Below are 129,221 nucleotides of genomic sequence, written 5' to 3'. Positions count from 1 at the left end.
CACTATCTCAGAAGAAATAAATTAGGATAGTGAAGAAAAAAAGGAAAACTATGAAAGGAGATATTCTATCTGAATCTGCCACACGTACATTATTTCTATATCACATCGAATGTGGCATCCCTTGAAAAAACTCACAAAACATAAAGAGAACAGGCCTCCAAGGCAGAGTAATAATGGTGCCCATTGATTTTTTTGTTGGGGGTTACTGAGGATTGAACTCAGGGCACTCAACCACTGAGCCATATCCCCAGCTCTATTTCATGTTTTTTTTTTTTTAAAGACAGGTTTCACTGAGTTGCCTAGCACCTCCCCATTGCTGAGGCTGACTTTGAACTCGCAATCCTCCTGTCTCACCCTCCCGAGCAAATGGGATTATAAACCATTGTCCACCATGCCCGGCCTACCCACTGATTTTTGTTTAACATACATGAGACTTGGAAGTACCTACACTTTTGCTCTATACTGTTTTTGCCTTACTTGAAACAAAGAGCAAGCATAATTTTCATAAAAGTCAGTTCTCATTTCTCATTTAATAAACCTACCGTTGTTTGACAAGCAGCACAGTGTGGGATAGGAGCACTACATTGGAAACCAGAAGATCTGGATACTAACCTGTTCTCTATAATATGGTAGTTGTGTAACTTTAAGGAAGTGACATGAATTTGGCTTTTCAGCTTCCTAATTTGTAAAATGGGAAATATCTGTCCTGCCTTCCTTATAGGGCGTTTTTTAAACTCAAATGAGATGTTATGTTAAAGTTTTACCTTCAAAATATATCTTGAGGTGTCATTTTAAAGTATTCAGACATGGTTTGTTACTTAAATATACTGATTCTTATTTACTACATAGATTCTCAATTTTAAAAGAATTAGAACAAATTATGGCCACAGTTAAATTCTATTTCACTTAATTTAATTATTCCTAATTCCAAGCTTTTGTCTGCATTCTCATTTTCATTCGTAGTCCCACTCATCCCATAGAGAAATATACCATTAAAACCTTCAGTCAGCTGGGCACAATAGCACAAGCCTGTAATCCCAAGGGCTTGGGAGGCTGAGGTAGGAGAATCACAAGTTCAAAGTCAGCCTCAGCAACTTAGGCCCTAAGCAACTTAGTGAGACCCTGTCTCAAAATAAAAATTAAAAAGGGCTGGGGATGTGGCTCAGTGGTTAAGCACCCTTGGGTTCAATCCTCAGTACTAAAAAAAAAAAAACACTTCAATCACCGAATCACTTTCAAACACAACATAAATTTGTTCTTCTTTCATGTCTCATGCATGTATAGCCTATGCCATACTGCTTAGTACTTATTTTCCCAAATTTTTCATATTTTTCATATCTCAGTATTTTCTCCAAAATTTGAGTGATCCTTCTGGAGTTATCAATTCCTTGAGGTTGGAAATTATATCTTTAAATGACAGCATCTAACATTTAATGAGCTCTAACTATGTGCTATACACTGCTTTACATACTTTAACTGTACCAATATAATTAATGTTTATAACTGCATTGTGAAGTACCATTATTATCCCTAGTTTGATGAATTAGAAACTGAGCCACAAAGACGTTTAGTAACTAGCCCAATATCAGACAGCTAGCAAGCATCAGAACCGAGGTTCAAACCCAGGCAGTCTGATAACACAATCCAAGTTCTTAATTTGCTAAACTATTCTGCTGGATTATTTTCAGGTACAAAGATTCAGAATGCAGGCTGGGTGTGGTGGCACATGCCTGCAATCCCAGCAACTCAGGAGGCTGAGGTAGGAGGATCACAACTTCAAGGCCAGCCTCAGCAATTTAGTGAGGCCATATGCAACTTAGTGAGACTAAGTTGTCTCTAAATAAAATAAATAAATAAAAGGTCTGGGGATGTGACTCAGTGGTAGAGTACCCCTGAGTTAAATCCCCAGTACCAAAAAAAAGTTTCAAAATGCAGGATGAATAGGTTCTAGACATCTGCTACACCACATTGTGCCTATAGTTAATAACACTGTGTTGTACACTTAAAAACTGTTTAAGGACAGCAGATCTCATGTTAAGTGTTCTTAACACACAAACATAAATATATACAGAGTGAGAGAAAGAAGCAACAGCAAGGGTTTATTTTTAATGACTTATTAGTTTATTTTAAAAACTAGGTTTAATTAAACTACATGCTTACATTCTTAAGTTAGGTTAACACATGAATCATGGCCTAAAGTCTATGGTTTTAGTTGGAAGAACATCTTAAGAATATTATATAGTATTTTAGCATATCAGCAGTAGAAGACCCTTCATGTTTGTAATTCCTAATGGCAATATAATACCCTGTGGCATTAACATGCCACAGTCTTCACACACATTCCTTTGGTTGACAACAGTCCTTTCAAACTTCATCAGCTATCCAAACTCTTTCATGATACACTTAAAGTTTTCAGTTTGTTCAGCCATTATGTTTTCTGTATCTTAAAAAAAAATCATTTCTGATCTTAAAGAATATTCTATATTTTAGCCTCCAGAATAAACATAAGTGGTTTATGTGTTCAACTGATTATACACTTTGGTTTTATTGGTTATAAAATCTCTGACTTTTCATTCTAGTAATATGATTTTGTATTTGTATTTTTAATTAGCCTTTTAAGATAATTAAATATATCTCTCACATTTACCTTTAGTGACTCCAATGGTGAGAAATTCAGAGACTTGAAAAGTGATATATCTCAGATCAATGTAAATTTGTGGACCCTTTGAAGTAGGTACCATAGCACTGGAAGAACAGAAATCACTTATTCTATTCAACTTTATGTGTACAACCTGGGTTAGACTGGCTTTGCCTGATACAAATATATAGCAAAGTGTTTCTGAGAGGCCAAATCCAAAACATTTTCTTTGATCCATTCCAGATCGCTGTTACTCTAGATGAATCAGAAGACATTTTCTAACTCCTCATTGGTACGTTCATTACTTCACTTTTCTCTGCACTATATATAATCCCTTCATAAAATCCCCTCCGTCATAACTCTATTGAATCACAATAATATATATCTATTCTAAATTACAAAAGCATAATCTAAATTTTATAAAATAGATTTACATGGAACATTTCTTCAAGTGACATTTAAATTTGTATCCCCAAGGACCTTTCTCTTGAAAGCTAGTCACTTGATCTAGGAAATATTTTGCATGTCAATAATTCTCTTAGAAGATGTTATCCTGATGGAAAACTCTTTTGGGCACAGAAAGTTGCATTGTTGACTATTCAAAGAGAAATATAAAGTAAGGGCTTGCTATTGCCCAGCTTCATTGCACTATAGGTAAACAAAAATTACCATATTTGTTTCTTAATAACCACAACTAGCTTGGCTTGGTGTTATTGTTCTTATTTTCACCTTCTTAACTTGAAAGACTAATTGTTTCTTGAATACACAGGAATGCAAACTAAAGATTAAAAAACAATGTCTTAACACCCCATAACAAATCATATTCTTTTTTCTATAACTTTGGCAAATAATTCAAATTGATGTCTAATTTTGGTCTCCCTTTTTAAAAACAACTTCAAAAAACTGACAAAGAAAGTCAATAAAATTTGTCCCCTTTCAGTCATCTATGTAGTTTTCATTTTTATTGGATAAAGGTTAGAATAGCTCAGCATAAGATCTGGTTCTTTTTTCCATTCACAGAAGGAAATTTTATTGCTAAATTAGCATCATGACAATTATTCATGCATCTCAAATTTTTCACTTAAATCTAACTACTAAATCTAATGCATTTAAATCTAATTATAAGAGTTTTCCAAAGCAAATCCTGTATTCCTGTGGGGCTTGATTTCTGGTTCTATCTATTCCTAATATGCCATATTTAGTACTGAACATAGCTGATACTTTGAATGAATCTTTTTTCCTGTTCTAGAAGGTGAAATCTGTAATATTGTCAGAATATTGAAATAAACCTAAAACTTCTTGATTCAAGGGAATTAGAATATAGTCCATTAACAGAAAAAAATTAGCCTTTCTCAAAGCTGAAATAATTAGGAATCCTCATATGAGTGTTCCTATCATTAGAAAACCTCAAGACTCAAGGAGCACCTTGAGATTAACTTTAAAGGGGCAGCCTGAGATGACATTGGGACTGCGTGTATCTAGGGACACACAAGGGAATGCCCAGATGGATGACAAAAAATTCTGGTTAGTTTTTACAGACCCTGCCATGATCAACTGCACTGTTAATCAATCAATAGTAGGATATCCATTTGGTTTGCTTCCTTTCAAAAAAATATTTACAGCCAAAAGGAATCATTCTTTTGGTTGTTCCATTTTTTACTATAAATTATCCAATTGGATTTCTGGCACAAATTCTCTGGTGATTTTGGGCCACATGAGCCAGTTTGTCTGAGACCTGCCCTCCATACCCTCTGCTCTCAGCCCCAATCCATTCCTGAACAAAATAAATTGAAAAAAATTGGAGGTTTCTAGGACTAAGGCTTTGGAAGCCCCAATTCTGACATACAGAGTGCAATCACAGGGTCTTGTTTATCAAGCTATAGCAAATATGGTTATGGTTCTTTCAATATAGAAACCTATTATAATTATCTTGACTGTGTCTACAAATAACTTTTGGATGTTTCACCAACTAAAAATCTTACATTCTGGAAATTGAAAGGGGTCACACAGCTCAGATTCCCATACTCTGTTTGAGTTCCCTCTAGAGTTTCCTGTCAATGGGTTATTTATCCTCTTTTAAAATAACAAAGAACTCAAAAAGAGTAGAAGGCCACAAAAAGGAAACAAGCAACAAGGACAATGAATAGAATAGAATTATAAATATAGTTAGCTATTAATCCAACTATATCAGTAATTGCCTTAAATGTGAACGTTCAAAATATGTGAATGAAAAGACATGGACTGTGAAAGTGGATTAAAAAACAAGATCAACTATATGTTGTCTACAAGAAACCCACTTTAAGTGTAAAGACTGAGATATATTAAAATTAAGTAGATGGAAGAAGATATACCCTGATAACACAAATCAAAAGAAAGCTAGATATGTATGTGAATTTCTGAAAAGGAGCCTTCAGAGCAAGGGAAATTTTGAGTGATAAAGAGGGTCATTACATAATAACAAAGGGGTCAGTTCTTCTCAAAGACATAGCAATCCTTAATGTGTATGTGCCTCACAGCATAGCATCAAAGTACATGTGGAAAAATAGACCTGCAGTGAGAAATAGTTGAATCCACTATTATAGTTGGTACTCCAACATTTCTCTATAATTGACAGATCCAGCAGTGAAAAAACCAGCAATGGCATACTTGAACCAAACAGCATCATCAATCAACTGGATCTAACTGACATCTATAGAATACTTCATCCAACAATAGCAGAATGCACATTCTGCTCAAGCTAAATGAAAGTTCACTAAAATAAAACATGTTCCAGGCAACAAAACCACATTTTAACAAATTTTAAAAATAAAAATCATACAAAGTATGCTCTCAGACCACAAACAAATTAAACTAGAAACCAATAACAGAAAGATAACTTGGAAAACTCCTATGCACTTGGGAATTAAACAACACACTTCTACATAACACATGGATCAAAGAAGAAATCTCAATGGAAATTTTAAAATGCTATTAAATAGATGAAAATACAAGTTACCAAATTTTCAATATGCAGTGAGAACAGTGCCTGTAGGAAAATTTATAGCATTGAAAGTATACATTAGAAAAGAACAGCAATCTCAAATTGATAATCTAAACTTCAACTTAGGACACTAAAAAAGAGGGGCAATTTAAATTCAAAGTAAGCCCAAGAAAAAAGATAAAAATTGGAAAAAAATAAATGAATTTGAAAAACAGGAAATCAATAGGAAAAAACAACATCCCCAAAAGCTGGTTCTTGAAAGAAACAAAGTTGATGATCCTCTAACCAGATAAAAAGAGAGAAACCACAAATACCAATATCAAAAATGAAAGAAGAACCAGGCCTGGTAGTGCATGCCTGTAATCCCAGCAGCTGGGAGGCTGAGGCAGGAGGATCACGAGTTTAAAGCCAGCCTCAGCAAAAGTGAGGCACTAAACAATTCAGTGAGACCCTATCTCTAAATAAAATACAAAATAGTGCTGGGGATGTGGCTCAGTGGTCTAGTGCTCCTGAGTTTAATCTCCAGTATCAAAAAAAAATTAAAGGGGAGCCACTACTATTGGTCCCATGAATATTAAAGGGATAATAATGAACTATTATGAATATTTCATGCCTCAAAACTTAAAAATCAAGATGAAATGGACCAAGTCCTTGAAAGGTACAATCTTACAACAAATCACACAAGAATAGATAACCTAAATATAACTGCATCTATTAATGATGTTGAATCAATAAATAATAATCTTCCAAACAGGAAGAACCTAGCCCAAACTGGTTCACTAATGAATTCTATCAAACACTGAAGGAAAAAAAGTGATACCAATACTTTACAGTCTCTTCCAGAAAACGGAAGAGAGAATATCCTTGACTCATTCCATAAAGCCATTAATATCACAATGCCCAAACCAAGACATTGTTAAAAAAGAAAAATACAGGTTACTATCTCCGGTGAATGTAGATGCAATTCCTGAAAAAAATATTAACAAATCAATCCAACGGTGTGTAAAAAGAATGATACAAAAGAACCAAATGAGATTTATTATGTGTATTCAAGGCCAGTTTAACATTCAAGACTCAATTAGGAACCAGGCACAGAGGCATGTGCCTATAGTAGCTATTTGGAGGCTAAAGCAGGAGGATCACTTGAGCCCAAGAGTTTAAGACCAGCCTGGAAAACATTGTGAGACCCTGTCTCATAAAAACTTCAATTAATGCGATCCATCACATCAATAATCTAAAGAAGAAAAATCAGAATCAAATAATAGTATTAATGGAAGCATCTGAAAAAATCTAACATATTAATATATAATGTATATTAATGATTTTAAAAATAAAACTTTCAGCAAACTGAGAATAGAGGGGAACTTCCTCATCTTGATTTAAAAAAACTACAAAACCTTATACCTGACTGTGTACTGTACCCTAAGTTTTGGAAGAAGTTGAGATACACCCTCACTACGTCTTTACTAAACATTGCACTGGAAGTCCAAGTTAATACAATAATACAAGAAAGGAAGAAAAACCCATAATTTTTGAAGGACTGTTTGTGACTACATTTCTTGAATGGACATAGTAAAACAAACAAGGATGAAAATAGTTTTAATTTTAGCTAAGAAAACATTCCACAGATTAAAGCTGTTGTTATTCAAATCAAAGAACTCTTAATTTACAATGGCATGATTGTCTGTCTAATTATGTCTATCATGTCTATCATTGTCTATCTAATGCAATGTCTGGGTTTATCTAATTCCAAAACATAAAAATGTTCTGGAATTAACAAGTATGTAGAGATATGTTGTAAGATAAAAGGTTAATGTACAAAGTCAATTGCTTTCCTGTAATCTAGCAAAACACATTTAAAATTTAAAATTAAAACCACAACACCATTAACAATAGCAGTTAAAATCAAATACATATAAATATAACAAAATATGTACACAATTTATATTCAGAAACTCTAAAACTGATGAAACAAATCAGGAACTAAATAAATGGATACATGTTACATATACATATATACGAAAACTGAATATAGTCAGGATATAAATTCTTCTCATTGATAGATTCAATGTATTTCCAGTTAAAATCTCAAAATGGTATTTTTTAGGTAACAATAAATTGTTTCTAAAGTATATATGAAAGAGCAAAAGACTCAGAATAGCAATCACAATGTTGAAGGAAGAAAGTTTTAGAAGTGATACTATCCAACTTCTACACTAACCTAAAAGCTACAGTAATTAAGATAGTGTGGTATTTGCAAATAATAGACAAACATATCAATAGATTAGAGTAGGGAAATTATATATTTCATCTAACAGATATTCTGTGTACCTACAGTGTTGTGTCAATGCATGGGCATCTTTATACACTGACTGACAGTCTTTAACCATTAAGATTTCTACTGGCTTCTTCTACAAAGATGAAAGAAATTCTAATACACACAACATATTTTTGTTCTTGTGAAACACAGAAGTTAAAGACAGATTAATGAAAATTATCCCTAAATCTGTTATCCAGAGATAATCAAAATTAACATTGACATTTTATTATCCACATTTCCAGGTGCTTTTCTATTCATATACCTACAAAAAATATATAATCTTTACAAAATGAGCCCATATTATATACATTGAACTTGTTTATGTAATGAGGTTTGAAACAAGGGGCATTCTATGACTGAGTTACATCATTAGCCCTTTTTATTTTTTATTTTTTATTTTTCAGACAGAGTCTCACTAAGTTGCTAAGGCTGGCCTTGAACTTGCTATTGTCCTGCCTTAGTCTCCCATATCTCTGGTATTATAAGCATGCATAACCACACCTGGTTATATCAGAACTTTGTAACCTAATTTTTCACACTAAATAATTTGAATCTCATGCTGCATCAGTCATATACTTCTAACATATCACTTTTCTCATAGATGTGCCATAATTTATGTAATTGATCCCCTATAATTGGACACTTGAATTATTTTCTATAGTTTGCTATTTCAAATAATGTTATAAGGAGCATTATTGTACATATACCTTTGTGCATATAACAGATTGTTTCTTTAGAACAAATCTTTTTTTTCACACAAGAGATTTTATTAAACAGATGAGCAGAATGTCTCTTCCTAAGGGTCAAAGAGAGAGAGAGAGAGAGAGAGAGAGAGAGAAAATGGTGAGGGAGGTATTCTTAAGTAGTGGAATTTCATGGGCTACTAACAATTGGACCAATAAATGACAAAGAAGTTCACAGGCTAACAAGCTAGGTTGTAAAATGGTGTGGAGGGGCAGAAAAATAGCAGCAATAAAATGACAGGGAAGAAATGACTACAGCTTTATTAACCCATTGTCCCTTCATTCCCCCATTTTTGTTTCTATAAGAAGATCCCTTTTGGGTGTATGGGCAAAGATCCATCTTCAGTAACTGCTTCCTCCTGGGCATGGGTGTAGAGCTGATTTGGGGGGTGGAGATGTCACTGCAGTAGGCAGGGGTTGGGGACTGGAAGAACAAGTCTTAAATGTGAAGTTGTTAAGTCAAAAAAATTAATTCACCTTTGTTAGTCCTTGATGCATTTCCTAGCAACATCATTTTACTCACTTAAATTAATCCTTTACCTACTAAATAGATTTCTATACTTTACTGTATCTTATTACCTTTGAAAATAATTATGTTAAGCATTGAGTACTATTAAACAAAATGATAATTTTACCAGAAAGATTTCTTCCTCTTTATTTGGTAAAGTTATCTAACCCATGTGTCTGGTGACTAGCATAATTTTGGGATCCAACTTGATACCTTGTTCTTTTTAACTCTTCTCATCTTGCCAGATGATGTAATATTCTCTCCCTCTGACAATAGTTTCTGGGTCTTCCCCTTTGCTTGTTCCCTATTTACTATTAAGTAATTAGTTAAGCTACTTGAATTTCTGTGTCTTTAAGGAAGACATGCTTAAGTGTCTGCCATCTACTATATCAACTCTGCTAGGTCCAAGTCGCACTAACCTCTTTTCCAAGCTTCCTAGGGCTAAAAATAGCTTTACTGGTAACTTATTAGTCATTAGGATGTTAGATTACTCTCTGCACTAAGGGCAGGAAAATAGGTCATGGCAATAGGGCAGTAACATTATAAATTAGGAGTACTGTAGTAACATGAAAAGTAATTGTTATAGTGAAGAAAATAGGATCAAAAATTTGTGTTGACTCTCTTTGTTCCTGTTTCTATCCTTGCATACATTTTGAAAGCTCACCTAATGTGACTATTCCCTTCCCCTTCTATTCACTCTTCTCCTTTGTTACAAACATATACTCATTTAGTAACAATTTTTTTGCATGCACAACATATTTCAAATGCTTTTTGTCATAATAAACACTTTGTGTTTGATAGTTCTCAGAATAATATTTGAAGAATATTAGAAATCTCTAGCTTAATCTATTTTGTGCATAATATGAGGAATGATACATTTTCTCTTTGGGGCAAAACTATTTATATGGCAGTTGAGATACCAAACTATACCAAAAATGTAAACTGGCTATAACTGTAAGAAATACAAAAAGGAAATTGATAAGTTCCTTTTTATGTACCAACCATTTATAACTAATTTCAGAGCGGTTTCCAGAATCAAAAATACTAGCCACCTTAAGGTAACAAAGGTGAGCTGTGACTTCAAAACATCATATTGCATCCAGGCACAGTGGCACACACCTTTCACCCCAGTAACTCAGGAGGCTAAGGAAGGATCACAAGTTCAAGGTCAACTTCAGCAACTTACCTCATCCCTCTCTCAAAATAAAAAATATAAAGGCTGGGGATGTAGCTCAGTGGTAAATCATCCCTGAGTTCAACCCCCAGTCTAAATAAATAAAAAACATAAGTATGTACAATTTTTTATTTATCAATTAAAATAATTAACAAATCAACTATATAATAAAATAAGAACAGTTCTATCCTACCATGAGCAAAGTTGTAAAATGAGTAGTTTTTCTACGGAGACTTCTACTGCCCTTGTAATAGAAGTTATGTCAGGCTTCTGAAAACCCTCAACTGTGCATTTGTTATACAGGTAATTTAACAGAAGTGCTCTGAGTTGTCTTTTCCCAAGACCCCAGATTTCCTAGCTCTTCCTGCAAACCCTTATCAGACTGAGTTTACTGTTTTCCATTGCAACAACTAAAAATTATGGGCAAGGGGAAAAGAGAGAGAGAGAGAGAGAGAGAGAGAGAGAGAGAGATAAAGGGATGGAAGGAAGAAAGAAATAGGAGAGAAAATCCTTCCAGTGTAGTTAGTCTCCATTTCATTCCTCATTTCATTCTCACACATATACACCACATATCTCCTTCTCATTAAAACATTTATCTGTTTTTCAACATAGATTAAATATTCCAAGTTATTTTTATTACAGGAAAAATTTTTTAGAGTTCTTTTTATTTGTTCTTTTTAGATGTACATGACAGTAGAGTGTATTTTGACATATTATACCTACATGGAGTATAACTTTTTCTAATGAGGGTCCCAGTCTTGTGGTTAAACATAATGTGGAGTTACACTGGTCATGTATTCATATATGAACATAGAAAAATTGTGTACCTTTTACCAGGGATATCCCATAGAAAAAATGCCATAAATAACTGATTCTCTGCAGATCAAACTAATAACAGTAATAACAGTTAATAGTTTTATGGTTTATCAGCATGGCTTAAACTTTTAAAAGAAAATTCATGGTTCCATCAAAAAAAATGATAAATATGTGAGGTGATGGTATACTAATTAGTTTGACTTAACCATTCCACAATGTGTGTGTATCTCAAAACACGTTTTATACCATAAACATATACAATTTTGAAAATTATAGTAAAAATAACGATTTTAAAGCCAAGGAGGAAAGAAGTAATAAAGAAAATTGTGAGGTAGATCAAATTGGCAGATGAATAACATCCTCCAGTGATTCTTTCCCCAGAGACACAACAGTTTGAACAGTTATTCATACCCAAAACTACTTTCACAAAGACCATGGAATCCAGGTAAAAGACCATAGTATCTGCTTTTAGTAAAATAAAAAGACAAGATGCACTGAAGAAGGCAGGAAGAAAAGAGTTGCCAGAATCATCTCTCCTCCAATTCTAGCAGCACAGCCTGGAGAGAGATACCTCCTGCTTGTGGAAGGGGGAGGGAATTAAATTCAAACCTTAGACTTGAGACCCAGACCAGGCCAGCAATAGGTGAAATCCAGTGCCAGGCAAATCCCAACCACCCCTATTCCTGGACAAGTACCCACAAACTGAGTTGTTGGAATTGTGTTAACCAACAAGCAGCTGACTGCCTATTCCAGCACTTCTCCAACCTTAGGTGGAAAAGAGGGAATCAAGACTCTACCCATTGACCAGTATGGTGGCCCACACCTATAATCCCAGTGGCTCAGGAGGCTGAGGCAGGAGGATCACGAGTCATGAGTTCAAAGCCAGCCTTAGCAAAAGTGAGGCACTAAGCAACTCAGTGAGACCCTGTCTCTAAATAAAATACAAAATAGGGCTGGGGATGCAACTCAGTGGTTAAGTGCCCTGAGTTCAATCCCTGGCATCCCCCCCAACAAAAAAAGACTCTACCCACTGGGGAACAGGGCATAGATGTTTCCATAGGACTTGCCTTGAAGGCCCAACCTGGGCTTACTGTGGTAAGGCCCAGCACCAGGCAGAAACACAAGGCCTCTATACCCAGGCCAGAGTTTTCACTCAGTTCATAGACCTTATGACATCAAAGACTGCATAATCATGGGACAGGGTCAAGTTTTGGTGTGTAGTATTGTCAGGCTTGGGTAGGTCTGGGGCACCACTACCCACTCAGACTTCCAAGATTCCTGTGGCTATGAGAATCTGGTGTGACCCAAGTTAGTGTCAGCTTCAGGCAGCATAGAGTGAAGCAAGACCCTATTTTGGGGGGGCAGAACAGGGTAGTAGGTTCAAGACTTTGCCCTCAAACATACTGCTGGACTAGCAAATCCTAACACTAGGCAGAAGTTAACAGCCCCATCCCAAAGTTTGCCAGCAGATGGAGCTTCTAAAAGAGCTCCAGTACCAGGGGAAGACACAGGGCCCCAGTCTATCAGACCTTAATTTCAGACAGCACACCTGTGGCTGGTTGCAGAGGTCTTAGGCCATGAATCTACCTGAGCAGTAGACAACCTAGCAGTGTGGGTCTTGATCCTACCAAAGTCCTATACTGATATTGATGGACTGTATGCATACAGTGTGACATAGCTTGTCAGTGTTGGGAGCCACAGGCATGGCATAGGAAACTGGTACAAATTCCACCATGGTGATTCTTCCCAGAGGAATCTAGCAATGTATGACCACAGAATAGTGACTGTGCATGAAGTGTCTGGACCTACCCCAGACTCAGGGAGATTTTTGAGATGATGGGCTATATTTTTTAGGTATTCCTCCATTTCATGCTGTACAACTCACCAGCAGATTTGGGGAAACCTGGGATTAGGTTGCCCTCAAGTTCTGAAAGAGTGGCAACAGAAACACCAGACTTATAGGAAATCTGAAATTAGGGCTCCACCTAGGGCTGAAATAGTGGAATTATGTATAAGCCTAGAAAATACAAAGCCTGTTTAGAATTTCTGGAAAGACAGAAAGACAAGCACAAACAAAGTCAGATTATGAAGACTAGAATAAATACCTAATCCTTTACTACCCAGAAGATACCACACACTGAATATCAAGGCTTTCAGGAAAATGTGACCTCACCTAGTGAACATCAGAAACTGATCAGATAGTAACAAGCATGTATAAACACTATGATAAAGAATTTTAAAGAGCTGGTTTAAGGAAATTCAATGATCTTCAAGAAAAAAAGATAAAAGATATAATACTCAAACAGAAATACTGAAACAAGAAAAACTGAAACAAGAAATGGAGTGCAAGTGTGGATTTTGTTATTAGTATATTTTCATTGTTATACTTTTTGGTTCTTCTTTTAAAAATCATATTACTGGAGGTCAGTCACCATCGGGAGGAGCTAGCGGGTCCCCCACTCCCCCACACTGAGGTCAGATGCCATCGCTGAGCCTGCCTGCCTGCCCCCACTACTGCTGAGGGACACTGCACTTGCCTGTGCTGACTCAGCGCATCCTTAATGGGGCTCCCCAGCTTCTTTGGAGGCTGGTGCAGGCATTTTGAATTATTCCTGAGGGCGTGGCCATCTTCATTGGAAGGGCAGCTCCCTTCCTGAGACACCTACAAGAGACTGGAGGCCCTTTGACAGGACTCAGGATTCAACAAAAGGAGGTATTGAGAGACTCGGGACCAACTCAGAGCCACCGGGTGAGTCTCTCCCACTGGGTGAGGCTCTCTGGACGGGTCAGTAGTCCCAGAATGCAGGGAACTTCATGGAGTAGAGTTGCCCAGTGAGACTCTCCCGCTGGAGACATGAACCCAGACAACCAGGAGCATTGTAGAGGAGAGCTACCCAGAAAGAGGCTTAGGCGCAGAGCGAGGGTCCCAGGAATGGGCAGTAGGTTCAGTCCCCAGGGAATGTTGTAGAGGAGGGCCGCTTAGAGATAGAGTCCCTCCCAGGGCCAGGCCCCCCAGACCAGGTGGTAGTTCCAGGCCCCAGGGAACATCACAGAGGAGGGCTGCCAAGCGAGAGTTTTAATTGCGGGGCAAGTTTCCCTGTCCCAGGAGGTAGGTCCAGACTCCTGGGAATGTCGCAGAGGAGAGCTGCCCAGCCCAGGTTGTAGTTCTGGACCAAAGGGAACTTCTCAGCGGAGAGCTGCCCAGCAAGATGTCCCCACTGGGTGAGTCTTCCCCACCAGGTGAGGCTTTCCCACCAGGGTGGTAGAACGAGAGACACAGGCCCAGACCAACCATGCCCCAACCCACAGTCTAGTCCCCCTTTTGACTGACCATCGGTCAACAAGTAGAGGCGTCACTTCCCACCAGCAGGAAATATACCTCACCACCCCTAGAGTGGCAGCTTCCTTGTGGATCACTGCATTAACAAGTTCCTCCAAGACTTCAGTCTACTGAAGGCTAGGAGGTGAGTTATTGAAAATCTACAGGGACACTATAAGTCAATAGAGAAAATCTGCAATATCTCAGAGTTTCATACTAGAGGGGTAGATACCAGACCAATATGAGAAAGCAAGGGAAGAAAATGTCCCAAACAAACCTAGATACTACATCAATAAAATCCAATGACAGCATGGCAGAAAAAATGTCAGAAAGGGAGTTCAGAATGTACATAATTAAAATGATCAGAGAAGCAAACGATGAGATACAAGAGCAAATGCAGGCTTTGAATGATCGCACCAATCGACAGTTAAAAGAGCAAATGCAGGAAGCAAAAGATCATTTCAATAAAGAGTTAAAGATACTGAAAAAAAAAACCAGACATAATTCCTTGAAATGAAGGAAAAAATAAACCAAATTAAAAACTCCATAGAAAGCATAACCAATAGAATAGAACACCTGAAAGACACAACCTCAGACATTGAAGACAAAATATTTAATCTTCAAAACAAAGTTGACCAAACAGAGAAGATGGTAAAAAAACATAAACAGAATCTATAAGAATTATGGGATATCATGAAGAGGTCAAATTTTAATTTTTTTTTATTTTTATTGTAAATAACGGGGATACATCTTGTTTCTCTGTTTGAACATGAAGTAGAGGCATACCATTTGTGTAATCATACATTTGCCTAGGGTAATAGTTTTTGATACATTCTGTTATTTTTTCTTCCCCCCACACCCCTCCCACCTCTCTTTTCCCTCTGTACAGTCCCTCCTTCCTCCATTCTTGCAACCCTCCCACGCCCCATTTTGTGTCATCATCCACTTATCAGCGAGATCATTCATCCTTTGGTTGAAAAGGCCAAATTTAAGAATTATTGGGATTGAGGAAGTCACAGAGAAACAGCCAAATGAATGAAATAATATCAGAAAATTTCCCACATTTGAAGAATAAAATGGAAAATCAACTACAAGAGGCTTATAGGACTCCAAATATACAAAACTACAGTAGACCCACACCAAGGCACATTATAATGAAAATACCTAACATACAAAATAAAGACAGAATTTTAAAGGCTGTGAGAGAAAAGAATCAAATTACATTTTGGGGGAAACCAATACGGATATCAGCAGATTTTTCAATCCAGAACCTAAAAGCTAGAAGGACCTAGAACAACATTTTTCAAGCTCTGGAAGAAAACAGATGCCAACCAAGAATCATATACCCAACAAAACTTACCTTCAGATTTGACGATGAAATAAAATTCTTCCATGAAAAACAAAAGCTAAAATAATTTAAAAATAGAAAGCCGGCACTACGGAACATTCTCAGCAAAAAATTCCATGAGGAAGAAATGAAATACTGCTATGTAAATCAGCAAAGGGAGGATCTACCCTAAAGGAATAGCCAAATAAAGGAGAAACCAAGTCATGTCAAAAAACAAAAATGAGCGAAATGACCAGGAATACAAATCATATCTCAATAATAACCCTGAATGTTAATGGCCTGAACAAAAGACATAGACTGGCAGATTGGATTAAAAAGAAAAATCCAACAATATGCTGCCTGCAAGAGACTCATCTCATAGAAAGAGATACCCACAGACTAAAGGTGAAAGGATGGGAAAAAACATACCATGCACATGGACTCAGCAAAAAAGCCAGAGTATCCATCCTCATATTAGATAATGTGAACTTCGAGCCAAAGTTAGTCAGAAGGGATAAAGAAGGACATTTCATACTGCTTAAGGGAAGCATAAATCAGCAAGACATAATGATCACAAGTATCTATGCCCCAAACAGTGACTCATCCATGTACATCAAACAAATCCTCAATTCCAGAAATTAAATAGACCCCAACACAATAATACTAGGTGACTTTAAAAAACCTCTCTCCCCAGTGGACAGATGTTCCAAAAAAAATTGAACAAGGAAACCATAGATCTTAAAAACACAATAAATAGTTTACACTTAATGGGCATATATAGAATATACCATCCAACAAAGAATGAATACACTTTCTTCTCAGCAGCACATGGATCCTTCTCTAAAATAGACCATATATTATGCCACAAAGCTACTGTTAACAAATACAAGAAGATAGAGACACTACCTTGTATTCTGTCAGATCATAATGGATTGAAATTAGAAATAAATGACAGAATAAAAACAAACTACTCCAACACCTGGAGATTAAATAATATGCTAGTGAATGAAGAATGGGTAACAGAAGGCATCAGGGAGGAAATTTTAAAATTCTTAGAGAACAAAGATACATCATATCAAAATCTCTGGGACACTATGAAAGCAGTACTTAGAGGAAAATTTATTTCATGGAGCGCATTCAATAAAAGAACAAAAAAATCAACAAATAAATGACCTAACACTACAGCTCAAAGCCCTAGAAAAAGAAGAACAGAGCAATACCAAAAGTAGTAGAAGACAGGAAATAGTTAAACTCAGAGCTGAAATCAATGAAATTGAAACAAAAGAAACAATAGAAAAATTGACAAAATAAATAGTTGGTTCTTTGAAAAAATGAACAAAATTGATAAACCCTTAGCCATGCTAACGAAGAGAAGGAGAGAGAAAACTCAAATTACTAAAATTCGGAATGAACAGGAAATATCACAACAGACACAAGCGAAATACAAAACATAAGTAGAAACTATTTTTAAAATCTATACTCCACAACAAAATAGAAAATCTCGAAGACATCAACAGGTTTCTAGAGGCATATGGATTACCTAAACTGAACCAGGAGGACATACACAATTTAAATAGATCAATTTCAAGTAATGAAATAGAAGAAGTCATCAAAAGCCTACCAACAAAGAAAAGTCTGGGACCAGAGGGGTTCTCAGCCAAGTCCTCAAAACCTTTAAAGAAGAGCTCATTCCAATACTTCTCAAAGTACTTCATGAAATAGAAGAGGAGGGAACCCTCCCAAACTCATTCTATGAAGCCAATATCACCCTGATACCTAAACCAGAGACACATCGAGGAAAGAAAATTTCAGACCAATATCTTTAATGAACATCGATGCAAAAATTCTCAACAAAGTATTAGCAAATCGCATACAAAAATATATTAAAAAAGATAGTGCACACAATCAAGTGGGTTTCACCCCAGGGATGCAAGGTTGGTTCAACATCTGGAAATCAATAAATGTAATTCACCATATCAATAGACTTAAAGTCAAGAATCACATGATTATTTCGATAGATGCAGAAAAAGCATTTGATAAAATACAGCACCCCTTCATGCTCAAAACACTAGAAAAAATAGGGATAGTGGGAACATTCCTTAACATTGTAAAGTCTATCTATGTTAAACCCATGGCTAATATTATTCTAAATGGTGAAAAACTGAAAGCATTCCCCCTAAAAACTGGAATAAGCCAAGGATGCCCTCTTTCACCACTTCTATTCAACATTGTTCTTGAAACTCTAGCCAGAGTAATTAGGCAGACCAAAGAAATTAAAGGGATACGAATAAGAAAAGAAGAACTCAAACTATCCCTATTTGCTGATGATATGATTATATAGAGGAACCAGGAAATTCCACCAGAAAACTTTAGAACTCACAAGTGAATTCAGTAAAGTAGCAGGATATAAGATCTATGCTCATAAATCTAATGCATTTTTATACATAAGTGATGAATCTTCAGAAAGAGAAGTTGGGAAAACTACCCCAGTCACAATAGCCTCGAAAAAAATAAAATACTTGGGAATCGATCTAACAAAAGGGGTGAAAAACCTCTACAATGAGAACTACAGAACACTAAAGAAAGAAATTAAAGAAAACCTTAGAAGATGGAAAGATCTCCCATGTTCTTGGATAGGCAGAATTAATATTGTCAAAATGGGCATGCAACCAAAAGTGCAATACAGATTCAATGGAATTCCAATTAAAAACCCAATGACATGCCTCACAGAAATAGAGCAAGCAATCATGATATTCATCTGAAAGAATAAGAAACCCAGAATAGCTAAAGCAATCCTTAGCAGGAAGAATGAAGCAGGGGGTATTGCAATACCAGTACTTCAACTATACTACAAAGCAATAGTAACAAAAATGGCATAGTATTGGTACCAAAATAGACAGGTAGATCAATGGTACAGAATAGAGGACACAGACACAAACCCAAATAAATACAATTTTCTCATACTGGACAAAGGGGCCAAAAATATGCAATGGAGAAAAGATAGCCTCTTCAACAAATGGTGCTGGGAAAACTGGAAATCCATATGCAGCAGAATGAAACTAAACCCCTATCTCTCACCCTGCACAAAAATCAACTCAAAATAGATCAAGGACCTTGGAATCAGACCAGAGACCCTGCATCTTATAGAAGAAATAGTAGGTCCAAATCTTCAACATGTCGGCTTAGGATCAGACTTCCTTAACAGGACTCCCATAGCACAAGAAATAAAAGCAAGAATCAATAACTGGGACAGATTCAAACTAAATAGCTTTCTCTCAGCAAAGGAAACTATCAGCAATATGAAGAGAGAGCCTACAGAGTGGGAGAAAATCTTTGCCACTCATACTTCAGAGCACCAATCTCCAGAATCTATAAAGAACTCAAAAAACTCTACACCAAGAATACAAATAATCCAATCGAAAAATGGGCTAAGGAAATGGAGACACTTCACAGAAGAAGATCTACAAGCAATCAACAGATATATGAAAAAATGTTCAACAACTCTAGTAATAAGAAAAATGTAAATCAAAACTACCCTAAGATTCCATCTCACCCCAATTAGAATGACGATTATCAAGAACACAAGCAACAATAGGTGTTGGCGAGGATGTGGGGAAAAAGGTACATTCATATATTGCTGGTGGGGTTGCAAATTAGTGCTGCCACTCTGGAAAGCAGTGTGGAGATTCCTTAGAAAACTTGGAATGGAACCACCATTTGACCCAGCTATCCCACTCCTCGGCCTATACCCAAAGGACTTAAAATCAGCATACTACAGAGATACAGTCACATCAATGTTCATAGCTGCTCAATTCACAATAGCCAGACTGTGGAACCAACCTAGTTGTCCTTCAATTGAAGAATGATAAAGAAACTATGGTATATTTATATAATGGAATATTACTCAGCTATAAAGAATAATAAAATTATGGCATTTGCAGGCAAATGGATGAAATTGGAGAATATCATGCTAAGTGAGATAAACCAATCTCAAAAAACCAAAGGAAGAATGATCTCGCTGATAAGCGGATGATGACACATAATGGGGGGTGGGAGGGGGCAAGAATGGAGGAAGGAGGGACTGTATAGAGGGAAAAGAGGTGTGGGAGGGGTGGGGGGAAGGAAAGAAATAACAGAATGAATTGAAAACTATTACCCTTTGTAAATGTATGATTACATAAATGGTATGCCTCTACTTCATGTACAGAGAAACAAGATGTATCCAATTTGTTTAAAATAAAAATACATTTTAAAAAATCATATTACTGCTATCATTTCAAAATAGCTTGTTATAATGAAAAGATTTTTACTTATATTATACCTCCTGGTGAACACAAAATGAAATTTTGTAATAAAAAGGTCAAAAAATTATAAGCAAGCAATTAAAGCACACTACTAGGATAAATTACATTACCACAAAGGATGACTCTTAAAGAGAATGAGAAGAAAAGGAACAATAAAATGAAAAAAGTAACAAAATGGCTATAGTATCCCTTCACCTCTTTATGATAACCTTGAATGTAAATGAACTAATACTTGAATTAAAAGACATAGAGTGACTGAAAGAATAAAAAGAAAAATCCTCCAATTTGTTGCTTACCTAAAATTCTAAGGTCATGTATGGACTGAAAATGAGGGAATAGAATAAGATATTCCTTACAAATTGAAATCAAATAAAGCAGGAGTAATCATGCACATATAAAATAAGATAGACTTTTATTCAATATCAGTAAAAAGAGAAAAGGAAGGTCATATAATAATAAAGGGCCAATTCATCAAGAGGAAATTAAAACTCCAAATATATATGCACTCAATATTGGAGCATCCAAATATATATAGCAAATATTAGTAGATGTAAATTGAAAGATAGACTCCAATAAAATAATAGTTGGGAATTTTAACACCCCATTTTCACAAAATGAACAGAGTATCCAAATAGAATCAACACAAAAAGAACAAATTGTACCCTAGACCAATATACCAAAAGACATGGACATAATATTCTACCCAACAGCTGCAGAATCTGCACTCTCCTGATCAGTATAGGGAATATTCTCCAGGAGAGGTCATACCATAGGCCACAAAAAATGTCTCAACAAATTATTAAAAACTGAAATCATATCCTTTCCAAAAACAATACAATAAAACTAGAAATTGCTTTTAAAAAATCTTTAGGCTACAAAAATACAGGAAATTTACCTTACTATTGAGCAACCAATTGATCAACGAAGAAATCAAGAAGGAAATTTTTTAATTTCTTGAAACAAGTGAAAATAGAGACATAGCATACCAAAACCTATGGGTTAGAACAAAATCAGTAATAAGAGGGAAGTTTATAACTACCACCACGTATATTTTTTAAAGCAGGAAAATCTCAAAGAAACAACATATCACTGCATCTCCAAGAATTAGAAAGACAAGAATAAACAAAACCCAAAATTAATAGAAGGAAAAAATTATAAAAATCAAAGCAGAAATGAAGAGACAGGAAAAACACAAAAGATTAATAATATAAAGAACTGGTTCTTCAAAAAAGATAGTTAAAATTGAGAAACAGCTAGACCAACTTAGAAAAAAAAAGATTCAAATAAAAAAATAAAAGATGAAAAGGGAGATATTACAACTGGTACCACTGAAATACAAAGAATAGTTAAAGATTATTATGAGCAACAATATGCAAATAAATTTGATAATCTAGAAGAAATGGGAAAAAGTCCTAGATGCATACACTTTACCAAGATTGAATCATCAGTTTCTTCTCTGGGAAAACACCAAATGGCAGATGAAGCCTGTGCAGTGGGAGGTCCCAGAGATCCCAGAATGGGTTGCCCAGGCAGCTTATGCAGAGGCTTCAGCAGAGGTCTCCAAGGCCATGGTAGTGGCAGTGAACCTGTTGGGATCCAGGCCGGGCCATGGCACAGGGCTTGTGGAGGCAAGGCCCAAGACAAGGAGTGGATTCCGGTCACCAAGCTGGGCCACCTGGTCAAGGACTGAAGAGCAAGTCCCTGGAGGAGATCCATCTCTTCTCTTTGCCCATCAAGGAGTCTGAGATCATTGACTTTTTCCTGGGGGCATCACTCAAGGATGAGGTTTTGAAAATCAAGCCTGTACAGAACCACACTGGTGCTAGCCCACGGACCATGTTCGAGGCATTTGTAGCTATCAGAGACTATAATGGTCACATTGGCCTGGGAGTTAAGTGCTCAAGGAAGTAGCCCCTGCTATCCAAAGAGCCAAAATCCTGGCCAAGCTCTCCATTGTTCCTGTGCAGAGAAGCAAGTTGACAGAACTTTGTGGTTTTGTGCTGGTGAGGCTCATCCCTGACCCCAGAGGTACTAGTATTGTCTCAGCCTCTGTGCCCAGGGAGCTGCTGATAATGGCTGGTATTGATGACTGCTACACTTCTGCCAGAGACTGCACTGCCACCCTGGGCAATTTTGCCAAGGCCACATTTGATGCCATCACCAAGACATACAGCTACTTGACCTCTGATTTCTGGAAAGAGACTGTTCACCAAGTCTTCCTATCAGGAATTCATTGACCATCCTGTGAAAACCCACACCAGTCTCTGTACAGAGGACCCAGGCTCCAGCTGTGGCTTAACATAAGGTTTTTGTACAAGAAAAATAAAGCAAATAAAACCTGTTTTTTTAAAAAAATGGATCATAAAGGAAAAGAAAATCTGAATGTACCAAAAACAAGTAACCGATTGAATCACTAATAAAAACTCTCCCACCAAAGAAAATAACCACACCAGATTGCCTCACCTGCTAAATTCTACCAAAATTTAAAGGACTGATATCAAAAATTCTTAAATAATTCCCAAAATAGAAGAGAATTCATCCACGCATATTCCTCCAGGTTAGCACTACCCTGTTACCAAAACCAGACCAGGACACAACAAAAAAAGAAAACTACTATCTAACAACCTGGATAAATATACATGCCAAAATCCCCAACAAAATACAACCAAATGGAATTCAACAGAACATTAAAAAGATTATTCACCATGATGAAGTAAGATTCATTACAGGAATACAAAGATGGTTCAACATACAAAAATCAATAAATGTGAGCAAGACATCAACAGAATAAAAGACAAAAGCTATGATTTTCTTAATGATGCCAAAGAGGCATTTAATAAAATTCAATATCTCTTCATGATTGAAATGCGAAATGAATCAGGTATAGAAAGAAAGTATCTCAAAATAGCAAAAGCCATATATAAAAAAATCAGCAGCTATTGTTATGCTGAATGGGGAAAAGTTGAAAACTTTCTAAGTCTGAATGAGAAAGACACACACTTTTGCCATTTTTTCAACATAGTACAGGAAAGCCTAGCCAGAGTAATCAGGCTAGGCATCCAAATTGAAAAACAGAAAGTTAAATTGTCACTGTTCACAGATGACATGGTGTTATATATAGAAAATCCCAAATACTCCACCCAAAACCCTTAGATCTTTCATTAAAGTTACAGAATAAAAAATGAATATATCAAAACAAGTAACATTAGTAACATTGCTATATGCCAATAGCAAACTCTGAAATAAAAATCAAGAAAGCAATCCCATTTATACTCACTACAAAAAATAAAATACTGAGGAATAAATTTCCCCCCACCCCCTCCCCCTCTCATTTCCCTCTACATAATACAAAGTTCCTCATTCTTCTCTTATCCCCCAACTTCCCACCCCCATTATGTGTCATCATCCACTTATCAGAGAAAACATTCAGCCTTTGGTTTTTTGGGATGGGCTTATTTCACTTAGCATGATATTCTCCAATTCCATCCATTTATTTGCAAATGCCATAATATTATTCTTCTTTATGGCTGAATAATATTCCATTGTGTGTATATACCACAGTTTCTTTATCCATTCATCTGTTGAAGGGCATGTAGGTTGGTTCCACAATCTAGCTATTGTGAATTGAGCTGCTATAAACATTGATGTAGCTGCATCATTGTAGTATGCTGACTATAACTCCTTTGGGTATAAGCCAAGGAATGGGATAACTAGGAAGAATAAATTTTTTAAAAGAGGTGAAGATCTCTAAAGTAAAACATAAAATATTGATGAAAAGATTGAAGAGGACACTAAAATTGCAAAGACATCTCATCTTCATGAATTGGAAGAATGAATGTTTTTAAAATATCTATACTGCCCAAAGTCATCTATAGACTCAATGCAATCTCTATCAAAGAAACAATAATGTTCTTCACAAAACTAGAAAAAAAAATCCTAAAATTTGTGTAGAAGCACAAAAGCCCCAAAATAGCCAACATCCTCTTGAGCAAAAAGAACGAAATTGAGGAATTAAAATACTTGACTTCATAATGTACTACAAAGCTGTAATAATCAAAACAGTGTGGTGTTGACATAAAAACACACATTGGGAAATAGAACAAAGAAACTAGAAGTAAACCCCATATCTACGCCCAACCGACTTTTGACAATAATGCTAAGAACATAGAAATATCAGTAGAGGGAAGAGAAGAGGGGGAGAAAGGAGAGGAGGGAAAGGGGAAGTACTGGGGACTGAATTAGAGCTAAATATATTCCATGCATATATAATTATGTCAAAATAAACCCTAATATTATGCATACCTGAAAGGAACTATAAAAAATAGACACTAAAAACACACATTGTAGAAAGGACAATCTTTTAAATGCTGCTTGGAAAACAGGATAGCAACATGCAAAAGAATAAAACCGGACTCCTATCTCTCACAAGTTACAAAAAAATTAACTCAAACTGGATCAAAGAATTAAATGTAAGGCCCAATACAATTAAAATACTATAGAAAATGTAGAGGAAATAGTTTGGGACTTTGCAATGGGCAAGTTTTTTTCTGGAAAAAAAAACCAAAAGAATAAGGGATAAAGAGTAAAGATAGACAAATGGGATTACACTCAACTAAAAAGTTTCTGCACAGCAAAGAAAATAAGCATCAGAGTGAAGAAACAACCTAAAAAATGCAAGAAAAAAATTGCATACATATGACAAAGGGTTAATATCATGAACATATAAATAACACTAAAAGCTCAATAGGAAATAAATGGCCCAATTTTAAAATGGACAATGGATCTTAATAGAAATTTATCAAGAGAAGACATACAAATGGCTAAGTGATATATTAAAAATTCTCAATATCACTAATCATCAGGTGCACATCAAAGTCACCATAAGATATCAACTCACTTTGCTAAGAATAGTGATTATACTATTCTGTATGTGAAGTACCTTCAATTCAAATTTTCTCATGTCTGCATTGTTTAGCGGTGAGTTTCAAACTAAACATCAAAAACACAGAGGGTAAAAGCTAAGCAAGCTTCTTAATATTCTGTTCATGGACCTCCATGATCTGACCTCTCCCTAATTCTCCAGCCTCACTGATCACCTTCCCCTGCCTCACATTTATAACTCCACTGAAACAAAAATACTTACATTATCTCCTTACATACAGTCTCCCACTTTTGAGCCTTGGCTTACATGGCCCCACATCCATATTAGAGAAATGACACCATTAGAAAATGAGGTATCATCATCCGCTTATCAGAGAGATCATTCATCCTTCGGTTTTTTTGGGGGGGGATTGGCTTATCTCACTTAGCATGATAGTCTCCAACTTCATCCATTTGCCTGCAAATGCCATAATTTTATTCTTCTTTATGACTGAGGAATAATCCATTGTGTATAAATGCCACAGATCTCTCTGATAAGCAGATGATGATACATAATGGGGGGTGGGAGGGAGGCAAGAATGGAGGAAGGATGGGTTGTAAAGAGGAAAAGTGAGGGGGAGGAAAAATAACAGAATGAGACAAACATCATTACCCTATGTACATGTATGATTACACAAATGGTATGACTCTACTTCATGTACAACCAGAGAAACAAGTTGTACCCCATTTGTTTACAATAAATCAAAATAAATAAATTTTTAAAAAAGAAAATGAGGTAGTGATTTAGTAAGCTTTTCCATTGCTGTGACCAAAAGCTCTGACAAGAATAATTTTAGAGGAGGAAAAGTTCATTTTGGGCTCACAGTTTCAGAAGTCTCAGTCCCTACACAGCTGACTCCATTGCTTTGTGTCTGAGTTAGGCATAACACCATGGCAGAAGTGTGGGGTAGAGGAAAGCAGTTGGGAACATGGCACCAGGAAGCAGAGAAAGAAGGAACTCAGTCTCAACAAGGACAAAATATCTAATCCATAAGAACACCCCAGGAATCCACTTCCTCCAGTCACACCCTGCTTACCTACAGTTACCATTCAGTTAATTCCTATGAGGTGATTAACATACTGATTAAGTTAAAACCCTCCTAATCCAATCATTCTCCTATACACTTTCTTGCATTGTCTCACACATGAGCTTTTGGGGGACATTTCATACCTAAACCATAACAGGAAGGTCTTTTCTCTTCTACATTTTTTTCAAAGTGTTTGAAAAGGATTGACTATCTACAGCCATACCACCCTGAACGCACCCGATCTCATCTGAAAAGAATTGACTTAAAAGAATTGGTTGGAGGCACTGGGTTCAATCCACAGCTCCACATAAAATTACATAAATCAAAATGAAGATATTGTGTCCATCTACAAGAAAGAAAGAAAGAAAGAAAGAAAGAAAGAAAGAAAGAAAGAAAGAAAGAAAGAAAGAAAGAAAGAAAGAAAGAGAAAGAAAGAAAGAAAGAAAGAAAGAAAGAAAGAAAGAAAGAAAGAAAGAAAGAAAGAATTGGTTCTTTAAATATGTAGTAGAGTTCACCACTAAAGCCATCTCTTCTAGAACTTTTGCTGGAATGTTTTTGAATACTGATTTAATCTGTTTAATAGATACAGGTCTGTTCAGATTTTCTACTTCTCAAGTTTCAGTATGGTTAGGTTGTTTTTTGTTGTTGTTGTTAGGTTGTTTTTATTAATTTGTCCATTTCATCTACTTCATTACATTTGTTGGCATAAAATTGTTCATACTACCTTCTTATAATTCTTTTTGTTCACATGAATAAAATATAATGTTCCCACTTTAATTTCATATTTTAGTTATTTTGTTCTGTATTCTTCTTTCTTATTTAATATTGCTAAAGTTTATTACTTGTATTGATATACTAAAAGACCAATTCTTGGTTTGTTAATTTTCTCTACTGGTTTTCTACTTTGAATTTTATTTATCCCTAGTCTAATTTTCATAATTTCCTTCCTTCTGCTACTTTGAACTTGTTTTTTCTTTGTTTGTTTGTTTTTGTTATTGTTGTTATTCTAACTTCTTGAGTGTAAAGTTGAGTCCCATTGAAATCTTTCCTCCTTTCTGATGTAAATGTTTACAGATATAAATTTTCCTTTTAGTACTATTTTCACTATGGCACACACTATCTCTTGTGCTCTGTTTTCACTCTTATTTGTCTCAAGATATTTTCTAACATTCTGATATTATTGTTATTTATTCTGAAATTCTTTGGTTTGTGAAGACTTTGAGTTGAATTTCCACATTTTTGTGAATTTTATGTTTCCTTCCACCACTTCTAGTTTCATTCCATTATGATTGCAAAAGTTACTTTTTATAATTTCAATATTTTTTAACATATTGACTTATACACTCTGGGTCTATACCAGAGAATGGCCCATATGCATTTGAGAAAAATGTACATTTTTGAAATATATTATTTTATCCTTTCACTTTCAACTATGCATGTCCTTAAATATAAATTAAATCTCTTTTAAAAAGCATATGCCAAAATAGCCAAAGCAATCCTTAGCAAGAAGAGTGAAGAAGGAGGTAAGAATCATATGATCATCTCAACAGATGCAGGAAAAAGCATTTGACAAAATACAGTGCCTCTTCATGTTCAAAACACTAGGAAAACTAGGGATAGTAGGAACATATCTCAACATTGTAAAGGCTATCTATGCTAAGCCAAAGGCCAACATCACTCCAAATGGAGAAAAATTGAAAACACTCCCTCTAAAAACTGGAAAAAGACAGGGATGCCCTCTTTCACCTCTTCCATTCAACATAGTCCTTGAAACTCTAGCCAGAGCAATTAAACAAATCAAAGAAATTAAAGGGATATGAATAGAAAAAGAACTCACTATTTGCCAATGACATGATCCTGTATTTACAGAATCTAAAAAATTCTAAAGAAAACTTCTAGAACTAATATATGAATTCAGCAAAGTAGAAGGATATAAAATCAACACTCTTAAATCAAAAGCATTTCTATACATCAGTGATGAATTCACCACAAGAGAAATTAGGAAAACTACCCCATTTACAATAACCTCAAAAAAATAAAATACTTGGGAATCAACCTAATAAAAGAGGGGAAAGATCTCTACAATGAAATCTACAGAACACTAAAGAAAGAAATTGAAGAAGACTTTAGAAGATGGAAATATCTCCCATGCTTTTGAATAGGCAGAATTATTATTATCACAAAGGCCATGCTACCAGAAGCGTTATACAAATTTAATGAAATTCTAATTAAAATCTCAATGACATTCTTCATAGAACTAGAAAAAGCAATCATGAAATTCATTTGGAAAAATAAGAGACCCAGAATAGCCAAAGCAATCCTTAGCAAGAAGAGTGAAGCAGGAGGCATCACAATAACAGAACTTAAACTATACTACAGAGCAAGAGGAACAAAAAATGGCATGGTATTGGCACCAAAATAGACATGAAGCCCAAAGGTACAGAATAGAAGACACAGAGACAAACCCATGTAAATACAGTTATCTCATACTAGCCAAAAACATTCACTGGAGAAATGATAGCCTATTCAACAAATGGTGCTGGGAAAACCAGAAATTCATATGTAGAAAAATAAAATTAAACCTCTCTCTCTCTCATCCTGAACAAAAATCAACTCAAAATGGATAAAAGACCCTGCACCTATTAGAAGAAAAAGTAGGCCCAAATCTTCACCATGTTGGCTCACAATCTGACTTCCTTAACATAACTCCTAAAGCTCAAGAAGTAAAACTAAGAATTATCACGTTCCCTCTGCCCGCAGAGAGAGACACGACAAACGTCTGAAGCTTTGGAAGTATATTGCGTACAGTCTTCCTTTCTTTCCTTCTTATCTATCCCTTTCTCTCGCTCTCTTTCCCTCTCCTGCACTTCACTCTTCTCCCGCTCGGCTCTCGCCTGCTCCGGCCGCTTCGTTTCTCCCGCTCGGCTCTCGCCCGCTTGCACGCCTCTATTCCCAGCTTCTACTCCTACTCTCAGTTTCTTCTCTCTTTTCTTTCTCTTGCTCTCTTTCCCTCCACTTAACTCTCGCCTGCTCCGGTCGTTCCGCTTCTCCGCTTCTACCCCTACTCTCAGCCTCTTCTCTCAGCTTCTGCTCTCAGCTTCTGCCCTCAGCTTCTGCTCTCAGCTTCTGCCCTAAGCTTCTGCTCTCAGCTTCTGCTCCTACTCCCAGCTTCTTCCGCTACTCCCCCGCCCATCAAGCTTATATACACCTCAACCAATCAGGGGAGAGCACACGAGGTAAACACGCGGACAGCTGCAGGTATAGAATAGGTAAACGAGGGGGGCATGCTCTAATCACATCGTTAACTAGCCAATCATTGGAATTCGCTGGTTGTTTACTGTATAGCTGGCCGCTTTTGGCTCAGTGCCAGGCGCCATCTTGACCGTGCTCAAGGCTGGGGGTCCCGGGAACCCCGACATATCCCCCTTCTTTATTATTAAACTAAGGCTCGGGACCGTGTCTGTCTTAGGCTGAGTGGTCAGCATATGTCCTTACCCGTCATCAGAGCCTGCAGAGCATGCTGCAGCTCCTGTCTTAGGTTGGTACACAGCCACCTCCTTCATTACCCATCTTTGACTACCGGTCCAGCATCAAGAGCCATACTAATGGGGGGCTGTCGGCCTTTAGGGCGGTCATGGCCTGATGAAAGGTAATTTGATCTCTCTATTAGCTAGCTTGTAGATGCATGCCAAAACGAATGAAGAGAAGGAGGCCAAGGCAGAGGAGTACCACCATAGCTCCTAAGCCTGCCCGCTGTTTGACAAATCTATAAGCAGAAGAAAAACCATATAGCCATATTAAATACAGAAACAATATACATCCCAGTAGAGTTACAATACGGGCAACACAAACAGCTCTCAGGGAATAAACGCATCCCAGTCCCAAAAGTTCTTGCAAGGTATCCACTTGTTCTTATAATGAGTCCACTCTCTGATAGAGTCTCTATGGTCTGTAAGGCTGCAGCTGTATTTTCGGCCAAATGATCGTTGTTATGGTTGTGTCAATGCTGCTACTGCAAGGACTGTGATGGCAATGATCACGGCTGTTGCAATGTCAAAGCCTCTCCTGTTTCTTGATAATAGCACTGGCAATTCTATATCTGCAACAGAAACTAGGACTGGTAGGAAGATAGAAATGTGCATCAAATTGCACGGGTGGCAAAAGAACCATTCCAGCATTGTGAGAGATAGCACACGGTTAGTGAACAGTTAAGAGGTGTAACAGATTTTACTATAGTTATCTCTTGTCTTTTGTTAGGGCATTATCTCCTTGCTGCCGATTTTGTGCATCTATTGAAATGTATTGGCCTTCTCATCTCAACATTTCTATCGGGAAACCTTGCCACTATGTTTCTGCAAGCAGTTTCAACAGTTATTTCTTGCCACTGAGCTCTCCAATTAGACATTGTCCTCCAGATAACGCTGCTCTGCATACCTGTTTCCAAATAGTCTTAACTGCCTCTTTAAAGTTTTTTCAATGGTTGATGGTATCTCCATTTGCTCCTCAAATACGGGCAGGTTCTACAAATTTTGAAGCTCTTTCTATTAGGCTTAGGTTTCTCCTACCTTTTCCCCTTGTTCTTAAGTTTTCACTACCACTTGGTTATTCCTTTTGGGGGTTCTTTGTGTTAGACTTAGTTCCTTTTTTCCCTTGTTCTTAAATTTTTTGAGCAATTATTTTCTAGGTCACCACCACTCAATTCTTCCTCACTTTATTCTCTTTAAGCGTTCTTTTCTGTTACTATTAGATCCTGTTCATGAAGATCCCCCTTGTGGCACACTGAGCAGCTTTTCTTACTTTAGCTGTTTTTTTCCTTTAATGGCGTCCCATGGTTTTTTAATAGCTCCCTGAGGGGTTGCTGCATTCTGAATTTAGACGTTTCAGACCCCATTGTTACTAATTTGAATAGCTTTAGTTATGGCAGTTACAATAACAAACAGTGGCCTAGCTGCCAGGAGCAACGAGATTACTGAAAGGAAAACTATCTACCAAGTGTGCATTAGAATTTTTATAGCGGCTTTTCACGTACTACCTATACCCTAATTGGACCGCTTCAAGCGTGTTTCTACTTTCACTTTAACTGGACCGCGTTCCACGCGTCAGGACCGCTGATGGCGTATCCCGATACCTTTTAACTGGACCGCATTCCGCGTGTCCCCAGGACCGCTGATGGCGTATCCTGATACCCTTTAACCCGCGTTCCACGCGTCAGGACCGCTGATGGCGTATCCTGATACCCTTTAACCCGCGTTCCACGCATCAGGACCGCTGATGGCGTATCCCGATACCTTTTAACTGGACCACATTCCGCGTGTCCCCAGGACCACTGATGGCGTATCCTGATACCCTTTAACTTTTTTATAACCGGTTTAACTTATTAAAAAAACTTTTTAGATATCTTACCTTGTTTTCTTTATAAAATTTTCATCTTCCCGGGTTTCGACACCAGTTATCGCGTTCCCTCTGGCCGCAGAGAGAGACACGACAAACGTCTGAAGCTTTGGAAGTTTATTGTGCACAGTCTTCCTTTCTTTCCTTCTCATCTATCCCTTTCTCTCGTTCTCTTTCCCTCTCCTGCACTTCACTCTTCTCCCGCTCGGCTCTCGCCTGCTCCGGCCGCTTCGTTTCTCCCGCTCGGCTCACGCTCGCTTGCACGCCTCTACTCCCAGCTTCTACTCCTACTCTCAGTTTCTTCTCTCTTTTCTTTCTCTTTCCCTCCGCTTAACTCTCGCCTGCGCCGGTCGTTCCGCTTCTCCGCTTCTACCCCTACTCTCAGCTTCTTCCTCTTAGCTTCTTCTCTCAGCCTCTGCTTTCAGCTTCTTCTCTCAGCTTCTACCCTCAGCTTCTGCTCTCAGTTTCTGCTCCTACTCCCAGCTTCTTCTGCTTTTACTTTCTCTTGCTCTTTTTCCCTCTGCTTAACTCTCGCCTGCTCCGGTCGCTCCGCTTCTCCCGCTCGGCTCACGCCTGCCCGCACTCTTCTTCCTCCCTTCTACCCCCCTCTCTCAGCTTCTTCTTCTCTGCTTCTTCTGCTACTTTACTCTCAGCTTCTTCTGCGACTCTACTCTCAGCTTCTTCCGCTACTCCACTCTCAGTTTCTCCCACTACTCCCCCACCCATCAAGCTTATATACACTTCAACCAATCAGGGGAGAGTACACGAGGTAAACACGCGGACAGCTGCAGGCATAGAATAGGTACACGAGGGGGGCTTGCTCTAATCACATCATTAACTAGCCAATCATTGGAATTCTCTGGTTGTTTACTGTATGGCTGGCCGCTTTTGGCTCAGCGCCAGGCACCATCTTGACCGTGCTCAAGGCTGGGGGTCCCGGAAACCCCGACAAAGAATCAATAAATGGGATGGGTTCAAACTTAAGAGCTTCTTCTCAACAAATGAAACAATCAACAATGTGAAGAGAGAGCCTACAGAATGGGAGGAAATCTTTGACACTTGTACTTCAGATAGAGCATTTATCTCCAGGATATATCAAGAACTCAAAAAACTTAACACCAAAAAAATAATAATAACCCAATCATTAAATGGTCTAAGGAACTGAACAGGCACTTCACAGAAGAGGAAATACAATCGATGAACAAATGAATGAAAAAAACGTTCAATATCTCTAGCAATTAGAGAAAAGCAAATCAAAACTACTCTAAGATTTCATCTCACTCCATTCAGAATGGCATTTATCAAGAATACAAGCAATAGTAAATACTGACGAGGATGTGGGAGTGTTGGGACTAATGACACGTGAACTAACTCAGGCTGACTCCTTACTCCCTGGCGAGTGAGCAAGATCAAGGGCTCAAAGGCGGTTTCAAAGGTTAATGACGATAAATCGAACCACCATCAGGGATTGGTTAACAACAGTTCTGCGAACGTGATCAACTCGTGCTTGCCATATAGTCCTATGGGACTCTTGCCTACGTGAACTTCCCATGCCTTGCTGACCTTTAAGCTGATTGATCCTGCCTAGCCCCCACCCTACATAAAAGCTGTGTGACTTCCTCAATAAACGAGTTCCTGCTGTGCCTCGTGCGCTGACAGACCTCCTGCGCTGACAGACCTCCTGGCTCTGGTGTGTTTCCTTTGCCGTCGACACTCATCATCCTGCTCAGCCCCGTATTCTCTTCAGGCGGGCCCTGAGGAGGTACATCGGACCTTGTTGCCCCACAGGGAGCAACATGGGAGGAAAGGCACACTCATACATTGCTGGTGGGACTGCAAATTTGTACAACCATTAAGGAAAGCAGTATGGAGATTCCTCAGAAAACTTGAAATGGAACCACCATTTGACCCAGCTATCCCACTCCATGTTTTATACCCAAAGGACTTAAAATCTGCAAATTACAGTGACGCAGTCACATCAGTGTTGATAGCAGTTCAATTCACAATAGCTAAGCAACGGATCCAATGTAGGTGCCCTTTGACAGATGAATGGATAAAGAAAATGTGGTATATATACATGCAACAGAGTATTACTCAGCCTTAAAGAAGTATGAAATTATGGCATTTGAGGGTAAATGGATGGAGCTGGAGAATATCATGCTAAGTAAAATAAACCAATCCCAAAAAAACCAAAGGCCAATTGTTTTCTCTGATATACAGATGCTAATTCACAATAAGTGGGCTAGGGAAGAATAGAGGTACTTTGGACCAGGCAGAGAGGAATGAAGGAAGGGGAGGAGGTATGAAGGACAGTAGAATGAATCGGTCATTATTACCCTGTGTGCTTATATGACTACATGACCAGTGTATTTCTACATCATGTGCAACCAGAAGAATGAGAAGTTATACTCCATTTATGTATGATGGGTCAAAATGCATTCTACTGGCATGCATAACTAATTAGAATTTTAAAAAACATAGCATATGGTCAGATTTTTGTGGTACCAAGGATTAAATGCAGAGGAATTCAACTCCTGAGTCACATCCCCAGCCCTTTTATTTTTTATTTTGAGACAGAGTCTTGCTAAGTTGTTTATGGCCTCACTAAGTTGCTAAGGCTGGTTTTGAACTTGCAATTTTCCTACTTCGGCCTCCAAAGACACTGGTATCACAGGTATATGCCACTGTGCCCAGCAGTCAGATTCCTTTTTATCCATTCTCCCAATCTGTATCTTCCTAGTAAGGAGTTTAATACATTTATATTTAAAGTAATTACTCATAGGAAAGGATTTACTTTATTTATTGTCTGTTCTATTTAGTTATACACAGCAATAGAATGCTTTTTTGTTGTTTCCTGTATGTTTCAAAGCTTTTTGTCCCTCATTTCCTCCATTACAGCCATCCTTTTCATTTAGTTGATTATCTGGGGTGTCATTTTTATTCCATTTTCATTTTCTTTTGTTTGTATTCATATATGTTGTTATGGTTTAGATATAAGGTGTCCCCCAAAAGCACATGTATGAGACAATGCAAGAACGTTCAGAGGCAAAATGATTATAAGAGTTGTAACCTAATCAGTGGATTAATCCACTGATCTGGATTAACTGGGTAGTAACTGTAGGCATGTAGAGTATGGCAGGTAGGTCACTGGGGGCATGACTTTGGGTTTCTATTTTGTCCCTGGTAAGTTTCTCTCTCTCTCTCTCTCTCTCTCTCTCTCTCTCTCTCTCTCTCTCTCTCTCTCTCTCCCCTTCCTTGCTGTCATATCCTGGGCTGCCTGCTTTCTTCTACCAAACCTTTCTCCCATGATGTTCTTTCTCATCTGGACCCAGAGCTATGAAGTCAGCAGACCATGGTCTGAACTTCTTAAACCATGAACCAAAATAAACTTTTCCTTCCTCCTCTATGTTCTTTTAATGTTTTGTTTTGTTTTGTTTTCAGTACAGGTTGGGTATCCTTTATTTGGATGTTTGAAATCAGAAGTATTCTGGATTTTAAATTTTGAAATATTTACATATACATAATGAGACATCTTGGACATGGGAGTCTAAATGTGAAATTCATTTATGTTTCATATGCACCTTCTTCACATAGCCCAAAAGGTAATTTTATGCAACATTTTTTATGATTTTTGTGCATGAAATTAAGTTTCACAGTATGGAATTTTCCACTTGTGTCACCCAAAGGTTCTGGTTTTCAGACCTAGGATGCTCAACCTGTAGAAACTCATGGACTTGGTTAGCCTTTCATCACATGATCCTCAGAAGTTGTCAAACAAGGGGTAGGAGCATGGTCATGAATGCCGTGAAGCCCTCTGAGAACAGACAAGTGTGTTCAGTCTGCGTGTGGCCTCTCTGTGTGACCTGAGGGTCCAGTAACACAGGATAAAGTTGCCTGGTCCATGTAGGGTATCTCTTCCTCCTCCTGCGTTGTTAGTTACCTGATAAGGATCCCTGCAGGAAGATGAACCAGAGGCAGATTCTTAACTGAACCAGCAGCCATGGCGAAGGGTGGCCTCCAGGCTCTGGGTGCTGTACCCTGATGGCAGATCTTCACATTCTGGTGTCTGGATGACACTCACATGGAGCTTCAAGAAGGTTAAACTCACAGCTGCAGGAGTGCTGGAGGGTGTAGCTGGCTCTGACTCTGCCCTGCCACTAGTATACCCCCTGAGAAACCAACCCACCCTGGCCTAGCACTTGGCAGCTCCTTGGGGCCCCACAGACTCACTTCCCCTTTCCTTCCTGGTACTGGTACTCTATGTTGTTCTTGTCAGGCATTTTGGTCACAGAGACAAACAGCTAAGTAAAACATGTTTCTCTGTGGTTACCGTGGGAATTACATACAACATTCTAATGTTATAACAATAATTTAAAATCAATTTTAATCACTCACAAAAGTTCTATGTTTACAACTATACACAAGCACACACACACACACACACACACACACACACACGGGGTTATTAGTTTCACAAATTTCAACTTTGTATGCTGTATGTGCCTCAAAATAGATTCTAATTATTTTATGACTTTGTCATTTAAATCCTCTAAAAATAAAATGTAGATACCAACCAAAATTATAATAATATTTTCATTTTTATCCATAATTTACTGAAGATTTTTATAATTTAATATGGTTTCAAGTTATTGTCTAGCATCCTTTCATTTCAACAGAAAATACTTCCTTTAGCATTTCTGGTAGTGAGGTATGGTGGTATCTTACCTCCTAATCTTTTATTTGGGGAATGTCAATTTCTCCATTGTTTTTAAGGAGAGTTTTGTCAGATATAAAATTCTCAGCTGATAGTATTTATTTTTTTTTCCTATTGGCACTTAGAATGTATCATCCCTGTATGTTCTGGCCTTACTGGTTTCTGCTGGAAATTCAGCTGATAATTCCATTGAGGATCCCTTGTAGAGCCACTTTTCCCTTACTGCTTTCAAAATTATTTGCTTTGTCTTTGAGAGTTTATCTATAATGTGTATCTGTACAAGTATTTTATGGTTTATCTTACTTGGAGATTCCTGGATTTACATATCCATGTGTTTGTTCAAATTTGGGAATTTTTCATCCTTTATATTTCGTGTAATCTCTCTTCCTATTTATGTAACTTTTATCCTTCAGAGAATTCCATCATGTATATATTGGTCATCTTGGTAGTGCTGATTCCCTTATGCTCTGTTCATTATTCCACATGTATTTTTTGTTGTTGTTTTTGCATTTTGTGCCTCTAATTTCAAATGATCTATACTTGAATTCAGTGATTCTTTTTACGGCCTGTTTATGTCTGCTTTTGCACCTCTCTAATGATTTTTTTCAAATTAGTTACTCTATTTTTCATCTCCATAAATTGTCAAATTCTTTCTTATAATTTTTATCTCTTTATATTTTCCTTTTGTTCACATATCATTTTCTTGATTCATAAATGAATACTCCTTGAGAGTATTTATAATAGTTGTTTTAAAGTATTTGCCTTATATATATCTGATGACTGTGTTTCTTCAGGAATTGTTTCTGCCACTATATTTGCTTTTGTGAGTAAGTCATGTTTTTCTTTTTCTTCCTTGTTTTCTGTATACTTTATGAATTTTTATTGAGAGTTAGGCATTTGGAAAAACAGCCACCTCCTCTAGTCTGCCTGTGCCAAGAGGCTTTTATAACTAGCATGACATGTTTTCAGCCTAAAGGTCAGTCTGGAATGAAGACTTAAGGTCTTCAAAAGTCTTTATTGAGCATGTGTCTTGCTGAGCATGTATGTATGTAAGTATGTGTAGGTGTGCCTGCTTTTTTTTTTTTTTATTCCTTTTATATGACATTTATAAGTGTTTTAATTTTCCAAAATGTTTTGGTCAGCTTTTTTGCTTCTGCGACTAAAGGACTCAACCAGAACTGAACAAGAGGAAAAGTTTATTTGAGGGCTTACGGTTTCAGAGGTCTTAGTTCATAGAAGGCCGGTTGTATTCCTCAGGGCTTAAGATGAGGCTGAACATCATGGCAGAAGAGTATGGCAGAGGAAAGCAGCTCACATGATGATTGGGAGGCAGAGAGAGAGAGATTCCACTCTCCAGTTACAAAATATATACCCCATAGCCATACCCCAATGAACCACTTCCTCCAGTCACACCCCATCTGCCTCCAGTTACCACTCAATTAATTCCATCACACATTAATTCACTGATGAAGTTAAGGCTGTAACCCAATCATTTCTCCTCCAAGGGGGATACCACAACTAAACCATAACATGAAACAACTTGCTCCCGGTTCTCCTAGATACTTTTGACATTCTATTGTCCTCCTCCACCTGTGATCACTTACCCCAAGTCCACGGCTTTTTTTTTTTCAGCTTGACATATGAGCTTTGGCACTTTTCTTCTTCTGACCCCTAAGTTAAATGAAACAGACTTCTGTCCCTCAGTCACCTCCCAGACAGATCAGGACATTGCAAATAGGTCCATTCTGCTCCTTCCATTTCAAGGAAGACACTTGGGAATTATGCTACTGCTTTTTCCTAAGCACACCATGTCATAGTTACTGTGCATTGTGGAAAAGGAAATAACCAGACTTTTGGTTCCTGGCTTTGAGCTAACATTAATTCTAGGAGAATCAAAATTTCACTGTGGTCCAACAGTAAGGGTGTGGGTTTACTTACATCAGATATACAATAGAATTTTAGTCCATCATACAGTGGGTTCAGTGGATCCCAGAACTCAACCTGTGGCCATTTCTCCCATTCTGGGATGCATAATTGGAACAGATATAGTGGTAGAATTCACTCCCATTAGTTTACTGACCTATGGTGTGAGGGCTACTATAATGGGAAAACGCAAACAGAAGCCACTAGAACTTCTTTTGCCCAGAAAAATAATACATAGTAAATGAAAAGTAATACTGCATTTTGGAGAGATTTCAGAGATTATTACCATTCTCATGTGAAGGATGCATGGATGGTGATTTCTACCACCTCCCCATTCATCTCACCTATTCGGCCTGTGCAAAAAACAGATGGACCTCGAAGTACAGTGGAAAATTGTAAGCTTAACTTGGTGGTGACTCCAATTGCAGCTGCTGTACCAGCTGTAGTTTCATTGCTTGAGCAAATTAACTCATCCCCTGGAATCCAGTATGTAGCTATTTATATGGCAAATGCTTTTATCTCTGTATCTTTTGAAAAAGACCATCTGGAAGCAGTTTATTTTCAGCTAACAAGTCCAGCAATATACCTTTACTGTCCGACCTCAGTGATATATCAACCCTCCATTACTATGTTATAATTTAGTCTGTAGGGACCTTGTTGCTTCTATCTTTCACAAGATATCACACTGAATCACTGCTATGATGACATTATGCTTATTGGATTCTGTAAGCAAGAAGTAGCAACTACAGCAGACTTACTGTTAATACATTTGTATGTCAAAGAGGTGAAAATGAATCCAACTAAAACTCAAGGACCTTTGATCTCACTAAAATGTTCTAGGAATCCAGTGATGTGGATATATCAAGCCACCCCTTCTAAGGTTAGAGATAAGTTGGTCCATGTGGACCCTCGTATAACAAAAAACGAGGCTTTGTGAGCCACTTTGGATTGGATTGTGGAGGCAACATTTCCTCATTTGGGCATGCTACTCCAGCCCATAGACCAAGAGATCTCAAAACCCGCTAATTTTGAGTGCAGCCCGGAACAACAAAAAAAAAAAAGACTCTACAAAAAGTCCATGATGCCAAGGAAGCTGCTCTGTCATCAAGCTCAGGGCCTTAGAATCTTGAAGTAAAATTGTGCCTCGCCATCCTCTACAGATCACTATGCTTTGTAGAGAAATAGTTTTTGGCTTTCTACTGGATCTTAATAGGAACTGATTCTTAACCATGGGCCACAAGATTACCATATGACTAGAGTTGTCCGCCATGAACTGAATATTATCTGACCCAACAAGCCATAATGTTGCACATGAAGAGCATAACATTCCATCATCAAATGGAAATGGTATCCATTAGACAGGCTCAACAAAACCCTGAAGGTACAATAAAGTTACATGAGAAAGTAGCCCAAATGTCCATGGTCCCCAATCCATCTGTATTACCTTTTCTCCCTTAGTCCACACCTGTGACTTCAAGGAGATGTCCCTACAACCAGTTGACTGAACAAAAGAAAATTCAGGCCTACTTTCCAGATGGTTCTACATGATATGAAAATACCATCTGTAGTGGATGACTGCAGCACTATAGCCCATTTCTGGAACATATCTGAAGAAAAAAATATGAAGTAAAATAATCCTCCTAGTAGGCAGAACTTCAAGCATTATGGCTAGTTGTTAATTTATCTTAGAAGGAGAAATAAACAAACATGATATTGTTTTCCAATTCATGGTTTACCTGAATGACCACACAGTTGGAAGGAAAATGTTTGGAAAATAAGTGATAAAGAGGTCTGGGGAAGAGGCATGTGATAAATCTCTCAAAATGACCCCTGGGTGAAAATTTGAAGATCTCGTGCCCCACGTAAATGTGACCTCATCAGAGGAGTTTAGTAATCAACTCAATAGGATGGCCCATTCTATGGACATCAGTCTTCTTTCCTTGCTATCCCCATCATTAACCATTGGGTTCATAAATAAAGTGGCTATGGGGTCGTGGATAATTTGTGTATAGACTCAGAAACACAGACTTTTGCTCATCAAAGCCAACTGTGCTAAAGTCACTATCAAATGCACAATTTGCCAGTTACAGAGACCAATACTGAGTCTCTATATGTCTCCATTCCCACAAGTGAACAGTGTAGTGAGAGGTTAATTACATTGGGTCAATTCCATAATGGAAGGAGAAGCATTTGGTTCCCACTGGAATAGACACTCCTATATAAGTATTGGTATTCCATGAGCATAATTGTCTGCCCAAACTATCATCCATGTATGTACAGAATGCCACATCCACCATTATTGTATTTCACACAACAAACAGGAGAAAATGCAAAAATAGATACATGGATTGGTAGCCAACTGAAAAAGAAACAATCAACAAAGCAAAGATACGACCTATAGAATGAGTACAAATATTTGCAAACAATACTCATGTTTGAGACAGTACAAGAAGGTTTAGAGATGAAGGATTGAGAGCCTTAACCCAATCAGTAAATTAATCCCCTGATCTGGATTAACTGAGTGGTAAATGTAAGCAGGTAGGATGTGGCTGGAGGAGGTGGGTAATCGGAGGCATGTCTTTGTTAGCTGAGGTTAGTTTTTCTCTGCTTCCTTCTGCCACACATTTCTGCCATAATGTTCTGCCTCATCTCAGGCCATGTGGAATGGAATTGCTCATCTATGGACTGAGATCTCTGAAACTATGAGCCCCAAAATAAACTTTTCTTCTCTAATTGTTCTTGTCAGGTCTTTTGGTGACAGCAGAGAAAAAGCTGACATCTGATAAGAGGTATATAAGACTATCTAAAGGACCCCAAAAACTCAATAGCAAAAAGTGAATAACCTGATTAAAAATTGGGTAATAGACCTGAATAGATATTTCCCAAAGAAGACATAAATAACCAAAAAGTACATGAAAAAAATGTTCAACATCATGATTTTCAAGGAAACATAAATCAAAATTACAGTGAGATATCACCTCACTCCACTAAGAATAGCTATTATGAAAAAGAGCTAAGATAGAAAGTGCTGACACCAACATGGAGAAGAGGGAACCTTTGAACACTGTTGATGGGAATATAAATTAGTATAGCCTGGATGGAAAACAGTATGAAAGTTCTTCAAAGAACTAAAATTAGAACTACCATAGGACTCAGCAATCTCACAACTTTGTATGTATTCAAAGGAAATGATTGCATATATTAGAGACATCTGATATCCCATGTTTTTTGCAGCATTATTCACAATAACCAAGACATGGAAGCAACTTAAGTGTTCATTAGCTGATGGGTATATACAAAGAAAGTGAAATACTATTCAACCAAACAAAGAATTAAATCATGTCATTTGCAGCAGCATGGGTGAAACTAGGGATCATTATATTATGTGAAATAAGCCAGGCATAGAGAGACAAGTACCATGTGATCTCACTCATATATGGGATCTAAAAAAAGTTAATGTCATATGAGTTGACAGTAAAATAGTGGTTACTAGAGTCTGAGGAGTTTAGGGGAAGAGAGAATGGGGAAAAGTTGATCTGTGGGCACTAGATTACAGTTGGATAAGAGTAAGAAGTTTTGGAGACCTAATGCACATTAGGGTAACTACAGATAACAATAATGTAGTGTGTATTTCAAAAAGGTAGAAAAAAGATTTAGAACATTTTCAGTATTAAGATGATTAATGTTTGAAGAGATATATTTAACCCGATTTAAATCTTAAACAATGTATAATGTGTTGTAAGATCATATGATACCCCATTAATATATTTATTATATTTATATTTTTATGTATTTGTTAAAAATGAAATTAAATTTTAAAAATATACGGAATAACAAAATGCAAACTTCAATTTCAAGTTTATAATAGAAAAACTTCAGTTTTTAACCTTCTCAAAACATTAATTTATTATACTTTGTAGTTGTATAAATATCAAAATAATTTGTATGTATTTTATTCCCAATTTTAAATATTTTTATCTCCTTTTCTTGACAGTCAGGACTATGCCTTTTTTATTCCTGCATATCCCATAACATACCCAGCATAGAACAATATACATAGTTTTTGAGATCAATCAATATTCATTTTATTATTTATTATATAATTAATTTTATTAATTTCTCTTCCATTATTGAAAAAATTGAAAAAAATTTACTGGAATAGCATCTGGAAAAGAACTTGAAAGTAATGCTTTAAAAAGTATTTAAGGAGAATGAATGGAGGGGGGATGGGAATAGGAAAGACAACATCAAATTGGACATAACTTCCCTATGTTCATATATGAATACACTACCAGTGTAACTCCACATGATGTACAACCACAAAAATGGGAAGTTATACTTCTTGTATGTATGATATGTCAAAATGAACTCTACTGTCATCTATAACTAGAAAGAAAAAAAGTATTTAACACCAGGCTCAGTGGCCTGTATTCCCATCTGCTCAGGAGGATCACAAGTTCAACGCCAGCCCCAGCAACTTAGTGAGGCTCTAAACAACTTAGCATTATCCTGTCTCAAAAATCAAAAACATAAAAAGGTCTGGGGATGTGTTTCAGGTATTATTAACATTTTAAGAATATTGATTCTTCCAAATGAAATCCTATAATTTGCAGCAACATGAATGGAACTGGTGGACATTGTTAAGGAAATAATCTGGGCACAGAAAGACAAGTATCGCATATTCTTTCTCATATGTGGAAGCTAAAATGAGTTAACTTGAAAGTAGATTAGTGATTACTAGAGATTAGGAACAGGGGGGAGAGGGTTGAAAAATAAAGTTTTATTTGATCAGTGTATGCTGCTCGTGTATGTAAAAATGTCACATTGGAAACTATTAATATGTACAATTAATACATGCCAATTAAAAATTGATTCTTCCATATGTGTGTGTGTGTCCTCTTTAATTTCTTTCATCTATGTTTTATAATTTTCCTTATAGAGATCTTTCACCTCTTGGGTTAAATTCATTCCTAGGTATATTATTTTTTTCAGAGTTATTATAAATGGAATTGCTTTCTTGATTTCCAGGTAATACACTATTGGCATATAGCAGTGTCACTAATTTTTGTATATTGATTTTCTATCCTGCAACTTTGCTGAATTTGTTTACTATCTCTAGTAGTTTTTTTTTTTGAGTCTTTAGGGTTTTCTATATTTCAGATCATGTCATCTGCAAACAAACAATTTACTTTCTTTTTTTCCAATATGGATGACCTTTATTTCTCTCTTTCCTGATTGCTCTGGCTAGGACTTCCAGTGCTATATTGAATAAAATTGGTGAAAGCAGGCATCTTGTCTTGTGCCAGATCTTACAGAGAAAACAACTCAACTTTTCCCATTCATGATAATGTTAGCTATTGGCTTATTATACCTGGCTTTTATTATGTTGAAGTACATTCCTTCTCTACCAAATTTTCCAGCATTTTTATTATGAAGCAATGTTAAATTTTATCAAGTGTATTTTCTTCATCTATTGATAAAATCATATGACTTTATCTTCATTCTTTTGAGATAGTGTATCATGTTGGTTTGTTTGTTTGTTTATTGGTACCAGGGATTGAAGCCAGGGCACTTAACCACTGAGCCACACACCCAGCCTTTTTATTTTTTATTTTGAGACGAGGTCTCACTAAGTTACCTAGGGCCTCACTAAGTTGCTGAGGCTGGCCTCGGACTTGAAATCCTCCTGCCTCAGTCTCCTGAGCTGCTGGGATTACAGGTGTGTGCCAACACACTGGCTCTCATGTTTATTGATTCATGTATTTTTGAACCTTCCTTAAATACCCAGGATGAATTCCACTTGATCACAGTGAATAATCTTTTTAATGTACTGTTGGATTGGACTTGCTATTGTTTTACCTCTATATTCATGAAGGATATTAGCCTGCAAGTTTCTTTTTAAATTTCTTTTTCTTTCCTTTCTTCCCAGTACTAGTGAAAGAAGCAAGGACCTACACATTCTAGGCACACTACCATTGAGTTATATCCCCAGTCCTGTTTTCTTTTTTGTCTTGTGTCCTTGACTGGTTTTGGTATCATAGTACTGCTGGCCTCATAGATAAAGAATCTCTCTGCTTCATTTTTTTTATAATTAAAGAAAAAGATGGTATCAGTTCTTCATTAAATATTTGGTAGAGCTCAGCAATGAAGTCATCTAGTCCTGAATTTTCTTTCATGGGAGAGTATTTTTTATTACCGATTTAATCTCATTTCTTGTTATTGAGATCCTGTCTCAAAATAAAATAAAAAGGCTGGTGTGCTTGCCCAGCATGCACAATGCCCTGGGTTCAGTCCACAGTACCACAAAAAGAAAAAAATACATATTACATGAAAATGGAAGTGTGTACCCCAAATTAGAGCACCCGAATACATATATTTGGGTTTATTTCTTTATGATGCAATCTTGGCAAAGTGCATGTGCCCAGGAATTTGACCATTTTTTCTAGGTATCAAATTTGTTGGTTTAATTCTGTTCATAATAACGTCCATCGATTGTTTGTATTTCTGAGATACCAGTTGTAATGTCTACCTTGCCATCTCTGATTTTATTTATTTGAATCTTCTCTTTCTCTTTCTTAATCCACCTAAGGGTTTGTCCATATTAGTTATCTTGTTGATAATATTTTGTTCACCTTTTGTAGTATTCCATTATTGTTTGTGTCTAATTTATTTCTGCTCTCATCTTTATTATTTTTTCTTTCTACTGATTTTGGGTTTAGTTTCTTGCCCTCCTAGTTCCTAGAGATGAAGTGAGATGTTGTTTAAGATCTTTTGGCTCTTTGATATAGGTATTGATTGATATAAACTTCCCTCTTGGTACTGCTTTTGCTGTTACCCATAGGGTTTGAGTATTTGTGTCTCCATTTTGATTTGTCTAAAGAATTTCTTTTTAATCTCCTTGTTGATTATTTCATTGATCCATTGGTTGTTCAGAGCTGAACTGTTTAATTTTCATGTATTTGTATAGTTTGCAAAGTCTGTCTTGTTATTGATTTCTAGATTTATTGCAACGTGGTTGGAAATTATTTTCTATAATTTCAAATTTTTAAAATTTGATGAGACTTATTTTATGGCCTATTGTATGACCTGTGCTGGAAAATGATCCACATACTAATGAGAAGAATGTGTATTCTGCAATTGTTGGTTAGAATTTTCTGTAAATATGTTAGGTCCATTTGGTCTTGAGTGCAAGTTAACAATAGTTTCTTTGTTGATTTTCTGTCTGGATGAACTCTCCACTGTGGAAATTAGGTTGTTAATTTCCCCAAGTATTCTGTGTTGGAGTCTATCTTCTCCCTCTAGATCTGTTAGTATTCGCTTTATATATTCGGGTGCTCTAATTTGGGGTACACATTTCCATTTTCATGTACTATGTACTTTTTTCTTTTTGTGGTACTGTGGATTGAACCCAGGGCATTGTGTATGCTGGGCAAGCACACTAGCCTTTTTATTTTATTTTGAGACAGGATCTCAAAGTTTCCCAGATTAGCCTCAAACTTGCAACCCTCCTCCTCTGCTGCCCAAGTAGCTGAGATTCTGGGCATGCAGCACTATTTCCAGCCATTTGCATGTAATACCTTGTTACATCCCTTCACTTTCAGTCTGTGCATGTCTTTAGAGGTGAAGCAAGTTTCCTGTAAACAATATATTGTGGGGTGATTGTGTTTTATCCATTCAGTTACTCTATGTCTTTTGATTTGGGAATTTTATCCATTTATATTCCAGGTAATTAAAAATATATAAGGTCTAACTAAAGTCACTTCATAACTTGTTTTCCAGTTTTATTTTAGTTTTTTTCCTTTTATTCACTTTCTAACTGTCCTCCTTTGTGATTAAATGATTTGTTCTTTTAGTGTATTTTGATTCTTTGTTTATTATTTTTGGTGTGTCTATTAAACATTTTTGTTTTGTGATTATTATAAGGCTTAAAACATCTTTTGAATACGAGAAGCTGTTTTAAAATAAGAGCAACTTAACATTTTATAAAGATAAGAAAAAAAGAAATAGAAATATGCTAATAAAAAATTCCATAGCAAAACCTTACAGGTCAGAGGAGAGTGCCCATTCTTATCCACAGTCTGACTTTTTGATGTCCCATTTTATATTTTTCTCTATTACCAATCACTTAAAATGTCAATGTAGCTATTATTTTAGTTAATTTATTTTTTAGTCTTCATATGAAAGATATGAATGGTTTACACACAATGTTTACGGTATTAAAACATTCTGAATTTGTGTCTATACTTACTGTTACCAGGGAGTTTTATATCATCCCATGTTTTGTTCTTACTCATTATCATCTCTTTCAGTTTGAAGTACTCCATTTAGCATATTTTTTCAGGACAGGTCTATTAGAGACATATTCTCTCAGCTTTTGTTTGCTTTGGAATGTCTTTTTTTCCCTCCCATTTCTAAAGAAAAGTTTTGCTTTGTACAATATTCTTGGTTGGCAGACTTTTTTTCCTTTTCAGTATCATGAAAATCTTAAGACACTCTCCCCTAACCTGTAAGGTTTCTGATAAGTATGCTGTTGGGCAAATTTGAACATATTTGTGTATTATCTATTTCTTTTCTCTTGTTGCCTTGAGAATCTTCTCCTTATCTATAACCTTTGAGAGCTTGACTATAATATGCCTTTGGTAGATCCGATTGGTATAAATTTGAATGGTCATCTTCGGTCTTCCTGTACCTGGATATTTGTATCTTTCTCTGGGTTTGGGAAGGTTTCCATTATGATCTCTTTGAATAAACTTTCTACCCCTTTGGCATTCTCAAGTTCCTCCTGAGCCACAATAATCCAAATATTAGCTCTTTTAATGGTATCCCAAAGTTCCCATAAGCTTTCTTCATTCCTCTTCATTCTTTTTCTCCTTCAACTATGTGTTTTCAAATAGCCTATCTTGGGCTGGGAAGATAGCTCAGTCTGTAGAGTGCCTGTGTTGTAAGCACAAATCCCTGGGCTCGATCCCCAGCTCTGCAAAATAAAAGAAAATAGCCTGTCTTTGAGCTCACTAATTGTCTCTTCTGTTTAATTTATCCTGCTATTAATACCTCTGTCATTTTTAAATTTTACTTAATGCATTTGTAAGGTCAAGGGTTTCTGGTTTTCTATTATGTTTATTATTGCTTCCATTTCTCTATAAAGTTTCTCTTTTAGAATATTGAGTCATTTTGGTGTGTTTTCTTGGACCTCATTGTGGCTCCTTAAACCAACTATTTTAAATTCTCCATAGAAAAGTTTGCCGATAATGGTAACTATCTGGACAGCACCTGACACCTCATTTTGACCATTAGGTAATGTTAACATTTCCTGAATGTTCTTGATACTTGCTGCACATTGAAGGATTAGGTAATTTTTCCAATCTTTGTAATCTGGCTTTATATATTTGCCTGTCTTTCTGAAAATTCTAAGCAAACTGCTTATTTCCTCTAAGCCTGTAACAACTTTCCCTATTTCAGCACTAGATGTCAACCAGGTCCATGTTTACCACAAGTGCACTGTTGATACATTGTCACTATTTTGGCACTAGAAGATAGCCAAAACCCAATTTGGTCCCAAATACACTGTTGGTGTGCTGTTCAGCATAAACTGGTGGAGTATTTAAAATGAGTAGTCTGCCCTCACAAGTATCTCCCATAGTCAGTAGAGGCCCAGAAGTTCTATCCACAGTCACTCACCCAAGAATCCCAAGGAATTCTGCCTTGCTCTAGACACAATCACTACTAGAGGAACCATCCCCAGGCTCCTCTGCCATGTCTGTGGCCACCAAAGTGAAAATGTATATCACACTCTTAGCCCACAGCCTGATGAGAGCACTACAGCTCTGAGTTAGGACCAAGGTTCATACTATTATGTTGTGTCTACTACTGAGGTGGACTCATGGTCTAAGACCCACGCAACTAGTCACAGGTGATTCTGGATAGAATAAAAGTCTAGTATGTCGGGACCACATATCTCTGCTTGCAGCAGGACTGCTCCAGAGACTCTTATCTGTGGACAAAGGCTGGGAGATGATAGCCATTAAGAACTACCCAATGTTCTACTTCACCAGTCCAACACTGAGTTCCAAGGCCATATCCTGAGCTTATTACCTTGTCATATCTCCAAGAGAACAGAGTCTTACTTCCTGCTAGCCTGTCCAGGATTGGTGTTGTATAGATCAAGGCAGTAACTTGGCCACCTGCAGTAACACTAAGCTGAGTTCTACCTGAATCTCACAGGTGCAAGGACCTGCACAGTCTCAGGAGCACACTGAGGCCTATGCCATACCTGACAGTGATGCAGATCAAAACATGATTTCTTCCCACTAGGGTACAGGCTCTGTGTGGTGCTAGGGTAGATCTAGAGGCTCCATCTGAAAACACTGACCTGGTGACAATTGTGCAGCCTAAGTTTGGAGAATGGGTGGTGGAGAAAGTCCCTTGGCCATCAAGGCTGATGCTAAAGTTGGGCTACACCAGAGTCTCACAGTTGCAGGAGCTTGCACAATCTCAGGCGATTGGGGTAATATACCTAAGGCACATTCCAAGACTGGTACTGAACCAGGTCAAAATTCAAATGTGTCCTGCCAACATACACTTTTCTGCCTGGTGCTAGGGCAGATCTAGAGGCTTTGTCTGCAAGGTCCAATATGGGTATAAGGGCTTTTTTTTTCCTTACCTGGTGTTTGGTCCCACCAAGGTAGGCCAAGAATTGAACTTCAAGACAAAGTCCCATGTTAGCTTCCATGCCCTGTTCCCAAGCGAGTGGAGTCCTGCTGCCTGATTTGCCACCCAAGGTTGGGGGAGGAGGGTTGATGGAGTCAGTCTCTTTACCATCTAGCTAACATATTTCCAGGAGCTTAACCTGAAAATATTGTCCTGTAAGTAGAGGTTATAGGTTCTGTGCAGAACTAGGTTTCACTATGGTGGATCTGGTAATGGGTTTTCAAGTCTAAGGTCTGGACCTAATTCTCTGTCCCTACTCCACTGGGAGTTGGGAGAGGATTGACATGTGAAACTTTTCTTCCTGCATTCTTTAATTCATCTCATTATTATTATACTAAAACCTGGAACTACAGTGTCTCACTTGGTCTCCTTAGTTCTTCAAAAGGTAATTTCCTGCATAAAAAGCTCACATTCAAATTCACATGACTGTGGGGAGATAACTGCTGAAGGATACTACTAAGATATCATTTTCCTTTAACTCCTTATTCTGGGTATGTCTAAAGCATTTTCCCTAATTCACCAATACTGGAAATAATATATAGAAGAATAAACCAAGAAATCCCTCACACTTAATCTTTGACATAAATAGTAAAATTTCTAATTAGAATGTTATACTCCATATATGTATAATATGTCAAAATACACTCTACTGTCATGTATATCTAAAAAGAACAAATTTTAAAAAGAAGAAACAAAAATACATACAGTAAAACTAAAAAAAAATAGTAAAATTTTAAGTAAGTGACATCATCAAAAGTTGCAGAATAAAAAAACTCCAGGATTCTGTTCCTTCTCACCTCCCAACACCAAAAAAGTAGCAACTAATAAGAGGGCAAAACCATCATAATCAACATTTTCAGAACTCTGTAATTTAGTAAAAAACTGGCAATAATCAGGGAAGAGTTTAATGAGGTAAAAGATGCTGCATGCAGTAAAGTAGCACTGTGGTGCTATAAATTTCTGCCTACCAACCTTACCCCCAAGTTTGCCAGTGGCCAGGAAGACAGCAGCCCACAGTCATAATGCATGTTCCTAGTAACAGAGAAAGCAATATGGCCTTGTTCTCAAGGAGTTATGCTGGTGTTTTTTGAAATGTCTGGTAACTTCCTCAAGAACTAGTGGAAAGTCTCCTTTGTTACCAGTAACTTAGAGCATTTCCAGAACTGAGGTAGTTTCATGTGCAACTTTTGTCAAAATCATTTTAAGGTAAAATAATTGAACATAGCAGACAGGGTCAGGGAAAAAACCAGGACAGGGAATATACAGAATAAAATGCCTGGAGATGGAGAGGTTGAGACAGGAAAAACTTGCAGGAAAAAGGTATTTTTAAAGCTATAGTGTATACTGGGGTATCAGGAAAGGTATGCCTATATATTGAACTGAGAAGACCAAAGTTTCCCTATTATATGACCTTCATATTTAGTGAAAACAAGAAACAAATACCAAAGGAGTGTTATAAATATCCAATCTTTAAAGAAAGAGACAGTTTTTATTTTTATTTTTGTTTTGGCTTCACATGGTTAAGAGAACTCTTTCAAAAAACTAGTTGATCACACTACAAAAAAATGTGACTTCAGTGGTCCCAAAAATCAAACAATGCAAACTTTTCAAAATAGCTTTTAGGGAGAAAGAATCTTTCCATTTCATCTGGCCATTATCTAAGCTAAGATGTGCACTTGAGAAAGAAGCAATCTGATGTAATGCACTTCCCTAGGAGGATCCACTGCTGGCCATACTTATACCTCTTCACTCTGTCTGCATGGCCTCCTGCCCCGTTCAGTTCTATAAAGTGTACAGACAAGAATAAATGGCCAAGGAAGTTTATGTCAAATATAATACTTGCATATTCCATAGTGGTTGCAAACATCCAGTTCCTAGGGGTGCAACCTATGGCAAGCCTGTCTATCATGGCGTTAATCAACTGAATTTTGCTCATAGTCTTCAGTATGTTGCCAAGGAGTGGCCTGGATATCACTGTGGGTCACTAAGAGTCCTGAATTCTTGCTGTTTGGTGAAGATTTCACTTACAAATTATTTGGCTTATCCTCATTGATCCACTACATAAAGCTATCAGAAAAATAAAATCCTGAAACCCAGTAGATCACCATACTGGTCTACAAGTCAGGACACTGCAGATCCTAAGATCCATGGCCTTCTAAAGGGCCACAAGTTCCATCCCACTATTGGTGGTTCTCACTATGCAACATAAAGATGGTGCAACACTCTACAGCTCCACTGTTACCACTAATAAAAATAATGTTTAAATTCATACCTAATAAAAATTTAGGACAGTCAAACATAGTTTAAAAAAGGCATTATACAAATAATAGTAAGACACATAAGAATATACTAAGCAACAGCCATAAACCCAAGGGATTAAGGAAATTATGATTTCCAGAGTTGCCATAATATTAAAAATGTCCTGTTACAAACAAATTATTGCAAGGCACACAAAGAAACAAAAAAGCATAAATCCAGCCTGAGTGGAAAATTAAATTAATAAAACTACCCCTAAAGAATTTCAGTCATTAGACATACTGGAAAAAGACTTTAAATCGGTTGTCTTAAGTATGCTTATATAACTAAAGGAAACCATGGACAAAGAATGAAATGAAACTAGGAGAACAATGTCTCATCAAATAGACAATACAAGAAAAGAGCTACAAATTACTGAAAAGGATAGACATCAGCAAAATGGGAGATTAGAACCCTCTAGTGCTCATCCCACAGAAAACTCAGGCTTTGGACTATCCCCACTGTCAATTCTGGGAAAATAATAAAGGAAAGATTTCTCATCTCTCATTTGTATTTACCAAATAATCATCAAATTTAAAAAAACCTATAATTTCTCATTACTATGCTAAAACAGAATGAAAGATTATTTAACAGTCATATGTGAGCAATACATAATGATCTATCTATGTTATATTGGTTTTCTTTATTTTTTATTTTTTATTTTTTCTAATTGTTATACATGACAGTAGAATGCATTTTGAAACATTCTACACAAATGGAGCACAACTTCTCATTCCTTTGGCTGTACATGTTGCAGAGTCACACCAATAGTGTAATCATACATGTATATAGGGTAATAATGTCCATCTCATTCCACCGTTCTTCTGTCCTCTCCCTTCACTTCCCTCTGCCCAAGTCAAAGTTCCTTCATTCTTCCCTACCTCTTCATTATGAATCAGCATACACTTAGAGAAAACATTCAGTCTTCAGTTTTTTGGGTTTGGCTTATTTTACTTGGCATGATATTCTCCAACTCTATCCATTTACCTGCAAATGCCATAATTTCATTCTTCTTTAAGGCTGAGTAATGTTCTATTCTGTATATATAGCACATTTTTTTTATCCACTCATCTGTTGAAGGGCAACTATTTTGGTTCCATGGTTTAGCTATCGTGAATTGAGCTGCTATAAACATTGATGTAGCAGTGTCACTGTAGAATGCTGATTTTAAGACCTTTGGATATAAACCAAGAAGTGAGATAGTTAGGTAAAATGATGAATCCATTCCATGTTTTCTGAGGAATCTCCATGCTGCTTTTCAGAGTGGTTGCACCAAATTGCAGTCCCACCAGCAATGTATGAGTGTACATTTTTCTCCACATCCTCACCAACATTTATTATTGTTTGGATTCTTGATAATTGCCATTCTGAATGGAGTGAGATGAAACCTTAGAGTAGTTTTGATTTGCATTTCTCTAATTGCTAGAGATATTGAACATTTTTTCATATATTTGTTCATCAATTATATTTCCTCTTCTGTGAAGTATCTGTTCAGTTCCTTAGCCCATTTAATGATTGGGTTATTTGGTTTTTGGGGTTTTTTTGTTTGTTTTGGTGTTAAGTTTTTCAGGTTCTTTATATATCCTGGAGATTAGTGCTCTATCTGAGGTGCTTGTGGTAAAGATTTCCTCCCACTCTGTAGGCTCTCTCTTCATGTTATTGTTTCCTTTGCTGTGAAGAAACTTTTTAGCTTTGATCCATTCCATTTGTTGATTCTTGATTTTATTTCTTGCATTTCAGGAGTCTTGTTAAGGAAGTCAGGTCCTAAGCCAGCATGATGAAGATTTGGGTCTGCTTTTTCTTCTATTAGGTGCAGGGTCTCTGGTGTAATTGCTAGGTCCTTGACCTTTGAGTTGAGTTTTGTGTAGGGTGAGAGATAGGGGTTTAATTTCATTTTGCTGCATATGGACTTCCAGTTTTCCCAGCACCATTTGTTAAAGAGGCTAACTTTTATCCATTGTATGTTATTGGCACCTTTGTCTAGTATGAGATAACTGTATTTATGTGGGTTTGTCTCTGTGTCTTCTATTCTGTACCTTTGGGCTTCATGTCTATTTTGGTGCCATTTACCATGCCATTTTTGTTCCTCTTGCTCTGTAGTATAAGTTCTGGTATTGTGATGCCTCTTGCTTCACTCTTCTGGCTAACATTGCTTTGGCTATTCTGGGTCTCTTATTTTTCCAAATGAATTTCATGATTGCTTTTTCTAGTACTATGAAGAATGTCATTGGGATTTTAATTGGAATTTCATTAAATCTGTATAGCGCTTTTGGTAGCATGGTCTTTGTGACAATATTAATTCTGCCTATTCAAAAGCATGGGAGATATTTCCATCTTCTAAAGTCTTCTTCAATTTCTTTTTTAGTGTTCTGTAGATTTCATTGTAGAGGTCTTTCCCCTCTTTTGTTAGGTTGATTCCCAAGTATTTTAATTTTTTGAGGTTATTGTGAATGGGCTAGTTTTCTTAATTTCTCTTTCTGAGGATTCATCACTGATGTATAGAAATGCATTTGATTTATGGGTATTGATTTTATATCCTGCTACTTTGCTGAATTCATATATTAGTTCTAGAAGCTTACTGTGGAATTTTTTGGATCCTCTAAATACAGAATCATGTCATTGGCAAATAGTGATAATTTGAGTTCTTTTCCTGTTCCTATCCCTTTAATTTCTTTGATCTGTCTAATTGCTCTGGCTAGAGTTTCAAGGACTCTGTTGAATGGAAGTGGTGAAAGAGGGCATCCCATCTTTTTCCAGTTTTTAGAGGGAGTGTTTTCAATTTTTCTCTATTTAGAATGATGTTGGCCATGGGCTTAGCATAAATAACCTTTACAATGTTCCTACTATCCCTAGTTTTTCTAGTGTTTTGAACATGAAGAGGCACTGTATTTTGTCAAATGCTTTTTTCTGCATCTATTGAGATGATCATAAGGTTCTTGTCTTTAAGTCTATTGTTGTGATGTATTATGTTTATTGATTTCCATATGTTAAATCAACCTTGCATTCCAGGGATGAACCCCACTTGATCATGGTGCACTATCATTTTAATATGTTGTTCTATGCAATTTGTGTGTATTTTCATCAGGGATATTGGTCTGAAATTTTCTTTCCGTGATATGCCTTTGTCTGGTTTTGGTATCAGGGTCATGTTAGCCATGTAGAATGAGTTTGAAAGGGTTCACCTATTTTCTTCTTCATGGATTAATTTGAGGAATATTGGTGTTGATTCTTCTTTGACAGTCTTATAGAACTCGGCTGAGAATCCTTTTGGTCCTGGGTTTTTCTTGGTTGATAGGTTTTTGATGGTGTCTTCTATTTTGTTGCTTGAAATTGATCTGCTTAAATTGTGTATGTCAACTTCAACAATGGAAAGAATTTTCACACAGAAAATCAATAAGGAAACAGCAGATTTGAGCTACACTATATACCAAGTGAACCTAATAGATGCATTCAAAACATTACACCCAACAATAGCAGAATACACATTCTTCTCAAGTGCTCACAAAACGTTCTCCAGGAGAGATCACATGTTAGGTCATAAGACAAAGTCTCAACAAATTTGAGGTTGAATCATCCAAATATTTATTTTGACCACAATGAAATAAAGCTGGCAATCAACAACAGAAGGAAAACTGGAAAATACATGAATATGTGGAAAGGAAACAATACAATATGGAACAACTATTGAATCAAAAAAGAAATCAAAAGGGAAATTAGAAAATATCTTGACATAAATGAAAATATAACATTGCAAAACGTGTGATATAGCAAAAGCAGAATAAAGTAGGAAATTTATCATAATAAATGCTTACATTAAGAAAGAAGAAAGATTTCAAATAAGTAACCTAAATTTAAAACTCAAGGAATTAGGAATAGAAAAACTAAACAGAAAGTTAAAAAAAGAAAAAAATTAAAGGTTAGACCAGAAACCAATCAAAAAGAGAACAGCAAAAGAATAAGAAAAACAACATATCTAGGGCTTTGTTTTTTTGAAAAGAAATACAATTCATAAACCCTTATTTATAATTACATTTCTTAAAAAATAGGTAACGCAAATAAAGTATAAAAATTAAACAAGCGTTAAAACTGATGCCATGGAAATAAAAACAGTCATTAAAAATCAAATTCATATTTGTCTCTTTAATTTAGATCCCATATACATGTGAGACCACACAATATTTTTCTTTTGGGGTAGCAGGAAATGGAGAAAGAAAGGTTAGAGTTTACAAAGCAGCAGATATGTAAGCTGAACAAATCTAGGGATCTAATATACAATATGAGGACTAGAGTTAATACAATCATACTATATTTAGGATTCCTGTAAAATAAGTGAGTTTTAGCTGTTCTTGTGACAAAAACAAAAAATGGGCAAACTTGTGAGATGACAGATATGTTAATATGCTTCACTAAAGTGACCACTTTGTTATCTATACATATCCCATAACATCATTTAAATATCTTAAATATATGCAATAAATTTCATTTTTATTTTTAAGATTTTTGTTTAAATTAATGATTTCTGGATGTAGCAAGTAAGAATCTGATAGTCACCATCCTGTTCTAACAAATAAGAAGTTGTACAAACTGAAAAATCAACAATTCTTCTTAGATCTGTCAGGGAGGTAGGGTCAAAGGGCAAACTACTGCTCAAAATTGGAGAGACTGACAGGCAAATGTAGATAATCATGGCTTGACAGAGCAGAAACCCACAAACACAAATGTGCACAGAAACCAATGCTGATGTAGAAAAACCTGAACTATAATTGATGAATTACTTGAGGCCAAGCATGTACAACTTTGAGAAATTAAAAACACCAGGGAATCATCAGGGGTCTCCATATATTTGAGAGTTTTATCTGAGATTCTCACTATGAATATTGAAGAAAAATCCCTCTGTGCTTCCAGCAGAGTAATGGGGAAATTAATCACTTTTAAATACACCAGAGCATTCTGCCTTTCATAACAGTCATCTCTCAGGAGAAACTATTTAACCAGAGCCTAAACTGCTAAGCTTTCATCAGAGCCTAAATGATCTGGGAGAAAGGAAATACCCAAATCCAGCTGACTTTAGCCATCAATGCAAAGGAAAGGAAATAAACAATTCTAACCACCTCTAGCCTTCTATGTGGAAGAAATGTACAACTCTAGCCCACTATAGCCATACTGTCACACCATGGAGAAGGGGAAAAAACTGAGAAGCGTGTGTGAAGTTCACAGTCCAAGGAAACTAAAAGGTTGAGACCTACTCATAGAACTATAATACTTCCTCTCCCTCCACACCTTACCACTGCATGACTAACAACCTATATAAACAAGTTCTTTGGGACTGATGGGTGTAGCTCAGGGGTAGAGTTGCTTACCTAGCACATGTGAGGCCCCCAGCATAGCATAAATTAAATAAATAAATAAATTTCTTTCACTGGTACTAAAAGGCAAAAAGCAGTTGAATATACAGAGTTAACATCCAAACCAGACTCAGTTATGGAATGGAATTTAAAACAACTCTGGTTAACATGCTAAGAACTTTACTCGATCAAGTAGACAGTAGATAATATGTAAGAGATTTAAAACTCAATAGGTGAAAAACACTAAAAAAATTAAGAATGTCATTGATGGGTTCATTTGTGGACTGGACATGGTTAAGGAAAGAATTCATGAGCTTGAGCATATCTCAATAGAAACTGCCAAAACTGAAAAGCAAAGAGAAAAAAACACTAGAAAAAAACCCCAAATAATCAAGAACTGTGTAACACACATGTGAAAGGAATATTAGAAGAAGAAAGGAATAATAGCAATATGCGAAGCAACAATAACTGACAATTTCTCTCAAATTAATATTAGACACTAAATCACAGTTCCAGGAAATTCAGAGAATTTTTTATTCAATTATGTGTGTGTGTGTGTGTGTGTGTGTTTATATAAAGAAAATGAAAAACAGCAATGATACAATGGAAGGGAGGGAAGAATCAGGATTCTTTTCTTATTAAAAGTTAATCACATTACCTGTGAAGTGGTATAGTGTTATTTAAACATGGACTTGGATTATGCGTAAATGTTTACAGCAAACTCCAAGTCAACCACCTAAAAATGTAAAAAAGAAAAAGAAATACAACTAATATGGCAAGAAAGGAGAGAAAATAGAATCATGAAAGCTATCCCACTCCTCAGTTTATACCCAAAGGACTTAAAATCAGCATATTACAGTGATGCAGCCACATCAATGTTTATAGCAGCTCAATTCACAATAGCTAAACTATGGAACCAACCTAGGTGCCCTTCAACAGAAAAATGGATAAAGAAATTGTGGTACATATACACAATGGAATATTACTTAGCCTTAAAGAAGAATGTAGTTATGGTATTTGCAGGTAAATGGATGGAGCTGGAGAATATCATGGTAAGTGAAATAAGCCAATCCCAAAAAACCAAAGGCAAAATGTTTTCTCTGATATGTGGATGATGATCCATCATGGGGGTGGGGCATAGGGAAGAATGAAGGAACTTTGGATTAGGCAGAGGGGAGTGAGGGGGGAGCAGGAGGCGTGGGGGTAGGAAAGATAGTAGAATGAGATGAACATTATTACCCTATGTACATGTATGATTGCACGAATGGTATGACTCTGAATCGTGTACAGTCAGAGAAATGAGAAGGTGTACTCCATTTTATACAATGAGTTGACATGCATTCTGTCACATATAACTAGTTAGAAGAAATAAATAAATAATACATATTTAAAAAATAAAAAGTGCACAGTTAAAATTATAAGAGGCAGAAAAAGTGAAAGACAAAAATAGGAACAAAGAAAACCACCATTCTTCTCTTTTTCTGTCCCTCCTTTCCTATGTACATATATGAATATAACACAGTGAATTTCACCTTTTTGTATAGCGCACTGGTTTTTAAAAAACTATAAACAAAAAACTCACTGAAAACTAGGTATCAAATAGGAAACAGTAAAAAAAGTAGTACATATTATATCAACAATAGCAATAATCCTTAAATCTTAAATGTGATTTAAAGCACCAATTAAAAGAAAGATTATCAAAAACAAGACCAAACTATCTAAATGTTGTGTATACAAATCCCACTTTAGTTGGCCCCCAATGCCCACCTCATTCACCTGGCCTGGCCTGGCCATGATCAAGGCAATCCTCATCTTCAATAACCACAGAAAGTCACATCTCTCCAAATTCTACCAGCCCTACACTGAAGATAACACAATAGCAAATCATTAGAGAAACTTTCCATTTGGTATCTAAAAGAGATGAAATTGTTCTTAATTTGCTAGGAGGATTTTGATAATCGGTCTTAAGCTGTGTAATTTACTGTGACCTAGGGAGTTAAATCTAATTAATTGGAGAATCCAACAACACACTAATTTATAGACATTATGTGACATTGTTTTGTCTTCTGTGTGGATTCTTCAGAAGGTGAACTTGGAATTTTAAATCCAATTCAACTATTCATGGAAATATTAGACAAATGTTTTGAAAATATCTGTGAACTGGATATAATTTTCCATAAAGACAATGTTCACAATATTCTAACAGAAATGGTGTTGGGGGAACAGTATTGGAGACCAATATAAATGAGACTGTTACACAAATAGATGCACAAAACAAAGTGGAGAAATCTGAAGTTCTAGCTTTTGTTGTATTAGCTGTAAAGAATATGAATCTTCCTGAAATCCCAAGAAATATTAACATTGGTCACATCAGTATAAAAGTGCCAAACCTGTACTTCTTTAAATAAAATATTAAATAGGTCATTCCAAGGTAAAATCTGGGAGGAAATTTATCTATGTTTACCATGCAATTGCTTATCAAAATAGAAGAACTGGGCACCCTGGCACACGCCTGTAATTCCAGTGGCTCTGGAGGCTGAGGCAGGAGGATCATGAGTTCAAAGCCAGATTGGGCAATTTAGTGAGGCCCTAATGAACTTAGTGAGACCCTGCCTCTAAATAAAAATTTTTAAAAAGGGCTGGGTATGTGGCTCAGTGGGTACTGGATTCAATCCCCAGTACCAAAAAAAAAAAAAAGAGTCTTAACTTTTGTTTTTGGATTTAAGTCAAACTACAGAAGTTGAAAGGTTTGTTTTTTTTTTGTTTTTTTTTTTCTCAGTGATTTTAAAGAAATTGAGTAGCCTCTCTGTATTGGCTAGAATTTTGAAAAGTGAGCTATTTCTTTAATTATGTATAACCCAAAATGTTTGGGCTTTGTATGGATCACAAGTGCAGCATTCATTATTTCTATTTGTCACAATTGTTTAAAGAACCAAATGTGTATTGCATGAAAACATTATGAATGTTTTCTCTAAATTTAAATAAACTTCAAGGTAACTGGGGGAGAAAAGAACCCCCCTTTAAACATAAAGACACATATAGAATAAAAGTAAATGAATGAAGGAAGATATTCTATGCTAATGCTGATCAAATAATAAAGTAGTGCAGTAGTCCTCCCTCCCCTCACCTCTCCCCGTTTGTTTACAAGGGATATGTTCCATGACCCTCAGTGAATGCCTAAAACCACCAATTATACAAAACCCTATATATACTGTTTTTTTCCTAAATGTACGTACTTGTGGTAAAGTTTAATTTACAAGTCAGATTCAGTAAGGGATTAACAATAACTTACCATATATCTTAGCAACTTCAGTAAACAATTTTTTCTTCCTTATTTGGTTGAGAACTTTTTTTTTTACTCAAAGGAAGCACTTTTCAGCTTCCATTTGACATATCTAAATGACCAGCACCACTGCTCTTGTTCTTTGGAATCATTATTAAGTAAAATAAAGGTTACATGAACACAAGTACTGCAATACCATGCCAATCTTATAACTAAGACAGCTAATAAGTAACTGATGGGCAGGTAGCATATACAAAATGGATACAGTGGAAAAAGGGATGATTAACACCCCAGGCAGGAAAGAACAGGTTAGCAGAACAGCTGCAATTTAAAACTTCTAAAATATTTATTTCTGGAATTTTTCATTTACTTTTTCCAGATGATAGATGACTTGGATAACTGAAACCACAAAAATGAAACCAGAGGTAAAGGGGGAATACTGTAGCTATATTATTTCCAGAAAGAGCAGGCTTCAGACTAAGAAAAGCTATCAAAAATAAAGAGGGGCACTACACAATAATGAAGGAATCAATTTGTCAAGAAGACATAACATCCCTTAACCTCTATGTGCCCAAAAACACATCATCAAATATTTGAGACAACTGATAAAACTGCAAAGAGAAACAGATGGATTCACTATTATATTTGGAGGCTTCAACACCCTTCTATTAGGAATGGACAGATAAAGCAGGCAGAAAATCATTAACAACATTCCTGAACTCAACAACACCATCATTCAGCTGGATATAATGGACAAGTATATACTACTTCATCCAACAACAACATAATACATTATTCTCAAGTCTGGTGGAATAGCCATCAAGAAAGAGCATATTCTAGGAAATAAAGTACACATTAAATTTTTTAAAGACTAGATATCATACAATGACTGCCACAGATCACAATGGAGTTAAAATACAAATCATTAAAAGAAAGCTGAAAAATCCCAAAATATGTGGAGCTTAAACAGGACATCTCTAAATAAAGGATCAATGTATAAATCTCAAGAGAAATTTTAAAACATTTTGAAAATGAAAATGTAACTCATCAAAATTTGTGTGATATAGTAAAAGTAGTGTTATATAGGGAAGTTTATAGAACTGAATGCATATATTAGAAAATAACAAAGAGCTAAAATCAAGCACCTAAGCTCCTACCCTAGGAAAACCTGAAAAAGAAGAGTAAATTAAATCCCAAGTAATCAGAAGAAAATAAATAATAAATATTAAAACCAAAATCAATGAAATTGAAAATGAAAAACAGAAAATCGATGAAACCAAAAGCTATTTCTTTGAAAAGATCAACAAAATTTTTAAGCCTCTAGCCAGCTAATGAAGAAACAAAAGAGAATTCTGTAAACATTTTTTAAAAGAATTAAAACCACTCCTTTTAAAACTGTTCCAAAAAATTGAAGAGAAGGGAACAGTTCCAAATGTATTTTATGAGGCCAGCATTACCCTAATACTGAAACCAGACAAGGACACTACGAAGAAAAGGAAAATTACAAACCAATAGCCCTTATAAAAATAGATGCAAAAATCCTCAAAAAATATTAACAATCCTAATTCAACAACATATTAAAAAATCATTCAGTATCATCAAGTAAGATTCATCCCAGAAATATACAGATGTTTCCATATATGCAAATCTATAAACATGATATATCATAATTGCAGAATGAAGGACAAAAACTCTATGATCATTTCAATGGATATAGAAAAAACATTTGACAATGTCTATGCCTTTTCATGATCAAAACTCTCAACAAATTAGGTATAGAAGGAAGGTACCCAAACACAATAAAGAACATATATAATAGATCAAAATTTAACATCATACTCAAAAGTGTAAACCTTATCTTAGAGAATCTAGACGAAGGTAAGGATGTTCAATCTCACCAAAAAAAGAAATACTATTTATCCAAATTAGAAAGGGGAAAAGTTAAAATGTCTCTGCCAATGCCATGATTTATATAAAGAAAACCTTGAAGATTTCATCAAAATGCTATTAAAACTAATCAATGAATTCCATAAAGTTGTAGGACAATTAAAAAAATCAGTTACATCCTGTAAACTAACAATGAATTATCCAAAATACAAATTAAGAAAATAATCCTCTTAGAGTAGTATCAAAAAGAATAAAATATTAGGAGTCAATTTATCAAAGGAGTTGAAAGATTATACACTGATGACTATAAAACAAGGATTAAAGAAAATAAAAATGATACAAATAAATGGAAAGATGTCGTGTGTTCATGGACTGGAAAAATTAATATTGTTCAGATGTCCATAATAGCTACAGCAATCTACAGCAATCTACAGTTTCAGTGCAATCCCTATTAAAATTCCAATGACATTTTTCACAGAAAGAGATAATGCTAAAATTGAAATCAAATAAAAAGGACCTCAAATAGCTAAAACCAATGTTGTGTAAGAAGAATAAAGCTATATTACAAAGCTATAAAAATTATAAAGTATGGTAATGTCATGAAAATAGATATATAGACTGATAAAAAGGGAACCCAGAAATAGATCCACACATTTATAGTCAACTGATCTTTCACAAGGTTTCTAAGAACACACAATGGGAAAAGGATAGTCTCTTCAACAAACAGTGCTGGAAAAACTGAATAGACACTGCAAAAAAAAATCAGAGCCTCATATTAGAACATAAACAAAAAATTCAAACTTGATTAAATACATAAGTCCTGAAACTGTAAGTTTACTAGAAGAAAACATGGGGAAGTCCCATGGCATGGGCAATGACTTTTTGGATATGACAGCACAAGCACAGCAAACAATAGAAGCAAAAGTAGACAAGTGGGACCACATCAAAAGAAGAAAATCAACAAAAATCAAAGGCAATCTGTAGAATACAAGAAAGTATTTGCGAACTACATATCCAACAAGGGGTTAATATCTAAACTAAGGAAAGAAATATCTAAACTAAGGAACTCATACAACACAATAAAAAATAAAAACTACAAATAACAGTTATAAAAGGGGCTGAAGTCTCGAATAAATATTTTTCCAAAGAAAACATACAAATGGCCAACGGATATAGCAAAGATGCTAGCATTAATAATCATAGAGAAATACAAATCAAAGCAACAATGAGCTATCACCTCACATCTGTTAGGAAGGTTATTCTCAAAAGTCAAAAGATAAAAAGTGTTGGCAAGGATGGGAAGAAATGGAAAACCTTACACATGATAGTGGGAATGTAAATTGGTATAGCCATCATGGAAAACAGCAAGGAGGTTCCTGAAAATATTAAACAGAGAACTATCATATGATCCAACAATTCCACTTCTAGGGATATATCCAAAGGAAATGAAATCACCACCTTGTAAAGGTATCTGCACTTCCATGATCATTGCAACATTGTTTACAATAGGCAAGAGATAAAAACAACTTAATTGCTGACAGGTGAATGGATAAATAAAATTATATAGATATGTTATAGATATGTAACACATATTTATATGTATATAATATATATATACACATACACACAATGTAATATTATTCAGCCTTTAAAAAGAAGGAAGTGAATGCTGCCATTCATGACAAAATGGATAAACCTGGAGGATATTGCACTAAGTGAAAAAATTCAAACACAGAAAGACAAATACTTCGTGATTTTGTCTATATATGTAATCTAAAAATGTTGAAACCATAGAAACAGAAGGTAGAATGTAGATTAACAGAAGTCAAGGGGGAATGGGGAGATGATGGTCAGTGAGTACAAAGTTTCAGTTATAAGATGAATATGTTCTGGGGATCTAACTTTCAGCATGGTAACTATAGCAAATAATTGATTATATACTTGAAATCAAAGAAGAGAGTAACTTTAAGTGTTCTCACCTTGCACACAAAACAAGGTAAACTATATGAGGTGATGGATATGTTAAGTATTCTGACTGTGGGACTCTTCACAACATATATGAATATCAAAATATCACATTATACAACTTAAATATATATAATATTTCTTGTCATTTAAACCTCAATGAAGCTGGAAAAAAGAAAATACTGTATTTTCCCAATCAAAAAATTTTCAGGCAATCTCAAAAAAGAATAATTTCAATATGTAACTTTAAATTATAAATTTCTTATCATTAGATTCAAACACATAGATTTAATAATATGAAATACCCTTAAAGTAACCACTCTTAAGTGCAATGGGATCCCTGCATTTCATTTATTGGCACTAATAATTTTTTTCTAAATATTTAAAAGTAGTCTCCTTAAGATTGCATCTGATGCATATTTACAATTGGTTTTCTTGCCTTTGTAGCAACCACACTGCTGCAATGAAAATCTTTGAAATATATAAGTTGGTGAAAATGCTAAACAAAAATGCTTATTTGTTTTTTTGTTGGACATTTACTCCCAAGAATTATGTGAATTAGGTCTTCATTTTGTAGTTTGATAGGTAATTTTGAAGAGTTCTTTAGAATTTAACCCTCATTTAAAACAAAATTCCTCTGGGTAATGAAGCTGTTTATAAAATTGTTTTGAATAAGGCTCACGTTTCCAAGAGCCCAACCCAAGTCCTATTAAAGGGAGGTGTGTGCATCTATTTGTAGGATGTCACTATTTGCTAGGATAGAGTACTGCCGGCTTCTAAGAGTTCTTGGCTATTGAGTTACTCATGCTCAACTTGGGCACTAAGCTTCGCCAAGGGTATTTTCAGTATATGATCTCTACATACAACTTTTCAAATTCAATTTTCATGGTTGCCCAAAGCTAGATGACATTCCTTTAGTGATGAATTCCTGAGTTCTCATTCGCCTAACAAATAAGTTATCTGTCTTCATGTGCACTCTCAAATGTCTCCACAAGGAAACTTTGTCTAAGGTCGTATATAAACATACCCTCCATGACAAAAACAATTCACAAGGAGCCCCTAGTAGGCTCCCTTACTTGATCTTATTGTTTCTTGGATCTTTTAGACTAGGAGACGATGAAATGGATAAAACTGTCAGTAAGATGTGGTCCCTGTTCCCCAAAATGCCTTCTTTCACTGGTGGCAGCCCTCCTCAATTCTAGAACATCTCCTGAGTAAACTGCAGTGCTTCAAACTGAAGCACAGACCCTTTTTACCCACACTATGAATGTGTGGGTGGTGGAGAACATAAGGCTGGGAATCAGGAAATCAATCTTTCCCCCAAACAGCAAATCCCTTCACCTCACTGGGCTTCACTTCCCCCTTCAATAAGATGTTTGGAGAGTTCAATGGTTCATACATTCAATTCCATAAGTAAATTACATCTGTCGATATTCCTCATTTCATTTGTTCTGCTGAGTCTCTTCCAGACCCTCCATGTTTCACCTCTGGACTATGTATATAAGTTGGCCCCTATGGTTGTCTAAATCTCTGGGTCCCCCTGACTTGTTATCTCCCCCTTTCTAATATCCACATTTCTAGCCCAACACTCTGTGAGCTCACTTTGTTCTTTGCTGTGCCTGTAGTCTCTTTTTGCACTGGTCTTACTCCCTTAGTCTGTTTGGAACAGGCAGTGCCCACTCCATTACTCACAGCTGTACCTACTTTCCTGATGTCTTCAGACCTTCCTTCCCCCAGAGATACTCTCCAATACCGCAGAAACTGCTTCAGTTTAGGCAGATGGGAACTCATACACCCCTGTTAGAACCATCCCTGTCTGATGCCCAGCAGCAGGAGTCTCTCAAAAAACGCAGCTGAATTGAATTGAACTGATTGAACTACCCTCTGAGAATTGCCATTCCCCAAACTCAGCTCCTGGCCCTTGTCTCCTGTCAAACATTAGCATCTCTACAACTCTTCAGGACAGTTTGTTTACTCTGGCCACAGTCGGGCTGGGGAGACTCTCAAATCCACTTATTGGAGAGGACGGGGTGGGGGTGGGGGACTGGCAGGCAAGAAGGAGCCTAGCCACACCGTTCATTGTGAGTTATAGTATTTTTTAAGTGTCCCTGCCCTTTCCCCTCACAAATCCTTTTGTTAAAGAACACTTGTGTCCAATCCTATGATTCAGCAATTTCCTCTCCTAGACCCTTTTCACTTTGGGGCCGCAGCTGCCGCAGACCCTTATGAAACAAAATCCACACAATGAAACGGCCAAGAAGATAGGTTTGCAAATTGGGAGCGCTAATCTCAAGAGAACGGAAGAAAAGGTTGGCCGGTCCCACGATTGCGCAAATGAGTGAATAGACTGGTATACAAAGAGGTAACGGCCCTCCTGTCAAAGGACTCGGGAGCAGTGGCTTTCCATTCCCGGGCTTGGGGAGGCACACATTGAGTCAATGTCTTTTGATGTCCCTCGATGAGTTCTTCCTCTTTTCAGAAGGCCAGGCTGCAGCGGCTGGCTGTTAGGCGGGAAGGACTAAGGACCACCTGCCGAGTCTCAGTAGTCTCAGAACCATCTAGATTTGGGAATTGGAATCTCCACAGAACTTAACTAAGAGAAAGAGGGCCATTCCTCGGTCACTCATGTGTTCTTGGCCCGGCTAAGAGAACCAGAGGAGGATGCCAAAGGGGCAACGGAGAGGCAGAAAAAGTGTGGTCCGTTACAGTACCTTCCCGGGGGGAGGGGCCATGTGCTACGGACGCCCAGTAAGGTTCAGCCTGGCACGCAGGGGCTCGCTTGGTTCTCACTGGCGTTCCGAAGCAGAGACGTGCCATGTTGAGGTCGTCCTCCGCCCACTGCTAGCCCAGGTCCAGGAGAGGCTTAGTCCACCATCCCCAGTTCTTCCCAAGGTAACTTGTCGCGCGCACATGACAGAAGTACTGTCCAGGGATTTGGGGGACACTCAAGTGCTTAAAGCACAGAGACGCCTCGACGTGGTGGCGGTATGGTGGGAAAGAATGGGACCTTTGTCAGCACCGGTGAGGGGGTCAGCCAAGAAGCCACGACCTGCCCCCGCCCCCTCCCTCCCCTTTCCCCTGACCTGGTGGCCTGGTTAGTCTGTCAGTACCCGCCCAGGGCCAAGGGCCTGTGACCCCACAGAGGCGAAGGCTGGGGGCCCAGGCCCGCGGCCACTCTTATGTTTCTTTTCCTGTCACTTTTTCTTTCTTGCCCCTCCCCTCCCCGTCCTTGGGCTCGGAACAGCTGCTGCTGTAGCTCCTAACTTTGTGCCTTTCTTCTGCCCCCAACGGCTGTTGGCGTGCTCGGAAACGCGGACTTGTGGCCCAGCCAAGGGGGCGTGAGCAGACTCCTCAGGGACTTCTGCGCGGGGAGGGGACACAGACGGTGCGGTGACCGGATGGAACGCGCCGAATAGCACGCGGCTGAGGAGGGGTGGCTAGGGGGTGAGGGGGGCGGAGGGGGGCGGAGGGGGCGGGGTGGGGCGGGGCCACCCGGCCGGGGGCTGAGTTCGCCTGTTGCTGGGATGCTGATGGATAGGGTTACACGGCTGCTGGGGCCGGCTCAAGGAGGTGAGGGGATATTTTTGGAGGGAAGAGTTTCGGAGTTTGGGGTCGGGGTGGGGGAGGGCGAGGAGAGACCAAAGGTTCCTTTTACATCTGGACCTTCATTTACATTGGGACCCTATAAAAGGCTCACTTCCCCGCCAGCCTTTGGGTGCCGCATGGAAGGACCTTACTTCCACCATCCCCAGTGCCGCGCGTTCGCCGCTTGGGCCACGTAGGTCCCGCCCGCTCCCCCTTTCTTCGCTTAGCTTCACTTGGCTTGTCTTTGTATTTGGTGACTGCTTTTCCAGACCAGTCTTTTATCTTTCTTAATCGTGAATGGGTCCGTATTGCTTACTCTCTTTTCCTCTCTGAAACGCACGGTCCCAGTTGGAAAATACCTGAAGAGTGACTTGCTTTTGGAGAATCATCCTTACGGCAACAGTAGTTTTCTGTGTGGAGTTGGTTATAGAATTTGGAGCTTCTAGGGTGGGAGAACTGCTTGTGGGAAGTCGTGTCTATTTCTGTAAAGTGCTGGTTTTAATCTTGCCTTGTTTTCTTTTTCTTTTCTTTCTTTTTTTATATTTTAATTTCTTTTAACGTAGACATTAACTGGTAAGTGAACCAAGTTCTTGTTTTATTGATGGAAGGCATTTAAATTAAATTGCGAAATGTTCACAAGAGCATTGCCCAGCGCTAAGGCATCTTCTAGTTAACCGACTAAGAGATAAGTATTTGTGGCTTAGGGTGGGAAGATTGTTTGGAAATCATTTTTTTCCTTCATCTTTGCAAGGCGCCTTGAGGGTACCTGTTGTTTTTTCTGTGGACTGTTGACTGTTCTAAAGCTAAAAAGAAATTAACTGATAATGCCTTTGCTTTTGCTACCTGAATATTATTATTATTATTATTATTATTATTATTAAGACTTACATGAATGGATATCTCTTAAAATCCTTTGAATCAAGTTGTTTGCTCTTTCGTGATGGTGTAGTTGCAAGTTTTTCTTTCTCAAATTTATCCTTTTATAAGCAACTGAACAATAGGACAAATTAATTGTTTTCAAGGAGTTTTGCTGATGCCAAATTAATTTAAGAAACTACTAATTATTTTATCAATATTCTGACAAATAATCAAAGAAGTCAAGAACCTTAAACATTACTTTATAACTTGCTATACCTTAAAGGGAAAAATCAACCTTTTCTTACCTCCAACCTTCACGCACCAAACTTCCCCCTGCCACCCCGTTCTTGCGCACGCCACCCCTCCTGTGACATTCCACTCTCTTAGAAGGTTGAAAACATAATGAATAGAAGTGAAACGTGATTCTTAAAGTAATATCTGTGTCATATAGGGTGGGTAACAGAAAGACCAAGGAACTTTCATGGTTTATTTCTGTAAATGACCACAATTTTTTGAAATACTTTGTTACCTTAATTTTTTTGTTTGGCAAAGAATGGGAAATTAATTCTTAGAAACTGGCCTATTTTTCCCCCACATTTTTAATCAAATTATAAAATGCTCATGGAGGGAGGCAAATTAAAGATAATTTGTATCCTAAAGATACGTTTAAATAACTCTCAATAACAAAAATTTAAAGCTTTATTTTATATTGCTTCTCAAACTCAAAAATAGATGACTTATTTGAAAAGTTTCTAACTTTTTTCTTTCAACATTAAATAGAAACCTAAATGGCAGAATTAGGAAAGCATTGTTTTCTTTGTTAAATTCTTTTCACCTGTTTTTGTGTCCATCTCAGAGCAAGTCTGTGGTTAAATCTTTCCAGACTGAGGTGACTCCATGCAGCTCATCACTGCTGAGCCATAGAGTTTTGTAGAAGAATAAGTACCTTTTCAGCGCTGACTTCTTTTATTAAACCCATAAAGTGCGTATTGTAAAATCACTTTCAACTCCCAATTTAAATTTTTCTCTTTGCTCATTAGAACGAACCTAACATCCAAGGACCCCAAATCCAGTTTTAAGCTCTAGACAAAATTCCTTGTGCTTTAGTCCAGTAAAATTAGATTGACAAAAGAAAACTAAATCTCAGTTTCCTTTCTACAATATTTCAAATGTGCTATGAATTGAAATTGCAGTTCATAATTAAATTTATTTTGGAAATATTTGAGGGAAAGTGAATTTATAATGATCTGCTACTTAAACTTTCCACCTTTCAAGATATCTAAACCTTAATACAACAGAGGTTTTGTTTGCATATGTAGTTGGTTTTGTTTGTTTTTATTTGTTTTGCTGTGATTTAGAATTAGAATTTGACATTATCACCAATATTTTCACCTCTAAGTGAAAACAAAATTTTTTGAGAAACTCTCATTCTGTTGTAATTATACTACTTAGTGAATTAAATATGCTAAAAGAAAAAAATGGTAAGTTTAAAAACTTTTCATGTATACTTACCATATTTATATCAACATATGTTTTCAAAAAGTAAGTAGTTCTTTCTATTTGCAAGTGTTAACAATCAAAAACAATGCTCAAATTTATATTATTGAAATGACAGAAATGTGCAATTCTTAAGATATTCTATTTTTGTCCTGCTTTATGATGTTCAGCATAATTTGGTTTTTAATGATATTTTGAGAAAATAAATTCAGTGGCCTTTCTAAAATGAAAGAATAAATGATATTTAAAAGTCAGCCTTTTAATGATAACATCTTATTCCTCTATGACAGAAATGCTATACTATTCAGTACAGGAAATTTAGTGGGTTTGGAGATTAAAATAATTTTAAATAGTAAGGATTATATGACACCAACCTAAGGAATATATTTATACATCTATTAATCTAATATAATAATTGGTAATATCTTCATTCTTTAAAATTATTTTATCAAAAATGTATCACTGATTTAATTCAAGGGCAAAGGGCCACAACATTCAAATAGAGACTCATATGTCTGTCTAGGAATTACGACTCATGCAACGTATGGTCCCACAGACCATTGCCAGAGCTAAACATAATTTCTTAGTTATGACTGATATTTGTAGTTTTGACTTTTCTTGGGGAGCCTTAGTTTTTTAAAAAATGTAACCTAAATATTTCTTAATTAAAAAACTGAGGGGTTAGAAATGCTATAGTAGGTCAACCCATTGACCATCCATTCCTATAATACATATCTTGTGGTAACCACAAGACATTGCATGAAGAATATAGCTGCCTTTCATCACATCAGCCCCAGAAGGCTAGATAGGCATCTCATACATCCACAGCTTCTATTAATAAAGCAGCACTGATTAGATATCTTAGAATATTCTCTAACAACTTCTTAAATCCATATACTATATATATTTTCATACATATTTTCTGTCAAAAATTCTATATTTAATCTCAGCTAGACAATGTATCAATTCTTCTTTATATTTGTCTTTAAAACTATTTCTTCAGCCTTTAAGTGACCCCTAGGATGGTAGAAGGGAGTAGAGGGAGGAACACGATTTCTGATATTTCATTGTTTATGGTACAGATGTAAACTTGTCTGAGGTTTACTCTCTTATTTCCTGTCTTTATGATATAACTTGTGTTTTAATTTTAGAACATAAATAGAAAAATTTAGAAAATATTTTCTTAAAAAATAAGTCACTTGTAATCCCACCCAACCAAAGATAGACACTGGTAAAGTCCAGGTATATTTATGTCCAGTTTATTTTTCATGCATATGTGTATACATGTGCATAAACTTACAAGTCATGGTTGAATGCCTGCTATATATAGTTTTGTGTTCAGTCATATTTATTCAAGTGTATCTTGTGTATTTTCCCATTTCTCCAGAAATTGTTGTGTTCCAGCAATTCATTCCTTCTCATTCTTTATCTTTCTACACTAAAGTTCTAATTTTTAAAAGCAATCCTTAAGCATGTTTGCTTCATTGAGATGTGGAATCATGTTTACATCTCAAATGATGCATTATTTCTCTGCATATTTCATTGAAGGGCCTTAGAGTCTGCTCAAGATTGTTTGTGTCTCTTTTGGTTTACTATTACCTGATTTACAAAGTCCTCCAAAAATATTTAATTTACATATGGCATGTTTAAAAATTGTACTCAACATCTTTCTTAATGTATTCTGTACAGAAAGTTTTAACCAGAACCTCTATTAGAGTTTTGTCTTTAAAGTTGTTTTCAGTCATGTAAATCATAATAGCATATTAAAACTCTACTTTTTACAAAGTTTCATGTAGCAGTTTAGCAGTTCCAAAATACTTGTAATTGGGTGATGTTTTAACATTTTACTCTCCAATATTACTTTTATGTCCATGTTTTAAGGAAATATCTCAATATTTATTCTTTACATTTTTTTAACTTAATTACATGTTTTTCTTACCTTTTGTTTGTTTTATCAACCTACACATGCCATGACTAGATTAAGAGGATGGTACAACAAATTAATTTGTATGTGACTTTTTTTTTCAAAGAAAGTTTTCTTCCTTCAAATTCTAGAAAACTTTATTGATCAGCACATAATCATTCAAATATTATAAACTTGTACTTCTAAAGCTAAGTAGTTTTGAAATCTTGGGGGTTACAATAGATGATATATATGTGCAGTTATGTAATATATGTATACCTGGCCTGTGTCTGACTTGGTAATATCCCATTGATCTTCCACATTCTCCCAGGGCTGCTGTAAATTCCAATGGGGACTGTGATTATTTGCATAATAATGACTTCATGCCTTTAGAGGTCCCTATTTGAAGGGGAGCTACACTATTGAAGCAAGAAGATAGTTATTAATAGTCTCTAATTTTATGAAAGGAAATTTTAAAACTAAGAGCTACAGTATTTGCTCTATATCACATCACATCACATCACATCACAGGAAGTGGAAATGAGAATTCTCACTTGCATTCCTTGGCTTCCATATGTAAAAGAATTTTGTTTAGTATTTCTATATATTGTCATTTATTTTGTAATGCATAATCTAGATATTTATACATATTTTCTATTACAAATTATATTTTATCATATAGACACTACATATGTATGTATATATATGTGTATATATAAACCTAATTGAATATAATATAAGTGGCCTTTGAGGTTTGCTAATATAAATACATATTTCGCAGCTCATTTCAAGTCCCATTCATCTATAATTTCAAGCATCATTCATCTCTCCATTTCCAATTATTATTGACTAATAATATATTTTATGTTTTATTATACTGAGTTCAGCATTTTGTTTTATATTGGTTACCCCCCACTCAGCTAACAGGTGTATGCTAAAAACATGTAACTTATAAATCTGAACACTCTTATGCCTTTTGCCAAAGAAATAAAGCCATAAAATGGTAACTAACATTACCAGAAAGTTTCTTCAACACGTGATGCAGCTGAAATGCTAGAAGTTCAATGAGAGTATGAACATAATATTCTTTCATTGTTAGTAATCAAAAACAGAAACTACAAGCATCTTAAAATCTCGTTGCAAACTGAATGCTGGTACTTGAGGGGAAAACTTGTTAAAAGATAATGAAAGTAGTAACTAAAGACATGGAATTCTTAAGAAACTTCTAGGCAAGCAGGTAGATGGCATTTATCAGTCATATACCATTTCACTTCTTTTTTTTAATAATTGGGTAGATAACATCCTTTTTAAAAAATTTTTAGTTGTAGATGAACGTAATACTTTTCCATTTTTATTTATTTATTTTTGTGTGGTGCTGAGGATTGAACCTAGTGCCTCTCACATGCTAGGCAAGCACTCTACCACTGAGCCACAACCGCAACCCTACAATTTCACTTCTAAACTAACACTTTGTCTTAGATTTATTAACAGTACTATTCTTTATTAATAGAGGACAAAAAGGTCGTTTCCCTCCTGAGACTCACAGATTAGAGTGGAATTTTCAGTGGGAATTATGCAAGAGTTAGAAGACCAAAGAATTAAGATGGCATTGAGAAAAATCTTATCTGTGGTAGAATTAACTAAGTAATAAAAATAAATATAGAGATTATAGGCTACAGCATGAATTAGATTAGGGGATGAATTGGAAAGAAAATGACCTTAAATCAATTTTTTGTTGTGGCCAACAGTTGATAACATCACAGGTTGGAGGGATATGGGCAGAGTAGGAGTCGGAAGTCAGTAAATGCCTCCACTGTATTGTCTTGTTTTATATCTAAATTCCCTTCCTCAGAAGAAAAACTCACCTTTGAAACTTCTAAGCTGGTAGATGGAAGACCGAGGAAGGTACTGTGCATTGTCCATATCCCACAAATACCAAGCGCAAACCAATCACATATTAGATGCTCAATACGTAATAGCAACTTAATAAAATGCCAACTTCATAGACCGTTTTAAGGATTAAGTGAGTTCATGGGTGTACATGTTATCTACTGTTATTGCTGTTACTACTATTTTATTGTTTTTTATTAAACCTCTTGCAATACTCAGAGAAGTCATTTATGAAAAATATAAGCACACATTTCTGTGATTTAAAAAGATGATGTACATCAGGGTGAATACAATTAATAACAATGCATTATATAATCTCAGAATAGTTAGAACAGAAGTATATGAATATATTCACCATGAAGAAATTGTTGAAAGTTTAAGGTAATGGAGATGGTGATCGGAGCTGATCACTACCCAGTGTATTCATGTATTGCAATATCCCATTGTACCTCATAAATATGTACCTTATAAATATTTTCACATATTTAATCAAAAACTACATTTTTTAAAAAAGGTGATGACATGTGACTGGACAACCTAATTAAAATTTGCCTTATAGTGGATGTATAATCTAGTCTTAGCTTCATGTGTTCGATCCTCAGTAACACAGAAAAATAAATAAATTAAATAAAGGTATTGTGTCCATCTACAACTAAAAAATATTTTTTAAAAATTAAACTGGTCTTTTGAAATAGGGGCTGGTTTTGAGCTGAAAGGAACCTGGAGATAAGCTCTGTTTCATCTGTTGTTGACCAATTTGTGCCCTCTTATTTAAATGAAAAGCCCAAAGTCTTGATAACTGTGTCATTTCCAAGGTTACATCCCACAGAGCCCATTTCAGTGATCCTGATCCAATCATTCTATTCATGATAAGCTTTATTGGAGATGTACTTTCAATAGATAATAGAAGACATCTATATTTTTTATTTAAATAAAATAGGTATCTCTGATATTAGCCACCCATAAATTTTTAAATGCTTAAGAAATACCCTGGATAATTTCTATAAGCCTAATTTTATCTCTAACGTTCATTTTAACTTTGAAGTATACAAATTTGTTCATCTTAGACATTCATGAAAAGTCAGTGATCTTTAAGATAATCATTCCTTTAGATATTGAACTGTATTATTTAATATATATACTTTCCTTGAAATTATTTGATTCTCAACACCATAAATAGTAATATTTTCAAATGACTGTCTCCTAGAGTATGACATGTTCAGATAAAATGTTCATCATTTATTCAGAATTTCTTAAATGCCTACTATATACACAGCAATGTGAAATACAAAGCTTGCCTAATAAGGGGTAAATCAATAATTTGACCTCATGTCTTTTGACTATCAGACTTACTGCTATGAAACAATGCAATTTTCCCTTCTCTGAGATAAAACTAAAATGTTAAAATCATATGGTTTCTTTCACTAAGATTTGTGTGCCTTAGCAATGTCTTACATAATTCATGTCAATTTCACTGGAATACAGGGTTTGCTTTATATCAAGCTATAAGTTATATTTTAAACTGTGATTCTGTGGCAAGAATATATTCTAGAAGTTTTTTTAAAAACAATTTATTTTAGTTTTAGCAACAATTACATGTAACTTTTGAATTGGATTTTTAAAGACTGTTGTAAGGAACTTCATTGGAAATATGTTACATTTGAGAAACCAAGTAGGAAACCTGAGAGCTGTGGCCCCAAACTATGCATTCTGAATTGAAATACACAAATTATGAAATTGCAAGGAATTTCTGAACCTAAAATTTATTTCTGAGCCAGAAATTTAGTTCTGCTTCTTAATCAAATTAATTTCCTTTTTTAAAAAAAAGTGAAAAATAGTGTCCAAAGTTCACATGTTCCTATCAAAATGTTTTACACGTGGCACAGTATAAAATGTACTTAAATTGGATTCTGAAGTACTATGTTTTTACTGAACCACATACAAAAAAATTATATGCCAAAGTAATCCATTTTGAAATCTTATAATACTTCTATTTTCTTACCATTGAATAAATTTAGAATATTCATATCTGACCAAAAATTGGATTAAATAAACTATAAAAATTCACAAAACAGGGTGTTCCCTTGTAGACCTTCCCTTTTGATGCATTTAATGTCAGTGTTAAATGTGTATAGTCACATGGTTTAGCTTGGACATTATGCAGTAAGGCACATAAATCCTTTAGTAGTAAGGTATCAGAATTTTTAACGGTAGCAATATTTGCATTTATAGAATTGTGAGAGTGATTAAATTTAGAATCGGCTTGAAATTAATATATAAAAAGCACTAAACCTAAAAAAATCTATTTTAACATATTTGTCACCAATTTATAAGGCTTTTTTCTGCTTCTAAGGAAACCAAGTTTATTATCTTTTTGTTCTATAATTCCTTGTTTCCACCAGTTAATAATATTTGTTTATATACAGAAAGTTTTTAAGATGAATTTTTGGAGATTTGTTCTTCATTTGTAGAAATGCCAGTCAACATTTTTCACTTTTTCTCATGTGGCATTTTCTTTCTTTAAAGCTGTTTCATGTTAAAGCATTACATTTATAGATCAACTACAGTGCAAAGTAGCAGAATAATGGTAAATTTGTGAGGAGAATAGAACAGCAAAAATGGAAGCTTCTATAGGATTTTTTTCAGGAGATTTCAAGAGCCTGGAAAGCAAAATTATGAAAGCTGTATTGAAAAAGGTACTTCACCTCATAGAGGAGTTAATTGACCTACCTAATGAGATGGAAAATAGATTATGTTGGAAGAGAGGTATTTAATGAAGCAACCCTAGAAATTCTCTACACTGAAAAAAAAAGTCCTTGGCAACCAAGCCTTTGTCAAACTGTCCTTCATTATGTAGTTATTCATCTTACTTTTATATAATGGATGAAAGCTGTATTTAAAGCAGATGTTAAATTAGGTTCTAGACAAGAAAATTATATGTCTTACTACCTTTATTCCACCTTTGCCTATAATAATGCTGATAAAACTATAAAAGTTAAGTTCTATAGCTTTTGCACTTTGATTATGCAGGATTTTTATTGGATAAACTAAAAAGGAAAAGTGTATCTTCATTAAAAGTAATTGTAAGGCTATTCTTACTCTTAAATTTTTGTGATTCTTATATAGATAATTAGTCATAGTATCTTTCAAATATTGAAGATCTACTTAAACATGAATTTAGAGGCTAAGTGTAAAAATGAGAGAAGTAATGACCAAAACATAAGGAGAAAAAAAATCAAGAACTTTTCCAACTGCACGAAGGAAATGTGATTCCTTATATAATGGAGAAAATTTAATGTATAAAACTCAAATACTAAAAGAATAATAAATGGGAGATTTAATCCTATATAATGTTACCCACATAAAGGATAAGACAATTTTAAACGTTTATATTTTAAGAACTCTAATGCCAGTTAATTTTTAGTTTCAGAACAAGTAAAATCCCCTTCTCATTTGCTACCTCAAGCTGTCCACTATGAATCTGTTTGCATATAGATGGCACCCAAGATTGAATCAATGATTTAATTAATTCTAGGCATAAGTTGATACTTAGCCAAAGAAAAGATAAAGAAGTAAAGCAGTAAATTCTATTAATTTAACACAATATGTGCACAAATTATTGGAAATTCCAATGAAAATTAGCATGTTAAGAAATGGGAAAGGAGATGTCAGATAGATAATAGAGTTTGTCTGCCAGTCTCCATTTTTAAACACCATTATAGGTTATGTTTGAAATTTTGACCAATCCAGCCATTAGAATGAAAGAGAAAGCAATGACTTTTGTCCTGAATGAAACCAATGCTGTGGTGATAAAAGAGATTTAAATTAATATAAGGTGCTTGGCACTGTTGAGTAAATATATTAACACATTAAGTTGGTAGCTATTTCCTATATCTCTGACATATGAGAACATTCATATTTTCCTGCTAGATACACTCCATATTTATTTTTGTTTCATTTTGTTTTAATTTTTTAATTTTATTTGTTCTTTTTAGTTATACATTACAGTAGAATGTACTTTGGCAAATTATACATATGTAGAGTATAACTTATTCTACTTAGGATCCCACTCTTGTGTATATTTTTAATTTATAAAAACCAGAAATTTGCTGGGCATGTTGAAGCACACCTATAATCCCAGAAGCTCAGGAAACTGAGGCAGAAGGATCATGAGTTCAAAGCCAGCCTCAGCAAACTTAGTGAGGCCCTAAGCAACTTGGCAAGACTGTGTCTCAAAATAAAATATAAAAGGGGCTGGGGATGTGGCTCAGGGGTTAATTGCCTCTAGGTTTAATCCCCAGTACCCAAAAATAAATAAATAAATAATAAAAAATAAAAAACAGAAATTTATTTATCATAGTTCTAAAGGCTGGGAAGTCCATTATCAAGGTACCAGCATCTTTTGAAGGCCTTCTTTCTTTGTCATAACATGGCAGAGGGCATCACATGGAGAGAGAGCACATGTGTGAGAAGGTGGGATCAAGAGCACTTTGTATTTCTTTCTGACATTAAAACAGTTTCATTTTTTAAAACAAGACTTTCATTTATGAAAATCTGTATTTTCAAATAAAAAGTCTGCTAAGACTATATTTTCAAAAACTTGGTAAGGAAGTGATGTAGGTAGTGATTAGAATTATGACATAGTGATTATTCTATTACCAAGGAGTTGTGGAACCACAACAGTACACTTCATTTGGAGGACCTGCCTAGCTCCAGAGAGGTTCCCTCTTGAGTAGCCTCTTTCTCCACCTTTGGAATAATCTGATTTTTCTTTCTGAATTTTGTTCAAGCATTTATGGTACCAAGGACTGGAAAGTTACACCATATTTTGTCACTTGGTGCCATCTACACATGAACCTAGAAAGTATTTTAGGTTTAAGAATTTGGATCATGCTTAAGACATTTGCTTTTAGTTTCTGAGAGAGTTAAGGTAAATTTCTATGTTCCTATCATTTTTAAAGGAATCTAATTAACTCTTACAGCTACTTATATGGTGTGAAATCTTATTTGGTAATTAATATCACAGATTGGAAATCAGTTGTTTGAACTCAATCTGTGTGGATCAAATAAACAATGACTAGTTTAAAACCACTCTTCATGCTGTGAAATGGAAGTATCTTTATCTTCATGTGAATGAAGACCAAACAATCAAACAAAAATTCTTGATTGCAAGTTTTATAATCTGTCACTCATGAAGGTCAATGATTCTTTTAAAATGTTGCCATAAAACAATTTTTCTTAAGTAAACATTTTTAGAGTAAAAAATTAAGATGAATTGTCTCAGTATTGTGTCAGGTTTTTTCATTTAAAGTCATGACTCTGACTTCATGTGACTAATCTAATATTTCATTTTTTTAGAATCATCACTCATTTTGAAAGTCACTCAAAAGTGATGGAACATCGGCTTGCACCTACTTTTACTGAAATACCTCTGATAGCTCCACTTATCAATGGCGAGCCCATGTATCAGGTAAAGATAGTTTTGCTATTTTATTTTTTCATTTTAACTGATTAAAATATTCTCAAATCTAGCATTAGTTTTCATTTAGAAAAAGTGTTCCATATTTTATGATTGACTACTTATTTTGGAAGATTTTAATTTTTCATCAACATAGGTTTATCTTTCTTGTAAGCCTTTTTAAAATCACTTAAGGCATTTAACAGTAGCCTAACCCGCATGTAACTTCCTTTTGGGTTGATTTAGCTGATTTTTCAGACTCCTTTAATCAGCACAAAAGTCCTGATGCTGTGTTTTAAAGTCTATACTACCTTTATCTCTTCTGATTTAAAAAATATGGCTCTAAAGTAGACTAACATCCCTTCATATTCATTCACAGCTGAGTTCAACTTCCTAGTAATTTAAAAGTATTGTGTTTGAGCAGCAATGAACTTCCATGTATATGATCAGTTTCCAGAAAGAAAGAGAGAGTATAGTTCAGATTTAGCATTTGCTCCTTCTTTATTCAAGAGAAGTTCGAGCTAAATATGTTATGTGCAAAGATCACTAACTTTTCTTCTCTGGAATTAAAAAAAGAGCAAAGATGTACTTCTAGCTTATAATTTTGTTTGAAATAAAAGTGACTGAGATAAAATTTCATTGAAATTAAAATCATTTTTTACTAGATGGAGAGTAATCATATAGACCCCACTGTTGCAATACAGTATTCTACCAATTATTCACAAATGATGATTCATCCCAAGAGATATGCGAGATGGCCTTCTTGTCCTCAGTACTGGATACAACAAGTATGTCTGAATTTCACCTTCAGATAAGAAGTTTTATTTTGTGCATTTCATTTTGGGGGGAAGGGCAAGGGAGAAGTCAATCTTTGTACATCAATTTACCTGTTTTCTGTGATCTTACTAAGTTTTACTTGGGTGCAGGAGGGCCTTTGTTACTAAGGTTATTAAAATTCCCTCCTAAGTGTCCATTGATTCAATGTGCTCTTCTCCTTGAGTTATTTTGTTTTGATGTTTGTGTTTGTTTGTGGTGCTGGGGATTGAACCCAGGGCTTTGTACCTTGAATAGGCAACTGTTCTACCACAAAGCCACACCCACAGCCCTCCTTGAGCATTTTGAGCCATACATAATTAGTGAGTCTGAATATTATTTTAAAAGGTAATAATAAATTTTAATAGATTTACTAACTTAAAAAGTATGTCATTAAAGAATAATTTATTTCTAGATTATATTGGTGCAAGTTAACCCTGGAGAGACCCTTACCATCAAGTCTGATGATGGGACCATTCAGAATATTCAAGGTCAGTTAAAAGCATAATTAGATGTGTGTTATATTATATCAAATAGATTAAATATTAGTGTGAAATTACTAATAACTCACTAACATCCTTTGTGGTTGGAGCTAGAGCAAATACTGATAAATTAATATAATACTCCTAGGAGCTTAGCATCAACAGAACAGTTAGGTTCATCTTGCTAATCTTAGTAGTAGCCTTCAAAAGTAAGGTTCTATAAAAATAAGAGAGATCCATTGAAAAATTCCATTTGAAGAAGTCCAGATTTTGGAGATTTGATAGCCACTTACAGTTTTAGACTATTACATAGGAATGCTAAAGGTCTTCAGACAGCTCATTCATTCATACATACAAGTATTTCTTTAGTGCCTAGTATATAGCAGCACTGTATTAGATATTTAGGGTAGAATAAATGTACAGAAGGGAAGGGATAGATATAATAATAATTTATATATATTTTATATGTATACAAATTTTATTGTATGTAATATATATTTTCATTGTTTTTATATAAAGAACTTATGGCTTCATTATTACCTATTTCAAATTGAGATGATTATTTCTGTTATAGGCCAATTATTGTATCCTAAAGTGATTTTTGAGATATGTCTCAAGAATTTCTACAAATATTATTATCTAGCAATGGATTTCATATGGCTGCTATATAAACTTTATCATAAAATTCATTTATTATTATCATAAAATTCATTTATTATTTTCCCCATTTCTAAAATGTTACCATTCTATAACTTTAAAGTCACATATATATTTAGAACTCAGAACTAATTATAATTTCAGATTAAAAAAAGAATACTAACATTTAAAAACATTTTGTGCTATATTTTGAGTTACTATACAATCATATTTCAGACATTAGAATACCTAGTATAAAAGTAGAGCATTACATGAGTGGTATTGGGTCCTCCTTTATAAGATACTGTTTCCTAAAAGTTATTTCACTTTAATATTATTGGTGGGAAGCCTTAAAATGAAAATTGATTTAAGTTTATTAGACATCACTATAAGAAATATATTTTATGGTAGAGAGAGCTAAACCTTAATTAAGCAATATGTAACCATCACAGGTGAGAAAGAACTACCAGAAGGCTAATAGTTCATTTTCAGTAGCAGTAAAAATTGCCAACATTTTTATAGTATAAATTTTACCCAATACTCATTATGGGTCTCAGTTATTTTCTGTTGTTTGTGATGCAAACCAATAGATACTGCAAAGTCCAGAGTCCACTTTGTGAGTAAACAACCCTCACTTTCAAAATGACTAGCTTCTATTGAAGCTTAGTGCTGATTTTCATTTTGCAAAGTTAACTGACTCCTGTAATAGACTGTGTTTAACTTTATTACAGTATTTATTGATAATAATTTTCTTAGGGCCTGCTGATGTACCTCTGATGTCACCAAGTGGAACTTTACCACCGATATATCTTCCTCCTGGTTACATGTCTCAGGTATGATAGTGTGATTTTTATTGGGTACTCTAAATTATTATTTACCACTTTTCATTATGTCACTATATAAGAGCCTATAGCCATAGGTGGCTCTTTGATAAAAGAACTTCTGGAATAGTATTTATATATTCACTTTGCTATTGCCATCATTACCAAAAAGCAATTGATTTTAACCAAACCTTAAAATTCAGTTGTTTAAAAGTGACTGGTTTTTTAAATCAAACCTCCCTTTGGATTGCCTTGTAAATGATGCCTAACTTACCTAATGAATTTGGATCTCCTAATCCTCCATTGTTTTGTGGTTGTTTCTAAGTTAATCCATTTTACCTACCTATTAAATTGCAACAGTAATGGCTACTGATAATGTGTGTCCTTTAGTCCTTAAAATTACTATGTTCAGTTCCATAGTATTTCATTCTCAGACTACGACAGGCACTTTTTAAAAATTCCTCAAATTTATCAGGCACCTAAAATTGGCAGGGAGGTATGGCTCCTATAGAGATTAATAAGATGTTTCATGGCCATGGAAATTTAATAATTCAGAATATGTCTGTTTATGATTCTTCATAGTTTTTGTCTTAGTGATATATCTATTTCTGTCTATTACACAACTGAAGAGATGAAGAATACACAAAATAAGTCAATATAATTAGTTTAATTCTAAATAGAATTATCTATTGGGCAATATCTAGTGAAAATACAAGTGCATGTACTCCTTCACTCAGCAATTTCACTTTAAGGAATTTATCTTCAGATATATATTTACAAATTTGGAAAAATAAATGTACAAGATTATCCCTTACAATACTGTTTATAATCACAAAGGGCTGGAAAAAATACACATGCCTGTTAATGACCAACCTTGAAGCTGTGCAAAAAATAATGGAAAACTGTATACTGGTATATAAAACCCTCCAAGATATATTGCTGAGCACAAAAAGGAAAGTACAGAGTAGTTTAAATAGTGTTAACTTTTATGTAGTAAAAAAGAAGGAAAATATGAATTTGCATTCTTATTTGCTTATATAGGTATAAAGAAATTCTGGAAGAAGTCATAAGAATCCAAGAGCAATTCTATTGGAATGAATTGAATATCTAAATATTAAGAGAAACTTAATTTTATAATTTCTTTCACCTTATGGTTTTGAAGTATGTCAATATCTATGGTCAAAAGTTACCTTTTTTAAGAAGGGGATTGAGGGGTAGGGAAGAGAGGTGGGAAAAGGAAGGAAGAGGGAATAAATTTGACCAAATTATGCTATGTGCATTCATAAATATATCACAGTGAATCTTTTATGTATAATTATAATATACCATTTATGAATAAATACATATAAGGAAGACCAGTACAATAGAGGATAGGGATCAGGGGAAAGGAGGAGAGAAAGAAAAGGGAAGTATTGAGGACTGAAATGGACCAAATTTTATTATATGCATTTATGAATATATCATAGTGAACCCCACTGTTATATATAACTATAATGCTCTAATAAAAACAAAACACTACCTGTTTAAAAGCTATATATACAGGAAAAAGGAAAAATTAACCTTGCTTCCTGCTTTACATTATAGTTTCACTTGATTATTAGTTTTTTGTTTTGTTTTGGTTTGGTTTTTTTATGGTGCTAGGGATTGAACCCAGGGTCTTGTGCTTGCGAGGAAAGCACTCTACCAACTGCGCTATCTCCCCAGCCCGATTATTAGTTTTTGATGTGTTTGATTTCTGAATTAAAATCTTAGAATATAAATCAAAATTTAGTAGGGAAAAATCTGATGTTTATGGCTTCTAATATGTATTTTGACTTTTGCTTCCACTGTAGGTGGTAGAAGATAATGGAATTCGCAAAATTATCATTGTGCCTCAGACAATTGAGTATCGCATGCCCATGCCTGCTCCTGTACAAGTATCGCACTTCATAACACCACACTCTCTTATATATCCACAAGCCCCTCAACTGATGTTTCCCCCACTTCATGGGGAATTTCCACTAACTTATATCCAAGAACCTGTGCCTCAGCAGCTACCACCACTACCACCACCACTGCCACCACCGCCACCACTGCCACCACCACCAACATTTATTTACCAGGAGCATCACGGTAGTATATGATTTTCTTAAACAAGAACTATTTTGAGTTTGTTAAAATTAATGAATATGTACTATTATTAAAATGAAGAAAGTGGAACATTCTGTGAATGATTGCATTTCATGCATGTATATTAGAATTGATGTCATAGGGAAATTGTTTATAGTTCCTAAGGTTTATTTGTCTTGGATAAAATGTTCATTAAACAGAATTTTCTGTAAATAGTTGTCATACTTTGATATAGCATGTGATTTAAGATATAAACTTTTACTGACTGGGTCTATAACATTATTTTATGATTGGAAAAATCATAAAAAATTTTTTGATTACTAATGCCACATACTTGGATATAAAAGACAATGGAAAGTCAACATTACAATCATCTTAGGACCTTAAAATTTGGAAGTGGAGTTATTATCTAAGAAAACACTGTATTTGCTCATGTTTCTTTCTGTGCAAATCAATATATTATAAATATAAAGATACCTACACACATATACCTAATACCTGTTAAGGCAAAGTGAGAAAAAATTTCAAGTAATGCATGGTTTATCAGTTTTGTTGGTTAGGTAAGAAAAGAACTTGAAGTACATAATTATTATGATCATTAAACATCATCCCATTGTCTCTTTTAGAAACCTATTCTCATGGAAGAGCAAATTATAACCAATTTGATGAAAGGGCTGCTAAAATGGGAGAATATATGAAGAAAAAAATGAGAGAACGCCAAGTTGGTGGATACAAGAATAGCTATATGGTTAACAACACCTCTTTGATTGTAAACAAAACTAATGATTTTTCTAGTATTTCTGGTACTCCAGGTAGTTACTCTGTGAACTGTGCTCCAACCACCTACACTGCTGACAATACATCCAACATTTATACTGTGGACAATGCTCCAAGCACCTACGCTGTTGACAATACTTTGAGCACCTGTACTGTGGACAATGTCCCGTGCACCTACACTGTTGAAAATACTTTGAGCACCTACACTGTGAACAATACTTTGAGCACTTACACTGTGGACAATGCTCCAAGTACCTATACTGTGAACGATGCTCTAAACATTTATGCTGCTGACAATACTCCCAGTACCAACACTGTTGACAATCCTCCAAGCATTCCCAATACTGACAAAACTCCCAATAATTCTTCAGCTGACCATGTCCTTAGCACTTCCACCTCAGACAGTACTCTTTGCCCTGACACCACTGATAGTGTTACAGGCCCTTCGGGCACTAATTATGCTCCCACAACGACCACTTCTGACAGAACTCCCAGTCCATCAACTATTGACAGTACACCAAACTCTCCTATTTCTGATGATGATCCCAACACTTCTGTCCTTGAAAATGTTCCCAGCATTTCTGTCATTGAAAATGCTTCCAGTACTTCTGCCATTGATAATGCTCCCAGCACATCTGCCATTGATAATGCTCCCAGCACATCTGCCATTGATAATGCTCCCATTACTTCTACCATTGATAATGCTCTCAGTTCTTCCAATACTACCACAACACCCAGCACTGCTAGGGCTCTGGTTGAGAGTAATCACGGAAAGAAACGGAATGTTATGGGAGGCAGAGACAACAAACATAAATCAGGTGGAAAAGAAAACAAGAGCCAATCATCAAATGCAACTGTAAAAGGTAAAACCAGAAGTTTAGTTGACAATGAATGAACATTCCAGTTTAGGACTCTTAGCACATTTTAAATATTTAGGTGCCATTTTCTGCTTCCATCTCCTTTTTCTTCTTTGTATGTTCCTACCTTTAAATTGTTTTTCTAATTTATTTTAAATTTATTAATATTATTTTTGACAATTCATAATTGTATATTTTGTGGGATTCACTGTGATGTTTTGACACATTTACTGTGTAGAATGATTAAATGAAGCTAATGAACATATCAATCACCTCACCTATGTTTTTGATGGTGAGACATTTGAAATTTATTTGTTATTTTGAAATATTCAATACAGTATTATTGACTATACTCACCTTGCTGTGCAATAGTTCTCAAAACCTGTTCCTCCTATCTGAAATTTCATACCCTTTGATTAACAACTCCCCACTTTCTCCCTTCCTACCCCATCCCCCAGACCCTGTTAGCCACCATTCTGTTCTCTACTTCCTATGAGTTCAACATTATAAGATTTCACATGTATGTAAGATGGTGCAGTATTTGTCTTTCTTGCTTGGTTTATTTCACTTAGCTTAATGTCCTACTGGTTCATACATGTACAAATGACAGGATCCCCTCCCTCCATTTTAAAGCTGAATAGTATACAAAACCATACGAAAAACTGCTTTTGCAAATCAAGAAGAAAAAACTGTCCTTATACAACATATGTATACCACATAATTTTTTCTAGTTGCCTGCCAGTAAAATATTAAAATTGCCTTACAATTCTGACCAGTTCACATGATTTGAAATTGAGGACTTTTGTTCATCTTTTATTAGAATTTGTTTAGTATTTTATACTTGGTACTGCTCTCTTCTTTTAAATCTTTTAATGTAAATTGCTAGTAGGTGTTTAGTTGTTCTTTTGGTGATATGTTTGTAGTGGGATAATGGACATCTAACCCCTTTTTCTTATTTTTGCCAATGTAATGTTTGTCTTGATGTGCTTTTTTTTACTTTTAGAATACAAAACAGAACACAGAAAATCATGCTATTTCATCACTGAGAAACCTCTTGTAAGTAACTACAGTGAATATTTAAGCATTCCTTTCCATTTACTTTGATGGCTGAAAATCTACAAATTCACTGTATTTTTTTTCTTGTTTTTTTCCACATTTTTATTGGTACATTAATGTCTTGCATAGTTTTAATTTAAAGTTTTTACATGGTTAATATTTCATAATCTTCTTTAGTAACCTAATAAGTGAAGATCTAATGTAGCATTGTTAAGGATAGGATTAATGGCTCAATGTTTATTCACAGTATTTAAGTACCCAACATGAGAACAATACAGTTAACATCAAGTAAGATTTAAGGAGACTATATTGTAAATTCCAGATTATAATTTTTAAGTATGCTATTTGAATTTTTGCTATTTTAGGTTTCTGATATTCAAACAAGATCTGCTGTTATTTCATGGAATCTATATAGTTCTGAGACATGTGATCATACTAAATCTCCTATAACATTTGAACTGGCAATATCTAATAGTGGTAAAAATGGAAAATACAAAAACGTTTATATGTAAGTCTTTCTTTTTAATCAGTTTTCATTTCTTATACTTCAATTAAAATATTCTATCTAAACATACAGACCACAATTTATATCTAGGCTGAATTCTAAAGGGTTTTCTGCAATTTTTCTATGCTTTGAAAGCATTTTTCTACAGAAATCATTTTCTACATGGTGGTAGGTTACCAGATCAGATTTGTCCATGAAATTCATTGGATTATAAATATATTACAGCTGAAAGGCAACTTAAATATCAACTGGTCCATTTTCTTCAGTCTAAAGAATTCCTATTTTGGCAAATTTGAACTCAAGAAAGGAAAAAGAAAATTTTCAATTCTCCTTCTCATCTTTCACTTAGGTCTTTTTAGGACAAAATAAAGTTTCACATAACTTTACAATGCCTTTGGGTACACAAGCAGTATACATTGCCACAAAAATTTAAGGTTTGGCCTCTCCTGGGGATTTCATTATAGGAGCTAGCTACAAGCTAGAGGCTGTGATAGTAGCAGATGAGCTCAGAAATGTGTCCATAAGCTAGAACTGGGACTAGGGAGGATAAATTAGAAGATTAGTAAGAGCATACCCAGCCATTCCCAACAGTTTCTGGACTAGATGGGGATATGCAGTCTGCAAGAGAGTGAGGTAAGAAGTCACAATGGGAAGGAAATCCAAATGGAGAAGGAAGAAAAATTCCTATGTCCCCAAACAACTGGGCATGTCAGTCAGAGATCAGGGAGCTATCTGCACAATATTTTGAAAAACATTTCTTAAACTTTGCTAGAATTTATCATCTTTATTCAGAGACTCAAAATGAAAATTTGAATTTGCTTATATATTGTCCAAAGTTTTATTTCTTTTATAATTAGATAATTTTTTTATTACAATACACAGTCTTCTATATTGGGTAGGGTGAATGGAAGATATAAAATGTAGTGAAAAGCTTTGTATAAAATTAACTTTTCATGAATTAAAATGGTAGTCTTTTTCTGGTATTATGCACTTTACAAAAATTATTGTTGTTTTATTTAAAAATATTTGCTTCCCAGCACTGTAAAAAACAAAAACTTGCCTAGTGATCACTAAGTAGAATTTGCTGTAAAGTATCAATTTTTTACCTTTTTTGAAGTGTGTTTTAGGATCTAAAGTCTGAAGGAGTTCCTTGAACTAACACAGTACACCTAGTTGTTTGTGAGTATTTAGGAAGACATATAGACATGGGAAGACAGTCACTTTCTTCATGTAACAAGAGTTCACTACAGAAAAATTGCTCTGTGTGAAAGAATGAATAAATTGCATGACATGTGTTGTCTGAGACTTCTCACATCTACACTATTTAAAATAAGCTAGTTAAAAACAAATCTCTATTAACACAGTGTAAACACTATGCAGGGGTCAAGATGGTAAAATTTTGTTTCTTAAAGCTCTATTAACTTGGCATTCAAATTAAGTATTTTGAATTATTAATATCACCATTTTGATGCACATAAAATGAGTTAAATTTATCCAAACTTCAAGGAGATTTGTGCTTCTTTGTCAGTTGAAATTGTAAGAGTAGGACTGCTTTGCTTAGCTTTTAAATACAGGCAAGATTCATTATTTAAAAATCTCTTCACAGTGGTGATGGAGTTACATTTACCCTACATGATCTGCAACCATCCATGGCCTATTTTTTAAGGTAAGAGTTCCATCCTACACAATCTACCCCCAGTCTGTATCAGTTTGCTACTTAAACAATTCCTCCAACAATTCCTAGCTATTTGCTGGCAAACTAGCCTTTCCTTCAAGCTTCAAAATAACCACTCCAAATCCAGCATTAGTTCACTTTTTCATTTAGAACAGATGAGAGAGTGCTTTGAGAATTATTATCTGCAAGGACCCAGAGCTGTTCTATTAGTAAATTTTTTATAATTATCTCTTAAGAAATGTGTCTGGGAATTTGAATTCGTGATTTAATACATGTGTTAGGATAAATATTTGAAAGTTTACAATTGTGATTACATTTTTAGAGTTACAACCATAAGAGGTTCAGAGCACAGGACTGTGTCTGAAGTGTCTAGCTTCACAACACCAGGCTGCGAACCGGACCCTCCACTTGCACCCAGACTGATTAACCGATCCAAGAGTAGCCTGAATTTACAGTGGAAGGTAAGCATTCTACTTGAAAAACATAATTTTAAGACACTCTTTCTACCATATCTTTAATTTTAAATGTGGATTTATGCATGCCTAATCTGACCTATTTCCCTAGCACTTTTTCTTCACAATAATCTTTCTCGTCTTCTATCTGAATCGTGTCAAGTAAATTGAGAAATGTCAATAAGAATTTTGATAATTAATAAAGCGGAAGTACTAATTTCTACAACCTAAATTTAGTTATTTACAGTCATAGTTACCAACAAATTTATATCACAATTTAAAGTATTAATTTTCTTCTTTGTATGTAATTTGGAAAATACAAAAAAATCAGAGAATCTAGACATGTCTTATAGAATTCAAAAAGTGCATTTTAACTTTAAAATCTAGGTGGCTTTATAAACAAGATATAATAAGATTCATTCACAGTAACATGTCATTTTTAAATGTATATGCAACATATGTAAAAATAGCTGATCATAATTTTATCTTTCTGATATTTCTAGGGATCCAATGATAATGGCTCTAAAATAAACAGTTTTGTTTTGGAATGGGATGAGGTACACGATTTTATCTTTAAAAACACTTGTGAATAATTATTAATGTTATGATTAATTTTGTTCTTAATTTTATAATACTCTAATACTTTGTGTCCATTGTTAAGGGTAAAGGTGAAGACTTCAAATGTTGTTATGTGGGTACCATGAAACAACACAAGATCCTTAAACTGAATGCTTCTACAAAATATTCCTTCAGATTAGCTGCCAAAAATAACTTTGGCTTAAGGTACATTGAATTATTTGCAGTATTTAAAAGTCTGCTCTTACATAAAAACCTGGAAATAATTTCTCATCCTTAATCTATTTTTCAGTGATTTCAGCGAAATAGCAGTCTTCCATACATCCGGAACTATACCTCCAACACCTTCACCTCCTAAACTAAGAGAAGCAGGAGTCTATAGCTTGTCACTAGAATGGGGTCCCCCAGCTAACTCAAATCCAAATGACAGTCTTACTTATGTACTAGAAATGGAAGATGCTGGATCTGTAAGTTTTATTTTCATATGTTTTAATCTTAAACCTCAGTGTTAGGTACATTTTATAAGTATTTGTCACTTGAAAAATACTTAAATTTGATTAGCTTCCTTTCTACTCAATTCAATCAAGAATTATATGATTCTTGAGTCTGTGCTCTGGATGAGGTCAATGCAGAGCCAGAGTTACTCAAGCTTGAACAAATATGCAAGTCCTGCAAACTAGCTAAATATAGCAGCCACTGTAAGGGCAACATAGAGACTTAAAGAAATGTGTTAGTATTCTCAACTTTAGTCTTCTTCTGGATGATCTTGAGTGGTCAAACAGATGTTTAACACCTTAACATAATTTGTATTAGTCAGGGTTCTCTAGAGGAACAGAATCAACAGGAATAATGATTATAAAAAGGGGATTTATTAGATTGACTTACACGACCAGAAGCTGGATAGTCCACAATGGCTGTCTGCGGGATAGAGAACTGCAATAATCAGTAGGCTGCACAGTTCAAGAGGCAGAAGTCCCAGAACAAGAAGGATCAACAGTGCTACCCTAGTATGAGACCAAGGTTTCTGGAAACTACCTGGAAAATCACCAGAAGAGTCTGCTTTGGAAGAATGAAGAAGCAAGAGTCTGATATCCTCAGATGATTGAAGCAGCAAACAAGAACCTGTTCAAGAAGAGTCGAGCTTGCATCTGCATCTGCTTCCTTGTTCTTCCAGCTTTTATTCCATCCAAGCCATCATCCTATTGGGCAGTGTTGTCCATGCTTAGGGAGGGTCTCCACTTCAGTTCACTATCCCACATTCCAATTATTCCTAGACATGCCCTCATTGACACACCCAGAAGCCTCTTAATCATTGATATCTCTCAATCCAATCAAGTTGACAGTTCAAATTAACCATTACATAATTCTTTCAGCTATTTCTTTTCTTTATCGTCTTGGATTCCTCATGTGGATGGGCAACTATTTCATTTCATTCTGAACTTTCAAATCTATACTGAAAAGGCTAGGAACTGAAGAAATAGCTTGCTTTGGAGAGTGCTTGCCTAGCATGTGCAAGGGCAGCAGTTTGAATCCCTGGTGCCTCAGAATGGGGGAAAAAGATCTCTTTAAAAAAAAAAAGTCTAGTCAATTTCAAAATAAATTGTTGTACATATTTTACCAGAGTTGAAAAGCAGCTAACAATGAGAAGTGTTGCAAGTGTTGCAAGTAATATGCTAAGTGCTTTCACGTATATAATTTTATTAAATCCTGAAAAGCAGGAGAGGCCCTTTAAAGAAAAATTATCTTTATCCTTTAATAGGGATATATGGAGGTTCAGAAAGATTAAGGACTTGATCAGGACTACCCAGCTGGATAATAAGGTGAAGTTAGAACTTGACCCCAGGCCTGCCTGATTCCTAAATTTATCATCTTTCATTTCCAGGGCTTAGGTTTTAAACCTAAATACAATGGAGAAGACCTCTCATGCACTATAAGAAATCTTCAGAGAAGTACTACATACAAGTTTAGGGTATGTAGCTATAATTTATATATTTGTGTCATATTTTAACATAAAATAATACTCTTCACTAGAGAAAATGAGTCTTTTTCTTTGAAATTATTTTGCATTTAGTTCTCAGAAATTCTCACTCACATAACTTGCTTTATATTTGCAAACCATGCACTACAAAACCAGACATTTATTTCCAATGGTCAAGCAAGGAATTCTGTTTTACTCAAATAGATCTTTGCCTACAATATGGAAGGAAGAAGTAACCCCAGTGGAGAAGTAAAATATACTACCTCTCCAGATAAGCCTGGGCCTCCTAGAAAACCACACATAAGGGGAAAGATCCATGCACACAGAGTAAAAATTGGATGGGGTAAGTAATATTTTTGTATTTAATTTTACTCTTTCTGTCTTATCTTTGAGAGCAAATCTTTCTTTAATTGCCCACAACTTTATAGTCTAAATCATTTTTATGAAATATTCTGCCATATAAATTAACTTAGTTGTAAACCATATTGTTTTTTCTAGTTTTATATTAATTTTCTATTGCTCTCATTAATGAACAAATTGTAGAACTTTCTGAGTCATTAAGTATTATGCTTATTTCAAGTAAAATTACATCTTAGATTGAGGCCACAATTAGAAGACCACATCAATAATAAATATCACCTTGAAAAGAAATTTATACAAATATTTTTGCCTCAAAACTAGAGAAATGAACTTTATGACACATATATTTGACATTTCAGTCTCTTCTAAATAGCATTTAAAATATTATTTAAATTCTTCATGTCTAATATCTTAAGCATGTAACTTGTATTATATTTTATAATCTTTATTAATATCTGTATATTAATTCAAAAATGGTTAATTTTGTTTTTTCCTCTGTGAAAAAATTAATTTGCGAGATTACATTCCAGTGAAAGACTTATAAGTTTACCAAGTTGATTCAAGAATCATTTTAATTTTATATACCCTTTCAGAATCACCCAAAGATAATGGTGGAACGTACATTTCAAGCTACAGTTTAGAAGTTAGTGAAAATTCAAATGGTAAGATGTCATGATTTTTAAGGTTTTATTTTTAAATAATTTTATACTTACCTAGAAGTTGTGAAAATAGTATAGAGGGTTCCCATATAAACTTTTCACTTGGCTTCTCCTAATCTTAGATAGCCATATTGCAATAATCAAAAGCAGGAAATTAGCATTGGTAGAGTCCTATTAACTAAATCCCAGAGCTTAGGTTTCTCCAGCTTTTGATAACAAATCATGTTTACTTACTGACATCTCATGATTTTTATGGTTAATTCTACTGGCAATATAATTTTATTTAACTATATAGAGAATTGGATCATTAATTTCCAAAATAGTTACTACTGAGTATATACATAAGATATGAGAACCCATAAAATTTATGTGACCCATAAATAAATTGGATAAATTTGCTTTTATACCTTCAGAAAATCTCTGGAATATAATCTACAATGGCACCATAAAGGAATTTTTATATGACAATTTGAAACCTGGTACTACATATAAACTGAGAGTTTTTTGCAACTCGCCCGTAGGCCAAAGCCAGGTGAGAAAAGAGAGGGAAAAATTTTTTAATTGAGAATTGAAATGAACTATATTACTAAATATTTTACAAAATTGATCTTAAATTTAGTATAGTCATGAGGTATTTTGTATTTTTTCTCTTAGCCTTCAGATATATTGACCATTCAAACACCAACTCTTTCTCCTGCATCTTGCCGTCATCCACCCTTAAATGGTAAAACAAAGTCCAAAGAAATGAACCTCCAAAGTGGTGAGGCTTCCTTGTCTAATTTGAATAACTTCACCTCAATTACCTGTTCTGTATTTTTTGCACATTAAATGTTATTACAGCAGAACAAATGTTTTTTAAATTTTTTTTAGTTGTAGATGGACACAATGCCTTTATTTTATTCATTTATGTGGTGCAGAGGATTTAACCCAGGGCCTCATACTTGCTAGGCAAGCTCTCTACCACTGAGCTACAACCCCAGCCCAGAACAAATGGTTTTTAATACAGAATCAAATATCACTTAGCAAATTGTCTCTCAATAATTGAAAAATTCATATTTTTAATGTCTGTAAATCCAATTAAGAAGTTAATTGACACAATGTTTTGATTCTTCTGTTACTTTAAGCATTCTTACATAGAACTGTCTTAAATCATTTTGTATTATTTTAATGAAATACCCTTAAAATTATTTTTAGAGATTGGGAGTATAGCTCAGTAGTAGAGTGCATACTATGCATACATAAAGCTCAGGGTTCAATCCTCAGCACACACAAAAAAAAACATTTTTAAATATAGTAAATTTTTTTGTGTACTTTATAGACAATCCTTCTGCTAATGGAAACTCTGAAGTACTTGTACATGTCAAAAAGGCAAAAGGTAACCAAGATGACACAAAAGAGCAACCTGGCTCTGAAAATGGATGCACAGTGAGTAAATTAATTCCTGAGGAATCCACAGTTTTCTGGTTAAAAGTAGCAAATAGGGTTGGGGATGTTATACTGTTCAGTTGGACCATTTGTAGTTCATTTCGCTTTGGATAAATATATGCTTCTACAGTAGTTTTTGTCAAAGTGGGGAGTGACCACACCTGCAAAATCATTTATGTCTTTGCTTCTTTGTTTGTAGCTTGGATCTCATTCAATGACGTGTGAAACAGCACCTTTCCCAGGCCCTCCTTCTCATTGTGGTACACCTGTGCTAAACTGCAAGGGTCCAACCTGTGTTGTTGTTAGTTGGGGAGTATGTTATCAATTTATTTTTATTAATTTTGCTAATATAAAAGCACATTAGTTTATTTAGAAAATCTTTTGAAAACCTAGAAATACATAAGAAATGAGATATTAGAATTAGAGTCCCACAGATCTTCGACCATGGTTTCTAGAAAACAACTAGGACCTGATGCCAATGGTATTAGGAACACTATGATAATAATAACCCTGCTGTACAGATCTATATTTAAGGAGACTAATAAATTTGGAAAACTAAATAGGCCATCAATAGGTAGCTAATTGAATTTTTTAAACTAATACAAGAGATACTGAATTTAAACCAATTTTCAAAATAGCATTTTTTAAAGAACTTCATTGATAAATCTCTGGTAGCATTTTTTTGCATGTAACTACAACACAGCAAAGAAGAAATGTGACTAAACAATATTGAAGCTTTAAAAAAAACAAACATTTTAACATCCATGTGCATATTTTCCCATTTGAACTAATCAAACTCAAAAATAAAAGAATTTCCCTAATTATTTAACCACATAGGTATATTTAAATTTTTCTTCCCTTTTTCCCAGACTATAGTAAAGGGTTTTAGCATTGACACAAAATTCCTAGTCTGTTAGTAATAAGTTACATAGCTGATTACACCAAATACTAACCAATACTAATTAAACAACATTAATATATGTTTAAATAACTCATTTGAAAATAATTTTAATAAATTTTGGAAAAGTCATTTATCTAACATGTAGGATTAGCAAATCCTTTTTCTTAATTTTATTTGAGTTCTTTAATGTTAATTACAGTGTCCTGCCTGTGTTTGTTCCTACATGTCTGTATCTCATATCATCTGATTATAAATTTTGACATTGAAAAGATCATGTCATAGCTCTCCACAGTATCTAATGTAGTGACCGCTTAGAGAACTCAATTTCAGTATTTTTTGCATCTTTTAGATTCCTGAAAGCAACGGTGCTGAAATCACTGATTATAGACTAGAGTGGGGACAAAATGAAGAATCAATGCACTTGATTTACACTGGCCCTTGTCTGCGTTATGAAGTTAAAGGTCTCATCCCTGCAACTACTTATTTTTGCAGAGTCCAGGTAAACCTGACACTTTTTCCAATGTAAATGAGACACAGCTATTAACCTACACTGTCCACATTTGTAATACTGACAGGATTTTCAGTATAGAGACCAGAGGCAAGTTCATAAGGGAGGGACTTCCAAATCATAAATATTTTTCATATTCAGCACCAGCATTCTGAGCTCCTTCACATGCCATTTAAAGCCCCACATATCTAGCATCTACCTTCTATCCCAATTTAATCTGTCACTATTTCCTCTACAATTGTGTATTTCTCAAATTTTCCTGAACTTGACAATCACCTGAAATACTTGTTAAAAACATTCCAGGCTGGGGAGATAGCTCAGTTGGTAGAATGCTTGCCTCTCAAGCACAAGGCCCTGGGTTCAATCCCCAGCACCACATTAAAAAGAAAAACACTAATTCCTACACCCCTATTCAGACCTATTGACCCAAAAGCTCTAATCCAAAGGTTTGCTAATTGGTATATTTAATAAGCACCCACAGTGACAATTATTAATTAGGAAAAATTACATAAAATCTTTATTCTAAACAAGCAACTCAATCACCACCCCCAAGTATACTTTCTGCATTAATACATACTATGCTACTGCCTCTTTTGTCCCTCAATACTCTTGCCATGAGTATTTCCCTGAAAATCTTAGTCCAAATTTAAAGTACTCTGATATGTTCTCCTTATAAAATTTAAGTTATCAAAATACCCTAGGAGAGCCTGAGGACATAACTCAGTGGTGGAGCACTTGCTTGGCATACACAAAGCCCTAGGTTCAATTCTCAGCACTGCAAAGAAAAAGGTGGGGGACTGAATACCCTAGAAGCTCTAATACTGGGCATCTAAGCTCCATCTCCCATTGCCTTTCATAACTGAATGGAATTTATTTATTTATTTATATACTTACTTACTTACTTACTTACTTACTTACTTACTTACTTTAACCATTGATCAACTTTTTCCCTTTCCTCTCTACTTCTCTCCCCCAGCCTCTGGTAACTACCATTCTACTCTAAATTTCTATCAACCATTATAGATTCCACATATGAGTGAGATCATGCAGTAGTTTTCTTACTGTGCCTGGCTTATTTCAGTTAACATAATGATCTCTATTTCCATCTATGTCTTAGCAAAGGAAAGGATTTCATTCTTTCTGTGGCTGAATAGTATGCCATTGTGTCTATGTACAACATTTTATTCATCCAGTGATTACTTGATGGACACTTAGGTTCTTTTCATTTCTTGGCTATTGTGAATAGTGCTGCAATGAACATGAGAGTACAGAAATGTCTTTGCCATACTGATTCATTTCCTTTGGATAAATACTCAGTAGTGGGGTTGCTTGATTGGATGTTAATTCTATTTTTTAATTTTTTGAGGAACCTATATTGTTTTCTGTAATGGCTACACTGATTGACATTCCCACCAACAATGCATAAGGGTTTGCTTTACTCTACATCCTAGTCACCACTCATTATGTTTTGTCTTTTAATTAATAGCTGTTCTTACTGGGATGAGGTGATATTTCATTGTTGTTTTGATTTGCATTTCCCTGATGATTAGTTATGTTTGCTTAGCATTTTTCATATATGTGTTAGCTGTTTGCATGCCTTCTTTAGAAAAATGTCTATTTAGGTCTAATGCCCACCCCCAATTTTTACCACATTATAGTTTATTTCCATATTTCCATGAGCATTGCTCCTGCAGATCAGCCCACATCCCCCTGGCTTGCTATGCAGAGTTCTCATTTTTCTCACTTTAATTTAATAAATTTTAGCTAATACAGAAAGCATAACATCTATGCACATTAATGAGGTACTCTTGGGCATTTATGCTAGAGAAATGAAAACTCACATCTACACAAAGAGACCATATGTGAATGCCCATAGCGCCTTTACTTGTAAGAGACCAAAACTAGTAAAAAGAGGTGAGGAATGACTCTAAAACCTCAACAGTTAAAAATTCAAAGAACCCAGTTAGAAAACTAGCAAAAGACATGAACAGACAGTTCACTGAAGAGGATACACAGATGGCAAGTAAGCATATGAAAAGACATCCAGTATCATCAGTTACTAATTAAATGCACAATGAGATGCTATGGCATACCTATCAGAATGGCTAAACTAAGCAGGGCACATGGTGGCACACACCTGTAATCCCAGCAGCTCTAGAGGCTGAAGCAGGAAGATTCCAAGTTCAAAGCCAGCCTCAGCAACTTAGTGAGGACTTAAGCAACTTAGCCAAAACCCTGTCTAAAAATAAAACAAACAAACAAATATATATAGCTGGGGATTTGGCTCAGTAGTTAAGCACACCTGGGTTCAATCCCTGGTATCACCCCCCAAAAAAAAAACAGCTAAACTAAGGGACAGTGATAACACCAAAAGCTGTCAATGAATAAAAAACTGGATCATTCGTGTTTTTCTAATGGTAATTACAGCCCCTCTAGAAAAGAGTATGGCAGTTTCTTACAAAATTAAAAATGTACCTGGTTGTAATACTGTACTATAGTTATGCAAATATTATGTTTGGAGGACAGTAGGTAAAGGGTATATGTATATTCATAATGATCTCAAAATAAAAAAGATTTTACAAAATCCATGAAATTTGTTGAGTGGATATGAATGTCTAGCTACCACCAACAAAAATAGAAACTACAACAGGAACAAAAGGAAAAAAAAGTTTGGTGTGGTGGTTGATGGGTTCTATTTTAGCACATTTTTTTTCTGTAGTGTCCATATTAACACTCTTCACTTACCTTCCCTTATGTATACTCTTTGCCTTCTTAATTACACAACTTAAATGTTTCATTATATATTTTAGCAACTTAAGAACCATGTTGTTAGTATCTGAGCTTATGGAAATTTATTTCCTTATGTAACAACATGTTTTATGCACAAAACAAAGTAATAATGATTCTCTAACAAAGTATATAAATTTTCAGGCTGTAAATATAGTTGGAGTTGGAATGTTTGGAGGAACTGGCATAGTAACCACACCAGCAACTGTGCCAGCAGTAGTGCAAATGTTACATGAAGTTGAAAACAAAGTTCCTGCCAAATTGGCGTCATCCTGCCTTGCTATTAAATGGGAGGAACCAGATTGCCATGGCTCTCCTATCACTGGATATAACATTGAATATGGAGATAGAAAAATTTTGAATGTTGGTAGAGTAACAGAGTGTCTTCTAAAACATCTACAGCCTGACACCACATATAAGTAAGTCACTTATATCTTACTTTGAGTGAATGGAAAGATTTTTGAGAATTTTAAACGGATCTCTCTTTTTATATCTTATTTAATCTGTATAAGATTTCTTTTGAAAAATATTATACTGCATTGGAAAATTTGGCATTATTAAGAGCCAGTTTCTCCTTCTCATTAATAATTTAAGAGTTTTGATTTGAAAATGTGTCTCTGATAGTAATAATATCATGGTCAGTATCCTTTATAAGGTTACTAGGGATTTAGCATATATGTAAAAAATTATTTACTTTACTAAATATAGGTTAAAATATTTTAATTTTTTCCTTCTTAACACTAGAATCAGAATTCAAGCTATCAATCATTATGGACTAAGCCCTTTTAGCCAATCAATAAGAACCAAAACCAAACCACTACCACCTGAGCCTCCACATCTTGATTGTGTAGTCTATGGACACCAGAGCCTCAAACTGAAATGGGGTAACACTTCGAACAAAAGACTACTTTCCAACCTTATAAGCTATAACTTGTTAATGGGAGATCGTTCTGGCAGGTAAACTATTTTTACCATATATGTATTGCAATAAAAATGGTTTAAATTTTTAATATCTTAATCCTATAATCCAAAGTGGTTCCAATGAACTAATTAGATGTAAAAGCAACCCATTACCATGGAAGATAAACTTTTTAAAATTCTTTCTCATAGTTCAGCAACTTTTGCCTCTTCCAAAGCACTTGTTCATTTAGCACACTTTAAATACCAGGGAATAGAAGGTATAAAAAGAAAGAAAGCTGAAATCTTGCCATTATATTTATGACCTGTTTGTTATCCTTTGCGTTTTGCCTTTCTGGCTTTAAGTTGATTTCCTTAGGCCTTATTGAGGTTTTTAAAACATTTTAAGTTAGTTGTATAAAGAGTTATTTGTACATGTTATAGTTGATTAATAATATTGATTCCCTCATCTCCATTCCCACCCAGATTCTCTGTCATTTACCATGGACCTTGTCAAACTCACAAAGTGCAGAGATTGGGTGAATATACTCAATACAAATTTAAAATCCAGGCATGTAATGAGGCTGGTGAGGGACCACTTTCTGGCATCTATACTTTCACGACAAACAAAACCCCACCACCCACACTTAAAGGTAAGTATTATTTGCCAAGACATTAAAAGTTGCCTTAATTTGAGTTCCAGTAGCTCATATATAAAATTTAGCAGCAATGATTATTTAAATTCAATAATATAATACCAAAAGAGACTAGTACTTCTTAATTATGGATTCAAAGGGCAATGTAGAATTTAATGAGGCTCCAAAAATACATATTTTTAAATACATTAGAAATCATCTAATCCAGCCAATCACTCTACCACCACTACCACTTTTCAGAGAAAAAAGCTAAGTCCAGGGCTGGGGATATAGATATAGTTCAGTTGGTATAGTGCTTGCTTTGCAAGCACAAGGCCCTGGGTTCAATCCCCAACACCGCAAAAAAAAAAAAAGCTAAGTCCCCCAAATGGTGAATAAGTTAGCTAAAGGGCACTCAGCATCAGTGGCAGAGCCAAGATTAGAGTTATAGGCTCCTGATTCCCATAACAGTACTCTGTCTACTTTGTCATGATATCTATTCCTTGCTGAATCTTTTATTTTCTCAAATAGTTTATTATAGGAATTATCAATTGAGAGGTGTGATTATACTTACTAAAGCTAAAAATAAGGCTCTGTAACGTTAGGTTATTTCAAAAACTCTAAATTTACTCTCCTTATTCAAACAGTAAAACAAAATGCTGTCTGTAATACATAACAATGACTCTAAATTACAGTCTGTAGAGCCTAGGATTTGAGGATATTTTTTCTTCCCAGTTCCAATGCATGCATATGAGTATGATCACTTTTATTAAATCATTTGTCTTCATTGTAAAGTGTTACAGCTGGAACATATTGGAATTAAACATGATTTAGACCACAGTTATATCTACCTCTCTTCCTGAATAATATCCCTAATATACTTAAGCCCCATTTTCCCCAGAAAATAAGGAGATTAATAATATAAAATAGCCTGCCCACAGTTACTTCCAAATGTATAATGTACAATAGAAATACAGTGCAGGGGATTATACTAGAAGAGAATAAATAAAAATAATAAAAGTCTTAATAAGATATTACTAGAAAAACTAAAAAGTATATATTATTAATTGAGAATTTTAATTTCTTAAAAATTTTCTTATAGTGATTAAAATGCCTGATGGTATAGTGAAATAGTGATGATATAGTTAAAATAATCACTGTAACTGTATATTCTTAAGTTTATATGGGCTGCCTTTTAATGGTCATAGAATTGTATAACAAGTTTCACTATCTAAGATCATCTAGAAAAAAATAGAACCCTCTAAACTGAAATTTTCTTTTTTTAGCACCTAAATTACATCACCTGAATAGCAATATATGTGAGATCAAATGGGAGTCTTTGGAGCCAATAAAAGGAGATCCCATTGTTTACAATCTTCAGCTCATCAGTGAAAAAGGAACTGACTTGGTAAATTCTTGGAAATTTAGTCTTTATGGTTTTATATCATGTTAAGGATTGAGCTTATGTCAAGGAGCATGATATTCTTTTAAGATGCTTAAAGTAAAAGTAAATCTTATCCAGTCCCATCCTCCCTAATGGTTATGTACATAATACTTATTATTTTTAGACAAATAGCTTATTCATTTCATTAGCTAATTACTATTGAATTATTTGGTATTTCTTGATTCTACTGACCACAATCAATGACTCAGTTCCAAACTAATGCAGTTAATCTTTAACAATTATAAATTTTTGTTATTTATTACTTTGAACAAAACTCCCTAAATAATACTGAATGCTCAAAACATTAGAGACATGAGTAAAATTTTAGTTTTGTTGTGAAAATGTTCATGAAATGAATAAATTCATATCTTTCCTGTTGTCAAAATATAGATGTATAGGTAAATAGATAAGTGAATGATTTTCATCTTAACTCTTTTTCCTCTAGATTTACAAAGGACCGAACACTTCATTCTCCTTTTCCAACTTTCTCACAAATTCACATTATCGCTTCAAGGTTTGTGCTGGACGCCAATATCAAAGTTCTGCAGGGATGCAAGAACTCTGGGGACCGTATAGTCCCAGCACTCTTTTCTCAACTCATAAGCAACAGCAGGGACCTGGTAAAGGTGGTGGAGGAAAGGGAGGAAACAACCCTAGTGAAGAAAAAGATGAAAAGCATAGAATAGAGATGAGCGATGATACATTTGTTCTAATCCTTGTGATAGGATTTGCACTTGTTGCCATTCTGTGTGCTGTTGCAATTCAACACTTCCTAATCAATTAGTCTATTCTTGTGCATTTTCTCCACTTTAGGAAGTTCTAAAACAAATTACATCAGATGTAGAAATTGTTAGATATAGCTCAACTCTTACTTAAATGTAAAACCCATTTGGTAGAAATTCTTTACAACTTTTACCTAATAGTAAAAGAACTGCCTTAATATTCAAGAAATCCACTGTGACATTAGAAGAGATTTTTTTCCTTAGGGAATAGGTCTATTTTAAGTTTCATAATTTTAGAAACAAAAGCATTTCCATTGTTATACAAATCTAGAATCTCTATGGAAGCTATTTCCTGCCTTAATTTTTCAAATGAATATTTTCCAAACTTTGTGGAGTTATAAGAGTAAAACAGCATTTTGGAATTTTATGTAGAACAAAATGAGAAAAATCAATTCTACATGTCAACTTACATTCATATAAAATAATAAAAAGTATCTACCAAACTTCCTTATGGTAATTTTTTCAAATAATGTACTCACATATATCTTTGTGTCCTGATAATTACTTTGTTACTACAGAAATAGTAATATATACCATTTTGCTATAGTAGGAACTATAGGAAATTGAAATTAAGAAATGAAGAGCCATTTAATACCTTTCTAAATTTTTTAAAATACATCCTGTGTTGGTTACCTTCTAATCAGAATTGTTAAACATTATGAACATAAAAACTCATTAAAATTATTTTAATACATGACATTAAAAATATTTTTTCTCAAAATAGATGGATTAACATTCATGTCTAGTTAAAAATGAAACATCACTTCTCCGTTCTCATGATTCATCCTACTGGAGCTATTTTGGCAATCTTGCAAGAAGCTATTTTTTACCCTTATTGAAATGTTTAAATATTATTTCCTATTTCAGAGCTTTTTCTTTTTATTTTAAAACTGAAAATCAGAACTTCAAGTTGAAAACATCCAACTTTCATTTGCACTAATAATTTTGTTATATGACATTTTCTTTCACTGAGAACTAAGAAGTGGTATTATAGAATAAGTAATATGATAAAAGTACTGGTAAATTTTGACAGGCATTGGTTCAGGCTTGCTTCCCAACAAGGACTGTGACTGCCATCACATGTCAGGTAGTACTCTGTTTCCAATTAACCAAATAGTCCATATCTATTTAATCTATTATACAAGTTCAATACACCCTATTTCCTCTTCATTCCACTCAATGACTTCCTAGGTTTTTAGGTTTTTAGACCTTTCGATAAATTGGACATTGCAAAAGAAATTATTATTAAGCCTTATTACAGCACTGTTCACAATAGCCAAGATAATGAGTCAACTTAGGTGCCCACTGAAGGAGGAATAAATAAAGAAAATATGGTTTGGATACACAACTGAATATTATTCAGCCATAAAGAAGCATAAAATTCTGTCATTTTCAGCAAAGTAGATGATGGGACTGAAGGATATTATTTTAAATGAAATAAGACAAACATGGAAAGATACTGCATATTTTCTTTCATATGTGGGAGTTAAAAAACCAATCAGAATGTAGAATTGTGATTACCACAGGTTGTAAGGGTTGGAAGGAGGGAATATAATGAGGGGTTGAATAATTGGTACCAAAACACAAATAGAAGGAATAAGTTCTAGTGTTCCACAGCATAGTGGTATGACTATAGCTCATAATAACCTATTACATATTGCTTGAAGAACTAGAAGAGAGGAGCTCAAAAGGCTCCATTCATAAAGAAATGATAAGGAGATGATTTTGTCAATGCATGCTGTATACATGTGTTGAAATATCACCAAGTGATGCTTCACAAACTTGGAGGAAGAAAAGGGAGGTGGGCAACAAGTCATTGCCTAGGCAAGAGATGTTGTTCCCTCCCTGGTGAGGCTCAGAGCCAGGTAGAATCCTGCAATGCCTGACTTTGATTATTATATATTATTCAAAAATTTAAAAATAAAACTGAAAAAAGATTATTGAGTCCCAAACTGTAGCAACATAAATTATTCAAAATGAAACATTGAGATAAACATTTTTAATTAAGGTATTGGGAGCAAGATGGCAGCTGAGTAAGATGCTCCTACAATCGCCTCCCCAAAGACATACCAATTTGAACAACTATTCATTCAATAATCCATTTTCACAAAAGCTAAAAATCCAGGTGAGAAACCATGGTGCCTGGTATTAGCATAATGATCAGAAAAGAAGCAATGATGAAGGCAGGAAGGATAGAATTGCCAGTGTCACCTTCCCATATCCCAAGTAGCAAAAAAGAGGGACACCTCCCACTTGGAAGAGGGAGAGGGAATTAAGTCCAGACCTTTGATTTAGAACTCAGTAACACAGTAAAATCCAGTGGCAGATTGCGCATTAGACCCTCCTTTGCCAGGAGACCAAAGAACTACCTCCATTACCCCTCTCCCAACTTTGGGCAGCAGAGCAATGAGCAGACTCCACCGGCTAAGGAGTGTGACATGAAAGCACAAGACTTTGCTTTTATGTGAGGCCTGCTGTAATGGGACCTAGCACTAATTAGAGCCCAAAGGCACCTATCTCCAGGACAGTAGTCACAGAGCCTTTGGATCAGTCCCACAGGAGCCTGTGCTCTGGTAATTCAACCAGCCACAGATGGACCTAGGACACACTACCAAGATTTGTTCCAGTCTCTAAGGCTATGAGATTCTGGTATAATCCAGCTTAGTGTCAGCCTGAGCAGCAAGAGACTGCCTCCATCAAGCCAACCCTAACCTCTGGAAGACAGGAAGGACTAAGACTCCAAATTCAAGGGAGCAGAGCAGGAAAGTGAGCACAGGAGTGTCTCTTGCAACTTAATGTAAGGCTGGTAAAAACTGGATGGACCTCAGGCAAGTACATATGAATAGAAACTATGAACATAACTCAGTGTCAGTTGGAAACCCATGGGGTCTGTCGGTTGAACTTATAACCCAACCTGCGGTATGTTGAGTAGTATTGGGTAGCAAGTCCACTTCAACAGAAGTTAGCAGTGTGGGCCTTTGTTCTACCTATATGCTACAATGATCTTTGCAGGATATGGGCTCCAAGGGTGATCTAACATTGCACCATTAGAGGCCATGGGACTGCCCATCCCATTCCCCTGTTGCCCCTAATCACAGGTAGCACAGCATGGAGAGAGTAATTCTCAACTTGAGGGAAGAGAGGTGGATACCAAGTCATTGTGTAGGACAGTGGGGCTAGTCCCCCCACTAACTCTCAGTGAGGTTCAGAGCCAGGTAGAATCCTGCACAACCTGACCTTAGGCTTCTGACTATGGATGTGGCATCAATTCCAGCCTCAGGTAGAAATTTGTGATAATGGATTACCCTTTGTAGATACTGCTCCAATTCATTCTGAACATTTGGGACAAACCTAGACTTGGTGTACCCTCTAGTACTGAAATAGTGAAAATTTTTACAGGCTCAGAGAAAATAAAACTGCTTAGTATTTCTGGAAGTACAAACAAAACTAGATTATGAAAATTGGGAAAAGTGCCTAATCCTTCAGCATACAGGTGATACATATACCAACACTCATCAAAAACTTAAAGGGAATCATTGTGGGAAGCCATCCTTATCTAGCAGAATCAGTCGGTTCTCTATCTAGTTTTCCTGAGAGAATGGCTCCCCTAACTCCATCCTATCCTGTTCATCACAGAAGAAGCTCCTCCTGGTCTTTCCTCTCTTTACCTGTATGTCTATAAATAAAAGAGAGTTGAGCTACTCCAGGTCATCGTTGTCAGAGGCCAGAGCTGGTATAGCCAGACCCGTCACACCCCTCTCATTTAAAAAGAGTATTGGCTCTTGTGTGTTTATTGAATAGATAAGTTTTGGGGTAATAGATTGGAAAACCAGCCAACATCCTCCTCCAGCAGTTAACCCTTTTCTCATCATGCAAGACGTGGCAGAGAGGCCTCCCACAAATCATGACTTTACTTAATTAATAAAGTAATGTTCTAGAAATTGACAATTTTAGCAACTGATATCTGAAAATTCTCAAAGAATTAAAAATAGTTGTTTTAAGGAAACTAAGGAACTTCAAAAAAGAAATGATTTGGTAGTCTGACAGGAAAATTCAACAGAGATAGAAGTAGTTTTAAAAATCAAATTCTTGCATTGAAAAGTACACTAGGTGAAATTTAAAATGTGATAGAAGATATCAGTAGAAGCATAGATCAAACAGAAGAGAGAATTAGAGAGCCTGAAGTTAGGCTATTTGAAAATACACATGCAGAAGAGAAAAAGGAATGAAGATAAATGAAGAAAGCATCAGGAAATTTGGGATGTCATTAAAAGAGTGAATTTTTAATTGTTAAGGTTAGAAAGAAATTTGAGAATGACAAAGGGATAGAAAGCATATTCAAAGAGATAACAGAAAACTTTCCAAACAGAGAAAGATAAAAATGTCCATACAAGGTCACAAGTTAGAACCAGTTCAAACAATTCTACCCCAAGACATAATCAGGCTCCAAAGGTGAAAGAAAAATATAAGATTCTTGAGACAGCAAGAGAAAAACCAATAACAAATAAGGGCATTTCAATTTACCTGAAATCAGACTTCTCAGAAGAAATCTTACAGACCAGGAAAGAGTGGTGTATGATTTTCACAGTACTGAAAGAAAAAAAAAAAACCTGTCATACCCACCCAGCCAAGCTATGCTCTAGAAATAAAGGAAAGATACATTCCCAGACAAAGACTGAGAAAATTTATCACCACCAGACCTGTCCCACAAGAAATGTTAAAGGGTACCTTCAAAAGGAAGAGGAGCTAGTAAGAAGAAAATATTAGAAGTCATAAAACTCTCTAGTCAAAGGAATTATACAGATAAATTCAGAATGCTCTAAGATTATATACATGGTACATAAAACATCCATAACTTTAGTATGAAGAATGAAAACAAAAAAATAAAACTACATTAATATGTTGAGAGATAAACAATATAGAAATATGTAAAATGGTACAACAAAAATTCAAAATGGAAGGAATGGAGGGCAAGTCCAGAGTTTTTATTAGTATTTTTTCTCTCTCATTTCTCTTCATATCACTATGATCAATTGCACTGTTATCATTTCATAAGAACTTGTTATAATTAAAAGATGCTTTAATCCTCATGGTAAACTCCTCCTTTCATCCTCCTTTTCTCCATCATCCCTTCTTCCATTTTACAAATATCAATGACTTTGCCCTTGAGTTCAGTAAACAAGAGAATGCAATTAAGAATATCCAAATGTGTCTGCTGAATTGAGGAAAGCGAGATGAACTCTAATTGCTACTCGTAACTTTAGTCTTGAGGGGGAAATAATATGCCAGTCAGCAACATCTCTCACAATGTAGCAGACACTTCTTGGAACCTAAATATGACAGTCAGAAAATCCATGGAACAGAACTGCAATCCCAGAGGTTTGGACATGAAGGAAAATTAATGCAAACTTTCTATTATTCATATTGGTCAAGACCAGAAGGAAAGGAATTCTCTGCTGTTTAGGATTTCATATTATATTATGCTATTTGAGGATCAACTTTGTGAAAAATACCTTTAAAACAAAGTGAGGGTTGAGGGTGTGGCTCAGTGGCAGTGTGCATGCCTAGCATGGCAGAGGCCCCGGCCTGGTACAATCTCCAGCACTGATCCCTCCCAAAAGAAAACATGATTATAACCTCCCAAGACTTCAGGAAAGCACAAAATTTGTTATGAATCTACCTTCCCCCATCTAGGCCCTGCCCCCAAAGTAACCACTTCTCTAGAAAAATACTTAGCTTATGTGGGTCTACTGGTATACATTCTACCTCCTCACCCCACATTTCAAATGTATACAAATGATACCATTTTCCTTCTTTACATTTTTCTCCTCTAAATATTTTTTAGAAATATCCTTGTGAGTCACATCAATGTTTATAGCATCTCAATTTACAATAGCTAAACTGTGGGACCAACCTAGATGCCCTTCAATAAAAGAATGGATAAAGAAAATGTGCCCTTGAGTTCAGTAAACAAGAGAATGCAATTAAGAATATCCAAATGTGTCTGCTGAATTGAGGAAAGCGAGATGAATTCTAATTGCTACTCGTAACTTTATCTTGAGGGGGAAATAATATGCCAGTCAGCAACATCTCTCACAATGTATATATATACAATGGAATATAACTCACCCAGCCTCAGCAATGGTGAGGTGCTAAGAAACTCAGTAAGACCCTGTCTCTAAATAAAAAAAATACAAAATAGGTCTAGGGATGTGGCTCAGTGATCGAGTACCACTGAACTCAATCCCCAGGATCCCCCCAAAATTATTATTATTAAAAGAGAATTAACAACCCAACAGAAAAATGAGTATAAGTTATACATAGGTAATTCATACAAGAATAACCTGTAAAGCCAATAAACTTTATTTTTTGGTACCAGGGACCAAACTCAGGGGTACTTAACCACTGAACCACATCCCCAGCCTTTTTTAATATTTTGTTTAGAGACATGGTATTGATGAGTTGCTTAGGACCTCACTAAGATGCTGAAGTTGGCTTTGAACTCAAGTTCCTCCTCCCTCAGCCTCCTGAGCTGCTGGAATTACAGATGTACACCACCGTGCCTGGCACTAATAAACATTTAAAAAGGCATTCAATGTCATTAGTAATTGGGGAAATTGAAATCAAGCCCAAAATTAGATACAATTGTATACCAATTTTACTAGCAAAACTTTAAATCTGACAATACAAATTATTTAAAAGGATGTACATCCACAAGATTTCTTATGTATTGTTCATATATTTTGTATATGTAGCACTTAAACTATGTGTGTGACCAATAATCCTACAGTACTTTTAGATACATACCTGAGAGAAATGTCTATACATGTACAAAATCTCCTATACAAAAGTGGTCATAGTAGTACTGAAATAGAAAAAAAAAACCTGGAAACAATTCAAATGCCTGTCAATTGGAGTGTAGATGAATAAGTTGTGGTAGTCATATAATTCAATATTACACAGCAATTAAAACAAACTTACAGCAAGATGTCATAATATGGATAACATAGAACTATGATGTTAAGCTGAAAAACATTAAGTTTAAAAATATTTCATAAGCATGACACTGTTTTATACAGTTAAAAACAACTGAAATAAATATCTGTGATTTTAGGAATATATGTGGCTACAATAAAACAATGAAAAAGTAAATAAAGGAAATGATAGAGTATTAGGATGATAACTGCTTCATGTGAGGAAGGTAGAGGTGGGGTTGGAAAGAATTATACAGTTATATGGGTTATTAAGGTACAAGCTTTAATTTTGGATTTATTATATTATTAAAAGTAAATAAAAGAGGTTCATGTATGGAGTGTATCACAAGCTGAAATTTATATTAATCCAATTCTAGGCAGTTGTGGTCCTAAATAAGAGGTAAAACAAATAAAAATATAGCATATATTGAATAGATTATTCATTTCTTTGGTTTGTATCTCTGTGCCTTCCTCAATACCAATAATTCTTAAATTTGGTCTTTTCATGATATCCCATAACTCTTGGAGGTTCTGTTTGTGATTACTTACCATCTTCTCTGATTGGTCAACTTTGTTTTGAAGATTAAATATTTTGTCTTCAATGTCTGAGGTTCTGTCTTGCAAGTGATCTAGCCTGTTGGTTATGCTTTCTAATGAGTTTTTAATTTGGTTTATTGTTTCCTTCATTTCAAGGATTTCTGTCTGTTTTTTTTTTTTTCAGAATCTCTATCTCTTTATTGAAATGCTCTTTTGCATTCCTGCATTTGCTCTTTTGACTGTTTATTGGTGTGATCATTCATTGCCTGCATTTGCTCTCTTATCTCATCATTTGCTTCTCAGATCATTTTAATTATGTACATTCTGAACTCCCTTTCTGACATTTCTTCTACCATGCTGTCATTGGATTCTATTGACGTAGCATCTAGGTTTGTTTGGGACACTTTCTTCCCTTGTTTTCTCATGTTGTTCATGTATCTTCCCCTCTAGCAGCATGAATCCAAGGTACTGCAGTTTCCCCACTATAGACTTATAATGTCCCTGTAGGTTTCCAATACCTCACCTTGAAGTGAGAGATCAATATTATCAGCACACCATACAAACAATATGCATCCTTAACCCAAATAGACCCTATTGTCTTAATAAACAGAGATGGTGAGTTCAAATATTATCTAGAGTATAACCAATAGATTCACAATAAGGACCACAATTTATATTGGTGGACAAAGAGGATGGTGAGGGGTGTAGGATATAACATTAATGAGATAAGAAGTGAGTCTATAGAATACTATGTCATAGGAATAGAGAAAGCAGAATTAAAAGAAATAGATTGTTAGCATAAGAAAAGGGAGAAAGAGTCTCCAAGGAAACAGATAGATAAGAGGAAAATAAAGTGAGAAAAATATTAATAAAAGAAAAAAGAAGGAATAATAGGTATAATAGGAATAATTATAATAATACTACTAATAAAAAATTCTACAATAAAACTATACAGTACTATTCAAACCTCCTAATCTTCAGTAGCCTGATGCCTGAGAGGAACTTGATAATGCAGTGTCCCAAGAAGGGTGCTGTCCCACTATGGATGGTGGCCTCCAGGTAAGGAATAATCCATGCTAGTGGGCAGAAGCAATCCCATGTGATGATAGATGGTCAGCAGCAGTGCAGGTGCTAGACATCAGGTTGGGGTGTGGGCACTGGAGACAGCGGGTGTGGACTGGGGTATGGGCCTCGGCACTGGAGATGGCAGGCGGTGGGCCTGGTGGCTCAAAATACAGCATATATAATCATCTACATAGTATTACCATTTCATTAATATGTATATTTTCTTGGAAATCATCTGGAAGAATAGTCATTTATTTTCTGGGGTAATGATATTCCAAGCAATTTAAATGATTTTGGTTTTCATTTACCTGTATTTTTATTTTTTCAAAAAATATGTACCCACATAATTAATATAAACTTTTTTAAAATTTATTTTTATTGTAAACAAATGGGATACATGTTGTTTCTGTTTGTACATGGAGTAACAGCATACCATTTGCATAATCATACATTTACATAGGGTAATGATGTTTGATTCATTGTTATTTTTTCCTTCCCTCCCACCCCTCTTTTCCTCTATACAGTCCCTCCTTCCTCCATTCTTGCCCACCTCCCACCCCCCATTATGTGTCATCATTCACTTATCAGGGAGATAATTCGTCTTTTGGATTTTTGAGATTGGCTTATCTCACTTAGCATGATATTCTCCAATTTCATCCATTTGCCAGGAAATGCCATAATTTTATTATTCTTCATGGCTGAGTAATATTCCATTGTATATATATATATATATATATATATATATATATATATATATATATATACCACCATTTCTTTATCCATTCATCAATTGAAGGACATTTAGGTTGGTTCCACAATCTGGCTATTGTGAATTGAGCAGCTATGAACATTGATGTGGCTGTATCTCTGTAGTATGCTGATTTTAAGTTCTTTGGGTATAGGCCAAGGAGTGGGATAGCTGGGTCAAATGGTGGGTCCATTCCATGTTTTCCAGAGTGGCTGCACTAATTTGCAGCCCCACCATAATATAAACTTTTTATTGATTATGCCAGTTAATATTGCCTATTCCTATTAAAAGTGTTCTATACTTTCAAGGAGAGCTCTTAGCATTGAGAAAAATGTCCAGACTTTAACCCTAAGTATATATCTGGTTAGGCTTCCTCACACTTGATGTTATCATAGGAAAACTGCCAGCAAGACTTCTTTTGATTTCTCTATGTTACACCTGTAATACTATATGAATATAAAATAAATTATCTCTAGATTTTCAAGTAAAAGAACATTATTTGGGATCTTATGAACTGCAATTTAGGAGACATGAATTCAGACATTTCTGATTCAGTGTTCCAAAGAAAGAAGGAAAAGTGGGAGCTTATATTTTGAATAAGAACAGGAACATGAGTTATGTGACAAATAGAAGATTGAAAAAAAGGGAATGTACAAACAGAATAGAAATATCAATTAGACAAGAGTCCAGTAACCTCTTGATATATACCTTGAGCCTCTGGGTACGATTTAATTTTCCAATCACTTAGACCATTCCAAAAATCTGTAGTCAGAGTGTGTGGGTAACCAAAGTTCACATTGGAGGAAGCTGCTATATGGTTTCCATAATGGCTCCTACCTCCATTTTGAGAAGCTCTTTCAATGTTTATTTCACTGTAATTTTCCTTTGATTTTCACATTTTCCCTGTTTTGATCATGAAGTCTTTGACAGGAAGCACTGATGATCAATCTTTGGATCATGTGTTGATTTTTATAGGTCTGGTCCTTCAGACCTTAGAAGGTTCATTCCCGGGAAGTCATGTCACATGGAAGAGGTAAAGAGGTGACTGTAGATAGAGAGATTAAGGCCACATTTGAGAAATAAGAAAATGGTCAGGAAGCAAGGCTGAGGCAATATCTTAATATTTTTCAACATTATGTGCCCAATAAGAATGAATGGTTTCCTCCAGTCACTATAAGACCATTATTTCAGTAAGAGAAATGGTTCAAAAATTAGTTACACAACATGTAAGGATGTTATAGAAAATAAAGCAATAGGAATAGGGATGTAGCTCAATGGTAAAGCACTTACCTAGCATGAGCAAGGCACTGGGTCCAATCACCAGTACCACAAAAAGTACAGATAATAAAAAGAATAGCAAGAGCCAGATGTGGTGGTGCATGACTATAATCTCTGTGCCTTAGGAGACTGAGGCAGGAAGATCACAAGTTGAAGATCAGCCTAGGCAATTTACTGAGACCCCATCTCAAAATTTAAAAATTTAAAAAGGGCTGAGGTTGTAGCTCAATGGTTAAATGAGTCTGGGTTCAAACCCCAATACTCCAAGACACACACACAAATAACAGCAAGTCACAATAATAGCATCTTTACTAAGGATTTTAACCAGCTAAAACCTGATCCAAACCAATGATTTTGTCTCCATATTTTTTATTTTTAAATTATATATAAAAGAACAAAGACTATACATAGTAATGGGGTACAATGTGATGTGTTATAAATTTGTTTTCCATATAAATTCTAGGATTATTCTAGTTCAGGGAAGAATGGTATTTTGATAGAGAATCTTTAGATCACAATGGGTAGTATGTAAATATTAACAATATTGATTCTTCCAGTCAATGAACATGAGATATCTTCCTACTATTTTTGTGCCCTTTCATCCTTAATTTCTTTCACCAATACATTTCCTTGTAGAGCTCTTTCACCTTTTTTAATAGATTTATTTCTAGGTATTTTTGTAGTTACTGTGAATGTTACTGCTTTCTTGATTTCTATTTCAGATAAACCACTATTGGCATATAGTAGCATAGCTAATTTTTGTATCAAACTAACTTTTTAATTTGTCTCCTCAACTAGGTGCAAGAATCACTTAAGGTAACAGTTTATTTCTTCATATGATTAAATGGGTGGTATTTGATAATTTACCAGGTACAGAGACACAATATTCTGTTTGAACAATAGCACAACTACCCCTTTAAGAGGCAGTGATAATATCAAGGGTTATGTGGCTGAAAAAGACTATTTTGTTATTGTACATTTTTATGGAACATTTCAGTATTTAACAAACTTAATGCTTGCTGTATGCCATTTAAAGCTGTTTTAGTAAATTTTGTTAATGCTTTGAGTCCTAAAGTAAAGACAAATGCAAAAAATAAAGCCATAAAAATCCATTCCATAACTAGGGAACAATTTCTCCCAAGAAGTGGGCAAAATCATTCCTGGGGTTTTTCTATCCTTTTTAATGATGATCTGTGCAGCATCATATGAAATTATCTACAGGGTGATCAAGTGGTTAATTTACAGGTCAATTAAAAGGCTCTTGAATAGTAATGCCAAAAGACTACAAAATAGATGCAATGGCACACACCTGTAATCCCAGCTACTGAAGAGGCAAAGGCAGGAGACTCAAAAGTTCAAGGCCAGTCCTGACAATGTAGCAAGACTCTGTCTCAAAAATAAAAGGGGCTGGGGGTGTAGTTCCATGATAGAAAACCCCCAAGTTAAATCTCCAGTACCCGAGAGAAAGAGAGGGGAGGGGGGGGAGTCCAAAATATAGGGATGTTCTTTTTCAAATGAAAACAGTTTCTTAATGCTCCCCCATCAATCCAGTATAATGGAGCTATTTGCCAAAAAAGTCCAGAGGTGCCGCACATAAGTCATTGACCAGAAATTCAACAATTGGATTTTTCTTAAAATTATGATATGATTAGGCCACTGAAGAAGAACTATTGAAATTAAAGGTATCAGTATTTGGTAATATACAGAGAAACAGAAAGTATACAGACCATGTACCCATTCTTAGGAGAGCTGTCCACCTCTAACACCATCTACTTCATTTTTCCAGGTCTGACGAGTTATTTGTCAAGTATCAAGGGAATTTGAGGTCTCCAGTGTCTTCAGTAAATCATTCAGGAGTAACCTTCTTTAAATAAGAAACAGGAATTCAGAAATCAATTCCTTTTAGTTTTGTAGCACAAGTATTAGTTAATAATACCTGATACAGTCCTTTCCAATAATATTGGAAGAGGCTTTTATGAAGATGGTGCTTCCAGTACATATAATGGCCAGGTTGAAGACTGTGTAATTGATGAGGTTTTTTTTTTTTTCTTTTCTAAGAAGCAGACAGCAAAAAGTCTGCTCTATGGCCTGTGAATATATTTTAAAGGCTTTTGTAAATTCTTGGTTATATATAGAATTCATTCAAGTATAGGTTTATTACCACCTTATCTCATAGTGTAATCAATGAAAAACCTAAATAAATTCTCTAGCTTCATTTACTTTCAACTTTTAAAATCACTCATTTTGGAGATGAAACCACTTAGCAATATATTGTTGGTCTCCCACTAGCTTTGCTATACATGACATTTCTGATTTTGAAGCCACCTGGTGATTAACATTAAAACTGTTCTCTTGCAAAAGTTGACTTTTCACTTTCCTCCCATTCTGTATCTTAAATGATTAACTGAAGGATTTGTTATTCCTGAAAAAAGAAATTTTCTGTTCAGTAACTTATTTTCAGAGTTACAGAACCCAGGACATTTGGTGACCATCAGATAACACCAGCATGTGCATATAAAAGCAAACCACCATAAACTTCATGACTATCCCAGGGCCCTACCAACCTAAGACTAAAATTATACCTCCCCAAAGTCCCTATATATGCTTTGTGCCCATAACCCCTAAGAAAGATGTCTTTTTTTAGGATTAGAGTTTCCATCTTACAACTGCCAGCTTGTTGTCAATACAGATCTTTCTTCTCCCATCACTTTGTCTCTCCCATTATTGACTTCATTAGGCATCAGTGGAACTGTACCTTTCACATTTAAAAAAGGTCACCAGTGACAATTTTATGGGGTTTTTTCCATCATTTTTGGCACATTATATTGTACATATTGATAGGATTTGTTACATATTTGTACATGCACACAATATAACAATATAATTTGGCCAACATCACTCCCCAGCATTTCCCCCTCCAGCCCTGCCTCCCACCCCTTGGTCCCTTTCTTCTACTGATCTCCCTTTGATTTTTTTCCTTTTTTGTTCTTTTCCTTTTTCCTCTCCAGCTTCCTAATATGAAAGAAAACATATGACTCTTAACCTTCTGATTTGACTTATTTGCTTAACATGATTGTGTCTAGTTCCATCCATTTTCCTGCAGATGTCATAATTTCATTTTTCTTTATGGCTCAGTAAAACTCCATTGCATATATATACCACATTGTCTTGATCCTTTCATCCACTGATGGATACGTAGGCTGGTTCCATGGTTTGGCTATTGTGAATTGTGCTGCTATATACAAGGATTTTCACATATCCCTGTAGTAAGCTGTCTAATTCTTCAGGGTAAATACTGAGAAGTGGTAAAGCTGGGACATATGATGGTCCCATGCCTAGCCTTTTGAGGAGCCTCCACAATGATTTCCATAGTGGTTGTACTAATTTACAATTCCACCAACAGTGTAAAAGCATTCCTTTTTTTCTGCATCCTCTTGAACATATATTATTTGTATTCTTGATAACTGCCATTCTGACTGGCATGAGATGAAATCTCAGTGTAGTTTTGATTTGCATTTTCCTAATTGCTAAAGATGTTGAACATTTTTTTCACGTATTTGTTGGCCATTTGTATTTCTTCTTTTGAGAAGTGTCTGTTTAGTTCATTTTTTGGTGTAAAGTTTTTTGTGCTCTTCTATATTCTAGATATTAATCCTCTGTCAGGAGAGTAGCTAGCAAAGATTTTCTCCCATTCTGTGGGTTCTCTCTTCCTATTACTCATTGTTTCCTCTGTTGTGCAGAAGCTTTTTAATTTGATGCTGTTCCATTTATTAACTCTGGGCATTATTTCCTGAGCTTTAGGAATCCTATTGAGAAAGTCATTGACTGTACCTAAAAGCTAGAGTGTTGACTCTGTTTTCTTCTAGGAGTTGCATAGTTAACTGGTCTAATTTCAATGTCTTTGGTCCATTTTGAGTTGATTTGTTGCCAGGTAAGAGATAAGGATCTAGTTTCATTCTTCTCCATATAGATAGCCAGTTGTCCCAGCAACTGTCTGTTTAAAAGACTGTCTTTTCCAGTATGGAGATTCCTTAGAAAACTTAGAATGGAACCACCATTTGACCCAGCTATCCCACTCCTCGGTCTATACCCAAATGACTTAAAATCTTCACACTACAGAGATGCAGCCACATCAATGTTTATAGCAGCTCAACTTACAATAGCTAAACTGTGGAACCAACCTAGATGCCTTTCAATAGATAATTGGATAAAGAAATGTGGTGTATATATATACAATAGAATATTACTCAGCCTTAAAGGAGAAAAACATTATGGCATTTGCAGGTAAATGGATGGAGCTGGAGAACATCATGCTAAGTGAAATAAGTCAATACCCAAAGAAACAAAGGCCAAATGTTTTCTCTTATATGTGGTTGCTGATCCATAATGGGCGGGAGTAAATGGAAGAACTTTGGATTGGATGGAGGGGAGGACAGGGAGGGAAGGGGACAGAGGGTAGGAAGATGGTGGAATGAGATTGACATCTTTAACCTAAGTACTTGTATGATCGCATGAATGATATGGACTCTATATCATATATAATCAGAGAAATGAATAGTTGTGCTCCATTTGTGTACAATGAATTGAAATGCATTCTTCTGTCATGTATAACTAATTAGAAGAAATAAAAATTTAAAAAATTTATTTCACCTGAACAAAAAAAGATTGTCTTTTCTCCAATGTATATTTTGACACCTTTGTCAAGGATCAGATGACTATATCTGTGGGTTTATCTCTGTGTCTTCTATTCTGTACCATTGGTCTATGTGTCTGTTTTTATGCCAGTACCATGAAATTTTTATTACTGTAGCTCTGTAGAATAATTTGAAGTCAGGTATTGGGATGCCTCCAGCATTGCTCTTTTGGTTTAAAATTGCTTTGGCTATTCTGGGTCTTTAATTCTTCAAAATGAATTTTAGGGATTTTTTTCTAGTTCAGTGAAAAATTCCACTGATATTTTGATGGCAATTGCATTGAATCTGTATATTGCTTTTGGTACTATGGACACTCAAACAATATCAATTTTGCCTATCTGCGAACATGGGTTCTGAGTTCTTCAATTTCTTTCTTCAATGTTCTATATTTTTCATTGTAGAGGTCTTTCACCTTCTTGGTTAGATTTATTCCTAGGTATGTTTTTGAGGCTATTGTGAATGGAATTGTTTGACTATTTTCCCCTCAGCAGATTCATGTAGGAAAGCTATTGATTTTGGCCTGTTGATTTTGTAACCTGCTTTGCCAAATTTGTTTATTAGCTCTAGCAATCTTTTGGTGGAGTGTTTTGCTGTTTTATTTATTTATTTTTTTATCTTCTAGGTATAGGATCATATCATCTGCAAAGAGTGATAATTTGACTTTTGCCTTTCCTATTTTTTTTTTTGGGGGGGGGGTGAGTACCAGAGGTTGAACTCAGGGAAACTTGACCATAGAGCCACATCCCCAGTCCTATTTTGTATTTTATTTAGAGACAAAGTCTCATTGAGTTGTTTTGTACCTTGCTTTTTCTTAGGCTAGCTTTGAACTCACAATCCTCCTGTGTCAGCCTGCTGAGCCACTGGGATTACAGGCATGTGCCACTGCACCTGGCTGCCTTTCCTATTTTTATCCATTTTATTTCCTTCTCTTGCCTAATTGCTCTGGCTAGAATTTCTAGCCATATCTTAAATAGGAGGGGTAGTACTGGACATCCTTATCTTATCTGAGATTTTAAAGGAAATACTTTCAGTTTTTCCTCATTTACTACGAGACTGGCTTTGGGTTTCTAATATATAGCCTTTATGATGTTGAAGTAAGTTCCTTCTATCTGGAATGCCAGTGATGATTTTAAAATGTAACAGCTAATTTTTACCTGAAGCATTGGGTCTAAGACTAAGTAACACCAAGGGCAGAGCCTTAGGCCAGAGAAGGCTAAAGGTTTTCATTAGTTTAGCCAATTGAGCTTCTACAATTTCATTAGTGCATTCCACTAATCCTGAGGATTGAGGATGATATGAACAATGGAAATATTGGAATATAGGCCAAGTTTGCATACAGACTAAACTACTTGTTCAGTCAAATGAGATCCCCTATTACTATGAAGTTCATAGGGTACTTTACAAAGGGATAATCTTTTCTAATAGTATTTTACTGGTTGCCATGGTTGTGAACCTGTGACAGGGGAAGATATCTATCCAATGATAGAACAAAGAAATCAATACTATATATATTAATAACATTATGCAAATATAACTCAAAAAAGCTGAACATTTTTATTTGATAATGATTTCTGAATTAGTTAAATGGAATAAGCTTAATATGTTGTTTTTGGACTCCCAGGGCCCCTCTAGAAATCCCAAAGTTAGTTTTAGGTCAGAAAGACTTAATTTTACAATTTGATTTTGGAAATTTTATCAAACATACTAAAATGCTTAAAATAATTAAATAGAATTAATTATGAAATGAACCCAGGATGACAAAAGTTTTCAAAAGCACAAAAAACAAGAAATTACAGAATCTATGTTTTTAGTTCATATACCAAAAAGGTAAAGAAACACCTCTTACAATTTTCTATTAAGAGCAGATCACAACAAATCCCACTGTTATATGTAATTATAATGCACCAATAAAAGGAAATAAATGCTTCAAAAAATTCAATCATTTGAACACAAGGGATCAAACTTGAGTTTTACATCAGTATATTTTTTATATCAATGTTTAATTTTTAGAAAAACTTAATTTTCTTCTATGTTTTCATTACCATACAATAGAATTTTAATACTTAGTAAACATGAACAAACATTCTGTAGATTACCACCAATTTATAAGTTTTAGAAATATGTGTTTTCTTGTAAGATAATTTTAAATGTGTAAATGTGACATATTTACTAGCAGACCCAAATATATTTAGTTTTCTGTATCTATAAAAACAAAATGCCGGATCCAAGATGGCGGACTAGAGGGGGACTGCATCCCCAGTCACTCCAGAACCCAGGAGTTAAGAAGGGGAGGCATTGAGAGACTCAGACCAAAATAGAGCCACGGGTGAGTCTGCCCACTGGGTAAAGCTCGGCCCGGGTGGCAGGCCCAGATAGAGGTGGCTTATCGGAGCAGGGCAGGGCAGCTAGAGTCATCCACAGACAGCCCTGCGCACTCCGGCGCTGGGCCCCTCCCACACAGCCAGCCTCTCCAGGTTCTCGGAGCAGGCCCCCTAGTGAGAGCCTTTCTGACCAGAACAAGCTCCAAGTCCCGGAGCCAGCACGGCATACTCTGGCCCGCAAGCGGCTTCAGGGACCAGGACAGGGCAGCCAGCGACCTCCCCAAGCAGCCTGGACTCCTGCGGTGGGAGGTGCCTTTCAAGGCTAGCTTCTCGGAACAGACCGCCCAGTGAGAGCCTTTCTACATAGAGACAGCCACAATCCCCAAGCCAATGGAGAGCTTCGATCCACAAGCAGACTCTGGGATCAGGGCAGGGCAGCCAGAGACATCTTCAGGTGGCTCTGCCCACTCCGGCCGCAGGTTCTTTCCACAGGGCGATCCAAGATGGCGACCTAGAGGGTGACTATATCTCCAGTGGCTCCAGAACCCAGGACTCAAGAAGGGGAGGCATTGAGAGACTTGGACAAAAATAGAGTCATGGGGTGAGTCTCCCCCACTGGGCGAAACTTGGCCTGGGCGCCAGGCACAGATAGGAGTGGCTTATCATAGCAGGGTAGGGCAGCTAGAGTCTTCCCAAGGTAGCCTTCCACACTCCGGCGGTGGGCTCCCCCCACACGGCCAGCTGCACGGTGCAGGCCCCCAGTGAGAGCCTTTCCGCACAGAGCCAGCTCCAAGCCCTGGAACCAGTAGGGGCTAGGGGCAGCTTTCTTCGGAAGCACTGCATTATCAAGTTCCTCCAAGACTTCAGGCTACTGAAGGCTGGGAGGTGATACACTGGAAATCTACCAGGACACTATAAGCCAATAGCGGAAATCTGCAATATCTCAGATTCCCACTGACATCTGACCAATATGAGAAAACAAGGGAAGAAAATGTCCCAAACAAACCTAGATACTACATCAATAAAACCCAATGACAGCACAGCAGAAGAAATGTCAGAAAGTGAGTTCAGAATGTACATAATTAAAACAATCAGAGAAGCAAATGAGGAGATGAAAGAGCAAATGCAGGCATTGAAGGAGGAGATGAAAGAGCAAATGCAGGCATTAAATGATCGCACCAATCAACAGTTAAAAGACCAAATACGGGAAGCAAGAGATCATTTCAATAAAGAGTTGGAGATACTGCAAAAAAACAAACTGAAATACTTGAAATGAAGGAAACAATAAACCAAGTTAAAAACTCCATAGAAAGCATAACCAATAGGGTAGAACACCTGGAAGACAGAACCTCAGACATTGAAGACAAAATATTTAATCTTGAAAACAAAGTTGGCCAAACAGAAAAGATGGTAAGAAATCATGAACAGAATCTACAAGAACTATGGCATATCATGAAAAGGCCAAATTTGAGAATTATTGGGATTGAGGAAGGCTTAGAGAAACAAACCAAAGGAATGAACAACCTATTCAATGAAATAATATCAGAAAATTTCCCAAATCTGAAGAATGAAATGGAAAACCAAGTACAAGAGGCTTATAGAACTCCAAATATACAAAATTACAACAGACCCACACCAAGGCACATTATTATGAAGATACCTAACATACAAAATAAAGACAGAATTTTAAAGGCCGCGAGAGAAAAGAATCAAATTACATTCAGAGGGAAACCAATAAGAATATCAGCAGATTTTTCAATCCAGACCCTAAAAGCTAGAAGGGCCTGGAACAACATTTACCAAGCCCTGAAAGAAAATGGATGCCAACCAAGAATCTTATACCCAGCAAAACTTACCTTCAAATTTGACGATGAAATAAGATCCTTCCATGATAAACAAAGCTAAAGGAATTTACAAAAAGAAAGCCAGCATTACAGAACATTCTCAGCAAAATATTCCAAGAGGAAGAGATGAAAAACAACGATGCAAATCAGCAACAGGAGGCGCTAGCCTAAAGGAATAGCCAAATAAAGGAGAAACCAAATCATGTCAAAAAACAAATATGAGTCAAATGACTGGGAATACAAATCATATCACAATAATAACCCTGAATGTTAATGGCCTGAACTCATCAATCAAAAGACATAGACTGGCAGATTGGATTAAAAAGAAAAATCCAACAATATGCTGCCTGCAAGAGACTCATCTCATAGAAAGAGATACCCATAGACTAAAGGTGAAAGGATGGGGAAAAACATACCATGCACACGGACACAGCAAAAAAGCTGGAGTATCCATCCTCATTTCAGATAATGTGGACTTCAAGCCAAAACTAGTCAGAAGGGATAAAGAAGGACATTACATGCTGCTTAAGGGAAGCATAAATCAGCAAGACATAACAATCATAAATATCTATGCCCCGAACATTGGCTCATCCACGAACATCAAACAAATCCTTCTCAATTCCAGAAATCAAATAGACCACAACACAATAATACTAGGCAATTTTAACACACCTCTCTCACCACTGGATAGATTGTCCAAACAAAAATTGAATAAAGAAACCATAGATCTCAATAACACAATCAACAATTTAGACTTAACGGACATATATAGAATATACCATCCAACAAAGAACAAATACACTTTCTTCTCAGCAGCACATGGATCCTTCTCTAAAATAGACCATATTTTATGCCACAAAGCTAATGTTAGCAAATACAAGAAGATAGAGATACGACCTTGTACTCTATCAGATCATAATGCATTGAAATTAGAAATAAATGACAGAATAAAAAACAGAAACTTCTCCAATACCTGGAGATTAAATAATACACTATTATATGATGAATGGATAACAGAAGACATCAGGAGGGAAATAAAAAAATTCTTAGAAGTAAACGAGAACAAAGACACATCATATCAAAATCTCTGGGACACTATGAAGGCAGTACTTAGAGGAAGATTTATTTCATGGGGCGCATTCAAAAAAAGAAGTAGAAATCAACAGATAAACGTCTTAACACTACAGCTCAAAGTCCTAGAAAAAGAAGAGCAGACCAATACCAAAAGTAGTAGAAGACAGGAAATAGTTAAAATCAGAGCCAAAATCAACAAAGTTGAAACAAAAGAAACAATTGGAAAAATTAACAAAATAAACAGTTGGTTCTTTGAAAAAATAAACAAAATTGATAAACCCTTAGCCACACTAACAAAGAGAAAGAGGGAGAAAACTCAAATTACTAAAATTTGGAATGAACAAGGAAACATCACAACAGACACGAATGAAATACAAAACATAATTAGAAGCTATTTTGAAAATCTATACTCCAACAAAACAGAAAACCTCGAAGACATCAACAAATTTCTAGAGACATATGAATTACCTAAACTGAATGGGGAGGACATACACAACTTAAATAAACCAATTTCAAGCAATGAAATAGAAGAGGTCATCAAAAGCCTACCAACAAAGAAAAGTCCGGGACCAGATGGGTTCTCAGCCGAGATCTACAAAACCTTTAAAGAAGAGCTCATTCCAATACTCCTCAAACTATTCCATGAAATAGAAGAAGAGGGAAACCTCCCAAACTCATTCTATGAAGCCAATATCACCCTGATACCTAAACCAGACAGAGACACATTGAGGAAAGAAAATTTCAGACCAATATCCTTAATGAACATTGACGCAAAAATTCTCAACAAAATTTTAGCAAATCGCATACAAATATATATTAAAAAGATAGTGCACCACGATCAAGTGGGTTTTATCCCAGGGATGCAAGGTTGGTTCAACACTCGGAAATCAATAAATGTCATTCACCATATCAACAGACTTAAAGTTAAGAATCACATGATTATTTCAATAGATGCAGAAAAAGCATTCGATAAAATACAGCACCCCTTCATGCTCAAAACACTAGAAAAAATTGGGGTAGTGGGAACATTCCTTAACATTATAAAGGCAATCTACGCTAAGCCCATGGCCAATATCATTCTAAATGGTGAAAAACTGAAAGCGTTTCCCCTAAAAACTGGAACAGCAGGGATGCCCTCTTTCACCACTTCTATTCAACATCGTCCTTGAGACTCTAGCCAGAGCAATTAGACAAACCAAAGAAATTAAAAGGATACGAATTGGAAAAGAAGAACTCAAACTATCCCTGTTCGCTGATGACATGATTATATATTTAGAGGAACCTGGAAATTCCACCAGAAAACTTTTAGAACTCATAAGTGAATTCAGTAAAGTAGCAGGTTACAAGATCAATGCTCATAAATTCAATGCATTTTTGTACATAAGTGATGAATCCTCAGAAAGAGAAATTAGGAAAACTACCCCATTCACAATAGCATCAAAAAAAATAAAATACTTGGGAATCAATCTCACAAAAGAGGTGAAAGACCTCTACAATGAGAACTACAGAACACTAAAGAAAGAAATTCAAGAAAACCTTAGAAGATGGAAAGATCTCCCATGTTCCTGGATAGGCAGAATTAATATTGTCAAAATGGCCATACTACCTAAAGTGCTATACAGATTCAATGCAATTCCAATTAAAATCCCAATGATGTACCTTACAGAAATAGAGCAAGCAATTATGAAATTCATCTGGAAGAATAAAAAACCTAGAATAGCTAAAGCAATCCTAAGTAGCAAGAACGAAGCAGGGGTTGTTGCAATACCAGATCTTCAACTCTACTACAAAGCAATAGTAACAAAAACGGCATGGTATTGGTACCAAAATAGACAGGTAGATCAATGGTACAGAATAGAGGACATGGACACAAACCCAAATAAATACAATTTTCTCATACTAGACAAAGGGGCCAAAAATATGCAATGGAGAAAAGATAGCCTCTTCAACAAATGGTGCTGGGAAAACTGGAAAACCATATGCAATAGAATGAAATTAAACCCCTATCTCTCACCCTACACAAAACTCAACTCAAAATGGATCAAGGACCTCAGAATCAGACCAGAGACCCTGCATCTTATAGAAGAAAAAGTAGGTCCAAATCTTCAACTTGTTGGCTTAGGACCAGACTTCCTCAACAGGACTCCCATAGCACAAGAAATAAAAGCAAGAATCAACAACTGGAATAGATTCAAACTAAAAAGCTTTCTCTCAGCAAAGTCAACTATCAGCAATGTGAAGAGAGAGCCTACAGAGTGGGAGAATATCTTTGCCAACCATACTTCAGATAGAGCGCTAATTTCCAGAATCTATAAAGAACTCAAAAAACTCTACACAAAGAATACAAATAATCCAATCAACAAATGGGCTAAGGAAATGAACAGACACTTCACAGAAGAAGATCTACAAGCAATCAACAGATATATGAAAAAATGTTCAACATCCCTAGTAGTAAGGGAAATGCAAATCAAAACTACCCTAAGATTTCATCTCACCCCAATTAGAATGGCGATTATCAAGAACACAAGCAACAATAGGTGTTGGCAAGGATGTGGTGAAAAAGGAACACTCATACATTGCTGGTGGGTTTGCAAATTAGTGCAGCCACTCTGGAAAGCAGTATGGAGATTCCTCAGAAAGCTTGGAATGGAACCACCATTTGACCCAGCTATCCCACTCCTTGGCCTATACCCAAAGGACTTAAAATCAGCATACTACAGAGATACAGCCACATCAATGTTCACTGCTGCTCAATTCACCATAGCCAGATTGTGGAACCAACCTAGATGCCCATCAGTTGATGAATGGATAAAGAAACTGTGGCATATATATACAATGGAATATTACTCCGCAATGAAGAATGATAAAATTATGGCATTTGCAGGCAAATGGATAAAATTGGAGAATATCATGCTAAGTGAGATAAGCCAATCTCAAAAAACTAAAGGACGAATGATCTCGCTGATAAGCGGATGAGGACATATATTGGAGGGTGGGAAGGGTTAGCATTAGGTTTAGGGTTAGGTTTAGGGTTAGGGATAAGGAGTGTGGTAAGAATGAAGGAAAGAAGGACTGTATAGAGGGAAAAGAGGGGTGGGAGGGGTGGGGGGGAAGGGAAAAAAAAATAATGAATCAAACATCATTGCCCCTTTGTAAACGTATGATTACACAAATGGTATGCCTTGACTCCATGTACAAATAGAGAAACAACATGTATCCCATTTGTATACAATAATAATAAAAAAAATGCCAAAATATACAAACTTTAAATCTATGCTTAATAATAAAAATGATTTAGTATTTTAACTTACTCAGAAATGACCTAGAAAATTAGATATCACTTAACTTAGCAAAATTTGAAGGATCAGAGGCCTGTACAGTAAGCATATTACAAAACAAAATTATTGTTTTATAATGTACATTTATAAACTCTTATCCCATTTATACCTACTTGGTTTACTTTTTTAGGTAAAACACATTTTTATGATCCTAAGCATCTAACAGAGTTGATACTTGTGTTTCTCTATTATATGTAATGCAGATAGACATGTCTGTTTGAATTAAACCAATATTTTTATTCTAAAAAGATTACTACCATCATGTCCACTTGAAAAACATTTTTCTAAAAGTGAATTGCTTTTATAAGTACTTTATTTATTTATTTATTTTTAGTTGTAGATTGACAGAACACCCTTATTTTATTTATTTATTTTTTTTTTGGTGCCGAGGATCAAATCTAGTGCTTCACACATGCTAGGCAAGTGCTCTACCACTGAGTCACAACCACAGCTCCCTATTTATTATTTTATGTCAATTAAAATAGATGATTTGTAAACCCATGGGAGAAAAATACACATATTATATCACACACATATATTAATACAAATACATGAACAGAAGCAGATTTTATAGTTTTGCTTTGAAACTTATGGCCATACCTCGGGTCCTATAACTGAAAATTAATGTGGGCTAAAATGTAAATATATTTGCCCCTTTTTAGAAAATGAAATATGTGCCTGATAGGCTTTAAGAAAATGCTAGAAGAAGTATAGGTATAGAAACAAACTACTAGGAAATGGTGTGATCCTTAGATAGGTCCCAACTCTCTATATCCATTCATCTGTTAATAGACAATTCCAACACTCAACTATTGTGAATTGTGCTGCTATAAACATGGATGTCCACATATCACTATAGTATGATGCCTTTCTTTTGAATAAATACCAAGGACTAGAATAGCTGGATTATAAGGCATTTCCATTCCTTGTCATTTCAGAACCTCCATACTGATTTTCACAGTAGTTGTACTAATTTACAATCTCACCAAGAGTATATAAATGTTCCTTCTTCCCTGCATCTTTGCCATAATGCTTTAACTATTTATGGTACTTTTTCAAATACCCAGGATTTTTACAATAACATATCCACTGGAGAAAACCAAAGGAGTTTGAGAAATTTGGTTTAAGAGATAATTGTTTCATGTAAAGGCTCATTAGCTAAGAACCTGAATTTGCAAGTCCATAACTTTAATAGCCTTTTTAAAACAATAATTTGTGGCAGCTACTCAGTCCCAGTAACTAGATAAGGACACCTTTATTCAGTCATTGCCAGGGAAAGGTGTTTAATTATATTGTTTAGGTCATTCCAAAGGTCAGTTAAAAACTCAAATGGAATAAAATATTGGTTTCTTCTACTAGGTGTTTAATGCCAGAATTTTAAAAGATTTCTTAAATCAAGCATAATAATCATAAACTAATGCACCTAGTCATTGAAAGCATTGTCAGATAAGGTGTCCATCAATGCATTGGTGAAATAGAATAGGGATTTGTCTATGAAGTTCTTGGGCTAATTTCTAAGCATCTGCATGGCCTATCATACTCACATTAGAAAAATCCCCAGTAAGGTGGTTTCTGCTAGCACTGCAATCCATTCTGTATCCATGGTATCTACTACAAGGAGGTGGATAAATTTATATAAATGAAAGGGCAGGCTGACAAGTTTTGGTTAAGATATCAAATTGTAAAGTGAACTAAATTGAGACTTCTTTAACATTTGGAAAATCTTTAGCAATAGTATGCAATTCAGCCTTTGTCCAAAGGACAAATATAACAGTTTTGGTACTATCTTCATTAGATATAGTTTTTTTTAATTCATTTTTATTGTAAACAAGTGGGATACATCTTGTTTCTCTGTTTGTACATGAAGTAGAGGCATACCATTTGTGTAATCATACATTTACCTAGGGTAATAGTTTTTGATTCATTCTGTTATTTCTTTCTCCCCCCCACCCCTCCCACCACTCTTATCCCTCTATAGAGTCCCTCCTTCCTCCATTCCTGCCCCCTTCCTACCCCCTATATGTGTCATCATCTGCTTATCAGTGAGATCATTCATCCTTTGGTTTTTTGAGTTTGGCTTATCTCACTTAGCATGATATTCTCCAATTTCATCCATTTGCCTGCAAATGCCATAATTTTATTATTCTTTATGGCTGAGTAATATTCCATTGTATATATATATACCACAGTTTCTTTATCCATTCATCAACTGAGGGGCATCTAGGTTGGTTCCACAATCTGGCTATTGTGAATTGAGCAGCTATGAACATTGTTGTGACTATATCTCTGTAGTATGCTGATTTTAAGTCCTTTGGGTATAGGCCAAGGAGTGGGATAGCTGGGTCAAATGGTGGGTTCATTCCATGTTTTCTAAGGAATCTCCACACTGCTATCCAGAGTGGCTGCACTAATTTGCAACCCCATCAGCAATGTATGAGTGTACCTTTTTCCCCACATCCTCTCCAATACCTGTTGTTGCTTGTATTCTTGATAATCGCCATTCTAATTGGGGTGAGATGGAATCTTAGGGTAGTTTTGATTTGCATTTCTCTTGTTACTAAAGATGTTGAACATTTTTTCATATGTTTGTTGATTGCTTGTAGATCTTCTTCTGTGAAGTGTCTGTTCATATCCTTAGCCCATTTGTTAATTGGATTACTTGTATTCTTTGTGTAGAGATTTTTGAGTTCTTTATATATTCTGGAAATTAGTGCTCTATCTGAAGTATGGTTGGCAAAGATTTTCTCCCACTCTGCCTTGTTCCAGTTTTTAGGGGGAATGCTTTCAGTTTTTCACCATTTAGAATGGTATTGGCCATGGGCTTAGCATAGATGGCCTTTATAATGTTAAGGAATGTTCCTACTATCCCTATTTTTTCCAGTGTTTTGAGCATGAAGGGATGCTGTATTTTATCAAATGCTTTTTCTGCATCTATCGCAATAATCATGTGATTCTTGACTTTAAGTCTGTTGATATGGTGAATGACATTTATTGATTTCCGGATGTTGAACCAACCTTGCATCCCTGGGATAAAACCCACTTGATCGTAGTGCAGTATCTTTTTAATATATTTTTGTATGCAATTTGCTAATACTTTGTTGAGAATTTTTGCATCAATGTTCATTAAGGATATTGGTCTGAAATTTTCTTTCCTCAATGTGTCTCTGTCTGGTTTAGGTATCAGGGTGATATTGGCTTCATAGAATGAGTTTGGGAGGGTTCCCTCCTCTTCTATTTCATGGAATACTTTGAGAAGTATTAGAATGAGTGCTTCTTCAAAGGTTTTGTAGAACTCGGCTGAGAACCCCTCTGGTCCCAGACTTTTCTTTGTTGGTAGGCTTTTGATGACTTCTTCTATTTCATTACTTGAAATTGATCTATTTAAATGTGTATGTCCTCCCCGTTCAGTTAGGTAATTCATATGTCTCTAGAAAT

General features: G+C 35.5%; 1 protein-coding gene and 2 pseudogenes across 1 annotated transcript; all 3 read left to right on the top strand.

Annotated features, from left to right (window-relative positions):
- Positions 1-21,607: 21,607 nt before the first annotated feature.
- On the top strand, positions 21,608-22,428 carry LOC124972231 (40S ribosomal protein S2-like; annotated as a pseudogene).
- Positions 22,429-58,244: 35,816 nt separating this feature from the next.
- Positions 58,245-58,860, top strand: LOC124972539 (AP-3 complex subunit sigma-1-like; annotated as a pseudogene).
- An 8,246-nt stretch (positions 58,861-67,106) lies between these two features.
- Positions 67,107-102,260, top strand: LOC124971514 (fibronectin type III domain containing protein 3C1-like). Its single transcript, XM_047535255.1, has 27 exons — positions 67,107-67,157; positions 78,679-78,790; positions 79,444-79,566; positions 80,007-80,082; positions 81,466-81,542; positions 83,363-83,642; positions 84,266-85,279; positions 86,277-86,329; positions 86,695-86,837; positions 88,441-88,500; positions 88,832-88,970; positions 89,465-89,518; positions 89,623-89,744; positions 89,830-90,004; positions 91,420-91,506; positions 91,720-91,858; positions 92,469-92,537; positions 92,948-93,066; positions 93,189-93,294; positions 93,853-93,959; positions 94,159-94,272; positions 95,210-95,359; positions 98,300-98,574; positions 98,900-99,112; positions 99,539-99,705; positions 100,974-101,095; positions 101,577-102,260. Exons 2-27 carry the CDS (start codon positions 78,713-78,715, stop codon positions 101,913-101,915), a joined length of 4,401 nt encoding a protein of 1,466 aa, XP_047391211.1. The 5' UTR covers positions 67,107-67,157; positions 78,679-78,712; the 3' UTR covers positions 101,916-102,260.
- The last annotated feature ends 26,961 nt before the right edge of the window (positions 102,261-129,221 follow it).

Source organism: Sciurus carolinensis, chromosome X, assembly GCF_902686445.1.
Source record: "Sciurus carolinensis chromosome X, mSciCar1.2, whole genome shotgun sequence".
Classification (NCBI taxonomy): Eukaryota; Metazoa; Chordata; class Mammalia; order Rodentia; family Sciuridae; genus Sciurus; species Sciurus carolinensis.
Note: the sequence above shows the minus strand (reverse complement) of the source record. Positions and strands in the feature narration are given on the sequence as shown.

Bases quoted from the DNA above. Each gene is read 5' to 3' on its own strand.
- LOC124971514 (XM_047535255.1), top strand. From the start codon at position 78,713: ATGGAACATCGGCTTGCACCTACTTTTACTGAAATACCTCTGATAGCT. The intron at 90,005-91,419 runs GTAAGTTTTATT...TTTCATTTCCAG, and splicing joins AAATGGAAGATGCTGGATCT to GGCTTAGGTTTTAAACCTAA. The intron at 91,859-92,468 runs GTAAGTAATATT...ATACCCTTTCAG, and splicing joins CAGAGTAAAAATTGGATGGG to AATCACCCAAAGATAATGGT.